Genomic DNA, 133,900 nt, shown 5'->3' with positions numbered 1-133,900 from the left:
TTTAAGGAGTCTGAGGCTTTGGTCCAGTTCTTGATCCCATCCTTCTGTTTTTCCATATTTATTTGTTTTTAAATTGCCTGCCCATTTTAACTTCTGTCCCGTGCTGTTGTTCTTATCTAATTGGAAAAAGCTAAAAGGAGATTAAAACACACCTGTCAGGTATTTCTTAAATTGATCCCCAGAAGAAGAACTTTTGTGAAAGAGGGCAGTTCAGGCTATTTATTAGCTGGAAAGCGGCTTCATTCACAGGTGTTTCCTTGTGAACCGTTAGCACTTCTTCATCGCTTGCCTTTGAACCAGCATCCCCTAGAATATAAAGCCAGGGGTGACTGGGCTGCTTGTAGCCTGGGGCTCTGGTAGAGGAGCATGGGAGGTTGGTGGGATTTATTGTTGGTTTCCTGGGAGCTGGTCGTTTGGGTTTTTTCCTAGAAGCTTTTATGCTTAGCAGAATCTCTTCTCCAAGGGTGAGAAGTGTTCAACTATCAGGCTGCACCTCTGTGAATGTGGAAGCCTTTGTGAAAACCCATCCTGATGCTAGGTAGCTTTGGGAGAAGGGGATTTCTAGATGGGGGGGTCCTTTGCAGATTATCAGTTTTGCAAGGAGCTGCTGGGGTATAGGTGCTCACAGCAAGCTGCATCTCCGCCACCTCTGTGCATCCTTGGAGTACACTGAGTAAATTAAGCTGTTGGTAAATGTGAGCAGGGAGGAAAGGCCTTTCCCTGGGTCAAGAAGGAGCCACAAGCAGCTGTTTCTAAAGTGGCAGCTGTGGTGTTCCTGCTGCCAGCCTGGGCTTGTGTTTGGGTGGGCAGTTTTCCTCCTTTGGAGCCAGGGTTATCAGTGCCACCCTTGTGTGGGATGCTTTCTTGCTTGGTTATCGCCAAAAATTGGCATAGCCGGTTACGTTCTGCCTTGCTGTTACCAGCAGATACAAAATTCACTCTTATTCCTCCTCCTGAGCTGTATTGTTGCCTTGTACCATAGTGGGTGGTTTAGCAGCAGGAGCAGCTAGGTGTGTTGTTATGTGGCGAACACAATTTTTCCTATCTATACCTTGGACGTTAACTTTAACGCATCTGGAATACCGTGGTGTCCAAAATAAGTCAGTATTACCATGTTCTTGTTTTATTTTGCTTTGAAAACTGTCTTTCTGCAGTCAATTAGCAGATCAGATGAGGTAGTGAAAAGTGAGATCTTCAGCATGTCTTGCTGGGAGTTCACGCTGCTGCGGACAAACAGCTTTTGTTTTATTCTTCTCTAATTGTCTTGGTTTTGTGAATGTACAGAGTAATGTAGCTGTAACGTACAGAAGATGGGAGAGCGAGTAAACCAGGCAGATCAATTCCCACACCTGAAATTCAGACACCACTTTGTTAAAGGTGCAGAGTTACAGGGTGCTGCCATCCTTTAGCTGGTGCTGGTACCGTAGGTATCTACACCTCGGGGCATTCAAGCAGAGCCTGGGATGAACTGACTCAAATGCGTGTATCTGCCCACCCAGGCCTGCAGCTTGTGGCTGGAATCCTTTCAGGGCACTGGCTGCTCTCCTCTATCATTTATTTTAAAAAAAGATGCGTAGGGCTGTAATTCAGGCTTTGCTTAGACAGCGAGTTTCAGATACTTGGCATCCAGGGCCCTGGGGACGGTCAGTTTTGTAGATTCTTACAAATGGGCTTCAAGCGAGTAGTATTTTTAATATAAATCTTTTTAATAAATGAACATAGAGCCTTCCTATGCCCTTTACAAGAACGACTTAAGGGAATATCCTTATTAGAAGGAGCAAGAGCTTTCCTGTTGCTTTGCAACAGAGGAAGGCATGGAAACAAGCACCTGAAGTAAATTATTTTTTTCTTCCCCTGCTAAGAATGTGCCCAAAAGCTCGAGGTGTTAGGAAACTAGTAACACCAAAAATAATCAGATGTTCAGGAATTAAGCAAACAAAAGTAGAAAAGGCTGTTTCTAATGGAAACCTCGAACGTTATGGGCCTGGCTGCAGCCTGGATCTAGCAAAATCCTTTGGGTTACCCCATGCTTACCGATGGGCAAAGAGCATCCAGGCCCTGGTGGTGAAGGCAACGAAACCCAAATGGTTTTGGTGGCTGATGAACGGCTCCGTGCTCAGAGCAGCCCTGTAGAACTGAGGCAGGGCTGCCTGGTGGTCACTGGAGTGTGTTCCAGGGGTTTGCTGGGGAAAGTTCTAGAGGAAGGGTTGTGCCAAACGGACCTTTTGCTTGTTTAAAGTGTTTTGCCCGTGACCTTGCTCTTGTGGGAGCTGATTCTTGAGAAGAAAGGCAAAGACTTGCCGGCGTGGTTCAGTTCATCGATGAAGTGGTTGTGGGCACAACGGAACATCCCTGGCGTGAGCTGAAATCTTCACCGAACTGGGGGGAAAAAAGCCACCTTGCTGAGAATTTTGCTTGCCCAAGACTGCCCCAAAGCCTAACTCTCTGGAGAAAGTCTCATTTCTTCAAAGGGGCAGATATTCCCTTTTCTTGCTTGGGAGAGTAGCTGCATGTCGGTCTCTGATGCTCTTGTTCAAGATAAAGCTGCAGTTGTACTGCATCTGCTTATTCTGTAGCTGGAGGCTTTTCTGAATTGGTTTTGTTTTTTTCTTGCTAGACTTAAACAGAAAGGCATGTTAAATGCTTTTTATGACTCTCCAGCCATAAGCTGCAGGCATCTGACATTAAACCAAATGGAGAGAGGGGGGAAGTGGGGGTTGTTGGTTTTTTTTTTTAAATAATCCCTATAAAAGCAGAGGTTGAGGCACACAGAGGTCGAGTGCCTGTGAAGTTGCTGGGCTTTCCAGTGATGGGGGGGGGGGGGAAAAATGGGACTGGACCCAGAAGATGGGGAGACTTCTGGGTGCCAGCCAGGATGGGAGGCATTGGAGCAAGGCGGCGTGCAGGCTCCTTGCGAGCGGAGACCGTGCCGAGTGCTGCCGGCATGTGGCTCACAGGAAGGGAATTTCCACCCAGTTTTGTTTTTTTTTATTGACAATAGTGCGAGGTGCCAGATGAAATGATCTTTGGGCGAGGATGAGGCAGAGTCCTGCTTTGTCAACACAGCATCCCGACTTGATTTTAACCTCGCTGTGGCTTCTAGTGACGTGACATCATTCGGGGGCCAACCTATTCTGCCTCTGAACTGCTGCTTCTGCCTTCGGTATTGCTTGTCTCTGGGTAGGATAATCTCCTTCTTCCTGTGTGAATTAGGAGGAGCAGCAGCAGAGGGGCCCCCAGACCGTCCGGACTCCAAACAAAACACCGCTGCAAATAACCCTCTCTTCCCTCCCCTCCCCTGTTTTCTCTCCGCTGCTGCGGAACAAATGTTTTCCTCTTGGAGAGAGCTGGAATAGCCAGTAACTGTGCAGAAGAAAGTTACCCCACCAAATTCCAGGATAGTTACCTGGGGAAGGTAAGAGCGTTGTTTCGCCAGGACCTGGATGCCTTTGAGAGAGTTCCATGACCGTTCTTTCCCAGCTGCTTTTCCATCTTGTCTGACAAGGCAAAGGTGACAGGATCCAATGTTGTGTTTTGCTTCAGTGGTCTCCCTGCTTCGATTTAAGGTCTATGATATGGAAATGCTTGAGTTCTGATGGCCCCAGTGCAGCCAGAGCGAGCCTCGGGAAGGTGAAAGGGGGGAGAGAAGAATTTTCCAGGTTCTTTGTGACTTGTTCTGGAGTGCTGATTGTAAATGGTTGCTAGCTCGTTGGAGGAAAAGAAAATTCCTGTTGTAGGCAAGGCAGCTGTGGGCACAGATTTCTTCCCTACCTCTTTGTTGGAAAGTATTCTTTGATGCTGTAGGCTTGCAAAAAACCAGCTCTGCTCCACCTCAGAGTTGGCTGCGTTTCAGCAGCAGTGGGTGTTATGAAATTCCTGGATTTTTAACGCTGATGTATACGCTGCTTTCCAGTGAAAGATGTGGCTGTTAACTGAAGCTGTACGAACGGTGGTGGTGGTTTGTTGTACTCCAGGGAGTGCTCCTCACTGAGGGTTTTGGGAATCTCGAGGCCAGTTGGGATTTAGGAAGTGTTAATTTGAGCCACTGGTTCTCTGCAGAGATCTTCAGAGGGGGAGATGATGACATGACTCCCTCCAGAAGGTTTTTAACATTCCTGGGATTCCAGGAGAAGGGTCTCAGCCAAAAAAAAAAAACTACACACAAAAAAACCCCACCAAAAAAACCAACCACAAAACAAAACCCAAACACCTTCGGCTTGTCATCCATGGGAACAGCCGCAGCTATCAGGATTTAAAGAAAAATATTGCCTTTAGGCTTGTTTGAAAATGCAAAATCTACTAAAACAATTAACTTGGCTTTGAAAAATAGAAGTGTAATAAAGGGGAGGCAAACATCTGTTGTCTTTGGAAATGTTTCTCTACCAAATCTCTGCTGGGCACCAGAATGCGATCAGATCTGCCGGCTGCATCAAGATCAGGTTACTCGGTGACTCTGCTGGGGGGGAGTGATGCTGCACAGCACCCTGCGAGCCCCTTCGGAGCTGGGGGAACAGGAAAACTCACAAAGGGATTGCAGGGGAAGGAGGGAGACAGAGGGGCTGGACATGATGAGGATCACGGGTCCTTGGCCTTGCCCGTGTCTGGTACTCTGTCCCGAAGCACCATTGCTAGAAGATGTCTGAGCTCAGTTTTTAAGAAATCGTTAAATGGTTGCAAGAGCTGATGTGAGGGGTTTGCGTGCAATGATTTTTTGGCTTTGCAGGTAGCAGCCTGAATGGGTGTGCCGAGCCCGAACTCATGTGTGTATGGGTAGAGATGAACTAAATGGGTCTTGGTTCTTTCACGTATCCCCCAAACCTGAAAACAAACAGACGCCTAATCTTCTGTCAGGCAGAGAAGTAAAATGATATTTCTTCTAGACAAAGGGACTAGAAAAATTGCTGTTACTAAGGTCAGGACTTTAAAACCTGAAATATTCCCTCATCTCCATATGCAAGCAGATGCCTTTTGTGACAGGCTTGCCTGACCCAGTCTGATGTTCCTTGTATCCCCCTTTGTCCCGACTCCGGTGTGTGTGGACCGAGTTGCAAAAATGCTTCTGAGCCTTTGTCAGCTGGGTCTGTCTGACGTGCTGAGCTATTGTGATGGGACTGTTGACACTTCAGTTGAAACCAGTTATGCTGGGCTGTTCTCCTGATTGCTCTGAGTGTTTCTTTCTGAAAACGTTGCCTCTAAAGCACTCGCCAAGTGCCAGTTTGAAACCTTAAAGGAACAAGTGAATCAAAAGTATTTTTTAGACTGCTGCTCATCCCAGTCTGCGCTTCGTAACTGTCTGAAGCCTGCTGAAGCCAGCGCTGGTGCCAAACGGTTTCTCGGACCTGGGTTGCACTTGTGCACCGGTGTGGAGGGTTGGATCGGTGATAGATCCGTTGCTGGCAGCACAAGTGCTGGAGCATGCCAAAGGGGGGGAGCTGTTTGTTGCAGCTGGGGCTTGGGTCTCTTCGGTCCGAAGCGTGCAACCAAAAGGGTAAAAAATGCCTCATGGGAAGGGGGAAGACCTGCCCCGTGTCGCTTGAGGAAGGGTCGAACCTGAAATGATTTCTTGTAACTCTAATGTTCTAAAATCTAGTTGCGGGAAGGGCTTCTGGCTCTCTGGGTTAGGGTGGGACTTCTTGGTGGCTCTCAGCTACGCAAAAGCAAATTTTGTTCAAAATTTTGAACAAAAGTTGTTCAAATACAGATCCCCCCAGGAAAGGGCTCTGGGGTACCTGTTAGCACATTTTGCTTCTAAAAAAGCCCAGGGAAACCTTGTGAACGGCCCCTGTGCCTGGTCCTGCCTTGTGGGTGGCATCACCGCCCTGAAGCTGCAGGAGTCAGATTCGTTAAGCAGGTGGTAACGGTAGATGGCTTTTGTAGCCCTTGTGAGCTTTCTGGTATGAATTTTGGTCTTTGGAGGCTGCGGGTACAACTGAGGGAGCCTGGTACAATATTTTTTTTTGCGGGGCTGGGTAGTTGCCCTGCTGCTATCTCAGCTTGTCCTATTCATCCCCTTCGGCCAGTGTTACTCTGGCCATGCTTCTGTTTATCTCCTGTCCTGCTCTGTTAATGTGTCCTTGGACCTCTGGCCCTATCTCGACCCCCTTTGTGCTGTGCTCTCCCTGTAAATCTCCTGCCTGTTTTACATAACACTGCCGGGCCCGCCAAGCTCTGCTGTATCTGACTGGCAGCTGATTAGGGTTGCAGTGATAACATTGTTCCTTGGGAAACAGATGATGGTAGGAGGAGGGCGGGAGAGTAGGAATCGGAGTGGAATGGAAATTGCTGGGGCCTTGGCGAGAGCAGCGGGTGTAAATCAAAGTGAATGGATGTTGCAAACTCGGCGGTTCAGTTTTTTTTTTTTTCCTTCATAATTTATACAGCGGTGGCCTGTTAGCACCAAGTGTGCTGTTGGCATTTGGACGGTACTCCGCAGGTAAGATAATCTCAGCTGTGTCAGGACTGACACGGGAGCTCTCATTCCAGCAGATGCGTTTTACCAAGTTATAGCAGGAATATCCTCTCTGGTCTGTGCCTCAGTTTCCCTCGTGTCTCACAGCGTCGCCCTCTCCCTGCTTCTTCCCCGTGTCAAGGTTTCTTGCCGTGCACTGGGCAAGTGTGGCAGCTGCAGGGGATGGGGGGGGGGGGGGGGAGCTCCTGACCTGACAGCCCACCTGGGACGTGGGTGCCATCGTCGCAGGCTTGGAGAGCCGGTTTCTGGTACCACGGGGTGACAGCCCCTCCATCGCAGGATCCCACCGGGTCATCCGGGGGATTCACTCGCCTCCCATAGTGGGGCAAAGGCTCTGGGGCAGTGGGCGAGCAGGAGTACCCCTTGCCAGGGGGCGACCAAGGGGTACCACCAGTTTCCCCACCCAGCACCTCGCTGGAGCTCCTGCCAGCAGGAGCTGGTCCACAGGGGTGATGCTGGCAGATCGGGTCTAACCCGTTCCAGCCAGACCCGGAGGTGCTTGGCAAGTGGCTTTGGCCTCCATGAAGGCAGCGAGGACTCGGGTTACAGCTCCTGGGTCTCCTGGAAGGACCCGCCTAGGGGAGGACCCAAGGAGGGACGGGCTCATCCAGCTCTTGCAAACTTGCCTCCCAGGAGCCAGTGTTTCGGAGCGGAGCAGTGCGTGATGGACTCTGGGGCTGTAAAGCTTCTCTGAAACTTTCCTGTAAGGCACTTGGCTTTTTTTTTTTTTTTTTTTTTTTTTTTTTTTTCCCCTTGCTTGGAAAACACTTCTGCCCTCCAGAGATGGGGATCTCCTTGCTGGATAGCTGCCCTGGTTTCCTGTGGTGGGGAGACCAATGCTAAATGTCAGGTTTGGATGCAGTGGTTGTGCTTTCAGGTAAGAACGTTCTTCTTTGGAGTAAAAGCTTGTAGTGTTTATGGCTTAAATATAGCAGTGGTTGGAATTTTTGGCCGTGTAAATCTGCATGCAGGGGACACAGGGGTGAAACAGCTGGGATTTGAGTCCCTGTGAGCCCTTCTAGATCCATTGTTCTGCCTTGATCAACGCTGATTGTGTTGGTGATTAGTGGGAGCATAAATTCAGCCATTCATCCCTCTGCCCTTGTGCACCGGCTGGCCGTCGGCTTGCGAGCAAGTGCTGGATGTCTTCCCCGAGCTCCAGGAGCTGACTAGCATTTTCCACTTTGGCAAGCAAGAGGCGACAGGGAAGGGAGGACGCTTGCACCTTTACTTGCTGCGTGAAAGAACTTAGCGTGAACCTTGGGCGGCAATTAACTGATTAAGAAGGGAGATGGCGTATGCAAGAGGGATGGCAAGGAGAAAAAAACCTGTTAGGCGCTCGTTTTGCCTGGTGGTTCCTCCCAAAGTTCAAAAGCTGTGCCGGGTTTTAAGGGGGAGAGCCTTGAGCAGAGTTTGAGGTAGCGTGATGAGAGGAGAGGCTGTGTTTGCGTATTGCTCGAGGAAAGGGGCTGCAGAACTGTTGCAGCAAGTAACTGGAATCTGGTTTGACCGAGTAAACGAGGCTGGTAAGGAAGAAAATCTTGTAAGCTCCTGCTGAGGAGTGGAAGGGGGTTGCTCGGACACTGAACAATAGATTCCTCCAGCTCCTTTGTGCATCATGGCACCGGCCTGACTTTCTGGCTGCTGTGGGCAGGGTGTTCCTCTTGGGCGCTGCCCGTTCAGTTTTGCTCTGTGGCACTGTCTGCCCTTGCTGCCAACTCCAAGGGCCGTTTTCGGATGGCAGGGCGACGGTGAAGTGGCACACGAGCTCCTAGAGCCAGCCACAAGCACGAACCTGCCTGGTCCCCCTGGACCCCACCCCACTGATGGGATCGCACACCTTTGGTTTGCAACCCACGCACCTTCCGGAGGGATTTGCAACCCTCCAGCTTTTCCCTGCAGCTCTAAGTGGGTCCTGCCCAAAGAAGCGTGGCAGATGTCATTGCTATTAATGCTGCAGGGTTGTTCCTCCAGATTTGAGTGTTGCACATGCAGAACACAGTTTACACAGCTCTCATCCCCTCCCCCAGTAAACGTACCACTGAACCAGTACTTGTATCATGCTTTAAAAAAGTTCAGTTTGCCGGGAGGAAGCTTATGAGGGCTGTCATAGCTGTGGAATCTGTTAATATTTGCAACAGAATAAGAGTGGTCTCTGTAACTTCGTGGCAATTTTAAAGCTAGACTTAGCTGGATTAGATTTGTCTTGGTGTCAGCTCGAAAATTACTGGGAATAAGATCCATCAGCATGTTATTTCACTGGAGTATTTGAATGTTCCTGGAAAATAAAAGCAGAGCGTGAGCTGTCTTTGTACAGCACGAGTCTGTTCCATGATGATCTCCACTGTATCAGTTAAACTTTTATAATTTGGGGGGGTGGGGGTGGGGATGACACTTACGCTACTCTGCAGCGAACATGTGAAGGGGGTTAAATGGCAGTTGAAAGGTGCTTGTTCACGTGGTGGTCTCTGAACCCTGGTACCACCTGAACTTCTTTCCTTCCTCCCTTTCTTCCCTGGGCATCCGCATGCCATCTCAAAAGGGTGAAGTGACTGACTGAACTTCAGCAACGCTTGCCTTTTTGATTTGGGATTAAAGCTTTCAAAAATGGTTCCAAAGCTTGCAGAAGAATGGCCTAGCCTTTGCTCTGGGGCCTCCCCAGAGGCACCCTACCAAGGTGGTCATCCACCTGCCTGTGACTCGCAGCTGTTGTATTCGTCCTGTCCTGTTCCTGGGCTTTCCTTCCTTCCTTCCTTCTTCTTCCATTGCTTTTCCCTGTTCAAGCCCAAAATCCCCGGTTACCTGCTGCGTTGCCACGTGGTATCTCTGCAGAACCCACTTGGTTGCTTTCGGACCACATGACTCCTGAACAGCTCAATCTCCAAACACCCTGTGACCTGGAAAGAGATGGAAGGTGTACTTGTTACTAGGGCTAGTAGTAACCTCTGTCCTCTGGGGCAGGTTGATTCCTCCTCTGCCTTGTTTTTCCTTTTTTTTTTTTTTCCCCCAATAATATTTGTAAAAAATAACATTTCCCTATTCAGCAGATTTTAGAGTGAGTTCGGTTGTGCAGCTTTCTTGCCTCGTGGTAGACACAGCCATATGCCAAAGCAAACTGCTAACAGAGCTCATTAAGCAGCGGAGATCAAAAGTTCAGCTGCAGGTATGATAGGCTTTCCTGGCTCAGCCCCCTTGCTTGCACAACTCTGCGTGTGTGCGGGCAGAGGTGGGTGCGGTGCAGCCCATAATAAGCTGGCCTGGCTTCCTAACAGCAGCCTTGCTGCTATGCTGGGAGTTCCTGCTTGAAGCATCCTGGAAAACAGCGCGGTCCCAGAAAACTTTTCTGCCTAGCGAGTGGAAGAACATGGAACTAATGAGCCCCCCTGAGCTGTGTGTTGGTTTCGGGGGTAATTAAAATTAATTGTAACTCAGGCACGTTGGGTTTTCTCCCTGCCTGAAGAGGACAGCACTCTTCTCATGTTCTGCACATAAGTCAGGATGATGGGTTTGCTCGCGAGGGGACAGGGAGAACCAGTGACTTCATGTGCAGAACGCACCAGGGTAGGGAAAAACTGTGTCATTTTTCGGCACCTCAAAGTGCTGCAAGAAACGAGGCTCCAGGCTGGGTTTGCCCATCCCAGCGGGGACCGCAGCCAGCCCTGAGCTGAGATTTCCAAGCTCTTGGTTAGTAAAGGAACACGAACATCTGCTGCGTCTGCTGTGGGGCGTAGTGACTGGGCTGCTTCTTATCCCTTGCGTTTGTGTTGCGTTTTTTTCATGTGTGGGTTTTTTTTTTAATGGGCGAGTAACACAGTTGACACCCATTCAATTACCAGGTTTGTATTCTGACTCTGTAAGGTGAAATATCCTTCAGCTTGACCTGCTGCTTCATGTTTGGCTGTCAACAGGATAGGAAGTTCGATTACTAAAGGGATACAGGCTCTGAAAATTAATGATGTTGTGATCCAGGCGAGTGGCTTGTCTGGTCTTGCTCTCAGCAATGCCCAGCGTGTCAAAGCAATGTGAACAGCCCTTCTGGAGGTTTAAATGTCTTTTCCTATCGATTTCTTCCAGCGAGTTCAATGAGTTTTGAACTGGAATTTTGTTTTTTTTGTGGAATTTGAAATTGGAACTGGAGTCTTGTTCCATTCCTGGAAAGGGAAGAGGGGAGTTGCTTCCCTCGTTGCACAGGCGCCTGACCGGGTGATGCTCTGGGTGCTGACCCACGCGCTGTTCTCTCATCGAAGCACTGCAGGGGTTGCAGATGATCCAGCCCTTCCAGAGATCCAGCCCCATGGTTGAACGTGCTGCCTTCTTGCTGCTGTTTATTTTCCCGGGCTGAGGGGGTTTGTTTCTGCCCTGCTCTACGTGCTTTGTGCCTCTTGGCAAAGTTTGGGAAGTACTGCCCTGCTTTGGAAGGATTGCTGTGTGTAGGGCAGCGTTCAGAAGCGGCTTGTGTGTTGTGGTGGCCTTTAAGCAATGAAACTACCCAGGGAAGATGAGGTGCGTGCGCTCACTGAAGCAGAAGCAGCAGTCCTGGGGACTGCAGCAGCTGCAGAGGCTCATAGGCTTCACCAGCACGTTGTTTAGTGGTTGACCGATAAACCTTCTTTGCTGTGGCTTTGTTTTTATGTTTCTGAAGCAGGACATCTGGGGCGACATCGGTAGTTTTGTCTGTTGTCCCCACGAAGCTGCGTGGGCCCGGCAGGGAGAATATCTTATCAGATCTGGCAAACCTTAACTCCTCCCATGGATGTTCAAGGTTTTGCTGCATCCTCGGCACGGCTTTGAGGACTGATCGCTAAGGGCTTGGCCCGTGAGACGTGTGTAGGTCTCTGTTGAGTACAAAAGTGGTTTCCTGTTGCTCATGGGGCTGTTCATGTCTTCCAAGCTCCTCTCCACCTCCATCTGTGTCAGAGGCATTATTGTAATGCTGCTCAGTATCTCCCTGGCTGGCAACAGTTGTGTGTGTAGGGGGGGGACACACACACGGGGACAACAAGCTAATAATACTGTCACCCCTCTTTAGGACAGCAGCGATGAAGCACTGTTTTTACAATGAGACCGTGGGGTTCTTCTACAACAACAGCCGCAAAGAGCTGACCACGTACTGGAGGACGAAGGATGTGCTGGTGGTTGCCCTGGGCCTGACGGTGAGTGTCATTGTGCTCCTGACCAACCTGCTGGTCATCACTGCCATCATCATCAACCGGCGCTTCCACTACCCCATCTACTACCTGCTGGGGAACCTGGCAGCGGCCGACCTCTTTGCTGGCATCGCCTACATGTTTCTCATGTTCCACACGGGGCCCCGGACAGCAGAGCTCTCCCTGAAGACCTGGTTCATCCGTCAGAGCTTGCTGGACACCAGTTTGACAGCCTCTGTGGTGAACCTGCTGGCAATTGCTGTGGAAAGGCACCAGACCGTGTTCACTATGCAGTTACACAGCAAAATGTCCAACCAGCGCGTGATGATCCTCATCTTCTGTATTTGGGTCACGGCCCTGCTCCTGGGGCTCATCCCGTCCTACGGCTGGCACTGCCTCTGTGCTCTGGAGAAGTGCTCCAGCATGGCACCGCTCTACAGCAGGAGCTACCTGACCTTCTGGGCCATCTCCAACCTGGTCATCTTCCTGATCATGGTGGTCGTGTACACGCACATCTTCATCTACGTCAAAAGGAAGATGACACGGATGTCTAAGCACACTAGCTTCCACCCCCGCTACAAGGAGACCATGATCAGCCTTGTCAAGACAGTCACTATTATCCTAAGTAAGTCCACCTTGCTCTGGCCGATCTAAATAACGCTTTGGTCCCCCGTCCCGGGTTGGGAGTGGGTGGGTTGGGGGTGTGTGTGAATGTGCTCGGGACAGCGTTGGGAAGTCATGCTCTGCTTCCCTGGTCTCCGAAGCTGCTGCTGGTGGTGGTGGTGTGGTTTGGTTTGGCTGCCGAGGAACTCGAGAGCTTCAGGACTCTGCAGGAAGGTTATAGCCAACTGCCCGAAGTGCAGTGGCTTCGGGGACAGGAGCGGCTCTCGTGCTCCCTCCCTAGAAGTGTAGCGTGGAATTAGCAGCTATAATCAGGCCTCCATCAAGAGGCAGCGCTTGGCGCATCCTTTATCAAAGAGCTGTGAGGGGCTTGGGACAAATATTATGAGGTGATGGGGGAAGAATGAGGGAGTTGTGTTCAAATTCCTTACTGCTTACTGGAACCAGGCACTGAACTCTGCTCAGGCTTTGGTTTTTTGAGCAGCTCAGTGCTGGGTCTGAATCTGCTCGGGTAAATACATCCTTGGGAGGCCTCAGCTCATCGTTCAAGCTGCTCTCCATCAGCATAGGATCTCCGGCAAAGCGCTAACAGCCCCGTCATCTGTCTGCATCCGCAGTCTGTAGTGCTAATAGAGGCCGATCGGTAACTGGAAGTGGTTGGCGCTGAGGCTCCGACTTTCCAGGATATCTCACTTGATTTGGATATATTTGGATTCTGCCCAGTGCTGTGCCTCTGATGGCGGAGGCTGGCGCAGGCACTGTGCTTCCGACAGCCTCGCCGCTCCGTGATTTCTTTCATCTGCTTTTGCTTCGTGCTTTAATGGTCTAACAACCTTTCTATAAAGCGCAATAAATCAACGTACTCAAATCTCCCGCAACCCAGCTCGACTCTGGGCTCACGGTCACAACCCCTTGCTTGCAAATCTTTCCTGATAAGCACAGAATTTGCTCCGTCAGGGAAACCTCGGAGCTGCAGACAAAGACTACTCCCTTGCAAACTCCTGCTGGCAGTGGGGCTCAGCAGGGGAGGGGAGTGGTGTGGGGGTGGGGGGCTGTCAGGCTGCTTGGTGTGTCCCTGCTCAGGGGCACGCCGGCTTGCCGGGTCCTGTTGTAACTTGCGAGCATCGAAACCAGAGTTTTCTGCCTATTCCTGCCTTTCCTGTGACGTCGCCTTCCCTGCCTCGCAATCTCTCCATCTCTTGCGTGCAGCTGGGAGTTTGTTGGTGCCTTGGAGCTGATCAGATGCTGCACAGAGGGTCAGGGGGGCTGAAGAATGATTTACTTTGTATGTTTTGCACAGCCCGTGGGGTGGAGAGGAGTTGTTTTGTTGCCCCCTTCCTGAACAGTACCAGTGGGGTCGCCCCAAGGTGTCAGCAGGGCTGATTGACTTTATGGGACTTCACAGCATCAGCTGGGAGAGGGTGGGCAGGATGGGGATGCTGGGCAAGAAGGAAAATGGGATTCACGCCTGGTGCCTCGGCTCGATTTGGGAGATGCCTTGCTTCTCGATGTCCCCCCTCCTGACCTGGCCTGCCTGCTTTGTCTTCTGCCTTGGGCGAGTTAAAAACTTGGGTGAGAGGAGGCTCAGAAGAGCTGCTGTGGCTTCGCGGGGAATTGGGATTGGCATCTGCGGATGGACAGTGGGGAGGAGCCTGATGTGGAAAGCTGAGGAAGACACAGGAGGACTTCTGTAACCTGTAGGGCTTCTCCCCTTCCTCTGCAGGGCAGCGTTGGAGAGAAGCAGCCGTCGTTCCGCATGGGTCCCTTGCACCAAAGGGAGCGAGGGAGGGAATTGCTCAACCTGGGCAGAAAACTGCCTTTCCTTTCAGATTCAGCGTAAAGTTGAGACTGCAGCGGGTTTTTTTTCCCCTCCCCATGAAAGCCCTGGTGTAATTCCTTCTCCACCCTCGTTCCCCAGCCTTCTGCAAACTTGGACTCTGCACAGAGGAATACTTTGCGCCTTATGCATCAGAGGGTGTAGCTGCTGGTGAGCGTGCGAGGAAGGCGAGGGCGCGGTAGAAGCTTTCTGTGGGCCACTCCATCGCAAGGCAAGGTCGTTGTGTAGTTGTGGCTGATAATCCTGCAGGTGTTGGGCGTTAAGAACAGGTCTAGGAGCTGACTTGGAAACCAGTAATAAGGCCAAGGTACATCTGGAAACCGGGAGGAGGTTTTCCCACAGACCAGTTGAGTGACACAAGATGTGATGATGACCAAACCACAGGGCTGAGTCGTTGGTGACTGTGCTGTGTTAGATTATTAAGAGTTCAGGCTTCTTTCTGAATACTTGTGCTTCCATTAAGGAGCAGGGAAATCAGCTGGATTTGCAGGCAAAGGCCGAGAACCTCTTGCGTACCTCCTTTTGGTTTTCCCCCGTCTCATCTTGAATATTCCTCTGGCTTTACTTTGTGCTGCTGGGAGCTGGTCTCCAGAGAACCTGGCTTGCCTTGTAGGTGTTGAAAACCTGGCTAAAAAAAAAGGTGCCTCACTAAACAAGGAGGTCCCTTGCCTGCAGGCTCACTCAAGATAGAAGTATTGGACCTCCCTTCATGACAACCAGGAATCTGTTTTGTGTATTTGCTAAATTTAAAGGGAGTGAAGTCATGTCCGCAAGTGCGGGGGAGAGCTGCTTGGCCCAGATGCGGTGGCTGCTGTGCTGACCACCTGGGAGCATGATTTACTTAAATTAAAAGGGTTACACAATGCAGTGGCCTGAAATCAGTGGGGGAACACCCCTGGAAACCCAGGAGATCCCTCCCAGGTGTCCCTGTGTTCACTGGTGGGGCATTTCACTCAACGACAGCTCTAAATTCAGCCTCTTGGGTTTGGTGCAGCTCCTCTGGATGTTGTCCTTTTCCTGATGTTTTTCAGTAAAGGGTGTAGTTACGAGGTTCCCAGCAAGTTGTCGCCTTGACCACCCTTTCCCAGAAGACGCAGCAGGGTGCAGTTCGTGCGCTTGAAGATACAACCTTATGTACGAACTCCAGGAGCACTGATGGGCGAGTGCTCCATTTACGTCAGCCTTAAAATCACGACTGTAAGAAGCGTTTTAGGAGCTGCGGGCACCTCCCACTCCGTCATGCGAAACAGCAATTAGCCTTTTTGCCAAAGAGCTTTGCAGGTGGTGGCAAGAGCGTAGCCTTGCCCGACTGAATTGGTGGTGGAGTCTGGCCAGCTCTGTCCGGGCACTGGCCAGCCTGTTGTGTGGCTATTTTCTGCTCGAGGGGGACTTCAACAGTTGTGTGTTGGCCAGGACACTTCCAAACTCACCCTGTTAAACCCCCAGAAACTGTATGAACAGTGATTATTTCATTTAAGATGCTTTACTCTGGCTCTTCCCTAATTTTATAGCCTGTTCCCCTTTTTGGAGGGAGTGGCACGTAAATAGGAAATGTGACCGCTTTGTCTTCGCTCTGTAAATGGCGTGGTGGGGGCGAGGGGAGGGGAGTGAAAGTTCTTGGAGGGAAAAGTTCTTCTGAGTGAATGGGGGCGGGGGGAAGGGGAGGACAACCCAGTGCCTCCATTTTTAATATTTGCTGGTTGAATCCTTGGTCTTCTTCCAAAGCAAAACTATAGGGTGAAACTACTAGTGGGCTTTTTTCCTCCGCCTTTAACTTTTTTCACAAGATAAACCACCAGTGATTCCGCTGAGCATCTTTGTGGTGAGTGACGGGGCACGGCCAGGAACGTGTTTTTTCTCTAATGGGGGTTCTTCTCTCCCCAGGTGCTTTTGTTATCTGCTGGACTCCAGGGCAAGTTGTGCTCCTCCTGGATGGCTTGGGCTGCAAGAGCTGCAACGTTCTAGCGGTGGAGAAATATGTCCTTTTGCTGGCAGAGATCAACTCGTTGATAAACGCGATAGTCTACTCTTACAGGGACAACGAGATGCGTAGCACCTTCCGGAGGATCCTCTGCTTTGTCTGTTACAGGAATTCCAAATACACCCCCACGGCGGTGAAGTTGAACACCACGGACCGCAGAACACTTTCTCAGAACGGGCACTTTACTGTGGATTCCTCTATTTAGTGCTCAGTCAGCAAGACGAGCGCGGTGCTGAATGGCGGCTGCTTTCCGAGCAGAAGAGCAGAGGCGAAGAGTGACCTGCTTCTAAAGCAGCGGAGACTTTTACATGCTCAAGCATAAATATTTCTATAAAATACTTGTCATCGATAAAGGACAAGATGCTTTTAAGGAACTGCTGGATGGCGCGTTGTTTAGGACAAACATACTTTGAGTAGTATTCTTATTAAAGACTGCTGTTTCTAATGCAAAGTTGATTTAATTTAGCAGCATCTGGAAGCAAGCTCTGTGCAACGGGAATCTTGTGTGATCTCTCAACAAGCAAAGTATTTTCTTGGTACTTCAGTATTACCGCCTTCAGAAAGAATCGTTCCAGTGGCAGCGTGCTCCAAAGAGCCAAAGCTCTTCAGCTTTACGCGTTGTTTCCTAAACAGAGCTTTAGTGTTTCCCCAGAGAGCCTTATCCAGGTTGTGTTCCACCCACTTCAGAAATCATATTCTTCTTAAATCCTCTTCTGAGAGGAATCTGTTTGGAATTGCTTCCTGAGAAGCAGATTCCTGCTTTCCTAAGTGTGTGTGACTGAATTTCAAAGTATTCCGGGGTTTTGGAGGATGTCTGAGAAGCACCTAATTCTTTCCTAAAACGGAGAGCGGTGCTCTAACCAGTTGCAGTTGTGTTTGTGTTCTGCTAAGTGATACCATGTGGTATTCACAAGTTCGTTGCCTATTCATAAATGTGGAGTGAGTCATGTTCCCATTAAACCATCTTTCTACTCGCTGAAAACCCTTTGGGACAGGTTTAGGTTAGATTCCAAGGCAATCAGTATTTTGCCTTAGGTTTTAATGTGCAGTTTGTACCTTAATACTCAACTGCTCAAATAACGTGTTAACAGTCTGTCCGTATGTCGCCTTTCTCTCGGCAAAGCACCCTAAGAAATTAGCGGCGCTAATTAATATTAGCGGACGTAGGATTTAGTTTTGTGGGTAAGTCCGTTGGCTGCATCTGATATGGGATGTAAACTGTTGCTCCTGATTGCAAGGCCGTGGCTGGAGGGCAGAGGCTCTGCTGGCAGAAGAATATTCACAGCTGAGGAACCGTAAATACTCCAGGTTTCCTTCACCTTCAAGCTGTTAAACTGTTAACAGTGTGAAAGTGCCTGTGACAGTCCGAAAATCCAGAGTTTAGTTTTCCATGGGCTTCTCTCAGAGCAGAGAGGCTAACATAAGGCAGGTTTTTGGAATTATGGTCTAAATTTATAATTTCAGGGTGCTTTTTTTTTTTTTTTTTTTTATACAACAGCCCTGTTCTGATCCTGCCTGATCGCCTCAGCTGGCTTTGCAGAGAAGACAATGTACGGGAGGCGTTGTTACTCAAATGCGTGTGTATGGACTTTTTCTTGCAAAACGTAGGAAGTGACCGTTAAGGTGACAGTCCCATGGATTGACTCAAACAGTCTTGGAATATGGTTCCCATCTCTGTGTCCCAGAGACTTCTGGAATAAATGTTTTGTCCTGGGTTTTAGAAGAGAGGACTTGGCATTTTTCCCATCTCCCGAAGCCCTGGGAAAAGTAACAGCCTCCAGTTGTGTGTTGCGGTGCTGGGAGGGGAGGGATGCTGCCCTTCACGCTCGCATCCCTCATGACTTGCTGTGTGGTGGCCCTGCTACTGGTCTGCCTTCTAGGCAGGCTGCCTCTGAGAGCATCTGGCAGGAGTGTGTGTGTCTGGAGGGGTTAGAGCCTCCAGAAAGACCAGCAAGAGCTGGAGGAAGTAATTTTCAGCCAGAGCTGGGGGCAAGACGACAGCCTTGGTCCACTGCTCACAAACAGGCTTGGCTGGCGTGGGGAAAGGTTGTGCATGTAAGGCCTACCAGGTGGTAGGGCTAAGAGGAGGCTTCGCTTTATTTTTTTATTGCCAAAGAAGATGACTAGTTGCTAGAATACTAGAGAGTTTTCCCTGGAAAACACTGTTACAGGCACACACTGCGGTGGAAGCAGGGGGCGAATTAGCAGGAGCTGGAGGAAGGCTGAAATTGGTGAACACCTGGAGAGCTGTTACTGGGAGTGGTGGAGCTGGGGCAGAACAAACTTAGGTCGCTGCTTTCTGCTTTCCTGAATATCCCCAAAGCAGCAGGCACGCGAGCCCTACTTCAGGCAAAGCTGAGATTACAATTAAAGCAGAGCCTGGTGTGTGTTTGCTTTTATTAACAAAGAGGGAAGGAGGAAATAAGAAAGTTCGTGTTGCCTAGGGGTGGGACCAGTACCAGTCAGATTTAATTGGGGTGGCTGTAAGGAATTGACTGCATCTGGGTGTGAATGAATCTTTGTAGTGGGTGAGATGACACTTGGCTCCTAAAAGAGCTGCAGTTGGCTTTTCTGCCCAGTTGGGCCTTTAATAAGCTGCACACGTTCTTCCCCGAGGGATCCGGTAACTCGGCTGACCTCAGCCTTCTGCTGGCTGCTTGTCGAGCCGCCTTCCAGCGATGCCATCCCACTCTGACAAGAGCTTTTGTGTAAGTACCCGCCACACAGGTAGAATTCAAGTCATTGACAACAGGCTCGTGATGCTTTATGACCACCATGTAGAGAGGATTGCCTCCGAGGGGTTTCCTCCCCCCCCCCCCCCCCCCCCCCCCCCGTTTTAGATGACTTATTTAAATTTAGCCTGTCAAAGTGGTATAAATATGAAAGAACGGTCATACACAACCTTGATTTTTCCATCTGTGTATCAGGGATGTGACCAGTTGGTACCCACCTGTATAGCAGGGATGTGACCAGTTGGTACCCCTCTGTATAGCAGGGATGTGACCAGTTGGTACTAGGCAGAATATCCTGACTACCTGGAACACGTCAATACTCCTGTATAAAAACGGATTCTGTTGAATGATGGGACCTGAACGTACAAATGCAGTTTCATCCATGGTTTCCCAAAGGTAAATAGAAATTAATTAGTGTAAGGAGGAGAAAGAAAGTCCCAAACCTTTAGTGGAGCTTGTCTGAGTGATGCCTGGCACCCATCAGGAATGGAGGCGGCTTGCCTGGAATTCTTCAGCGAGATTTTTCTTCCTGAGTGACTTGGGACCTGCGGATTTCTAGTTGTTTCCAGCTGGCTGTAATAGATGAGAGAGCAGGAAATTAGGAGCTAGCCTGGAAAGTGCTGTTTTCCGTGAGATTTGAAAAGAACTGGTGAATCGATGAGGCAGAAGAGATAGGAGGGGGATTTTAACAGCCCTCCCAGCACAGAAGATGGGGAGACATAAATGGGATTTATAGAACATGCATCACAAAAAAAGAGGGGGTTAGGCTCTTCGGTATCCCCTGTGACTTTACGTCCTAGTTTTATTTGGAAACGCAAAGCTGTGTTGAACTACGTGGAGGCAGGACCCATGTTGCACTTGCAGTTTTGTGTCCTAAACAAGATGCTGCAGAAAAGGGTGGGGTGGTACCTGATTACACGGTTCTGTTTAGGAGATTTTAAATAAAACTTTATCACTGTATCCAGAGCTGGATGCTGCCAGGTTTGTGGGATAGCTTGCGTTTTAATTCATCATGCATAACCTGTGGTGTGTCTAGTTTAAATGTGGCAACATCCCTCCCTTCAGTTTGCAAAGACCCCCTGCTTTTCCTTAAAATCACAGTATGAAACTGCCTTTGAAGGTTCATTACCGGTTTCAACATTTTTTATTTTTTTTAAGAGGAAATTGTGCTGAAATTGGGGGGGAGGGGATTTGTTTTGTTGGTTTTTTTTTTAGGCTTGTGAGATTGTTCTAGACTTACTGTGTGAGGTGGGAGGAAGGAAGAGACACCTAGGAACTATTTTTAAGGGATCAAATGCAGGACAAGTGAGAACACACAACTTGATCAAAGATAGGCTGTATGGTTCCAGGAATGAGAGGTCGTGCCTTGCTGACTGGTTGGAATTCCTTAAGCAAGCTGCTGCCAAAAGTAATATGGATTTTGGTGTGGGTTTTTTGGGGGGGAGGGTAGCACTGGAGACTAATACTGTGGGGACCGATGGAGTCCGAAGGTTTATTTTATTAAAGAAAAAAAATCCAACAACAAAAAAAACCCAACCTGTGGAAAGGGGAAAGACAGAATAAAGGGGAAAGTGAGGTTCACAGAGGGAAGCTGGTGATGGTGGGTTTTTCTTTGTTTTTAAACTTCAGTTCTTCATCTCTCTGACCTACTGAGCTGTGGAAAATGAAAATCAAAATTTCTGCGACGCTGTAAGCATAGCCACTGCAAAAATTAAGCTTATTGGAGTCAGTTGTGCTTTCCTGTGTCTTGGGCAATGCTGGAACATCGGGGCTGAGAGTTTATTTTTAATGTGTGAGGATGCCTGGTGTGACACCTGGGGCCCCTGGTCTGCATGCCAGTGGCAGATAATTTTGGAGCCCACCACGTTTGCATTGCCTCCCCCTGCAGAAGGCAGAGCACCTCGAAGCTCTCGTGGGGTGAGTTCCTGGCTTAGGACACGCGTTAGTGCAGTCGTGCAGTGAAGCCTGGTATCTCTGCAGTGGATTGGCACGTGTGTAGCCAAGATAATTTAAGAAGGGTCACACTGGTGGTGGAATAATTACATCCTGTGGTATTTCTGTGAAAAGCTTCGCTATAAAGAGCGCAACGTTCAGCAGCAGCAGTTGGGTTTCACAAGTCTGTGCTCCCACGCGCTATTGAAGTGGAACTTCTGTGAGCAAAAGGAAGAAGAACCTGTGTCTCATCTCATGTGAGAGCTGGTAGCATCCTGGAGTCCAGCTTCAAGCAGGGTTTCTGGAAGATGCTGCTTCCAGCTGGTGGTCTTGGCCAGGTTTTGTCCTTACGCTGTGCCTGTCGCAGAGAATACAGCGGGCACCAGAAGGATGAGGTCAGGAGGGGCTCTGACCTGCCTGCATTTTCCAGCAGGTAAAATAAAACTCTTATTTAGTTCTTCACACCTATTTCCTGGTAAATCTCCCCTCGGCCTCTTCCGTGATGGTGACGGAGAGCATTTCACTGATTTGTGCTTGGAAAGGAGTGTTTGGCTGAGTTGCATTGACCCTTTTCATGGTAGAACCGGTCTTGCTCTCCAGGTTTTTCCCTGCTCACTGAAAGCAAGGAATGCAAACTGGAAAAAAAAACAGTGTGCCCAGGATTTCTCAGAAAGACTTTTTGAATGTGCTTGTAATGTCTCTAATGCTGCAAAGTGTCCCCATCTTGTCCAAAATGATGTCCCAAGCACTACGTGGGAAGACCAACCAAAGGTAGCAAGAGAGTATTTTTCCTCCTAAGTTTCATAGTCATGGGTTAATCTAGATTTCAGTGCCACCAGCCAGGAAGTAAGAGGAGCTTGCCCACTGGATTTTGCTCTGGGATGTCATTTCTCACAAAATTATTTATTTGGTGCTACCCGCCTCTGATTTCCAGCACTTGCCACCCACTTCTGTCTGGGTAAGAGTAACGCAGCACGGTAGAGTAGTGGGACCTGGAGATACCGAGGCTGCTGTGCTGTACGATGACAGAGAAATAGAAATGCTTTTGGCATTGCTGCTTTCCTGTTCTCCCTGCTGCCTCCATGCCTTAGGGACCTTCGCTGAAGCAGTGCTTGCTCTTATTTTCTCTCTGGCTATCCGAGAGATCGCATTTTTTCTATTACAAGTAGTCAAAGATGCATCCTTGTGTCTTGATGGTTTTTGGTATGGGCTGTTGCAAGTGTAATGCAGCTTTCAGCGTTTGACCAGTTTTCAGAGAATCATCACAGAACGGTTTGGGTTGGAAGGGACGTTAACTATCTCGTTCCAACCCTCTGCCACGGGCAGGGACACCTTCTGCCAGACCAGGTTGCTCCAAGTCCCGTCCAGCCTGGCCTTGAACATTCCCAGGGAATGGGAATCCCTTCCCAGGGATGGGGCATCCGCAGCTGCTCTGGGCAGCCTGTGCCAGCGCCTCGCCACCCTCACGGCGAGGAATTTCTTCCTCATATCCAGCCTAAATCTTCCCTCTTCCCGTTTCAAGCCGTTCCCCCTTGTCCTGTCGCTATACGCTTCGTACAAAGCCCCTCTCCAGCTTTTCTGTGGGCACCATTTAGGTACTGGAAGGCTGCTGTAAGATCTTTCCAGAGCCTTCTCCAGACCAAATGCCCCCAACTCTCGCAGCCCACCCTCACAGGAGAGGTGCTTCCACCCTCTAATCTTCTTCATGGCCTCCTCTGGACTCACTGCACTATTTCCTTAATCTGGCTGTAAGAAGCAATTTAGCTCACAGCTGAAATCAAAGTGGAACCCATCAGCATTTGGAAACCCTTGACAGATTGTGGCAAGTCAGGGAGGGACTTCACAAATACGAAGGCCAAAGCCGAAGCGTCCCAGCTGAGCACAAGCGGGTATCCTGGGGGTACTGATGGTGACCTGTATCACCGCTGTGTTGCCCAGGGCATGGACTTTGCAGTCGCTTTCATCTGCTGCTAACAGCACATGATGTTCCCCAGGCGGCTGCGGCAGTAGCCAAGGGATGTGCGAGCAACTTGAGGCTGAAGCCACAGGACTTGTGCACAAATAACCACAAGCCAGGAATGGGATGATGCGATGGGGCACAGCTCTCCTGAGCCCGCAGAGCGCTCTACAAGTGGGGTTTTGAAATGGTGAGCTACTTCCAAGGAGCATCATACACTCACGAGTCCCCTTACTGGCAGAAAAACCTCGGCAGGGGTGTGGGTAGCTGTTGTGCAGCACGCTGGAGCCTTCCTCTGCTGGGAAGCAATGTCAGCCAGGCTGTTCTTGCACCGTGTTTTCTTCTCTGCCTGATGCTTCGTGCCCCCTTCTCCCCTGAGAAGGGGGATGCACAGCCTCCCACCAGCAACGTTCCAGCGCTCTGCATGGAGGGGCTGTGCCACCCACGCTGCCACCAGTATGTGACTCTAGGAGTTGGGTGGTGGTAGTGGTGGTGGAGCCTGTTTCCCACCATCTCACCGCTGGTTTTGGGGCTGGGCAAAGCCTCAGGCTGATCTGCGAAACCAAGTTCCTATGTTCTGACTTCCAGGATGCCGACAGCAAGCAGTTGTCACAGGTGCAAGAGCCAGGCGGGTGTTTCTGCCCGTATGAAGAGCGTGCAGGTATCTTCACACGTACATGTAACTTAAGCATCTCGTGGGCAGAAGCAATAAGGAAGAAATCTGCTGGCCCAGATGAATCGTGAAATACAGCTGGAGGGCACAAGCTTCTTGCTGGGGAGCCTGCTGGTTTTCCTTCTCCAGGAGGAGCTCATCGATTGTGTGCTGCTGCCTCCCCTCGCAAAAGCGGTGATCACAGGTCTAGCGGCTCATCTAATCCCATCATCGCAACGCAGACACTTATTTGAGCTGTAGCTCTGGCTGTGGAAATGCCTAGAGATAAGGTGTAGGCTACAGCGGGGGTGTTTCACCCTGCGCCTTGATGCTCTGTGGGCTTCAGGCTCAGTTTATAACTTGTCAGTTGGCATCTGAAGTCCTGGCTGTAGTTTTAAAATGAACCATTCCCCCTCGCCCCCTCCCCTTTTTTTTTTTTTTTTTTTTTTGTGCTGACAGGAGAGAATTCACTTGCTAATTATACCCCAGTCCATTTCCAATCGAAATGCACAGGGCGATTTATCAGAGAGCTGGAGACAGCTCTCCCTGCTCCCTTGGCTGCATCAGCAAGAACTTTTGCAAGACAATTTAATTTCTTGTCATCTTTTAATCCAGCTCCCTTTCCCCCTATAGTCAGCCTGTGAAGGAGAAGAGATGGTTTATTAATCATTTTAGCAAAACTCTGAGAAATGCAGCATTTCTTCAGTGGTGCTTGCTCTGTATCTCATCAGTCAGCGTTCCCAGAGCCGCAACAGGGTCATAAACATTCAGCCCTGTGACATGGGAAAATTAGTTCCCTCGCTGTGAAAACCTGACCCCTTGGGGTCTTAAAGGGTGTTACTCAATTGGATTTGGCCCTGGCATTTTATGCAAGAACCTGCTGAAAATAAAGCCTGAAAAAAAAAAAAAAAAAAAGCAGCACATTTGTGTGCACTCGAAGTCACAAAGTGGGGGTCGCTATCTTCCTGAGTGGGGACTTCTAGCTCCTAAAGCCGGGTGTGTGCCTAAATCCAGGTCCCAGGTCTGCGGTGGGATGTTGGAATACATGGAAGATTGCTGGATGCTGCAGAGCTTCCCCGCTAAAAAGTGACATGCTAGAATCTATCGAAAGCCGCAGGATAAATGTCACCGTCACTATCACTTACTGGGGAGCTAAGATAACAAAGGAGGACGGGTCGGTGGTTCTGAGCCAAGTCACAACCCCGGGACTTGCAGGGTTTATCTGCTTTCTCTGTCACTGTCATTTTCTTCCTTGCCTTGCTCTGTCTCTTCGTCCCCACCCTGCTCCTGCTCTGGGGCCTTTCTAAACGAGCTGTCGCTTGCTTAGGGTGCTTTCTGTGTTGTTCCACAGGAGCATTAGCTAAGATTTCTTACTTGAAATAACAAAGGCAAAACATACACCCAGCACCGATCTTGGTTTTCGTTGCACAGAAATGTTAGAGCTCCATCCGAATTACTCATATTTGGAAATTTTAACAAATAAGCTGCAGCTTGCTGCCAATCCCCTGATGTGGTAGTAGCGGTGGAAAGTATTAGCATGAGCAAAAGTGCTGCTTGGCCACGCGGGCGTTGTCCCTATAGAACCACATCCAGGGAGGGTAAAGCCAGGGTTGCTTTAGCACTGAAGCTTCCCAACAACCAGAAACGGGTCTCTCCAATAGACACTGCACATGCAAATACATCCACACACATAAATACATAAAAAAATAAAACCAGGAAGATGCTGCTTCTGGTCCAAACGCTGCCCAGTGATTAAAAAAACCCCATCGTAAATATACCAAGATCAGGTCGATTGAGAGTCTTACTGTGGTTATTGTTTTCCCCTCTGATTTAAAGCTTTAGTCAGTTCAATCAATAAATGCACCAATACTAAGAGAACGGTAATGCTCTGCCTGGAAACAAGATTTCAAGATCTTGATGGAGGCAAGCAGAGTTCTGGGAACGCGGTACTTGGATGTTTGTGTTCACTGATACCAGCGGTTTCTTGGACATTTTTTAATGTAACAAATTTTTGTTTGTTTGTTTGTTTTCCCCCCTAAATGCAACTATGACCCCCCGAGGAACAGCAGTATGCTAAGACTTCTACTCATGGCTCTGCATTGATCACGGTTGTAGTGGTGCCTGAAAGTGTCAGTGGTTTTAAGAGGTGTGTGGTGTTACGGGGGAGAGAATAAAGCTCACCAGGAGGAGAAGGAGGTTTCCCTGCTTTGTACTTGGAGGGGGGCCTTCAGCTGGGCTTCAGCGGGACCCCCAGGGGGCCCTGCTGCCTTCCAGAGTCGTGAAGACCCCGCACGCTACCGTAATTGCCGCTTTTAGTAAACTTCTTTTGTAAGAACCTCAATGTGTTTGCTGCAGAGGAACAGAAAAAGTATTTTAACTTTGTCAGAGCACAGCTACTTCAGCCGGGCGATTGCTGGTACGCTCCACTCGCTCCGCTGGGAACATCCCCAGAGGGGAAGCTCCGTGTCGGTTTGCAGCACTTTCCTCATTCATCATGATGTCTAGGAGGGAATGTTTTCTTTACAAAGATTTTGCTGAGCAGCCGGAGAAGCTGATGTGCCCAGCTGACACTGAGACCTGGCCACCGGGCATCCGAGAGAGGGATCAAACCTGGATTTTGTGTTCTGAAGCAGACGATGAACATCACGTGCCTGCTTTGGAGGATGAATGCAATGTTTCGTATTCGCAGAACTGATATTGTTACTTTAAACAGCAGTAAAACTGCAACACCGAACGGTAAATGACCCTTGCCTATGTGGTGAAGATGCAGGCGTTGGGTTAGCAGCAATCAGGAGAGCAGAAGATGCTTCTACTTGCAATGCAGCTGTAAGAGGATGTGGAACGCTGTAACCACGTTATGCTGCTGGGCTGCAAAATGCTGAAAGAGGTGAAGAACGGTGACGGATGCACTCAGCTGCATGCTTGTGCAGACACATTTAAATACACTTTAACCGTGAGGTTTTCTAGCTTCTGTTTTTAGGCAACCCTAGGTCTGGCTAGAGTGCTATAACTTCCAAGTAGCAGCTTAGGAAGATACCCAAACTTATACAGCTGTCTGGGTGATCCTCTCTAAAAAATAACTTGTTCTGCACTGCTTTGCTCCCACAAGCCTTAATTCATCTGCAAACCTGTGAGATGCGCGGTAGCTTTGCTGTTGAAGCCTCTGCACGCTCAGAGCCACGCGTGGTGGCAGCAAGAGCCTTTCGGAGGTGACAAAGCGATGAGTGAACACGACCTGAGCCCAGGCTGGAGCCTGTGCCGCCTGCTGATGGAAGAAGGCGCTTATGGCGCCGGTGGATACCCGTGGCGTTGGCGTTGCAGAAGATCAGTAGTTCAGCGATAACTGGGCAGAACAAATCGGTTTAGAAGTGACAGTTTCCTTGGGTTACCAAGAAACGTGAACAGGATTAGCAACACAGAAGCAACGTGTAGTCTGATTGTTCCTTCGGTTGTGTTCCTGACTAATGAAGTGCCATTAGCATTGATCTGAATAATTTTGCTCTCTTTGAGCGTGAAAAGCGGAGATGGGAGCCGTGCTTGTGTGATGCTTGGCCTGACATCAGGAGACGATGGTGGCTGGGCGACGACCGGGCTCCTTGCACGGCACATACACGCGTGTTAGCATGCGGAGATGTTCTGTTTTCTGCTCTGACAAATGAGAGGTCAGTTAGCGGGACCCCCGAAGCTCATGAGCGCAGAGCCGCCTGAAATGGCCGATGGCCGCCTCCAGCGGTCAGCGGAGCCGGCGGGACTCCGGGAGGCGGCGGGGCGGGGCGGGCGGCGCTAGGACCCGGCGCGGGGCGGGCGGCGCTAGGACCCGGCGCGGCGCTGCCGGCGGCCCCGCCCCCGGCGTGCGGCGGAGGGGGCGTGGCCTGGCGGGGGCGGCGGCGGCGGCGGCGGCGGCGGCGGGAGGGGGTGCGGGCGCTGGGCCCTGTTGTGTGGGAGCCGCTGGGGCCGCGCCGCTGCCCGTCCGCGGCGGACCGGCCCCGCTGCCCCCCGCCATGGAGGACCCGTCGCGGCTGCTGACGGCGGCGCACGGCGCCGGGGTGACCCTACCCGGCGGCATCCCGGCGCCCCCGCCGCCCGCCGCCGGGGATCCGGCCGCCGCGCCCCCACCGGGGCCGCCGCCCGCGCACCACGATACGGGCGACGTCCTGCAGCAGATCATGGCCATCACCGACCAGAGCCTGGACGAGGCCCAGGCCAGGTAGCGGCTGGCCCGGCCGCCGGGCGGGGAACGGGGCGGGGGGGGGCAGCCCGGTACCGGCCGCCTTCCCGCGCAGCCCGGTGCCGTGACTCAGCTCGGCGCGGCGGGGCTGGGCGCGACGCTCTGCCCCGCTCGGTACCGGGGCTGCGGCGGGGCCCGCGGTGCGATGGGGCCGCGGCTCCGGTGAGGCCCCGGGGAGGGAGGGGGGGTTGGGGGTCGGTGGGAAATCGCCCACCGGAGGCGAAAAGTTGGCGTTGGGTTCCCGGTGCTTCCGTGGCATCACCTCCCGTCAGCCGGGGAGCGCTTCCACACCGGCCTCCAGCACCGGGAGGCCGCCCTCGTTGCTTGTAATTAATTTCCCCACTCTCCATCCTTCTCGCCACGTTAAGAAATAGCCCGGGGTGGCGTCAAGACGGGAATCGCAGCCGTCATCCCCGGTGGAAACGGGATTATCCTGCCTGACGCCACTGGGAACAGGAAAACCGAAACGGTGGCAGCCGTTGAGGGCCAAAGTTTGCTTGGGAAGGGCAAGAGAGAGGCAGCAGAGGTCCGTGGAGCCCCTCACGGCGAGGGGCTCGTGACGTTTTCCACCGCCACCGGGAAGTTTTTTCGGTAATCCTATCGAAAGGAAAAAGAGCAATGTTCCTACTTTTCCTCTTGCCTTGGCTTCGGTGGGATGTAAATAATTGCATGGCAAAACCAGCCTGGAAATCAACAGAATTCAGCATCTTCTGGTGTGTTCTCTGTGCCCTGGAGCTGCGTCCGGCCCTGATTGGCGCGGTGCAATTACACGTAATTACACGCTTTGCTTCCTCGGCGTGCGCGAGGTGGGCAGCCCCCACCATGAGGCCAGTTGGGAGAAGGTGGAGACTCATCGAGCGGGTTTATAAAAAGCAACAAAATGGTTTTCTGGTCTTTTTTTTCCCCGGGATGAACGTGGCGCCGTGCCCCTGGCGTTGCCCTTGGTCCTTGCCCATGCCCCGATTTTCCTATCACAACGATGGCTGCCGATAAAATCGTGGGGGTTTATTAATCTCTGCCTAAAGTTTGGCTGCGTTTAGTTACGCCTGGTGCTACCGTGCGCCGTCAGCAACCGGCATGCCGAGGCAGTGGCACTACCAAGGGCAGGTACCAGATTCCAGAGGGCTGCGTGGGTTATATGAGGAGAAACCGTGTGTTCGAAGGCACTCATAATTTGGGTTTAAAGTCGACTCTTTAGGGTAACTTTCAACTGCAGCTTGTAGGGCAATGAAATCCGTGAGCGTTGCTTGCTGGGAGTCGCGTGCGGGGCCGTTGCTTCTTCCCCAAACAAGTTTTTCTTTTCTACTTGCCAGTCTTTTCTCAGAAAGATCTATCTGCAGCTCATGTATAGATCCTATAGGCGTGAATTTGCCTGTACGTTGCTTAAGAGCTGTAGTTTTCTCTCCTGACGACGTATTTAAGATCATTTTGACCAGAATAAATTTGTTAGGAACTTGAATTCTAGATAAGAGTTGAGGAATGGGCTTTGAAAAACGGCCTGACCATTGCTTAAACTAAATGACCTCAACGTTGTCTTAGAAATGCCGTCAAACTCCAGCTGGAGCACTGCAGGTTTTGAAGGCCCCCGCATTTTAAAGCAACTTTAGTGGATTTTCACGTGTACGTGCATAAAAGAAGCTGCTTTTGTCTTCTGGACAAGAAGTTTGTTGGGTTGGCTTGGTCCTCCTTAAGAGGACGCGCTGCTGAGAAAGTAAAACTCAAGCCTGGTTCAACCCGCTGCAGAAGTGATCTTGGTAACACGGTGTTAACCGTTTCATTTGTTGGGGTTTACTTCTATTATTTATATTAAAAATGCACGTGGCTGTATTTTGTGTGCATTATTTTCACGCCTAGTGAACGCCAGAGCGTTCTTGCAGTGTGCTCAGCGAGATTTTTTTTTTTTTTTTTTAATACAAGTTGCAAACTGGGGTGAAAGTTTCGATGGAAGGAAATTCATCTGCCAAGGGTGAGTTTAACGCTGCTGTTAAAGACGTTGCAGCCGTCTTCACAAGAGTTAGTGGCCATATTAATTATGCAGTTATCTCTGGGTCTAGTATTTCTCCTGCCTTGTACGTAAACACCACTTTTTAGACTCCGGGTGGAGCGTACAGTCTGAAGGCTTGGAATTCATTTTCTCTCTCCCCCTGTTTTTTCCCTCATCAGGCAAGGACAATAGGCTCCACTAGGCTGTCTTCTCAGCTGCCTTTGTTCTCAGGCTGTTTGTCTTGGGGTTGATACTATCAAACATCTCCGTAGCCGAATGGGTTTTATACTTCTTTAGGCCGTGTCACGAAGGAAAGCGGCCGATTGGCTTCAGCTTCTGCAATTTTTGTTAAAAGCTTATGTTCTGGTATTTGCTGGCAGTTTGGTGGTAGCTGGAAGTGTTACGGGTTGTGAGGAAGCTGGGCACCTGTATTTGCACTGTTTGTGATGGCTGGAGTACAGACTGGTGCACGAGAAGGAAGGCCAGTTTGTATTTATGTAAAAGACATACTGAAACCTAGCCGTAAAGGTGACGTAAATATTATTTCTGAATGACAGAAGGGGTCACGAGAAGCAAACGAGGCTTTCTTGGAGGCGTGTGGTGCGGTTAGATGCTTCTTTCCGCTGACGTCTAGTGGAAGTTGGGCACCTGACTGCTGGCCAGCCTTAGAAATCGGTGTGGTGGTAAAACACCGCCCGCCCTCCGTGGGAAACCTCAGCTCCTGCTTTTATACGGCGCTCACCGCGCTTCAAATGTGTTTTCAACTCAGCAAAAGATGTCATTCTCTTGTTTTGATTAGGCATTAGGATGGATTCCGTGTTAACAGTGTAATTAACATGGTCCCTTCCTGGAGAGCAGTGGGAAAACAAAGCCGCAAACACTGGAAGAGCTTCAAAAAAGCAGAATTAGCACGTGCGGTAAAACTTGTACGAAAATGCCGTTAAATACAGTCTGCTTTTCTTTGGATTGGGCGGCCGCTTGCGTGAGCTAGGCGAGTCGGCGAGCGGTACTAGTTTCTTCCTACTGATCAGGATGTATGTGCCCTAAAAACCCCGGGTTTTTTCTACCTTTTGATGGATTCCGTGATTAGATTTTATATTAGTATACTCAAGAAGCAACTTTTTATCCCCATGTATAAAACACGCTTTTGGTAGAACCGAAGGTGCCTGCAGTTCCTGGAAGTGACACAGAATTCTGGATTCTAAGGCCTGCGTGTTTTTACGACAGTTTGCTCCTAGCGATGACTGAGTGTGGTGCTTAAATGAAATCTATCACCAGAACTTGCCCATTTCTCACTTAATCCGATGTGTTAACCTGCTGTCACTGCAGCGCGTTCCAGTCCTCTGTAAAGCCTTGGCGTCTTTCGCTGCCTTTCCTGCTGGCGTTTGCTCATTCTTTCTTCTTCCGTTTCAGAAAGCATGCCTTGAACTGCCACAGAATGAAGCCTGCTCTCTTCAGCGTGCTGTGTGAGATCAAGGAAAAAACAGGTGCGTTGATGTCTTTCCTGGCCTCAGCCTTCCAAAAAACCCACATTCCGTCACCTGCTTCGCTCTCATTTAATGCATTTAATTTAATTAAAAATACAAAAAAATTGTATTTTCCCTGATAGATTCTACAACTTAAGGCTGTTTTTTGGCTTACTAGTCTTCTGTAAGCTGGGAATTGCTTTGATGTGCTTTTTGTCATGCTGTCTGCGTGCAGATTTGGACAAAACGCTGCTTATTTGAGTAGGTGTTCTAGTTGTGTGTATGTAAAGAATCTATAGGCTGGGGTGTTTTTTTTCCTAGATTACCTAGAGAATCCTGAATAACGCTGCTATGTTGTTACACTCCTTCTCCCCCCCCCCCCCCCTTTAAGGAATTAGTACTGAAATCGTGGTAGGAAGAGTTTGAAGTTGAGAAATAACTGTATTATGGAGAAAAGGAGACAGTAAGGCAGAACACTTGGGGATATTGGAAAACTGAAGTGGCAGGAAATGGAGCTGGTGATCGTGCAGCTTGCTTTGAGGAGCAGAAGCAAATGGATTTCGATTTTGAATCACCCCGTGTGTGTTCATATCTGAACGCTGAACGTTGTTTGAATATATAAGTTCTATAAACCATAGTGAATTTTGATGCTTTTTTAGAGAATAACTACTTCCGTAATACTTAACCGAAATGGTGGTCTTTTTCTTTTTTTAAAAAAATTTTTTGTTGTGTTAATATTTAACATCCTAAACCTACATTTTTGTTATTTTTTTCTAAAAGCGTATCGAAACTTGCAGCGCTGTTCATTGCATTGCCAAATGAGGGGCCATGCAGTTTGATCCTCCGCGGTGCCCTCCTCACCCAGGCGGACGTTACACGTTCATTTCTTGGGAATTTGGTTCATATCTTGCGTCCTCATGATAGCAGCTTGCTCCTGAGAGAAAATATTGGGGTAGGAAGCGTGTGTGTGCGCTGCCAGGGCGAGCTTTTATGTCTGTCTGTCCTCCGAGGATTGCTGTCCTTACAGAGAGTCTTTCCTCTGGTTTTCCCTTCTAGGTTGAAAGGAACCTTCTGTGTTTTATTGATTGAAACTGTGACTTCTCCCAGCTAAATACACTTGCAGGAACAGACCCTGGTGCCGTGGTTATGCTGGATTTGTTTTGGTCTCATAGGTTTTTGAATGTCTGATGGTCTGTCTATTCCTTATTTAAATTATGGGGAGCAGATGTTATGGCTTCAAGCAAACAAAAGCCTGGACATACTGTAGCACAAGGTTTTGGGCTTTCTTTGTGACCCAGGCACACAAGCTTCTTTTCTAGCTCAGAAATCAGTTTCAAACGTGTTCCTCCCCCCACCCCCCCCCCACCCCCCCCATCTTTCTTTCGTTCTTTGTTGGAGCGCTCCTATCGTTCACAATAGCTCAGGATAAGCCGTATGCCTCTGCAATGGGCAGACAGCTGAAAGGTGCTGAAAAATTCTCCCCAGCAGCAGTGTTTATTAATGAAAAAGAAATTACAGATGTACTCTTTGTAATTCTGTTGAAATTACTCTTTGTAATTTAAATAGATTTAGCCACGTTTAATATTTTGCTCAAGCCCCGTGTGTGTTGTCATCATCTCCCCCCCCCAGTGATTCTATTTTTTATTTTAAACCACCTTTTGGGAAAAACAGGTATTTTATTTTGAAGTCTTAAATACCTGCTTGGAGCATACGCAGGTATTTGAAGAGGCATCTAATCCAATAAAGCCTCCTTAGTTTTTTGTGGGAACTCAGAAGCATTTAGAGCGTTTTTAATCCATGCAGCAGACAGGGGTTTTTGCTCGTCAGGTTACACTTCAGGTATGATTCAAGCTGTATGAATTCAAACATGGCATAATTCTATCTTAAAATCAGAATTAACCATCTCTCCTATTAGAGATGCACGCTTTTGGTGCTGAATGTTAAATTTTAGAGTTTTTCTTCTCGGCTGATTATACCATACTCAGAAGACAGTAGTCTGCAATGGCTTCAGGCCCCTTGGGGCAGGGAGAGGATATTTCTCCCCACTTTTACAGAACCCGCTGCACAGTAGGACTCTGATTCTGTATTTCTGGCCCATGGCAGGGAACGTGTTTGTTGCAGCATCGTAACATGGAGTACCATTTTTTTATTGTTTCTTGTCGTTGCTAGCTGCAACCCTCTGTCCTTCCTGCATTGTGCTGGCGCTCGGCTGGGTTAATTCAACGGGCACCTTTTCATCTGGTTGTAAAACTTGGCAAGCGGCGTGGCTGAAGAACACGCTTTGTCTTTGTTGCTGAGTTTGTTGACATTCTTACGTAGCCCAGTCTTGTTCCTCAGCGCTCGGAGCCCTGCTGGCTTTTGTCTTCTGTTTCCATTTGCTTTCCTCTCTCCCTGAACGTGCAGGAGAGTGTTAGATTTGGAGAAGGCGCTCTCTGTGACGATGCTGCGAGAGCAGCTGAACCAACAGCGACGTCGTTCTCTGTAGCGGGGTGCTTGGGGGGCTGGTGTCCCCCAGGGAGGACCACTAACTGAAAAATGGGGGTGTCCAGTGCAGGTGAAAAATTGGCTGGGTGCCACACGATGTATGTGTGTGGTATTTTAGTAGCGGTAAGTAGTTCAGAAGGGCTTCACGATCGATTTAGGTGACCCGCTATTAAAAAAAATACACTCCTGCCTTCTCACCGAACAGTCTGATTTGTGGGCTGCCAGATTGAGGAAACCCTTCTGCCTGAATAAAACCATCGTGAGTCAGTATTTAGCGTGAGTCGTAGAGTAAATATTTGCAAGGGTCACACAGGGGACAGGATCATCTTGGAACAACAGAGACATGGACCAGGAGGGGTGCTGGTCCAGCACCCAAGTGCCTACTTCTTGCACTCTCCATAGGTGTTTTATGCTCCATACAGTACAGGCTGTTCATTTCTAGCACTGATCATGCAGGTTTTGGTCCTAACTGTGTGTGTTCGCTACCAAACAGACGCATTTATCACGCGCTTCTGCATTACTTGCTCCATGAAGGAAAATCGGGAAGGGGAAGCAAATCTTAAGCAAAGCGTGTATTGCTTATTTTGGTACCAGTGATCTTGTACAGTTCATTACAGAGCTGCAAATCTTTAATTAATGAGATGTAAATATATTGTAATGATTGCATTTGCATACTGAGTGAGGCTTCAGCACCTTAGGTTGTGATGTATTTTAATTAAAGATTAATTAGAAATGATGGGAATTTCATTTTGCTTAGTATAATTATTTTACATATTTGATGAATATCTGGTAGGTGGTGTGCCAGAGAATGCACAATATTGTATTAGTGCAGCTGACGGGAGCGAGTCGTTGGGCTTCTTGAGCCGGGGTAGGATTTTTCTTAAACATCCATAAAAATGATGGATTGGGAAGGATTTCAGGGAAGGATTTAAGTGTGAAGGATTTTACCGTTACGCAAGGACTTTCTAAATCACGCTTAAACCACTGACTATGCCGTAACTCCGGTCTCTTAGTGTCTTGACTCAAAGCCTTGAGTATTAATGGAGTTGTTATATGTTCCTAAACTATGGTGGGAACTTGAAAAATTCAGTGGCTGAAAGGCTACTGAGAGGGGTAAGCTTGCTGAGGAAGCATTCTCCTCAGAGTACAGTGAGCCAGCAGTTAATAAGCAGTGTGTGAGGACGGGCATATGTAACAAGTCAGTGTTGACTGACATGCTTTTTTTTTTTTTTTTTTAATTGTGGTAACTTTTTTTCCCCCTTTGGATTCCTTTTTCTTTAGTGAAATCTAGTTCTTGCAGAAGCCATGTAGACTGCGGACTCCTGCTGGCGTAATTTTCAGGACTGTATGCAGAAACGGGCGATGCCTGACCCACGGAGCATGCCGAAAGCTCACAGGGTAGATGCAGCCACCCTGACAAAACTCTTTGAGTGGTACGGTGTGTGCTCCTGGAATTGTTTTTACCAGGCTGCCAAGAGAGACTTGCAGAAGCTGGTGTGAGCATGGCGTTCCTGCAACGGCAGTGGCTTTGCTTTCCTGTTGCGCTGTCTTTTGAGATTTAATAGCTCTGGAAGATTGGTAGATGAACAACTGTACTTGGAAATCGGAACTGTCTGCTGCTGGCAGCAGAGTCAGGAATTGACTGAATAGGTGGTTTTGAGTGAATCTGATGTAATTTATGACCTGTACAAATATTATCATTAGGTGAAGATGCTAGGAGTAAAAATAAAGCTCAAGCCAAAGGTATCCGTTCCAGGAGACGATGGCTTTAATTTAAAAACCAACATCTGCGGCAATGATTTCTGTAGAACTTGTTTTAATTGTCACACATATTAAGATGCAGTTAATGCCAAAAGTTCCAAGTCAACTCGATGGAGCTGGTTGGACAGACCCAAGCTTCTTGCACTCATCGGTTCTTAGGTCTGCTCACCTCTGTCAGAGTTTATTAAATAAAATTTGCAACTACTAGGTTGGAAATAGAGTTTACGACGTGTTGGTGGTGGTTAACTCCTTTCTAGTTTCTCGTGACTTGCTAGAGTCGGCCAACCAGAGTCTTCCCTTGAGACTGGGAAGGTGCTTTATATGTGCTTTTCAGCAGTCAACTTGAGATGAGCTTATGTGTAATTGATGATAACTAATGTCTAATTACCATAATTAGACAAGTGACATAAAATTAAGCTGCAGCTGGGAGCTTGACTTCAACATGAGGTACTCTGATATGCATCATAATGTGCATAAAAAGACGTTTGGCAGAAGCACATTCACATAAGAAGGTGACACCAAAATATCTGTTCCACTGAATTTATGCTTAGCTTAATGTGAGTTTTATCAAAAAGACCGAGGAGCAAGTGGCCACTGGCCAACTCTCTGCTGGGTCTTCTGGAAAAAAGGAGAGCTGGCAATTTTTAAATACAAAAAACCCAACAACAAACAAAAAAACCACCCCTTTTTTCTGTGTTTGTTTCATTTCTTGTCATGTTCACTCAGTAAAAGGTGTATGCAGTAGGTCTGCTATTAATTTTTTTTTTAAAGGTACTCATTTTAATTCCATAATGAGTTAGAAAAGCCACTAACTTTTAAAACAGTCAACACTTTCCTCGTTGTTGTCCTACCTTGAGCTCAGCCATTACCCATGTACAGCTGTTTTTGCCTTACCTTTTTCTGCTTGCAAAAAGCCTGGGGATGTTCTGGGGATGTGCGTTGCTGTGACAGAGCGAATTCGGGTCTGCAGCCACCCCAAAACTCTCCTTTCATCAGAATTGCGTACTAATTTCTGTATTACCTGCAAAATACCAAGTTCAGCAATGTGATTTTAAGTTTAGGCTGATTGTGTGTTCAAAATTAGCATTAACCTGCCTGTTAAGAGTTTGGAAAAGGGCATTTGAATTTGGTGGCTTGACGACTATCAAACTAAAATTGTCTAGCAGTTAAAAGTCAAAACGCTGTTGGCGTTTTTTTGTATTGACTTGGTATCTTGTGAGTTCTTACGCCTTTTAAAAACAGAAGTTCCTAATACATTGTCAAAAAATTTTGGCAATTAAGTTTTAAAAATATATTTGCTTGGAATCAAACTTAAATAGTCTGAGTGTACAGACTGCTGCAGTCTGGGTTTGTTGAGTATAAGCTTAAAGAAACCGGCTTCTAGCGTATTTTTTTCATCTTGTTTCAGATATCGGTAGTTTTTAAATAGTTTTTAATAGATTTTTAAAATTCAGTGCTGTTAAGACCTCAGTTTGTAGCCTGCTGCTGTACAGCGTGGCTGCATCTTCGGCATATAAAGGGGACGAGGTCAGGCTCGTGCCTTGCGTACGGATTTATGTTTCGGTGTTCCTTGATCTGAGCAATGTCCTGTTTGTTTTGATGCATCGCCTTGTGGCTTTGTTAAACGCACCCTTTCCCCCGCCTCGTTCTATTTTTCCCCCCTTTGAGCTCAAGACCGGCTAAAACCTCTGAAGGGCGTTTAAATGCTTTGCCAGAATTGAAGTGGGTGTTCTTTCCTGATTCAGAAATAATCTGTTGATTCCTTCTTTATATTTATCTAGTGTTAAGTATTCGCGGTATTCAGGAAGAAGATCCCCCAGATGCTCAACTAATGAGACTAGATAACATGTTGCTGGCAGAGGGTGTCTCCGGGCCCGAGAAAAGAGGAAGAGGAGGACCGATGGCTGTAGCAGCAACATCAGGTGGCTGTCCAAATGACAATAGCATTGAACACTCTGACTACAGGGCCAAGCTGTCACAGATCCGACAGATATACCACTCTGAGCTAGAGAAATATGAACAGGTGATCTTTCTGCATGGAAGAGTTTTTATCATCTCAATTAAAAATAACCGTTTTTTCCTTTGGTGTTGGTTGTAAGCACAGAACAGGAGGTATAATGAATTCAGGTGAATGCAAGGATATCAAATTGAGTTGAAAAGTTATCTCAGTGTTACGGAAGTAAGGTGAAGATAGAGGGACTGGACATCAAACTAAAGATATTAAATGTCTCGTTTATCTTTGTTGCTGTTTTTTAAGAGTAAATCGAGTAAAGCTGAAACATGGAAACTCTACTCTAAAGTTTTTTTTGCATATATTTTCTTGTTGGGGAAACAAATTCTAGGGTATTTTATTGTTTGTCGATACAACTGTGTGTGTTTTCAGGCCTGCAGTGAGTTCACCACCCACGTTATGAACCTGCTTAGGGAACAGAGTAGGACAAGGCCGATTTCGCCGAAAGAAATAGAGCGCATGGTGAACATAATCCACGGCAAGTTCAGCACCATCCAGATGCAGCTGAAGCAGAGCACGTGCGAGGCAGTGATGATCCTGCGCTCACGCTTTCTTGATGCAAGGTACGAGAAAACGCAGCCTAGCGATAACGGGTGTTCAAGCCAGGACTTCTTTTGTTGCTCAATGCCAATGACTGTGCAAGAAATCTCAAGTCTGTTGTTCCCAGGGTTGTTCTTGTTTAAATATTAAGAATTTGCCACCCATTTTGCTTGCTAGGGTATATACTTTGCCATTGACAGTGTCCAGTCCCACTTCTTACATTCTTCAAGCCAAGCGTATTTTAGAGGGGGAGGGGAAAAGCCAAGTCTAGCCGTTCTACTCTAAAACACCATTTTAAATAGGAATAACTAATATTTTTCTAGGCGTAAACGACGTAACTTCAGCAAACAGGCAACGGAAGTACTGAACGAGTATTTTTACTCGCATCTGAGTAACCCTTACCCCAGTGAAGAGGCCAAAGAAGAGCTAGCAAAGAAAGGTGGCATCACAGTTTCACAGGTATGAAATATGTTTTATGGGGAATTAAGTAATTTATTTTTCCTTCCTCGAGCGGTGGGGTTTTTTAGCAACAGGCTTCAGTTACTGGTACTTAAACAGGATTTAGGTTGTTCCGAAGGGTTTAGTAGAAGGTGTTTTCTGCTTGAAGCCTAGTTTAAAACATCTCCTTTGCTGACAACTCCCAAAGATAGTGGAAAATATAATAGTTTGATCAAATGCTAACAGCCATATCTATGTTTCCAGGTTTCCAACTGGTTTGGTAACAAAAGAATTCGATATAAAAAAAACATGGGGAAGTTCCAAGAAGAAGCCAATATTTATGCCGCAAAAACGGCAGTGGATGCAACTAATGTCGTGGCTCAAGGCAACCAGGCAAATTCTCCGTCTACACCAAATTCAGGTGAGTGAGAGTGCCAGTGAAGAGTCTGTCCGCTGGAAAGTCTCTCATTATTTCTTGTGACAATTAGTACCGCAGCCCACCGGTGTTCAAAATGGTTGTAGGGTTTCTTTTTCTTTAAAACTTACGTAATACTCCTTGAAGAACCATTTTTGTTGGGTGTTATTTCTCATTAAAATATGTTCTTTTTTCTTGGTTTTGTTTTTTAGCTTCCTCTGGCTCTTTTAAGATGACAAATTCCGGAGATTCCTTTATAAATTTGCAGTCATTGACTTCCTACCAGAGCTCCCCAGTGGGAGCCAATGTGCAGTCGCAGGTCAGTAAGGAATTAAAAAAAAAAAACAAACCAAAAAAACAACTAACCACCACGTACTTTCAGCAGCGAGATAAAAGTTAAAATCCCGTTTCTGTCCTTTATACGGTATGAAGAGGTTGCCCAGGGAGGTTATGGGGTCTCCGTCCCTGGAGATACTCAAAACCCAACCAGACTGACCCAGCGTCTGACAGCAGGGTTGGATTAGACAATCTTGGGGTGTTTTGTGGTTGGTTTTTTTTTTTTTTAAGTAGATTCTCTTAATACCAGATAGGGGTGGGTTCTTCTGTCTCTGGCCAGCACTGGCTCGGATGCAAAACATGATTAGAGTAAAATTTCTCAAACGAGTCAAGAAGCAAGCCTGCTCAAATGCATCTTTTCTCTTGGAACTGGAATATTCTCTTACAGAATTAACTGATACCTAAATTAACTTACTGCTGGGTTTCTATCCCTTTTAAATATACATTAATGAATTGGTGTTTTCTCATTTTAGAGCCAATCTTGTTCCATGTAAGTAGAACTTAGCATTTGCGGTTAACAGTATCGTTAAACTAATTTTCAGCTTTCTGCTGAATTTCTAAATCCATCTGAATGGTGCAAAATCTGTTCCTCTGTCATAAAAGCTGTAGGTGACAGGTGTGATTCTAGGCTCCAATTCTGCTTGGTAAGGAACTAGCTGTAGTAGCTCAATTAATAGCAAGAACTGCAGAGAAAACTTGTCTTCCTGCAAGAAAACCCGCCCCTTATTTAAAGAATTTTTGGCCTGATAGGTGTGTGCCACGTACTACCACATTTCTTTAACCTGACTTTCTGTCCTTAACTGTTCTCATGGGGTGGGATCTCGTTCTAGATGGATTCCTTACATCATGTCATACACCAGACAGGAAGATACGACACAATTGTGGGGAATCCTTTGTATACGACGCAGCGCATAGATGTAAGATGTACTGAGGTATTTACTCACCAGAAACACAAGTTCTGCCCTGAGACTGTGGCACGGTGATCTGTGAATATAAGCTGACTTTTTATTCTGCCGACATGTCTGATGTGGGGATAGGAAAAAGCAGGGAAAGACATCTTTTAATACAAATACTTGACTTAAAGTTATGGCTTTGGTCACCAGAAAATTTGTGCGCTTCAGTTAATTCTTGCCGCAAGGAGATAGTGCTAGGAGTAAGAGTAACACCATAAAATCTGGGGAGGGAAGGGCGTTTTTTACACGGGGTATTTGTGGACCCTGCTTTGCCAGAGCTGATAAATAGTCATTTCCTTTCCAAAGCTCTGGTCCCTTGTAAGGTGTAAATGTGTAAAAACAAGTTTTTACAAGTAGTTTCTTAAAGGTTTTAATGAAATGTTGCATTTATTCTCCCTTCAGGCTAATGGCAGCTGGCAGGATGCTACCACCCCTTCATCAATCACTTCACCTGCTGGAGACCCTGGAAGTGTTAATTCGGATGCGTCTAATTAAGTTTTTAGGACCTATTGATGAGAGGAAAGAGGTCATTAGTGTAATTTGTCAATGTTGCTCTTTTGCCAATACTATTGTTTATACAACTTGACACACAGCTAATTACCTCAGAAAAACCCCTGGAACCAATAGAAGATTGTGATTACAATGATACCTCTCTACCTCTCAGCCTCACACAGTTGAGTTCTTTTTACTTATGCCCATTGGGATGTGAAATTGTTTTAAAAGAACTTGCTTCATTTTCCTAACCAAATTCATTTTTTAAAAATATGGATTTTATGGTAAGAATCTGAAAGTGTCTCTTCTAGAACTTGGCGTTTGTCTCAAGTTTTACAGCTTAAGAAAATTGACTTATTTTAATTTCCATAAAGTTTTTTACTATGAAATTTCTGTTCTAGTTGATAGCTACTAACAGTTAAACCCCCTGTATTGTAATTGTATGCGTTCTCTGTATTGTAATTTTGTATAGGAAAATAAGCTTTTCTTAACTAGAATTCATTCTGAGCTAATTAATCAGAACGTTGCTTTACCAAAACTCTCACTGGACTTTGCTCTCGGGTAGGACCTTCCATCCTGTGTCATTCCACATAATTCTTAATTTAATGTCTAGTGAAAAAAACCACCACAAAACCAATGAAAAAAAACCCAACAGCATCACCTGACTTCCCCGTGGATGATAGGTTTTTGTGCATTCCTGCAGCTGTTAACACAGAGTCCACCCCTTTCAGTTGAGATTTTATCAAAGATAATAAACTTCCAAAGCTTTTTTTTTTTTTTTTTTTTTTTCTTTTTTTCCTCCCTTTTTTTCGCTGTATTTCCTGTCAGTTTTCCTCGGGCGGGGAAAAGCGGCGGCGCTCCCTCAGGGCGGGCGGGGGAGGGGGGGGAGGCGCGCGGCGGGGGGGCGGGGCGCGTTTCCCGCCATGCCCCGCTACCCGGCATGCCCCGCGCCCAACGGCTGGGCGGTGCCGCCATGGCGGAGCGGGCGGTCAGCGGCTGCGGCCGGGCGGGCAGCACCGGGCCGGTTCCCGTCCCACCGCAGCTCTCCGGCGGCTCGCAGGAGGAGGTGAGCGCTGGAAGGAGGCCTGGCCCGGCCGGTGGGACGGCGGGGAGGCCTCGCCTCCAGCCTTGTAACCGATTTTCTCCTCAGCGTTCCCCCGGCGGAGCCCGCCCTGCGGCCGGAGGGGGAGCGGCAGGTAAGGGCCGGGAGCGGGGTGACGGGGCCGACCTGCGCCCCCAGAGGCTGGGCCTGCCCCGGTGGGGCAGGCTTGGGGCCCGGGAGGAGGATTTCCACGCTGGCGGGGGCCCCCGGCGGCCCGGGGAGGCTGTGGAGCGGTGATGCGGCCTCGCACCTCAGCGCTGCTGTAATAAGTAACTAAGGGTAATTTGCTGATCAAAGGGGTTTTTAACAAAAGGAATGATCTTGCTGCAACAGATTTGAGAATGTTTTGTCTGGCGAGAAAAGAGTTAACTGTTAACCATGAGGTTGGAGATGTACCTTCTCAAGGCCAATGTTAAACCATAATCTCATGTTACTATGACAACCTTTGTCTTCGTCTAGACTTTAGTGTAAAAATAGCTTAGTTTTGTAATATACAGCTTCTTGCTACGGGACTGAGAGCATAACTGTTTGCTTAAACCGGTCTTGAAGCTGAGGATAAAAGGGCTGTGTTACTTGTCGGAATTTGCGAGCCTGGATGGAGCTGTGACTCCCCGGCTGCCCAGCGCTGCTTTTGCTTTCCTGCCTTAATAAATACTTAGTGAATTTATTTCGGGTTCTAGTTATTTCAAATTCAACTATAACACTGCTGTTGCTCCGAGCGCAAACAAAGGTTCAGTGCGTTTGAATCCCTAGAAAAGACCCTTTCCCCTGTTTTTTTTGCCCCTCTTTTTACAACTATATCTTATTTGTCTCAGATTCTGACCCTGGAGAGGAGCAAGTGGATCCCAAGCAATTCCTAAAGCAGCCTGACAAAACTGCTGGTAGCAAGAACTCTAGTCCCCATGGGGTGACCAGAGCAGCTGTGAAGACATCCCGCAGAAGTCCCAGTCTTGGGAAAAGTACCTTCAGATTGAGTCCCTTAAGAAAGAGTACCAAGAGTGACAATATGCTGGGTTCTTTTAGCTTGTCCCCGAGACTGCTCATCACCACTCCTCAAGCCAAGCGTCGCTCTTGGCGTCGTTCGAGCCTGAAAGGCACAAGACGCCGAACGTCTCTGCCTCCCCTTCACCAAGATGTCACTGGTACAGCCTCCGCTTCTTCCCTTTATCAAGCTCTCTCGAGAAACTCGTAGGGCAGCCTGCAGCAAGTTGAGATTTGATTTTATGGCACAACCTTTAGGGCGATTAGAGCACAATTACGTTATTCCTAGCTAGTGGCCACTGATACCCGTGTTGGAAGTGGTCTCAGAGGTCCAGGGACTTGAGGATAAAAGGACATCCTGTGCTAACGGCTTCTGTAGACCAGTGGTTTGTAGTCTCTGCCTTTTTATTAGCATGGCGGAGCCTTAAGTGTGACATTTCCTCGTTAGGAACTCGCGTTTCTCCCTCTTTTCCCTGCTCCTTCCATAGCCTGCAAACCACGCTCCTATACAACAACAGCTTTTAAGTGTCCTTCAGGAAAATGCCAGCCGTTGGTGTGAATGTAATTGTTCTTAAATGATTTTGTTCTGATTTTTCAGAATTAAGCAAATCAATTAGCCTGGATCTGCCAGAGATAGACCGGCTTTCTGTGCTGCTGTTGTCCAGTTTCGAGGTAAGGTCCTCTCTTTTAAAAAGTGAATTATTTTTCCCTTGCCTTTATTCTGCCACTAAATGTACGTTCTGATTTGTATAACAGAGTTGTGAAATATGTGCAAGGGGAGGAGAGGCTCCTTTCTCCTTAACAAATCCTCCCCCAGACTTTGTCATACAGCTCAGGAAAGGGCTAAAACCTTCTTCTCCATCTTCTCTTAGTTTTCTGCACAGAAACTCGAACACGTCTTGAAGCAGACTGACGGCTTTAGCCATGAGACTTACAGAGCTAATGGTAAGGTGTGATACAGCATCAGTAAGGGTAATCCTGGGCTTAAAAACGTCGACCCTTCCCTAGCGTCCTCTCAAAATGAAACCAGCTGTCTCCTGGAAGGGGTGGGTGCAGCAGAAAGTATGGGAAAGATGGTTTTTAAGCTGCTGTATGTGACCGCGGTTTCTGGGAGGGAAGAGACGTGAACACCCTAAAGCCAGCAGTGGCCGCCGAGATGAGTTGTTTCTTTAGAAGCAGTGTAACTAGAATATCTAGAAAAACTATAAGGAATCAGAGCAGTGTCTGCAGGTTAGGTCACCGCTTCCTCTCTCAGGACTAACTAGCTTTCTAGGCAGTGGGTACGAGCACTGTTTTATTTTGTCTTTATCTCCAGTGCACTCGGTTTCAGAGGACTTGAAGCGATACATGCAGAAGCTGAAACGAGACGGAACGCTAAAGAGCTGCATAGAAAACCCTAAAGGGTAAGGGCTCACCCCACTCATCCCTTGCGGAGTGTAAGCGGTGAGTCGTATCGCTTTTGGGTGGAGAAACAAGTAGCCTGAGTACAAAATGGGTCTGTTGCCACGTACGACCTCGGCCTGCCCGCACAAACCTTCCTAACCCAGCTGTGTCAAAATACATTGGGTTCATTTAAACGTTTTAGTTAGCTGGCTTCCCCCATCCAGGCATCTGTAACAGAACGAGTGGGGAAAGGCTGCTGTGGAGATGGGCCAGCAGATTTTAGAGGGGGGTGAAACTTTGAAGTGGGAAGAAGCAGCTGTATTATCCCTTGGTACACATGCAGGATGTGGAGAGGGGAGTCGTCTGCAAGTCAAACCCACCCCAAATAAGATTTTGCCTATTAAAGTGGATATAAAACCCACGTGGATAACAAGGATCATACGGACAGCACGCTGGCCACGACCAGGAGCGTGTCCTCGTGGCCAGTGGGACCCTGGGGGCCACGAGGAGCGTGGCCAGCAGGTCGAGGGAGGGGACCCTGATGAGGCCACGTCTGGGGTGCTGTGGCCAGTGCTGGGCTCCCCAGTTTGAGAGAGATGGGGAGCTACTGGGGAGGAGTCAGCGGAGGCTGCAAAGATGGTGAAGGGGCTGGAGCGTCTGCCTCGGGGAAGGGCTGAGCAAGCTGGGCCTGTGCAGAGGAGAGAACAGAAGGGATTTTACCAGCGTGTACAAACACTGTAAGGGCGAGTGTCGGGGGTGGGGGCAGGCTCTTCCCAGCAGCGCCTGGCCACGGGGCAACAAACTGCAACACGGGGAGCTCCACTGGAGTGGCAGGAAAAAATTCTTTGAGGGTAACAGGGCACTGGGACAGGCTGCCCAGAGAGGCTGTGGCGTCTCCAGAGACATTCCCATGTGCCTGGCTGCCACTCTGGAGCCAGGGGTGGGATGTGCTGGGATGGGATGTGCTTCAGGGTTTTACTGGACGTGGCTCTGGCTGGAGCGGGGGATGGGATGATGGGATGGGCTCCAGCAGCGCCCTGCAGCCCAGCCCGTTCTGCATCTGTGCTTCAGGGTTTTACTGGATGTGGCTCTGGATGAGTCGGTGGCCCAAATCAAGGAATACATCGCCAGGTAAGAGCGACCGGTGCACAGCCTGGGACTCTGAACAGACGCCTCTTGGAATTTGGGGCAGATTTAATTTTTTAGCTGTTTTTCCTACGGGCCTGTGCCATTGTCGAGCGTTACAGAGGGATCAGGCGTACGGCGCTGTTCTCCCCGCAGGTTCACTGCCGAGTGTCAGTCCTGGGATCGGCTCCTGCAGCGCTACCAGGAAGGTGCTGGAGAGATCTCCAGGTGTGGATCGTCCCCCTTCCCACATCTTGCAGCTCTTGGAAAACTGGACAATGCCGCGAGCTGTGCCTCACCGAGACGGTGTCTCTTGCAGGCAGCTGGAGGAATGCCAGCGGCAGGGGGGGTGGGCAGAGCCCCCTCCCCACCTCCAGACCTCCCAGGCCCAGGTCCTCAGCAGCAAACCCGACTACCAGAAGATCCTGGATGACCAGGAGGAAGTTTTTTGCTGCATGGAGCTTGTGGTGAGGTCGCTCAGCTGGTTTAGGGGGAAAAGATTTAAGCCCCCTGCGAAGGACTGAGTGATTTTTGTCTTGCTTTTTTTTTTAATTTGCAGCTCGACGAGCTCCAGCAAGCAGTGACGGTGCTGCAGACCTTCAGCGAGGACAGCCGGCTGTACCTCCAACGCCTGTCGGAGCAGCTCGGTAAGCGAGAGCCCCTCGGGAGTGGAAGCCTCCGTGGAGGGCTTTAACGGGGGTTAACAGGCTTTTTTCCCCTTCTCCTCTCCCCGTTCCAGCCGCCAGGACCTTCCGGCAGGTGGACAAGTCCCCCGTGCGCAAGCTGATCGCCGCCCCGCCGAGGAAGACGCTGCCGCCGGAGGGCTGAGCGGGGCGGGGGGCTGCGGGGCCGCGCTGCTGTCAATAAAGCCCGGTGCGAGCCGGGTGTGAGCCCGGTGCCTTCCCGGTGCCCGCTTTTCCCCGCGCTTCCGCGTTCGAAGGCGCCCGGCGGCCGCGCAGCCGCTCAGTGGCCGTCACGCACGTCAGTCAGAGCGCGCCAGCCAATCGCCGCAGCGGGCCAATAGCAGCGGGGAGGGGGCGGGGCTCCGCCAGTTCCGGGCCGGAAGCGGCGGCGATGGCGGCGGCGACCCCGCTGACCGGCGTGGGCTGGGCCGCTGCGCCCGAGGCAGCCCCCGCCGGTTGGACCGCGGTGGGTCCGGGGGGAGGCAGCGGGGGCGGGGGGCGCGGCCGAGCGGCGCCCGGGCTCCCGGTTTACGCCGCTCCGTGTGCCCGCAGATCACCGTTACCGTGGAGGGCGCGGCCGCCAACCTGGGCAAAGGCTTCGGGCACAAGGGCGGCGGGTACCTGTGCGTGAGCGGCGGCGGAGCCCAGGTGCGGGGGGTGGGCGGCGGGTGCCAGCCCGGGGGGGTGGGAGGGGGTGGGCTGTGCCCGGTCCGGCACCGAGGTCCCGTCCCGTCCAGGCGGCTCCCGGGCCCGTCGTGACCGACGTCCAGGTGTTGAGCGACCGGAGCCCGCAGCCCACCGGCTACACCCGCGCCCCCGAGTTCCCAGAGCCACGTAAGTCACCCCCCCCGCCACGGTAAGGGGGATGGGGTGGCGGGGCCCGGTACCCCCCCCCCCCAACCTCCTCCTGCCACCGGCTCCGCCCCCCCCCCCCCCCGCAGGAATCGGTGTCTCCCGGAAAAAACGGGTGTACGTGAAGCTGGTGCCACTGGACGCCGCCGAGACGGCCGTGTTTGACATCCAGCTGAGCTCCAAGAGCAAAGCCCTCCCGCACTACATGAAAATAGGGTAGGGGGTCCTGCCCCTCCCCCAATCCTCCCACCCCCCGCCCCCTGCCGCCCCCCCACAAACACCCGCCGGTTTTCCGTAGGGAAATGGGCAGTTTTGCCATCTGGTGTAAAAAGGGGCCGGTTCCAAAGTGCAGCCCCCAGCCCGTCCCCAAACCACGGACCATCAGCGCCGGCCTGAGGCAGCTTTCGCTCCAGCCCCCCGACCCAAACCAGCAGTACGTCCACATTGGGGTGTTGTTTTTTTTTTTTAACCCTTCCCCAGTCTTACCTGAACCAGTCCAGAACTGGGAATAAAATCCGGCGGCTGCCGGTGCCCACCTCGTGGTTCCCATTCACCTGAGCACATCTCCAGCCATTAATTATCCTGATCTGCTACAGGTCACCAGCGGCTCGGTGCAGCATCAAACGCGCTTCCCAGCACCCATCTCTGTACGACACCTCCAACATCTACGGCCTCTCGGGTAAAGTGTTTCTTCAGCTAGAAGCGAGGAAGCTGCATGAAGCAAGCATAGCTGTCTTTAAGGAGTATTTTAAAATATATATAAAAAAAAAGGGGCTTTTAGCTGGTTCGCATGCAGCTTGTTGCTGCGCGGTTCTTCTCGGTGGAGCCTGGAATTGAGCTACGTTTTCTTAAAAGACTTCTCCCCTCCTCCAAGTTATTTCTCGCTTGAATTAAAGCCATCACTGACCTCTTGCTCAAACTGTGCTGCTGAGGTGTCCCCTTCCACTCATCTGCTTTGCGTGGTAATTAATTATGTAGGAATTGATCAAGGCCTCAGATTGGAGTAAATGTATTTTTTTTTTAAATTGTTTTCAGAGCCGTTCCTGTGATGTTCCTAACGCTTCTCTCCTTTCTCTTCCCAGCTATGGACGGAGTGCCTTTCACACTACACCCCAAATTTGAAAGCAGGCTCATTTCTGGCACTAATGTGAGTTCCCTTATGCTGCTGTTCTTGGCCCTGCCTCCTAACTTGGCTGAATTAAGAAATTTTATGTTTTAATTTTATTTGGTTTTAGGTTTTTCTCACAGACCTGAATGTTAAGTCACTTGCCGATATCGAGAAAGAGGTAACAGGGCTGCTTCGGTCACGCACCTCTTGGGGGGGGGCAGCGTGCGCGTTCAGAATTTCTTAAATACCCGTGTCTCATCCTGACCGATTATTTTTTTTTGTTTTCAGTACAATTATGCTTTTGTAGTCGAAAGGACAGCGGCTGCCAGGCTCCCACCCAGCATTTGTTAGCCCTGGAGTCAACCTGGAGGATGTGAACAGCATCCAGCTGGGCTGAGCTGCTCCCTCTCTGCTTAAATTTCGGGGTACCCAAAGAAATGCAATCAGTATCTGATCACGGGAACTGCTTAAGGAGAAAAATAAACGTGTTTCTCTTCTCACTGCCAAAATATTTTTGCAATGCTTTTGAAATAGAGGGCTTCGGGGCTGGCGCGTACGGCAGCGGTAACGTCTAGAAGTTCTTGGCTGTGTGTGTTCTCCTACGCTTTGTCAGCACTACGAGTCTTTATTCTGAACATTACACCTCCTGCAAGGGTGTTTACGCTGTTCGTTGTGTCACAACTCCTACCCCTTGGCCTCACCTTTAGTTTGTTGCTGCTTTTACTCCTGCACTCGGTCCCACTGGCTATTTGAAACCATCGCAAAGCTTTCGGCCCTACCAAGGAAGTCCCAAACACGTTTTAAAATACATCGACTCTGGTTTTAGTTACCAAATTCTGTAAACGTTTCCTTTAAACGTTAGGGCAGTACAAAAGTCCCGCCAGTTGGTGGTACATCCTGGAAACATTAAAAAGTCAGGTCTTGTTTCACAGAGGTGATATCCACGTGATTTGGAAGAAAGCTTCCCCACGCCCGTTTTCCGAACAGGATCAGAGTTCCTGTCAAAAGAATTAAGGATGATTCTTGCGACGGTGCGATGCGGCCGCGGGTGCTGTCCTTCGCATAGCACTGCTGGGGGCCAGGACCTTGGAACCCGTTTCAGGAAGGCACTTTAAGTTTTGCGCTCCCCAGCAGGAACTGAAGAATTCGGTCCACTAACAAGGCGAGGAAGAAGTCAGCCAGCAACACTTCCGTGATCACGATCTTGAACTAGGAAAAAAACCACAACGCGTCGGTCCCTCCCCTTCTTCAGTTACTCCAGAGCCGCTGCCCCATGAGGCGCTACTCTGCAGCAACTGCTCCGCTACAGCCTGAACTTCCTCCTTTCATAAAAATGACTCCGTTTTTAGAAATTCACAAAATTCACAACCTGCTGTAAAAAAAAAAAAATAATCCCCAACGCTTCAGCAGGATCACTACCCTATCCTCTCCCTCGGAGCTACGCGGGCAGTCAGTGCTCCTGCCACCCTGCTAAAAACCTGAAGATGGGCTCAGACCTGTTCTCCCACTGGAAACCGCACTTAAAATCCAGTAGGAGCAGAGAAACGCCGCCTGCTCACCTCGGTAGGGATTTCTACCAAGCCGAACTGCTCGTTGAATTCTGGCGAAGAGCCTGTGAGAAGGCCCACGATGGCGAGTCCCGAAAGGACGATGCTCCACAGCAAAGGCTTGTTCTCCTGCAGGCTCTCCATGAAAGGATGGCCCTGAAACACCGCGGGGAGAAACCATGAGGCCGTACTCATTCAAACTAGGGGACGGGGTGCAATTTGCGACGGTTTGGGACACATGGTGCGAAAAGAGGGAGTTCCTCCCCGGCAGAGCACTGAGAAAACGTAGTTTGCAATTAGAGAATTTTGTATTGTTGCATCTTAATTACAAAAAACGCTTTGGTGGTGCTGCTGGAGATGCGACTTAAAACATGGCTTGCCTTGTAGTTGATAGCAAACGTGGCCATCTGCATCGCCATGGACATGATGTAGACTGTGCTGTTCACAAGGCTGGGCTCAAACTCCTTGTACAGATCCACAAACTCCTCTTGTCTGAAAGGAAAAAGCTGGAGATCAGACCCAGAACACCGGGAATATTCAGTTCCCCTTGCACAGCCCTGCTGAGCCCAGTTTATTCCAGTTTGGTCGGGCAAAACCAGTTCCCCAGCAAGCATGCTTGCACGGGTAAGAGCGGAGCCGCAGAGGCTGCAAGCACAGGTCATCAAGGGGTTCTTTTTCACAAAATAACAATCAAAAAATTGGAAAGAAAATCAGTTTTTTGGGGCATTTTTCTTTATAACCTTTCCACTAATCCACCTCATTGGTGTTATTTTTTTTCCCTTTCCATATGGGGACGGTAGACGTTGGAACCACAGCGTATCAGACCGTACTCCTGCTGGTTTCATCACCTCCCTGCCAACGTGCTCGATAGACAATTAAAAAATGTTTTTTCTGGATGTGTCCCACACATTAAACTCCTAACACCTGCCGTGCTTGATAAAGCGCTCACAGGAAGAGCACTGTAGTGAGGGAGGCTGCTCTCCACCCTCCCACGTAGCAGCAACTGGGAGAAAAACATTCCAGTGTTGGAGGGAGAGACTCTTACTTGGAATCGCTGCGTGCCTGGGCGCCGCGGTACAGGTAAACGAGGCTGAGGAAATGCACGAGGAACTGCAGCAGCACCGTCAGGACCGTGTAGAGGTTAAAGATGTTTGGCAGCGGACGCTCCTTGGAAAGCGTCTTCAAAGGCTGGGAAAGCAAAGCGAGCAGAGGTGCCTTGAATGGTTTTGACCATTTCTAGGCAGTTTTCCAGCAGGATCCGACTAACGTTAGTGTTTCTCAGGGAACACCTACAAAAATTGCGCTTCACGCGCTGAGGAGACCCACAGCTTAGCTGGTGCAGCAGCCTCGACCAAACCATTTATCCACATTCCGCTTCCCACCTCTTCCAACCTTTCCGTGTGGGGACAGCAGTCGTTGGGACCGCACCATTCCCATAACCCGAGCGAAGCTGCCTGCCTGCAAGCCCGGGATACTCCCTCACACAAGTGCTGGCCTTGGGAGCCTCCCAAATCCAGGGGAACAAAAACCCTCACCCCCTCCAGCCCTGTGGATTCTTAACTTATTGAAATCCAACAGCCTTTTTGGGGAGAGAGGCGCTCCTTCAGGCATCCCGGTGTGCCCGACATAGACCAGCCACTGTCCCAACCCTCACCTTCGACCTGGAGATGAAAAGGAAGCAGCCGGCCAACAGCAGACCCTGCAAAGTCGCCTGGAAATCACTGAACTTCACCCCTTCCAAGTAGAGGACGCTCTGGCTGTAAGCGAGGATCAGGGCGTTCAGGGCGAGGATCTTGAACATCTGCAGCGTAGTCACTAGCGTGCAGCGACCTTGCTTGATCACGTGGCAGACTAAGGAGCAAGAGGAAGCAGAGTTTGGAAACAAAACGAAAAAACAAAATGGGTTCTGGGGCTTTGTCCCTCAGCCCTCTCCTTTTCTGAAGCAGTTAACCCCTCACCACTCGTGTCCCCATCCAACAAACCCGCAGAGGGTTGCTCCACACAAAAAACTGGCAGTGCCCTGGGGTTGGGGGGGGCGTTTCTCACCACCCCACGCCCTCTGTCTTGGCTTCTTTCCGATCTAGATTTATTCCCCTTGGGGAACGCGGAGATGCAAAGTTCAGCTCCCACCACGCACTTACTGCACTGAATGGAAGAGAGCTTGGAGGTGAAGGGGGCGGCAATGCTGGCGTCGCCCAGCTTCACGACGGGTACACGCTCCTCTTCCAAATCCTTCAGGACCTGACTGATCCGCTCCTGCCGGTGAATTAAAGATACAGACACGTGCTTCATCACCACAACCTGGATGGAAGATGACCTTGTGCTACCCCCTCCCACACCCCTGCTCCAAGGGGAGGCATTCGTGCTTGCAGCGCTAACTCGATGGCTGGCTGGAAAAGCAGCACTTTCTCTGCCCAAATCCATGATTTCAGGATAAAAAGCAGAAAAGCTGGTCTTTTCCCAGTACATCCTGCCATTTCCAGTTCCCATGAATTAGCAGTAAACCGGAGGAGGAACAAAGAGCAAGGGTAAGTTAACTTTTAAAAATATCGTTACCAACCCTCTGGATAGCCATCTGCTCCTCTCTTTGGGATATGACTCTGTGCTTGGCACCACGGGAGGTGGGCTTCACAGTCCCACTCCCCATGGATGGCAGGGCAGGCCTCCCATCACTGGGGCCGTCTCGAGATCTTTTCTTCCGTTCGGGCAGTCTCTCGGGAGCATTTGCCAGAAGTGCCACTCCTGTCAGAGTATAAAAAAAATTAGCTGCAGGGAAAAAGAGCCGTGATCCCTTCCACACAGTAGGAATCCCAACTGCTGTTTACACCCGGAGCCAGGGTGCTAGTTACGCAGGGACTTCAGAGATGTTATGCTTGCTAAAAGAAAGCTTGGGGGGGGGGGGGAAAACCATATGTAAGGATCTTTCTTCCAGAAAAACGTGTTTGCAGCCAATTCCTGCTGGCACGCAGGCAGTGGGCATTCCACCAGCACAGCGATCCTTCCTCTTGATGTTGGTTTCTGCCACTAAATGATGTTGGGCAGATCGATCCCAGCCCTCAAAATACCGGAAAAATGAACACCGGTTTTGCATTTAGGAACGCTAGCCAAACTCAGCCGGGCACGCAGGAGAGTCCTGCACGCAGACTCACCCACGTCTGCGTGTTTCAGAGCTCCGACGTCGTTGGTCCCATCGCCGCACATCAGCGTGACGTAGCCCAGGCTCTTCAACGTAGTGATTACAAACTCCTGCGCAGAAAAAGGTGCAGTGAGCCTCGGCAGCCCGCGCCTCCCGACACGCTGCTGCCTGCACTGGGTTATGTGTCTTGGTCAAGCGCACAGAACAGTTCCTGTTCTGCAGGAATTCACTGGTCTCACACCCAGGCTCCCAAAGCTTCACCTTCGGGCTGCATTTTAGGAGCACAGAGCTAAAACAGGCCGAAGAGCTCAGGACTCTCTAGGATAAGAACACGGCACATCCTGAGCTCTGGTTCTTGCTGCTTGCTGGCTCGGGTATCAAGAGAGGTGCTGCTGGGTATGTTCATTAGCTGTAAACAGCTTTGGCATTAATCAGGGGCTGGTATCTACGTGGCTCCCAGGCGCCACGCGAGCCCTGCTAAAGCTGCCGCTTCCTACCTTCTGCTTGGGCACCACTCTGGCAAACACCTGGATGTGCGGAATGAGCTTTAGCAGCTGCTGCCTGTTCACAGCCTGGAGGTGGGAGAGACCTTCCCCAGTGACACACAGGTCGTAACGCTGCGTCAGCTCTTGCAAGGAGGTGGGCGAGATGGGGAGCAAGACAGCGCCGTCGACGGACCGCCACTGCCAGCCGGAGTCTGGGAAGAGGGAAGCGCAAGCTGGATGTGAGCGTGGCTGAGGCGCCTGGCTGTGCGAAATGCTCCCAGCCACCACACAGACGCTGACTCTCGGGTTTTCAGCCCCTCAGCCTCATGGACACGAGGCCTGCTGCTTCTCAGGACAGTGCTGTGCCCACCTCCCACCTAGGTACGCTCCTCATGGGGACTGCCCTTCCCTGCAGTCAGCGACATGGCTCTTGGCATCCCTGGAAAGCCTCTGAACCTGCACGGCAAGGAGGCCTTCAAGCTGCGGCTGTTTCTGTTCTTTTGGTGCTTAGATAGCTCGCGTTTGGAGCTGGCAGAGCTCGCGTAGTACTCCAAGCCAGAGAAGAGAGGGGCAAAAGGACAGAGGGTTATCTAGGCTTCTGGAGAGCAAGTCATCTCCATTATCAGCACCAAGCAGCAGTGCTAATAGCACGTGGCTAACTGACATGATGCCCCAGCTGCCCCAGCAGGCCTTTGGCTGCCATCCGCCAAAGCACAGAAGAGTTTCCTGCATGGGATCAGTCACCTTTGCTCACAGGAGGCTGCAGAATGAGGGTGTGCTCCCTCCGGAGGAAATGTAGCTCCCGGGCCACATGGCAGGCGGTGAGAGGATTGTCTCCTGTTATCATCACTACCTGAGGGGAAAGCCAGAGGGGTCAGAGAATCAGTTCTGGGTGGGCAAGTGGGGTTTCATGATGAGTCTCTTTTACACTGAAAGGACTTCTGCCTAGCTTGGATGCTGGTGACATTCTCAATCAGACGTAGTGATGTGCAGCGCCCCGAGGAGGCTTCCTCCGAGCCGGGGCAAAGCCCACCGCAAAAATAACATCATATGCACGAGGTCTCCCTGCCTTCACCACAGCGAAGCCTTTGCCCTCACTACACAAAGGCTTCGGGTACGAAAACTCCACACCCCGAACACCTTGGCTACCAGCAAGGCTAAGATGCTGCTGATGCTTACGTGGTGTGACGCGTTTTGGATCTCCCTGATGACAGCTTTGGAGTCAGCTTTGAGAGGGCAGGAAACCACAATGAATCCAACAAATCTAAGATCACACTCCAAAGCTTCCCGCTTCATCTCCCGCACCTGCCAAAGCAAACCAGTAAGGTGTTACCTGCTGCTTTGTGGCAATCCCCTTTTCCAGCAGGTGTTTCCTTGCAATCAAAGCACCAGCTAGTGCCCCAAGATGCACAGAGCAATGCTAGACCGTCCCCAGCTGCTCTAGGAGACAGCCGCCTTCGGCACAAAGCTCCACTGAGGCAGCCCTGAAAGGAGTTACACAGAAAACAGGTTCCCGTCCCCAGATAAAACCAGTTTCACAGCTGAGAAGTTCTGTGGTAAGCCTCTTCAGCTGCGACAAGAACGCACCCTGCTTTATACCAACAGGGAAACAGAAACATCGACGAATAACGGACAGGAATTCAAAGCTGGGAGCACAGGGCAGAGGCTGCCATCTTCCCAAAAGATCCAGATCATAAAAAACCCAACAAGGTTACAGCAGTTTGGGGCAACCACATCCCAAGAGACCCCCTCTCCCCCTCTTCCCCAGCCCTGCTCACACCGTCTCCGTTTCCTTTAACGGGAGCTCGATTCCAAGGCTTAAACACCCGTACCTGCTGATGAGTGAGGTGACCCAGTTCTTTGTAGCCAAGGGCCAGCACTCTTGCCCCCTCATGCGAAATTTCCGTGTGGACAGCATGGTAGTTGCTTGGGCACTGAGACAACTGGAGAAGACGTGGGGAAAAGCATCGTATTAACACAGTTTCAAGCACGTTTCGGCATTTTGCATTAAATATACAGAGAGGGGGGGAAAAAAGGCACCTTTGGGAGGGTCCCTCACCATCAAGGGCGAAAGAGGAGATTCCCCCAGGTTTAGCCCTCTGTGGTCAACCAGGGCCAGGAGCCCCCGTGGCGAGATACTGGGATCTCACTGGGATTAGACTGAAACTCCCCAGTGGAGCCCGTTTTCAGGCATGGGATGGCTGCGCCGTTGGGCGGGATGTAACGCCTACATCCCTCGGGTTCCAGGCTTGGCAGGGCCAAGCAGAGGCGTAAGGGGACGAGCACACGTGCTAACGAAGGCCCTTCCTCTCCTAGAGAGATGCGCTCACCATTTTGTGCAGCGTCTCTGGGGCCCCTTTCACAGCTGCAATGTAACAGAGATCAGTCGAGCCGATCTTCTCGTACGACGCCAAGACAGACATTCTTTTCAGGGCACTGGCAAAATGAAAGCGCTGGTGAATTTTCAGTCCCTGAGTTTTAATACTTCTGGGGAAAACTTTCTCATCTGGAAACAAACAGATCAGGAAATCCTGAAAGGTTTCTCGGTATCAAAAGCAACACCCCTCCCTTCAAGGTCCCGAAGGAACCCATAGGTCACTGAGATCACGCCATTTTCCTCTCTTTAGATAAAAGCATACAGAGCTGGAAATTCTCATGCCAACAGGCAAGGGAGATAGCGGATCAGAACACCTGGGTGCGTTAGGATAACAGCTGCACAGCAGGCTGAAGGTGCATTTATAGCAAATGTTCTCATCGGAGGTAAAAATCCAGAAGGAAAAACACAACAGCACGGATTTCAGCGGGATATGTAACACAGTATTTCCGAAAGATTTCTAACGTTCGCTGTCTGCGCGTGTGAGAGACAAGAAAGCACAGCAGAAAGCCTCCAGAGGGACTGCCCGCAGACCTCGCTGAAACCCACGCTGTCACGTTTCCACTGCTGCGATCTGCGCTACTCGCACCCTGATTTTACTCCGTCTGCGCAAGCAGAACTGGAAGACACCAACCTGAGCCTGGCAGCTGCAGAACGCAGTATCTGCAGGCCCGAGAACGGACTTCTACTATTTGCTGTCCCTCAGACACAGAGTACAAGGATTTCCACCGCCCCAGACCAGTCCCTGGGATCATACCGGATGCCATTCACTCCGTGCAGAAAGCTGGCATGAGGCATAGGAAATCTCCACAGACTAGGTAACGTCACGCTCAGAACAGTGTCATCGTTGTCACCCTCCCCTAAAAAACCCACCCCACACCCCCCAGCGCATGTAAACAGGGCTCGGGAGGAGGGAGGAGCTGGAAACAGGTTTTACCTTTGGTCAGGGTCCAGTCCACAGCCATCAACATCGCCTTCTCCAACGGATCTCCCACTAGCGTCCCATCATCCAGCTGCACAAGCGAGTGGCAAGTAGCAATGGCTCGGTGGGTTTCTACAGGAATGTCAGACACTGGTGTCACTTCCTTCCCATCCCTGCAGCATAAAAAAAAAAAAAAAAAAAGACCGCCCGTGTTAACAGACCCATTCACATTATCTCAGACAAATCCTGAAAAAATTTTTTTTTCCCAGCCAAAAATTCCTACTCTAATATAGTAAACAGCAGAGCTTCTCATGGTGAGATCAAAGCCGTAGGAAATCTGGCGCTCTCTCAAGTGCAAACACTGCCAAAGCCCATCATTTTTGCCAGTCCTCCAAAGGAAACTTGATTCAAGCAGAGCACTCGAAGAAGAGGCCTGAACTAACACACTTAAGTAACTGCACAATCGAAGGACTTGGCTGCCTGTCTCTCTGCCGCGGCATCGACCTTCAAGCGCAGCTCTGAACGGCAGTGGCACAAGGTGGCAGGATGCTGCTACAAGGATGAGCAGCGAAGAGCTCGGTTACATAAAAACCTGGGGCAACAAGCCCCCCCAGACAATTAAATTCACAAGTCCCAAGCCCATAGTCGTTGCCAGAGAGCAACGACCCTCTTCTCCTTCCAGTTCAATCCACATCTTTCACTCTGAATCCCCAGTTCTCTTCTCTTCCTCACTGGAATGTGATTGCACTCGTGCCTGAGGAGCTCCCACAGCGCCCAAAGCCTGGACCACAGCAAATCACGTAACGAAAATCACCCAGGACCTACCTGAGCCCAGCCACTCCTCTCACTACCAGGTGATCGCTGGTTAATGTGCCGGTTTTGTCAAAACAGCAAACTTGAACTTTGCCTGCAAAGGGGATGCGGAAGGGCTCCGTACAGTACACGTCTAGAAGAAGAGAGGAAATTCCATGAGAGATCTGCCATGACAGGACGCTCGGTGGCTTTAATCACAAGACAGGAGCTCTCAGCACAGTGCTCTGATAGTTAACGAACCCAAACCTCCCTGTTCTGAATTGTGGCAGTATTTGAAACCACAACAGCCGCCAAAGCCATAGCAGCGATGCAGCCCAACACCAAATTCACTGACCTCCATATGCCACGGGTAGCAAGCTGCTCAAAGCAGAACCGCGAGGCTGCTGAGCAAGCAGTTCCCTCCTACACTTGCTTTAGGACCCACTTCAAAGCTCACAACTCCCAAGCATTTTGGCCTTTAAACCCCCTCACACACACCAGCTCCCAAACCCACCCCATCCCCGCGTAGAAACAAGAGGAAGCTACAGTCATTACACTCTCATTTCCTCACTGATGTCCCCACAGTTCCAGTCACAAGAGAAGTTCTTTTTTATCTCTGTGTTTAGGCTTGGTACTTACAGAGCTTGGCCAAGGCGATGAGGGAGGTGTTGACGGCCAGCGAGAGCTCAATGGGAAGTTCAGGTGGAACGACCGAAGTCAGAATTAAAGTACACTCCAGGAAAAGTTTGTAACGGTTCCTGCTGGGATCCTTGGTGCCTACGGAATGAGACGGGAGAGCTGTATACCTCCTCATCCTCAGACTGGGTGTGCCCCAGGGAACTTGGATGAGTACCACAGAGGAGCTCACCTACCGAGGAAGGGCTGTGGGAGGGCAAGAAAAGCAGCATAACGGCAGCGGAACAAGAAGGCAGGATGCTACTGCACGGAGGAGCAGCAGAGAGCTGTTCCGTAAAAACCTGACCCTACAAGTCCCCCAAGACAATTAAATTCACAAGTCCTGAGCCCGGCGTTGTTGCCAGAGACCAACAACCCTGTCTCCTTCCAGTTCAATCCACTTTATCGCTCTCAGAATCCCCGAGCGAATCTTCTCAGCGGTGCGGGCCCCTACACTGAAACGGTGGCGCAGCCCAACCCAGTTATTGTGACTCCCAGGAATTACGTCGACTGCCCTTCCCACAGGCTTTGGTGCAAGTCCTGTGCAGAGACCTGGAAGAGGCAAGGAAAAAAAATAAATCTCACCTTCAATCCAGACGTACGCTGCAGCGGCAATGGCGAACACCAGCAGGAACAGGATGAAAATGAAGGTCTCCAGGTTATTGGCCGTCACTCTCTTCACCCCAAAGAGGATTGTACGCAGCAATTTCCCCTGAGAAATACAGCCTTCAGTGCAAGAAGCTGACTCTGCAGCGTGCAGTGGTTCGTTAAAAATGTGTAATGCATTGGTTTGTTAAAAACACGCACAAAACCCATTTTTAAAAATACACTCTGGTGTTTTGGGGCCAGAGCCTGAGAATGATTCCCACGTCTGTGATCCTCTTATTAGGCAGCAGCCTAGAGTCACTTATAATTAGTAACAAGTTTGCAGGTTTTTTAACAAGTCACTGGAGTTGATGATTTCTTTGAAGCAGCCTTCAATTTTCGATTGAAAAAGCTCGTGTTTGTGGCTCCAGTCTTTCCAGACACACTCAGAAGCCCTTTCCCAACATTTACCATTATAGAAACAGGGATAACCAGAAGCTGTAGTATAGACACAGCGTGGCCAGTGAACAGCAGGAACCCCGAATCCTGACTGCTGGGCTTCCACACCGAACATCAGACTACTTATCCGACCCACAGAGACCAACCTTATTTATCCCTGTCCCAAACAAACAAGTAATTTTAATGCCCCGATTTATATTTCCCCCGTTGCTGTACTTCGTAAGCGTTTTCTGACTGCGGAGGGCTGAGCAACACAGCCAGCACCATCGACAAGACGGGGACGAGAAGGCACGTCCACAATGTACCTGAGATGTGTTGAAGCCGGTTCGCAGAGCATATGCCACACACCCGCTATCAACAGCTGGAAGAGGAAGGAAGACGGTAAGTTTAGGGCAAATCTTGTACAGGTTTACCACAGACAGAATAAACTTGAAGCTACACCCTTCTCTTACAGGAGGACGTAGTCAAGTTCAACAGGACATCACAGCAGCCTAATAATCAAAATAAACTGGCAGTGACAGGGCCAAGGAGACTGGCTCAACGACTCCCTCCAAAAGTTTTATCAAGCCCCCTAAAATCAACCTGCGAGCGTGCCACACGCTCGTCTCTGAGGAGATTTGCGCAGGTACGTACGTTTCAGTCCTGTGCTGGCTTTCTGGGGCGGGATGTGCTGCACCACTTTTGTTCCCCCAAATATGATGTGTAAACGGGAATCTGTCTGCATGTCCAAGATGTGCTCTGGATTGAGATCTTCCACAGGCTCCTGCGGGACAACACTCAGCCTCAGAATCACAGCTGTAAACAAGTACACTTAAAAGTATTCTCTTCTGTTCTTATCCCACAAGATGCTCTCAGCTTCACTTCAACCAAAGCCTGAACCGAATCTAGACCTTAACACGCCATTCAGCTCCGATCGGTCTGGGTTTAGAGCCTGGCATCTGTGGGAATGCTGGTTTCGGGGGACTAGTTCACCCCTGGCACACTGAATTCAGCAAGGGAGGCTCCGCAAGCATTACTTTCTCATTTTTAAGTCACCCACTGGCATAAAAAAAAGGAAGACTCGGGGCTTTGAAGTGCTTTACACCCATTCCTCCTCCCACCTCCACCCCACCAAAGGAATCCAGACTGGGGAATGTGTAGGAGAGCGATGCCATGCCCGCACGATGGAGTTCAGACCCAAAAGCTGGAGCCATTGCCAGACAAAACAGACTTTTCTGTTTCTCATTTACCAGAGACCATCAATCACTGACAGAGAGCTGGTAACAAACAGACTAGGTTGCTTGGGCCGGCATTCACGCCAAGGGATGACTTTGCATTTTTACTTTTCCAGGTTACGACAAAGGGACAGCACAGAGGACATTTCTCAGACCTTCATCTGCGGCACAGACTCCCCTGTCAGCATGGCTTCATCTACGATACACCTTCCACGTAGCAGCAGCACATCACACGGCACGAGATTTTCATGAGGAGATCGGCCTGCAATTAACACGTTAAATCTGAGAAGCAGCTCAAAGGGAGAAGCGACTGCTGTTTGGCTACTTCCCTGGCAGGGCACAGCTCTCCTTCAGTTTAGGAGATTCCTAAAGCTTCAAAACTCCCCATGAGCTGCTGAGTTTACCCCAGCACGTACCCACTCCCTGACCCAAAAGGGTTTGAAGGTTACTGGGTCTCTAACTGAAACCAAGAATGTTTAACATCAAGTCACTGGGTTCTCACTGCTGTTCAGGCTTCGGAGACCGCGATCACAACCTGGGGTAACACAACCTTAAAAGGGAGAGCAGGGTTAGGTGCCAGGCCCTTCCCCTTTCCGTTCGAGGAATTTATTGTCAGGGAACCCTTCATCTTCACAGTCCTAAGCTGAAGAATCTGAGGCCGACTGATGCAGGGATTTACCTTTCTTAAAGGCAGCTAGCAGGTCTAATAGATTCAGCCCAAACTCTTGGACCCTTGAGTTGTGACACTTACGAATCAAAGCCCTCAAAAGCACCCCAGCCAAGACCTAATTAATATACCTAATTCAATTCACCACACCAGAAGAAATCAGATTTTAAACAAGCTTTTGATTACAACCATCACGCAAGTCATTACCGATGGAAACGATATCCCCTGGAATAATCTCATCGCTGGAAATGGGGCGCCACTTGCGGTTTCTGTAAACCTGGAGGGGGGGGAGGAAAAGCACTTTCAGCAGCTCTGTATGTGTCAGAAAAGGATCAAAGAATGGGAAAAAGGAGCAACTAATCAGTTAGAAGACAGCTACAGCAAAAACTTCCTGCACAGTTCTCTCCGGTTTGGATTACCTGGATCATGTAGGGCTTGTTGCCCATTTTTCGGATCTCCGACATGTTCCTCATTTGCTGCTGGACCAGAGAAGCTTCAAACGCAACCAACATGGAGAGGGTGAAAACACTGTAATACCAGTATTCATCCAAGCACCACAACCCCACACAGAACACCTGTGGAGAGAGCATGACACGGGAGTTATTCTGATCCCTCTCAGAAAACAAAAGCTTCAAGTTCCAGGAAGCTAACTTGGTAAACGTTGAACTGTAGCAAGCCAGAAAAACAGAAAACCACAGTAGAGCCACTGGGGAGAAAGAGGGTTCCTCCCAGAAGTAAAATTGATGTTACAGTGCAAGATCAGCACTTGCTCTCGATTTTAGAAAGCTGCCAGCTGATTTGTGGCTCTCAGGCCAGGATTATAAGGAATTCTCTCGTTCTTTAGCAGGGAGAAGTATTTACAGCTCTTTTTGTTTGTTCATTTTACCTGAAAGATGAAGAACGGAGCTGTAGCTCTTTCTTTAAAGAGTTCCAAGAACTCCGGCACCACCATCTCAGCCCTGGGAAAGAATCGGATTGTTATTAATCTGAACATTCCAGATTCCCAGCAAAAGCCCAACCCAAAAGCCACCTGCAGCCTCTGGCGTCAAACCACGCTGTACTCCAGAACGTCCACAATCTCCCTATTTTCAATTACTTTGATTCAGTTAATTTGTTATACGTGATTAATTTCCATCTATAGCCCACCCCGGAGAAGACCCCCCCAGCACGCTACCGTTCTCCGTTTTTGAAACAAGTGTCAGCAGTAACTGAAATCTATAAAGCAAGGCTAGAAATGTGGTTCAACGCTGGGATACCGTGGCAAAGAGATCTGCACCTGGAAAACTTACTTGTTTGTACCGTATTTCTTCTCAGCTGCTCGAATATCTTTGTCCTCCTGATAACCTCGGGCATTCTGGTAGTAACAAAGAGGATGTTCCACCGGGAAAGCTACAGGAAGAAACTGTTTCTTGCCATCTATCTCATAGGAGTATTTGATTTTCTGAAATTCAAAGGAAAGAGCCTCCTGCCCATCCTCACCCTGCAGAGAGGGGGGAAAAAGAACCAAAACAAATCAGTTGAACACACAGCAAAGGCTTCACTCCACACACAGTTGGGCCTGAAGAAGGAAAGAAACCCCAACCCCTCACGTATCTTGTCATTGTGTCATTCTTCTTGTGGTACGTGCGCCAGGAAACACCGTGCTCCCTTTAACATCCCCACTTGTGACTGACTGCAGCTGATTATTCACTAATTACTTAAATTAAAAGCTGAGGAACTGCAGGCTTACGCTGTGGCAGCTCCCTGGCCCATGACAAACATCAGCGCTGCTCCCAGCAGCAGTGTCCTTACCTGGTCTCTGTGGAGTGGCACTAGTTCGACCGATCCGTTATTGGGGGTTGGCACCACTTTAGCCAATGTGGCTTTCTTAGGACAAGGCTCCTGAAACATAAACGAGACACACGTCATCAAGCAGATCCCAGGCCCCGAACTTCCCCCAGTCAAGAGGGATTCTGGCTGGGATGCACTAAACCGGGCCAACCACAGAGGCCTTTGCACTAAACCGGGCCAACCACAGAGGCCTTTACAGCCGGGTGCTTTTGTGGAGCTGTTGTTAGAATCAAAGACATTCCAATTATTGCAGTCCATCCCCAAAATCACACCCTATCGCTAAAGGACGTCTATTCAGTCCTTCACTTGCACTTGAGGCACATACAGCTGCCAGTAAGCGACTGTAAAAACGGCAACCAGCTGGTCCACCGTCAAAAGACGGCGGCTCGCCACCAGCAAAGGCAGTGGCCCCTGTGCTGAACACCCGCCGCATCCCAGGCTGTCTGTGCACAGACATGCCGCTGGTTTCCCCAATGCCGCTTCGGGGCTGGGGCCTGCCGAACTCTGCCACCAGCACGCCGCCATGCTGCCCAAGCCCAGCTAAGGGGAGAAGCGTTGTGATGCTGAGCGTCCCCTCACCGTCTTCCTCAGAAACATCCCCTTATGGACCGCACGCCCCCACGCCTTCAGCCGCCCCCGCACGCCTGGAGAGCCCGCAGGGCGCGGTAGGAGCCTCCCGGCGCTGCTCGGGGGCAGCCCCCGAGGGGTCGCCCGGCCGGCCGGCCCCGCCGCACCGGCAGCCCCGGGACTCACCCGGACGCAGGTGAGGGCGCAGTGAGCGTGCACCGACCACAGCCCCGAGAGCGCCGTCAGCAGGTGGACAACGCCGATGGCGGCGAGCGCCAAGAACGCGGCCTCGGGGGGCGCAGGGCCCGGGCCCGCTCTGGGGCCGGCCTCCTCTTCCTCCGCCACCGCCACCGCCTCCCGCCACGCCGCCCACACGCGCGGTCCCCACAGCCACAACCAGGCCGGGTAGAGCCCCGCCACAAACGGCAGCACGGTGCCGTGAAGCAGCCGCGGCCGCCGGCGGTAAAGCGTCACCGACAAGACCAGCTCGTCCAACGGACCCGGAGGCGGGCCGGCCGCCGCCATTTTCCGACAGACCCGCAAACGACCCACTTCCGCTTCCGGCCGGGCCGCGCGCGGCGCCTGCGCAGTGGCCGGCGGGGCGGATGGGGCGGGGCTGCGCATGCGCAGAGCGCCCCCCAGCGGTACCGGCGGCATGTGAGTACGGGCGGCGGCGGGGCTGGGCCGCGCTAGGCCGCGCTGCTCCCCTCCCCCCCATGCGGTAACGTTGCCGTCTCCCCGCAGGCAGGCGGCCCTGGAGATCACGGCACGTTACTGCCGCAGCGAGATGGAGCAGTACGGGCGGTGCGTGGCCGCCAGCCCGGCCTCCTGGCAGCGCGACTGTCACCGGCTCCGCCTCAGCATGTCCCGCTGCGCCGCCGCGCAGTGAGTGCGGGGGGAGGGTGGGCTGGGGCCGGGCTGGGCCCCTCAGGGCCATCCTCCCCAGGCTGGGCCACTCAGGGCCGGGCACCTCAGGATTAGGCTCCCCGGAGTTGGGTCCCCCGGGCTGGGCCCCTCGGGCTGGGGCTGGGCTGGGCATCTCAGCGTTGGGTCGACTGGGCCGAGCCCCTCAGGATTGGGCCCACCGGGCTGGGCCCCACTGGGCCGGGCCACTGAGGGCTGGGGCTGTGCCGGGGTCCCCCAGGGCTGGAACCCCCCCAGGGCCAGACACCCCCCAGGGCCGGGCCCCTCAGGATTGGACCCCTCAGGGTCAGGCCATGCAGCTCCCGGTGTTGTCCCGCAGCCCCATCGTGCAGCAGATCCGCCAGGACTGCGCGGAGCCGTTTGCTGCCTTTGAGCAATGTCTGAAGGAGAACCAAGCTTCCGTCATGAACTGTAGCGATCAGGTCAACGCCTTTCTGCTCTGCGCTGACCAGGTGAAGCTCTCCACGTGAGGTGAGTGTCGGGCTGCGGAGCGGAGCCCCTTTCTCTCCACACCTGTGGTCCAGAGCCCTCCTACTGACAACCACTCCCCATGTCTGCTTGGGGCTGCTTGGCTGCACAGCTGGAGTGGAACAGTACAGCCCAGAATACACAGAGACCCTCCTTTTTCTCCCACCCACCTTCCCTTCTTGTCTCAGAAAACCACTGAGCACAGCCAGGAAGTATATTTTGGTTACAAGAGTGGTTTATCCGTTGGCATGGACTGTCCAGGGCTCTAAGCGATGTGTGTGTGGCCATCGTGGCTGTGAATGCAATGGTGTATTTAACCAAATGGGTTTGTTCTTCTCTGTCAGACTGAGCCGATACCCTGGGCGAAAGGCTCTGCTAGGGAAGCAGTCTCGCCCAGGGAAAGTTGTGATTTTTGTCTAAATCTATTGGTCAGCTTGGCCATCGGTTTGGTATGGTAATATATACAGAATGGCTTTGTTGGGGCAGGTCAGCTTGCAGCGCTCTGCTGAAGATCTTGTAAACATCTATGGAGCCACCTTAAAGTAAATAACACGTCACTGACTATGTGGAAATCACCTGAACGTGACATACTCCCATGACCTGACATGGTAATCTACTGTACCTCATAACTAGGGTGCTGCATGCGCGCAGAGCCTACCTGAAGCTTGTATTTGTGCTGTTTTTTCATAGGGGAGCCTTGGAATTAAAATTCATCTTCAGGAGTGAATGAAAAGTCTTTCTGTACTCTGGAGTATCGTCCCAGTGCTTGGTTGGGTTGGTTTTACCCCTCTGAAAAACAACACGCCGCCCTGGGATGTGGTTTTCTGGGTCTGGTTACACTACGCTTGTCTCCAGCAGACAGCTGGACTCTGACCGGGATGCCAGAGCATTCCTGATCCATTGACTGGACGGGTAACGCTGGGGTTTGTCTGCTGAGTTGCCTCTAAAAACTTTCTAAGTAAATAAATTGCGGAACTGTGTTGAAGCGACACCGAAGGATCAGCAGTGACCTGCAGCTGTGCTTGTGTGAGAGCCGAGCACTGAAATCAGCCCTTACCTCTTTTTCTGTGCTCTGTATTCTTCAACAGTTCCTTTGATGAGTAAGCACAATAATTTTCCTTCGTCCCAATAAAAAAACCCAACACTTCTCAAGATCCAAAGCCAGTTCTGGCTTTTCCCACTGATGATGGAAGCTGCTCTTTGAGCTGGACCAACTGCAGGGACCTTTCTTTGACTGTAAAGGTCAGCTTGACTCACCTGAAAACATCCTGTGTGGTTCCCAGTTTTGGGGGTGCCTTGAGGGGTTGTAGCCCCAGGCCTTCTGCTGGTTTAGAACAGCAGAGGGAGTCTTCCCACCGGCAGAGACGGCAGAAAAAGCACAGACTTCAGAGCACTGACTGCTCTACTTGGAAGTGCAACAGAGATCTTCCAGTGCAGGGGTGCTGGAGGCGGGGCGGGGGGCTCTGTTGTTCTACCCCAGGGGGACAAAGAGCCCAGCTCTAAGGAGAGGTTGTTCCTGGGCTGTAAATAGTGTGTGTGTGAAATTAAAACAAAAGAAACTGTAGATGGTGTTATGAGGAGGGGGGTTGAGACCTGGGGCTCGTGGGATCTGTGAGCACATCTGCGGAGGGAGAATGTTGGGGTGCTGCGAGCTAGGGCCCTCGTGTCTCCTCCAGCATGCCACGTCTGGAAACTGCTGTAGGGCTGTGAAGTGGGGCTGAGAGTCTCCCAGCACCAGTTTAAACTTTGGAAAGTCCTTTGGGGAACTCAAGACCAGGTTTAAGGAAGGAGAAATGAGTTTCTGTGACTTAGTGACACAAACGCAGCTTCAGAACTTTGCTGCTGTCCAGAGTAGGAACTTGGGTCTTCCAGAAGAGTTACAGAGAAGTATAAATCAAAATCTTCCAAAAGTGTGCAGGGAGTGGGCAACATCCAGAAACTATTACGTACAACGCCCGTGGAGTCTTCCTCTGAAGGCACAGCCCAGTGTTTGTGAGGGTTTTTTTGTACCTTGAAGAGAGGGTGAGACGTGGACAAGGAAACTTGGCTTTGACCTGGTTCCCAGGGGTCCATACCCCTTCCTGGGACACGTTAATCCTTATTTGTGTTTCAGCCAGGCGTAAGTCCAAGCGCTCGCCTTTGAGCCTGTGCTGGTTGGCAAACATGGCTTGGCATTTTCCAGTTGGGCAGGGTTTCGCTCCTTTGGGGAGAGGGACAGCAGGTTTAAGTTGAGCTGTTCCAGCTTCTAGCAGAGCCCGAAGCTCAAAGCTGGCTGTCGGCGTTGCTGGTGCCTGCCTCAGAGGTGGGTGCATTTCAGCAGTGGTCTTAAAACGTCTACACACGCTTGTAGAAAACTTTTTTTTTAATTGAATGCTGCGCATTTGCAATGTAAAGAGCTGTTTATCTTCTGACGGAAAAATTGGGGAGGAAAAGGTGACAGTAGCTTTGCCTCAAAATTAATTTGGGGGGGGGGGGGGCAAGTGCTACCAGAAAAGGAGGAAAAAAAAGTGTCTATTTTTATTGAGTCTTTTGAGTTTTTATTTATACCAGGCAGCACCCTATTAGTCATAAATTGTGGTGTGAATAGCTTTATTAAGGATGCCGTTACACAGGAGCAAAGGTGCTTTACATGTTGTTGACATTGTATTGAAATGTCAGCCTGTCAGCAGAAAAGCCATTTTTCATTATGTTTAAGGTGCACTGGGCCCCCTCTTAAGCCCAGTTATGCCGCCTCCTCCTCCTCAGGAGCCTGAGCCACTCTATTATTACTTGCTTTAACACATTAACCACTCAGCTGCCAGCCACTTGCCACTGTCATCGATGAGCCAAACTGTCGCAGGGTTCAGTTCGCTCCTTACTACAGAGACGGGGGAGAGGAAGGTGCTGCTCCATCCTGTTTCTGCCTGCAGCAGTGGCGAGAAATGTTTTCCGAGAAAATACTCGTGAGGCAGCGGCAAGTTGCATGGTGACTAAAGAGTGCACGTCTTTCACTGCCTGTGTAAGGTAAACGTAAAATAACTTCGTGTAGCAGAGACTGACGGAACCTTCCCGTGGAGGGGAGTGTTGTGGTGGTCACTACCTGAAGTTGTGGCCCTCCTCAGTTTGCCAGCTCCCGTGGAAAAGTTTCTAGATTAAGTCATCTTGTAGCCCTGGCAAATTTGGCAAATGCCTTTGCGAAAAGTGAAAGGCATAGCAACGATTTTTCTTTCCTTCAACTGGATGGGCCGGGGAACGGCTGGAAGAAGCCAGAGAGTATTCTCTTGCTTTCCTCTTAGCCTTGAAGGAATCCACAGCTATACGTGCAGTGCTGCGTGATTAATCAGTTTTATTCTCACTTAGGCAGAGGGGCTTAAGGCCTCTTTAAGCGAGAAGCAGGAGTTTTGCAGCTCATCCTAATGGCATGGGCTACCCAAATTTGCTGGAATAAAATCTGAGTGGCCGTTACAGCTATTTTTGCCCTTTGCCAACATAAGGGAACAGCCGCCGTGGATCTAACTGGCTCGGATGCGCGGTAGCAGCTGGAAATAAGGCAAAATTGTATACACAGGGTGAACAAGTGTCCCTGGGAGTGCTGGGAAAAGCTGTTACTTCCAAATCCAGCTGTTGTGGGTTTTTGGTCCTGTCACTGGAAACATATTTAGCCTTAAAAGCTAAAAGGAGCATTTGTTGCTCCAGTATCTTACACGAGGTGTAAACTGGCAAGGGAGACCTCTTGAAAAGCTGAAAATTTTGGAACTGGGAACCCAGGAAAGCTGCCTCTTCATTTCTTGTACCACAGGATTATGATCTCATACCTCTTAGTTTGGTTAGGACAGGCTTCTGGAAACGAGTGCAGGAAGCCGTTGGAAGGGGGACAGTCACTGGCACGAAGCTGAACAAGGGGAAAAAGTCCTCGGGCAGTCAATCCAACTGGTAGGTTCAGCTTTTTTCTCCAAAGACTGCAAAGAGATTCAGCTAAATTAATGCCAAGTGGCTGAAATCAATAAATGAATAAGCCTGTGGTTCCTAGAGTGAGAGACTTGGGGGGGGGGGGGAATAATTAGAGCAGGATTCAGATAGATTGGTCCTCTCGCATCCTCCCAAACACAGACCAGACCAGAAATAAACGCTACAGCCCTGCAGTACTGAGGAGAGGAACCCAAAGGGGCAAATTCTGCGATGGATGAGAGCTGTTAAGCAAGCAGCGCCAAGCTTGTGTAGGCGTTCTCGCTTGGGGGTTAATTATTGTGAAGGATCCTTCCTTCCCACAAGTCTTTTTGTGTCGCTACACTTCTGTTTCTTGTCTTCTGCCATCAGCATCGCCAGTCTCTGCTGGGTTTCCGTCTCCTGGTTCTATGTTTTCTCCACTTTTAATTGTTCTTCTCTCTTGTTTGCAGTCAAATGTGCCTTTTGCCTGGTAGTTAAGTAGATGGGGTGTCAGGTTTTTTTTCTGTTTCCACTTACTCGCTGTCTTTCTGTGTGGCCTTAGAGGATCCTCCCAACATGGTCTATGTCTCTGTTTACTCATCTCTGAAATAAACAACACCTACTGGGCTGGGGAGTAATGAGGGATAATTAATTAATGCATGCAAGGAGTTCTGAGGTCCTTAACTAAAAGAAAGCCAAGGATCATTAGGTTACTTAATTCTCTGCTTTGTTTTGCCTCCATTTCTTCTTGGTTTCGATCTCTCAGAATGTGAAGTTAAGTGTGTCAGGACTTTTTTTTCAGCCTGTTGCTTTAACTCCTGTTGATGTCATTTTCCCTTTCAAGTGGAACTTTAAAACCAATAAGGTAAATTACACATGATCCTAGAATGAGGAACTAACCAAAACATCTCTTTAATTTTTCATCCAGAAAATATTCTCGTTTTACACTCTGCTTCTTTTACTTAAAGGAACCATAAATCAGCGTGTTCCTTTGGTGTTTGCAGTCACGGGGAGAGATTTAGTGCTGCTGGCAGGGCCGGGTCTGAAATGGGCAACTGTTGAGGGCAGAGAGTTGTGCAGAGCCACATTCCACTCACACACACATTTGCTTTCCTTGGCTGTCATCCAGCTGATTATTTTTTATTTTATTTTATTTTATTTATTTTTTGAGCCGCTTCTGAGCACGAGGGGAATTGTGTGGGCAGAAGGGAGCATTTGGGTTTGGTTGGGGTTTTTTCATCTGGCAGTCAGTCTGCCATCTCGACTGGCTTTTTATTCACCTTTATTTTCCTGCCTGCAAAGACAGGAGGGAAAGACACCTGGGTAGGACAGAGAGTGGCGGGTGCTCCCAGAGCCTCCTGGGGGAAACAGGCTGGCGTGTCACGGCCAAGGACCTGCACCTCTGAGCTGGATGCGAGCAATTGCGCTGCCTCTTGACCGTGCAGAGCAAAAAGGGAAAGCCAAAAAGCCTGGGTGTCACCTCAGGTGCTTGTGATTCTGTTCCTCACTCTGCTGCGGGGTGAGCTTAGCCTCTTGCTGCTGTTTCAAGTACGTGTTCCCCAAGTCCTACGATAGCCGTGAGGCTTAATTGGCTGATGGTCACAGGTGCTTTGGGGCGCCTTTTGGTACCCCTGGGCTGCCCAAGGGCCAGATCTCTCCTGCATTATGTATGCAAAGCTACTTCTGCCTCTTCCCACTTAACGCTCGCTGTCTCCCCAGGTCTTTCACCACTGCAAGAAGACTTCCAGCTGCCAGACGGGCTTGGGAGTAGGTTCACCTGCAGCCACTGAACACTGATACCTACCTGGCTGCTGAAAATAAAAGCAGCTCTGTCCTCTGGTAAGAAGTAGCCCGACAGCCTGTGGGCTCTGTCGGCTGCGGTGCTGGTGTCCACCTTTCTGATCTCTGCTTGTTTCAGGCAGAACCTGGGCGCAAAATGGGGGAGCACCTGCTATCTGACAGCAGGTCCTTTCCTTCCTTAGCTCTAGGGTATCCGTTTCATCACTGGCTCTTGTACTTGACCCCTCGTGTCACCATCAGACATCTTTGCATCAGGAGCCCCGGGTCTAGTGTAGCTCTTCACCGTATTTATTTATTCACCTTGGGATCCTGGTTCCTTTTGCAACTCCTGACACCTGCTATTGAGTTTCCTGACTCTATGGAGGTATGAGCAGCCACTCACACGAGTTGCTCCTTTACTCCAGGATACCTAACTCCTGGGAAGGGTGAAGGATGGGCCATTCTCCTGGGAAGCCCAGGCCAACCTTCGTGGGACTGCAGGGAGCCAGCTGACTGCCCATGCATGCAGTTTGACTGTGCCGAGGCAAGCTTCAGATTTCCACTTAAGAGTTTGCTTTCTTTTTTTTTTTTCTTGTTTTTTTTTTATTATTATTTTCAAATGTACATGCAAAAAAACATGGCACATCACAGCACTAGATCACAAGAAGGGAGGGTGGGGTTTCAGTGGGTGAAGCTGGCTCTGGTATTTGGGAGAAACATCAATTTGCACATAGTTCACTGTAACGTCCTCTTAAAACTTAATCTCAACTGAGACCGGCTGTAGTGCAAGAGCCTCTGAAAGTAATGCACAGCGGGAGGAGTTTTTCTGCTTTGTTTTTTAGGGGTGGGTGACTACACAACAAAGGTGGAAGTCACCTAGCTGCAGCAGCTTGGTCTACAACTTGTCTATCTGGGCAAACGTCTCGTAAATAGCTGTTTCTGCAAAAGGCTCCCCCTTCCCTCGTAAAAAGAAATGTCAAAGTGTCTGTAAACTACGTACATGACTGCCTTCTGGGGATAGGCGTTGTCAGATAGTGAGAGCAAAGGCAAGTCCAGCTACAGAACCTGGCACTGTGAGCACAACGGGAAGTGACTGCACATCAGCACGTGTCACGTTCACACAGCTTTATTAAAGGAAGCAACGGTGGGGGGATCTTTATAAGGGCTGTGGTTCTGTTACACGTCATTCCTTATGTCAGCTCTCTATAAGCAATTAAGAAGGTGCCAAATTCCTGATAAAAAACAAAATGCATCAGGACTGCATCTCCTTTCAGCCCCAAATCCTGGATTTTTTTGAATTCCTGGGAATCTTCCTTCATAACCGCAGAAAACAAAACCTAGCCATTTCCTTTTTTTTTTTTTTTTTTTTTTTTTCATTTGAGTGGCTACACACCTTTAAAATCAGGCTGGCAAACCTGTGAATGCTTGGAAGTAAAACACCATGTACAGAAACATCAGTCAGCCGGGTTCTTGAGTTGCGCTGTTCGACTCCCAGCTTTGGAGATCCAAGATTTAAAAATAAAGCGTTGTTTCCTTTTGGAGTTGTCTGCCGGTTGTTCAGTTCAAATAGAGAAGGGAAGGTTAGTTCTGGAGGACCGTATTCCTTCAGCTAACGTGCTGTAAGCAGGCTCCTGGGAAAACCTGACCTTTCCAGGAATACCGGCTATCCTTCACGTATATAAAGAACCAAATCCCAGACTTGGGTCCGAAGCAGGAGAGTAAAGAATTTCCCTTTGGTAATAATTCAGACTTCCATTCTCCGCTCTCTTCTTTCTTGCCCTTTTGGTGGGTACACACGTTGCTGCCCACCTGCTTCTCGTAACTCACCTGCCTCGTGGCATGGTGGTGGATGGAGAAAATGGGTTATTCCTTTCTATCCGCAGCAGGGATGCTTTTCTCTTGGCCGAGTCCTGATGTTGCCCTCGAAGCAAAAGCCAAACGTAGCCTCTTGGAGCGAAGTGACTCGGCAGGGACACGTTACGGGATAACGCAATCCCGTTTTTTTCGTCACTGGATGGAGGGAAGCGAGGTGCCGGGGTGCCTGGAGTAAACTGGGAGCGCAGTCAGGGTGGGAAATCTCTCTGTGGACAGACCTACAGGGGAAGGGCTTTCCCACAGGAGTATTTTTAGAGTAAAATTGATTCATTTTTAAAGAAAGAGACTGAGATTACTGTGGCTGGCAGCTGTTGTTTTCTGAGAATGAAGTTTTCGTTCTGTCCGTAAAGGGAGGAAAACTGCTCTTTTAGAGACAGACAAGCATAAAGCTGGCAAAGGACTCGCTGTGGGTGTGTTACGCTTCTCCTGACATCCCTGAACATGAGAGAGGGTAAATATTCTGTTGTTCCTTGAAGCAGGTACCCAAGGGTAGCTGTTTTCAATCGGGGGCCAAACTACTGTGCATTTCCAAAATGTGAAATGTTAACAAACGGCCCTGGGCCAGCCGATCAACCACCACGTAGAAAATCTCGGAAGCAGCGGTGGCATCCCCTAGAGATGGCTCAGGACCTTGGATTTTACTGTTGGGAATTAACCTTGTCTCATGAAGCCTGCGTCTGGATTGGGAAATGAGGCAAAACAGCACAGTGAGCAGCTCAGCTGCAACCGAGGCTTAAATAAACTCAAGTTCTTGGGAGAAGAGCACCTCCTGCTTCGAGGGGCAGCTCGGGTTAGCTTGGCCAGTCTTTGTTTGCAGGACATAATGCTCAAAAGCTTAAACACTGGACAAACTGCTAAAGTTACAGCTAAACAACATCACACCATCGATCTACTGGTGGCTAGAAAAAAAGGAGAGAGACGTCCCAAAAGTCCTTCAGGCTGTGAAAAGTCTCCAGGAATTAGTGCTTGTACGCGTGGCGGAGCTGGTTGCGTCCTCCGTTGTGCAGTGCTCAAGGAATGTCTCTGAAGGTCTCGGTCTTGTTTCTTCTCCCTCACCCTCGTTCTGAATTGGAAGCAGCATCCATCCGAGATACTCGTGAAGAGCTGGGAGCTTTTCTATGGTCAGGACGTGAAGTACGAGCTCTGCATGGAGTAGAGTCGGTCGATGGGGTTGCCCACACGGGCTTGGAGGAGGTTGGCTTCGGCTGTCGAGAGCAGGCAGTCTCCCAGGTGGCTGATGCTGTCGCTGTCCATATCATGAAAAACTCCTTCTGAGTCTAGAAAAGGAAAAGGAAACGAGTGTGAACCTGAGTAAGGGTGACAGCAGGACCGTGTTTTACCCGGAGCAATGGTCAGCAGGGCTGGCGTGAGGTGAGCCCCACACGCAGGACCGGCTGTCGGCGTAACTCTTTCTTTCCTCACTCAAATATTTCACGGTGGATGGAGGGAAGACCCCAGCCTTGCTCCCTGCCCCCTAGCCGAGCTCATCCTGAGGCTCTGGCCTCCCCAGACTTCTGAGAAGGGCTGGCCAGAAGGTCCCGTGGAGCACTCGCTGCTGCTGACCTCGGCAGAATTGGCTTTTCACGACTCGGGCTGCGATGTGCAGCTTTGATGCAGAGACAGGACGGTCTCCACACCGCTCTCCTACCGTAGGGGTGCAGGTGGTCTCCTGGAAGCTGCGGGGGTGTCAGCCCTTGTCTGTACAAGTCTGTGCTGTAGCCGTTCTGGTCCAGGGGCAGCAGCTGCTGCTGGGGGATCCTGGGGTAGGGGACCATCAGCCCATCCAGACCGTGAACGCTCGCACCGTCTAGAGACACAACCAGTGGGATGGGTTGAAGAAAAGGGTGCACAGCACGTAGCACTATCGCGATAACATTATCCTCATTGCTGCAGCGGCGTTTGGTGGTCTCACTCTGGACCAGCGCCGTGTGGTACTGGGCTGTGTGCGTACAAGCGACAGAAAAAAAACATAGTCTTCTCAAAAAGAGGAGATACGTGGTGTGTCACGACTACCCGTGACTGAACATCACCTAGCTGTTCCAGCTAGCCAGTTCAGCTGGTATGTGTGCTCGTTGCTCATCTCTTCCTGTGCCCATTCCCTCTCAAATACACCCCCAGTGGGTCCCCTCCATCCCAGCCTGCAGCCCCCAGAGCTGTCACCATCCGCGGCCCGCTCCTCACCTTCGCTGTCGTCGTTGCTCTGCCTGCTGTTGCGACCGGTCCCTCTCCCGGTCCCTAAACGAGGGTTGCCCAGCTGGTCTTGCTCCTGCTGTTGCTGCTGCTGCTGTTGTTGCCTGCGAGCAATCTTCTTCATCTGCAAGGAGATGGAGACCCTGGATTTGAGGTTCTGAGCGAGAGAGGAGGCAAGTGAGTTGTGTTTTCACAGGGAGCGAGCACGGCTGTGATATAAAGCTGCTCATACTCCTCTGGGTGAGTCCTCTGCAGGCATCCCTGGGTGAGGAACGGGGCTGACAAAAAGCTATATTTGTGGGAGAAGCCGTTTGCAGTTTAAAAAACAAAGGACTTGGTTTTACTACAGAGCGAGGTTTTTCAAAGCCACATTATTTTCTGGTTTCATCCTTTAAATTCTACTAAATTCGAAATGTTTAATCTTCTAGAAGAAAGAAGTGGGAAATCCTTCTCGTCTTTGTGTAGTAAGGGGGGGAAAGCAAGCAGAAAAAGAGTAATAAAAATTCCTTCACAGCATGAAAAATGTTAAGCCCTGCAAACATCTATAATCGATCGATTTTTGTATTTCTCTTTGTGCTTTTGCTACTGCTAAGTAACACGTTGTGGGACTAGGTGGACCAGTGCTTGGGTCCTGCATAGCTGTTCTATTCTTCTGTTTTTTCTTTTCCTAAGCTAAATTCTAAGTTCCCTTTTAATTGAACGAGCGTGTGTGCTATTCCCCAGGTATGCAGAACCCAGGAGAACCATCACTCACCTTGGCTCTTTGGTTCTGGAACCAGACCTGTACCACCCGCACCGTCAAGCCCGTCTCAGCTGCCAGGGTCTCTCTCACCTGTCCACAAAACCCAGAGAGCTGAATCAGAACTTACATCGCCTTTACGAGGATCCAAGCCAGCAGTTGTGCTGAGTGGCCTCCTTATACCTTTCTGCAAGGTTTTGAGGAAACCTCGAACGAGGCCTTGAATGCCCGACGCTGCTGTGTGGTAAGGATGGTGCGCGGGCGCTTGGAGCGCTTGTGGTCTTTGCTCTCCTCGCTGCCTTTGCCGTGCGAGTGGCTGCCGTCTTCGTCCTCGCTTTTCACTGCAACAGAGGATCAGTAGTGGTGGTTCAGCAGAGACTGGCCTTTCTGGGCCACCTCCCAGGGCAAGGATTTAGAGAAACGTGGCAGAGTTTTGCTCCTTCTGAGCTGCGATGTAGAGCAGAAGCGCAGAGCGAAGCCAGGAAAGCTCGTGGACTGAGCTGTGGCTCGGGGGCAGGGCTGTCAGTTCAGAGACAGTGCTTTTGGGCCAGCCTGGCCCTGGATCATCCCATCCAAAAGCCCACCCAGACCTCACCAGATCGTCCGAGTGGATCTCAGCAGCCTCGTACCCCCTTGGCCGTTTATCAGGAAAAGATGCTACAACCTCTACCTGCGTACATCTCCCTCTGCAGCCTCCCCCATAGTCAATCAGGGAGTAAGCACCCTGGACGAGGTTCACCCCGGTTCCCCACGCTCACCACGGCTCCAGCCTCTCACCGGACTCAGTGGGTGCAGGGCTGATAGCGCTCAGCATCTCCTTCTCCTTCTCGTAGTCACTGCGGCACAGCAGCTGCCCCTCTTTGAGCACAAACTCATCTCCCCGCTGCAGGCGCCGCTCACACTCACAGCAGTAGAAGCAGTGAACGTGGTAGACGTTCTCCAGCACCCGCATGATGAGCTCAGAGGGGGCGATGGCTTTCAAGCAGCTGCTACACTTGGTTTGGAAGAGCCTGAAAAGAAGATCCGAGCGGTTAGACCCTGGGGCAGGGGAGATCAGCCCTGGGTTGGGGCTCAGGAAGCCAAGGGAAGGAGGAAGTGGATGTTTGGAGCTGTGCTAGCAAGAAGCATCCATCCCACCTGCGTGCTGGGGCTTGCTGACCCTCCCTGGTACCAGGGAGGACCACAAACGTGCCTGGCCCGGTGGGACAGAGCTCTGTGTCCCCTCGTCCTCCCTAGGGCCGTCAGCTGCCTGGCTTTGTTAGGTTGCTCCTAATGAGAGGACTTCATGGACCGCTCCAGGACCATCCCCAGGGCCTGGAGTAGCCTTACGCAGGGAATCCCAGGGGGAAAGCTGTTTGTGGCCCACACCGTGTCCAGAGAGAGAAATAAACAACTGCTGAGCACCCCACGTACAGAGCAGATGGTTCTGATGAAGTAATTTGGGATCTAAACAAATGTGAGCGGTGGTGGCTGCCGGCTGACAGCTTCTATTTAGCCACTTGACAAGAGAAAGTAATAAAATAGGGATTAATTAGGCTGTTGTTTAAACACACAGGATCTTCCCCACCAGCAGGGAACTCATAAACTGGGATTGAGAACAAGACTGGGTTAATCCTCCTGGCAAACTCTGTGGAGCAGGATGAAGAGGCTTACAGGGGTGGGCTCATCCCTTCCAAATACCACCATGGATTTGTGCTGTGCAGTGGCTTTCGGCTGAAGTGTCTGGGACATTCCAACTGGAATGGTGTGGGATTTCTCTCTCCTTTGTGTGAGTGTGTGCATGTTCCTCTCTCCCTCCCCGTGTCTCTTTCTCTCCCCCTTTCCTCTTTGTCTTTCTGTAAGTCGCGCTTGAAAAACAATAATCAAATTTTAGTTGAAAAAGCTGGGAGTAAAGAGCAGCCTTTTAACCACAACCTCTCACTGTCTGACGAAGGAGCAAACTGGGAGCGTGTTCCAGGCACAGTCCCAGTCTGAATCTGGGCTGAGTCCCAGTCTGTCCCTTTCCTAACACCAACACCCTTCTTTTACAGCAGAAGTGAAATAGTAAAAACGATAAAAAAGACCCAACAGCAGAGCCAGCCTGCGATCACGGCTGCCTGAGATCAGTCAGGAACCTGTGACATACCCCAAAACATGAAAGTCATTAACGTTCTTGGGTTTTAAGCCCAGGTGGAAGATAATGGGGATGTAGTCTGACCCCACGTTCGTTGCAACCCAGAGGATCTTGCTCAGGGATTCCCACCTCGAGCCCGTTCGCTGGTGGTGGACGTAGAGGGAAGGCCAGCCAGCTGCGGTCTGGAGGCTCCGAGAGGAGGAGGATCTGTCCACGTCCATTTGGAAGAGGTTCCAGGGGCTAACGAGCTCCTCTATGCCTTATTTCCAGTTCGAATCTTACTGTATTCCACGCCCAGCAGCTAGACTTCATCATGGCTTCATCTTCTTGCAAACCGCTTATAATTTAGTCACGCTGGTCGTGGGTCACCAAACTATTCTTCCCAGGTTTCTGTCCCTTATCCTTCAAACAACCGGTTTTAAAGCAAGCACTGACTTTTCTCTGCATCTCAGCTGGGAGAATTACCGCCCCCGAAGAAAAGTCTGCCTGGCTTCGTTACGGAGCTGGATCTAGTGACACGAACACCGTTCGACTTGGGGACAGGCTAGCCCCAAGCTTCCATTGCATCCCATGCTACCAGAAGGTACTACGGTCTTGTCGTATCTTCCAGAGACGCGTTTGCTCCTGTAATACATCCAAGCCAAGCTGGTTCCACCCCAGAGCTCCAAATCCAGCGCCAGACACGCTGAGAACACAAACCTGACAAACAGAAGCTTTACTTCAATATCCCGACCTGTCTCCAAGTAAGGAACAGGATAATTTAGGAAAACACTGATTGAGGATGGCCTGTTTTGCTTCTCACTTGTGTTTTCTTAATTATTGTTATCCATGGAGATAACTGGAGCATTCCCTCGTTCCTTTTCTATTTCTAGCCTGAGTGATATCCCTGGTTGCTTGCGGAAAACATCCGGAATATTGCTTATCCAAGCCTGATGTGCTTCTAACTGCAGGGATGGAGCAGAACGAGGAAAGGTGAAAACAAAATAGAGCTGGGACCGGAGACCTCACCCTGTTGATTCCTCCCGCCGCTGTTGGGACGAGGCAGTTAGCAAAGCCTCATGTAAAGACGCTGCCATGTCCCAGGCTTCCATGAAAAGGGCTTTTTTTTTTCAGCCACCAGGTGAGGGAAGCGTAACTGCAGCGTAACTCAATAATGCTTTTGGCATCGTGATGCCCGCACCCTCCATCTCCCAGCTAAGCCCCGAAAACAAATCCGCTCTGCTTTGTACTAATTGAAGAAAACATTCAGCAAGCAGCTCATAAACACGGTGTCAGCTCGCATTACACAAAATTAAAATTCTCAGCCCCTCCAACACCAGGAATTCCTAAAGAGGCTGGTTTTAATATTGCCTGAATCCGTTTAAGTCAAGGTAATATTGTTTGGGTTGCCATAGGAACAAAATACATCTCCATTGCTGGCAGTGGGTTGCAAGGAGGCTTGGGAGGCTGTGCCGCGGCCGCGGCTGCACGGTGTCTGGAAGCGGCTGCCTGCGGAAACAACGCTGAGGGACAGGCTGAAAAATAAGCGGGTTCTCAGGTTCGTAATGAAAAGTGCGTTTAGGAAGAGCAGCGACACAAGCCAGAGCTCTGCCTGCTCCCGGAGCAGCAGCAGGGCCACTTCAACGCGCCTGCAACTCACAACGACGACACCCCGCTTCTTTCAGAAAGACCCCTGGCCTGCCTGATCCTTACAGCCCACTTCTATTTTGTCCAGGTCCCCCTGTGTCCTTAAGACCTCCATTTCCCCCAAATCCCACCTGAGTTTGATTTCTGTTTGATATATCCTTACAGGAGGTGTGATAAGGCTGTCGGCTTTTATTCCTGTGAACAGTCGGAAACCATCCAGTGAGCAGAGGCAGGTGTGTGCACGCAGGAACATGTCCCTCATCCTTCTTCGTGAAGGGTGGCGAGGCGCTGGCACAGGTTTCCCAAAGAAACTGCGGATTCCCCATCCCTGGAAGTGTTCAAGGTCAAGTCGGATGGGCTTTGAGCAACCTGGTCTGGCAGAAGGTGTCCCTGTGGCAGCGGGGGTTGGAACGAGATGATCCTTAAGGTCCCTTCCAACCCACCCCGTGCTATGATTCTATGACTCTTACCAGCTTGCCTTAAGTTAATTACCTTGGAAAATAATAGAAATTTGATTTTCCTGCCGGGGGATTGCTCACCTGGCTGGAAAAAGTGTCAGCAGCCGGAAGGCGGGTGGGCTTGGAAGTGGGAACGTCTCTGGGAATTCGGCCATGGAGCAAGTAGGATGGTCGCTCCCAAGTCGGTGTTGTGAGAGAGGCTTGGGGTGACAGGGACCGGTCCTGGCAGCTGGTTCTTCCCATGGATGGACACGCGTGGCCAGAGAACCGGCGCTGGGGGCAGGAGAGCTGCCTGGCAGCCGGGGCCAGCGCACCTGTACCGTTCACCAGCTCCGAGACGGCATGTGTCACCCAAGCCAGGACGGAGGTGGATTGTCTCTTAGAGCTTTGGTGCTGGGCTGGAGGCCAGGGTCGCCAGCTGCCCACGCTTTCCTTGCCCGGAGGTATTTGACCCCTCTGCAGAAAAGGCTGAGCGCCTGCAGGAGCACAACCGGCACCACCCAAAAGTCCCGACGCTATTTCCCCCTTCCTCTTGGATGCCTGGACACCACGGTGATGCCTGGCGGTCTGAAGCTTGCTGAAATCTTGGTCCCAGCAGCATCTTGTAGCAAGGAGTGACATACCCTGTGAAAAACTATCGCTTTATTTGAGACCCTCCCCCTGCCTACAGCTTCACTATCTTCTTTTTACCATGAACTCCTTGCTTTGCTTTTTAAGAACAACATTTTTTTTTGCGATTATTTTCTCTTTTTTCCATTTAAAAAAATACTGGTTTTTGTGATTGATTTCCCCCCAAGATGTTCAGCAAAGTTGCAAAGTGTGGAGCAGCGAGAAGAGGAACCACCTGCATCCCTCTGGCTTTTGCCCACAGCCGAGGCGCTTTCAGATCTTTCTCCATCTTTTCAGAGGGTTTTATGGACTTCGTTCATCAGACTTTAGTCCTGGTAAAAAACACCCCCAAACTCTCCGTTAATCCTGGCAGAGCAGCCGTGTTGGAGCCGAGGGCATCGGTCTCTCGGCCGATGGCTCTGGAGAAGCGGCCACCCGGCTCCCAGATGGAGCTGAGCTGAGCAGTGACTTGTTTGAGAACCTCTCTGACCCGCTGTGACACGGAGAAGACGCTGACCCAGGCCTGGGAAGGGTAATTTGGCAGGCATACGATTGTCTCGATGGGATTAAAAGGTGTTAATGAAGCAAGGAATTAAGCTGGGAGGCCTGTGCTTGGTGAAACGAGCTTATTTAGTTAGGGTTTAGTCAAAATGAAGCAGTCCAGGCTTAAGCGAGGTCTGTTTACTTAACATTGAGCTGCCAAATCCATTGTTGCTGTCTGAAATATTGCAGTGGAACTTGCAAAGCCCCTTTCCAGATTTTGGGCTGGGGGCTTGACAGGGAAGGGAACACACAAGGGAAACGAGGAGGCTGCGGCGGCACAATATGCGCTTTCATTCCCGACTGCACCAGCCATTTCCCCTGGGTCGGCGATACAGAGCGGCACCAGGGGGGAAAAGAAATTTTCCTTCTGCTTAATTTCTGACTTTTCCCAGCAATGTTTGGGTCGGAAAGAGGAGGAGTCATTTGGGGGCAACAGTCACCTTTGCTCTCCGTTGCCTCCAAAACTCTTTGCGGGGTTACATGGGTAGATTTATGGCCAGAAAGGAACTTTGTGATCATGTCATTGTGCCTCTTGTCAGAAACTGCCGAGACTCAAACTTTTGCAAACCTCTGATGTGAACCTGTACGCCAGAAAAGAAATCTTCAGAAGTCAAAGATTACCAAAGCCTGCTGCCTGCAAAGTTCTCCCCCGAGGAGTGGAAAAAACCCCAAATTTAAAATAACAGGCGTTAGTCACCTCGCTTAAATGTTTCACTAAAAGGCAGAGGGATGAGGTAAGAGTCGAAGAGCCACCATCACACTGCTGCCGTTGCATCCTCACTGCCACACAGCGTGAACGACCCAACCTTCTCTCCCCACCCCTGGAGATACCCCTGGAAATACCCCTGGGAAAGGATGAGGGCAGCACCACGGTTGTGTGGAGCAGGATTTGGGGATGGAGCATGCAGCCAAGAGATCTCCCCGCAGTTTTGCATCTAGCACCGTGAGCAGCATTTTGTGTCATCGCCCTGGGTTCTAAAGAGTAGCCAAAAAAACCTGCGTCTTGCAAGCGTGGTCCTGCTTGGCTGGACCCTGTAAATGCCTTTGGCATCCACCAAGGTAAGAGGTGCAAGCTCTGCTCCCTGGGCTTGATTCTGTTCCTGTCAGCGGTGAAAACACGCTGGGAAAAATAATAAAAAAAAAAAAAGCCAACCGCTAACGCCGCCGAAAACCTAAACCACAAGCAAAACAGAAAAGCAAAACAACACCGAAGAGGTTCCCAAAGCCGGAGAGATTCATAAATATTAAAGTGACACAAGTGAAATGCTACTGAAAGATTTAATACTCTGCTGCTGCTCTGTCCCTCAAGGGGTTAAACCCCCCACTGCGAGGATATTACTGCCAGCACGGTGGCACTGAGCCATCACCATATAATCTGATGAACTCTTTTATTAAATTTCACAGGCCTGTCTTCTTTATTAAAATCTCCCAGAATTCATAGGGCGTCTGTCATATCACTGCTGAATGCTAACAAAAAATGTGGGTTGGGGGTTCTTTTGGTGTTTTTCCTCCCCCCCCCACACACACACACACCCCCAACACGCTTTTCCTTGAGCACTGCCGGGGAGGGGTTGTGCTGGGGTGTCTCTGCCAGGTGGGAAGGACGGTGGGAAAATACAGTGGGAGAAGGGGGTTGTGTGGTTTTGTGAGCGTGTACCCCCCAAAAAAAACATCCCACTCCACCGCCGTTCCCTGAAAAGCTCGGTGGAAGGGAAAACGGGTCCTAAAAATGAGTTTTACCCATCTTGGTACCCATCTGGTGCTTGCTTTCCCAGTGGGACCGCTCGGGGCATTGCAGCCCTTCCCAAATCCCGCTGTCCCCCCACGCCAGGGGCTTCTGCAGTGATGGGAACCGCGTGGCCACCCAGTGCAAGGACCGTGTTCGCTGGGTATTGTTGCTCTCGATGGGAGCCGGTATTCCTCGCCGCTCCCGAGGAAGAAACCGAGCAGGCTCCTTCCAAACCCATCCAGAACGGAGGGACGGCGGCAGTACGCGTACCTGGAGCCATTCCCTCCTGCCCTTCCCTTCCAGCTGCTAACATTGCACGAACAGCCTGGTTGCCTTGCGCTCCCAGCCCTGCCGGAGCTCCCCTAAGCTGAAAATACCCCCCCATCGCTGGGGGGATGCGGTGGAGGGGGTTTCAGCGTCGGCATTGCCCTTGCCTTGCCAGGCAGAGGGAAAGATCTTCCTGCTCTGCTCTAATCCCATGCGAGGCTCGCTCGGAGCTGGGGGAAGATGGGATTCAACCGCTGGATCTCTCCAGACCTGCGCTGGACTGGAACTAGGCTGCAGCTTTGGGTTTATTCTTTTGAGAGTGTATTCTAAATGCTTGCTTTTCTTTTTTTTTTTTTTTTTTTTTAATATTTCCAACAGATCGTGGGAGCCCTGAGCCGAGCGGGGATGGGCACACGCTGGGCAGGGGCAGCATCTATTTCTCCGGGTTTAACCCGTGCAATTTCCTGCTCAACTCTCCTGGGGTCCTGCGCTTGGTGCTTTTTCAAGGATACTCTGCATGCTGTCGGGAGCAAAGCCTCTTGCCAGTGCAGGAGTGAGGAGGTGGGTCCTGCCCCCAACCCACCTGCCCACCTCTTTTTGAAATCGTTTTCTTTTCCCAGTGCAGAGAGCTGGTGTCATGCCTTGGCAAGCCACCCCGCTCACAAGCGGGCTCTTCCTCCACGCTGAAGCTCTTGGGAAGCTTCAGCCCCTGGTTCAAAAAAAAAAAAAAATGGGAACTGCACCTGGATGGGGATTCCACCTCTGTGGGAAGAGACAAAATTTCTGGCTCTGTATCACCGAGACAGCACCTTCCCGCTCCCCCCCTGAGAAGGGAACCGTCGGCTCCTTTCTTTCTCCTCTTTTTTTCCACCCTCTCCGCTCAACAAGACGCGAACCAAGAACTCGCTCCAGGTCCACAGGTTTCAAGTTGGGAGTTCTCGATTCATATTGATTTTGCCCTGCCTTATTGCGCGGCTCCGGGAAGCCTCCACATCTCCATTAGTATGCCTGGCAGGAGAAGGCTTCCTTCGCTTAGTAGCTAGGGGTGATATTACCCATCCTGATAGTATCCAAACTCAATATCCTGTTTCTCCTTTTCTCATTTCCTGTTTTCAGGTCTGAATGCCGGCGTTGTCACAGCGAGAGGGGGGAAGGCAGGGGGGAAAGAGAGACAGCAGGACAGTGTGTGCACGGGAGAGGGAGGGCTGGCGGTGGGGGTATTGATGGGGGGAGGTAGGAGGGCTGCAGACACTTTTATTACAGATTTAATAATGACAAAAGAACATCATTAAACATTCATTAGAATTATTTAATTAAATTTTACTTTGGGAAGGGGGGGGCGGGGTGGAGAAAGAGATTAGATATGATGTAAAAAGCAATATTGATTGAGAAAAGAACAAGCTTGGGAGATGCGATTTAAATTAAACACCGCGCTCTCGCCCTCTTCTCGCTGTTGGAAAGGAGGGAGGGGGCGTGCGGGGGCACGGGGCACCGTGCCTGGCCAGGGCTGCTCCTGCCTCCAGGAATGACATTTAGCTCCAGCCCGTCCTAACCTGGTGACCGGAGCCGACTTTCCTGGCAAAACGCCTCTGGTACCCCCTGGAGCTGAGTTGGGCCAGTGATGAGCTGGAGGTTGGCACTTGGCCATTAAAAAATGTTGTCCCTGTCTGTGCCCTGCTAGATTTTTTGGGAAGTTCTGGGCATATCCCCACCGTTCCTGTTGTGATTTAGGAATAACAGAGCATCCTCACTGCAAGGGTTCAAAATAAACCCTCCTTTTAAGCAGGGCTCATTTTAGAAAGTATTAAAGTGCTCGGGCAAAAGAGCCGTGGTCCAAGAGATGACCAGGGCAATATTTCAGCAAAAAATAAAAATAAAAATAAAAATAAACCTGCATTAAGGATTGAGAGAGGTACACCAGGAGCAACCTCCAGAAAACAACTTGGATTTAAAGTTGCCTTAGTGAGTGATCTACTACAGAGAGCACGCCAAGCTAACACTGTCAGCTTTGCGATCCCTCTGCATAGATGCTCCTGACCAACGTACCAGTCCAATATAATCCAGATTTTAAGAAATCTAAAGAGATTTTTTAAGCAGTGAAAGCTTTAAGCTGTCAATGGGAACCCACCGGTGTAAATCAAGAAACCAGCTGACTTCACTGGGAGGTCTCCACGTACAGACCAGCCTGACTTGGGATGGAGGGGGTAGGAATAAAGAGAAGGGAAGGGAAAAGTTGTGAGAAGAAGGGAAAAATAAAAAAAAACCCAACCAAGCCAAAGCCTCAGGGAACAGGTCACAAACCACAGCGTGGAAAGCACTTAAACCGTGCCCCGAAATCTACCCTGGCACTGCAAGGGAATGACGCTGCTTTTTGGAATGAACGTCACCCATTTAAAAGCATATTGTTAATTAAACTTCTGCATATTTTTTTTTTTTTAACAGGTCAAGCTGCTTTTTAGCTTCATCTTTCTCCTGGCACCAGCAAAACCACAGCCAGGAATTGGGAAAGGGTTTTGGGATGCTGCTTCCCCATGCCAGGCTGGCCAGCTCCGATATTACCGCATCGGCAAGACCCTGATAATGGAAATAAACTCTGTGAGCAGTCAAAGATGTGTGAAGCTGCCACCGAGATAGTTAGGATAAACTATAATTAACCACATTTAAGCTTAATTGCATTAAGGGGGGGTGGAAATGAAAGCTGGAAGCAGATTATGGATCTGGTTTATAATTCAATTTGTGCAACAGCTAGGAGAGAAGAGGCCACATTCTCCAGCGGCGTGTTAGCAACGCGGGAGTCACGGAGCTACTAGAGCTCTGGAGATGAGCAGTGAGCAGGAACAGCGGAGGGAAAGAGGGGGAGAGGATTGGGAAGCAGGAGGTAGGAAAATACCTGGGGAGAAAGATGGGAGAAAGACTTAACCCTGACTTTTAGGGTTCTGTGGGGCACCAGCCACGCTCGTTCAGCGTTGCCACCTCTCGCCCTTGTTTCTTTAGCGTCTGGTTTCACGCAAACTTCTCAAAGAAGGAGGTGGAGGACGAGGAAACGGGGTGATAGATGACGAGTGCTGCACTTGCAGTGTTAGACACGTTTGGTAATAAAGGCGATGTGCTAACAGGGGGACAGCAGCACCTCTGTGCTTCATAAATCACTTTCCCTTAAATCCTTGCCATCAGTCGCGCCAGCCGTGGGCTTTCCACTTTGGTGCAAACCCTTTGCCGAGACCAAGTGCCTGGAAACCCCTTCTGCTGGACCCTTCCTAGACCACTGCGGATGGAAAGAGAGAAGAACAGGCTCTGGGCTCCCCGGCCACGCTCCAGGCATCTCCTAGTCTGGGAGAAAAGTGTTTTTCTTAAAGCAGTAACAGTTCAGGGCTCCCCGTCGGGATGCTCGTGCTGCAGGGCAACAGCTCCTGCCCGCCTGCCTGCTGCTCCCAGTGCCACAGCCCCTGGCACGGCTGGAAGCCTGGAAACTGGCTCCAGGAGTTTATTTCTGGCACCTTTGCCTTCACGCCTGCCCTCTGGTGGTCCCTGGTTCTGGACTGAGAGGGATGCTGCATCCAGAAGTGGGAGCACGTTCCAGCCTCCCACCCTTCGGAGCCTTCGAAACCATCAGAGCCCTTCCCGGCACGCTGCTTGAGGAGCTCTGGCGCTGGGAAAGTCGATGGGGGTGGCGTGTCGGCATCCCTGCAAACAAGCTGCAGCGCTCGGTGCGTGCAGGTAACATCCAGACCCCGCTGCAGCGGGAGGAGAGATGCTCCAGGCACCGCCAGGGGAACGGAGGTGCCGGGATGCGAATAGCATCCGAGATGCTGGGATGCCAGTAGCATCGTCACCCTGAGCTCTGACCCTGCTCCGTGCCCGCTGGCCCAGCCTTCAGCAACCCCCACTCCTCACCCAGACACCGGGGCAGGAACCTGCCAGCCCAACTGGGGCTGTGCTGGCTCTAAACCCGGTTTGTCTTGGGGCAACACCGGCAGCGCACAGCGAACCCTCAGCCTTACCCCACCGCCGAGCAAACCTACCCCTTCCCCAGCCCAGCGAACCGTGGCCAGCCCTAGAGCAAGCCGGGGGGGCTCTGCCAGCTCCCCGATGGCAAGGTAAAAGCTGTAGCCCGTCTGTCAGCGCCACGCTAATTAGCAAAGCCCCGCAGAGCAGGCTCTCCATCCCTGCGCTTCCCGGAGGCTGCTTGCCCGCTGGACCATATCCACCTCCCCCAGCCCAGGTGCCAGGTGGCAGCATCCTCGGTAGCTGTGTTGTGCCCATAAAGTCTGGAAGGGATCAGAAACCTCTTTCCCTGGAAATCCCGAGTTGGATAAATATAAATTGGATAAACCCTTGGCACCCACCCGATTGCCAAGGTGTATCTGTGTGCTCTGGCGTGGGGGGGGGACAGTCCCTCAAATTATGGTTGTGGACTCTGATACCTGCATATTTTTCCTTTCCCTCATCAGAAGAGAAAGCCAATTCTTTTTTTCCAGGCAGGCACAGCTGGAATGAGATGCTCACAGGGCTCTGGATGCTGGATGGTTACAAAAACTCTGCCCAGGAGTAGCATGAAAGTTGGTGCTGCGGGATCCAGGAGAGACTCGAGGCCATGGGACGCGAAACACAGAAGGAAAAAAAAAAACCAGCCCAAAAGAGAAAAAGACTATCTATCCAAGTAAATTACATTTAATTACACTAGAAAAATAATGTGCCACCCATAAAAAATAAAAGTTCTTCCTTCCCCACGTATTTCCCCCCCTCCACTGGAAAAAGAATCCAACGGCAATGGGGAACAGACAGCACGTGGTGGCTGGTTTCTTAATCACGCTCAAGGCGCATCTGCATATTTCTTTCATTTTGCAGTGATTATAGAGTTAGTGTTTAATTTCCTGGGCCCTGTGAACAAACCAATGCAAGGGAACAGTGAGAACTGGGGTAGGAATAGCTTTGTGTAATTAACATCATTAATCATCAGCCGGGCTTCGCTCTCAGTGGGAGACAGGGCTCAACCACCCGCCCGACAAGGAAGGAGGAGATCCTTGGGATGGGGAAAAAGGCAGGAGGGATCCTGCAGGATCCCCATCTGTGGGATGGGGTTGGTCACTGAAGCTGGGCGGAACTGGTCCCGCTCCCCGGCAGCATCCCACCCCGTCCAGGGAGATGCGGAGCTGCAAACACACCAAAAGGACCATCCCAAAAGGACCCCGGGCTCCTTCCCCAGCTTCAAGCTTCCCACTTTTTGCACGACTGAGGTCCTGCCTGGTCCTCACTGGTGGACCAACCTCCCCAGTTTGGAGGAGCGAAGCGTCTCCCAACAGCTGCAGATGCTCCTCGCAGGGCCAGCGCCAAGCACCCCTCGCCCTGTGAAAGGTGCCGCCCAAGGGTGCCCGGACTCGGTCCCATCACCCAGCCCGGAGGAGCTGGAAGGAGTTGCCAGCTCTTTCCTTCCTCCATTCCCTCGTTTCCCCTCTTGTTACTGGTGGAGGTCCCCGCAGGGTCTGCTCGGCGGGCACGCGGGCTCCATTCATCACTGCCTCGTCAAGGGGGCTCATTATCTCATTTATTTGCTCCCTTTCCAGAGCGCCGCCACTTTTCATTACTTCTCTCCAGCCTGATGGAGCGGGGGGGCCAGGAGAAGACATGACTCGGGGGGACACACCCCATTGCTCAGCAGACAGAGAAGCTGCCTGTAGTGGAGCAGGAGGGACGGATCCTGCCTGCTCCGGAGCATCAGGACTGGGATGCCCAGCAGAGGCAGGAGCAGCGGCGCTTGGTAAAGCCAGGTGGGACAGGCAACCAGAAGCGCCTTTGTAAGAGCAGCAGCTATCCTCAGCTCTTGCAATCCATCACGTTTTGTCCTCGAGTCCCTCTTTTTCAGGTTATAAATACATCTCAAGCACCATTTTTTAAAGCCCTCATACTGGGGAAGCACTCCGATAATTTCTGAGCTGCCTATAACCCAATGTCCCGAATGCAGCAAAGGGGAGGGAAAAGCTTTTTTACTTAAAAGCCCAAAAAATCCCACCACGAGAAGAAAAAAAAAACACCAAACCACAAATTCTTCTGGTTTCAACACCAATTTCATCATTTCTAGGGTCTGACTCCTGCTCCTGGAATGCAATGGGGTTTGCACACAGCGCCTGGGCTCGCTCTTGACCACCTCCCATCCCGGCTTCTGCAACCCAGGAGATCTTTGCTGGGAGAGGAGCCCTCCCCCATGGGTTTAAACATTAACCAGCTTGCTCAGAAGAGTTGCCAAGGGGCTCGCTCTGGGTCAGTCCCCAATATTTGGGCAGGGAGGGTGTCGCTCCCTTGGGCAGGGAGGAGCAGGGCTGCTAGCTCCTCCTGGGCTGCACCACGCTGCTCCCTGGGGATGCACAAAACTCGGTCCCCTCCACGTCCCAGCCATCGCCTGTGCCCTCACCTTACTCCACCTGATGAAAAAAGCCAGCTAGTTTCCCATTTTCCAGCAACTCCATTTGTATCGCATCACTCGCCTCTTCGCTGGGCTTTTCCTAACCTGCACAACCCCTAAAATTGCCCAGAATGGTCCAAGGTCTCCACAGGATGATGCTGGATGTCACTCCAGGCTACCGAAACGGCCATTTGGCCACCATGCACCAAAGAGTCTGGTCTCGGGGGTCCGTGTTTCCTACCTCTGCTCTCTGAGCATCCCTGCTCCACATGCCGGAGCAGCGGAGGTTATCTACGGCGGGTTTCAAAAGGCAAATGAGCTGCTCTGGGTTCAGCAGGATCCCCCCAAACTTTGCCCCCCCCAAACCTTGGCCACCCCAAACTTTGCGTGGGCTTTCAACCCCACTCGTGGCTTGGCAACATTATCTCAAGTTGAAGTGCAGGGCTGGGTTCTGCCCAGCTCGCCCAGCAAGGATGAGAACAGCTCTGAGAGGATGCTCGAAGGGATGCAGGCAGAGCCCACGGCTGGGATGCGATGCTCAGACCCCTCCTCAACCTTCTGGCCTCCATCCTACAAGCAGATGGAGAAGCCAAAGCGGTGCAGGTAAGGAGCAGGGGACTGTGAGGGTGCTCGGAGGACTCGGTCCGTGCTCAGCTGTGCCGGTCACGTGCCGGCAAAACGCTCGGCAATGGAGAAGCTGCAAGTCAGGTTCGAGCCAAGTTCACCCCGTATCTCGACCGAGAGGACGAGCAAATCAGCTCCACATGGGCAAGAGGAGAGCGCGGAGGAGTGGGGGAAGGCTGCCAGCGCGAGGCTGCGGTTCAGATCCCTCCTGACAGCTCCCCCGGCAGCCCCCACATCGCCTGTCATTCCACAAAACAAACTTCAAAGTAAACAAGGCGCCCCGCACCCGGCCGTTACAGCCACTCTATCATTGCTCAGGAGGATTTTTCCTTCCTTCCTTCCCCCCCACCCCCCACCCCTTTTCTCCCCCCCCCCCCCCTTTTTTTTTTTTCCCCCGAGCCGTTGCATTGCCACAAGCTGCCCGGAGCTGGATTTACAGGGCAGGTGCCTGAGCAAAGCGCAGGAGAGCTGGCTGGGCCCCCGGCAAGAGGGGAAGAGGAGAATTTCACAAAACCCTTCAGATGGTGGTTTTATAGGACAGGGACGGCAGAACAACATCCATCTTCGGGCTTAACATTTCATCTCCAGCCCAACAGCCCGTTCCTTCCCCCACGTTCAGCTGCAGCTGCTGGCTTATCTCTCCATTAAAGCATTTTCCTCTTTATTGCGCAGTTTCACATGAGAAGGAATAAATGCCAGATGGGTCTCCCCGCCGGGTCACCACGCCGCAGCCCAGGGCGACACGGGATTCTGCAGCTTGGGATTCATCCTCGGCCAAATCCAGGAACTTTGGGAAGTCAAGGCCAAGCATAAATACTCCGGGGGATAAGATTTCCAAGCAGGAGGACTGAGACTTTGCCTCCCTGGAAATTCCCATGGTGAAGGCACAAAGGTGCTGAGCCTTCGAAAGCGCCCGAAGCACTAGCTTCCAAAAGGGGTTCAGGAGCTGGAGACCCTCAAGGGGGTGGTTTTGGAAGGGCGGTGAGATGCTTCGGAGCACAGAAGGGGGATGGAACAGAGCGTGCCGGGGGGCTGCAGCCCTGCAGCTGCTGGGAAAACCAGAGTGACCCCAACACGACGGCCAAAAAAGCAGCGTTGGAGGCTGAGGTCTCTCCACGTGGAAATGCCGTCACTGGCCTCGGGTCAGGCACGCGCCCGCCCGGAGGAGGAGACGATGCTTCTCACATCTCTTTGCAAAGATGTTTTGAGCTGGTTACTCTTAACCACAGCGGTCAAACCACCCCCATCCCCCACCCAGTGCCTGGCTCCTGCCTACCCGCACAGCAGCCCAAGCCAAGACCCTTCAGGGGTCCAACTCCTCTGCTTCAAAGCACCCAGGGACCCTCACCCTTCGCCAGGATGTGGGTGCCACAGTGCTCAGCCCTTCCCTGCCACGCCAAGCAGTGGCTTTCCAGCTTCCCAGTGCCTTCCCAGCACCTTCCCAGCACCTTCCCAGCACCTTCCCAGCACCTTCCCAGCTTCCCAGTGCCTTCCCAGCTCCGTGCCCCTGCCTCTCCCAGCCACCCTGAAGAAACAGGCAAGCCATGGTATTTTTATTTCCATCCCCATCGCTGCCAAGCGCTTGCATCAGTGGCTCTTTTTTACCAAGCGCAGGGCAGATAAGATTGCAGCGTGGAGTCTTGAGAGGATGCTGCCAAACTTCTGGAAATCGGTGGAGCCTCTTCCCAGCACCATCCTCAGATGCCTCTTTGTTCCCTCACCAGCTCTTCCCAGCAGCACCGGCTGCAGAAGGTCACAACTTCCTTTTCCACATGGGTTTTCCAGGAAGCAGCGTTGTCCCTCCACTAATATTTCAGTGGAAGGTTTGACACGGGAGAGACGAGCGGGGAGGGAGCGCGTGGAAGTGGTTTGTGTGGCATGGGATGAAGCAAGGAAGCATCACCTCAGCACCAGCCACTGACAGAGCCCAGCCCAGCCCTTCGGTGCCATGGCATTACTGGAATCGCCAGCATCTGTGGCGACCAGCAGTGACGTCGGGGAGCTGCCGAGCTCCGAGGAGCTCCCTGTCCCAGGCGGGGAGAAGCTCACAGCGTTTCCCAATGGATCTGGAGTTTGCCAGAGCATCATTGTAGTTATTTAGGTCCCTCACCAGAGGCAGAAGGAAAGGCAGCAGCCTTGGAGCTGTCCCCTTCCTAGGAGCCATCTCCTTCCTTGGAGCCATCCCCTTCCTTGGAGCCATCCCCTGCCTCGGAGCCATCCCCTTCCTTGGAGCCATCCCCTTCCTTGGAGCCATCCCCTTCCTTGGAGCCATCCCCTGCCTTGGAGCCATCTCCTTCCTTGGAGCCATCCCCTTCCTTGGAGCCATCCCCTTCCTTGGAGCCATCTCCTTCCTTGGAGCCATCTCCTGCCTTGGAGCCATCTCCTTCCTTGGAGCCATCCCCTGCCTTGGAGCCATCTCCTTCCTTGGAGCCATCCCCTTCCTTGGAGCCATCCCCTTCCTTGGAGCCATCTCCTTCCTTGGAGCCATGCCCTTCCTTGGAGCCATCTCCTTCCTTGGAGCCATCCCCTTCCTTGGAGCCATCTCCTTCCTTGGAGCCATCCCCTTCCTTGGAGCCATGCCCTTCCTTGGAGCCATCTCCTCCCTTGGAGCCATCCCCTTCCTTGGAGCCATCTCCTTCCTTGGAGCCATGCCCTTCCTTGGAGCCATCCCCTGCCTTGGAGCCATCCCCTTCCTTGGAGCCATCCCCTTCCTTGGAGCCATCCCCCTGCCTCGGAGCCATCTCCTTCCTTGGAGCCATCTCCTCCCTTGGAGCCATCCCCTTCCTTGGAGCCATCCCCTTCCTTGGAGCCATCCCCTTCCTTGGAGCCATCCCCCTGCCTTGGAGCCATCTCCTTCCTTGGAGCCATGCCCTTCCTTGGAGCCATCCCCTTCCTTGGAGCCATCTCCTTCCTTGGAGCCATCCCCTGCCTTGGAGCCATCCCCTGCCTTGGAGCCATCCCCTGCCTTGGAGCCATCCCCTGCCTCGGAGCCATCCCCTTCCTTGGAGCCATCCCCTTCCTTGGAGCCATCTCCTTCCTTGGAGCCATCCCCTTCCTTGGAGCCATCTCCTTCCTTGGAGCCATCCCCTTCCTTGGAGCCATCTCCTTCCTTGGAGCCATCCCCTTCCTTGGAGCCATCCCCTTCCTTGGAGCCATCCCCTGCCTCGGAGCCATCCCCTTCCTTGGAGCCATCTCCTTCCTTGGAGCCATCCCCTGCCTTGGAGCCATCTCCTTCCTTGGAGCCATCTCCTTCCTTGGAGCCATCTCCTGCCTTGGAGCCATCTCCTTCCTTGGAGCCATCCCCTTCCTTGGAGCCATCCCCTTCCTTGGAGCCATCCCCTTCCTTGGAGCCATCTCCTTCCTTGGAGCCATCCCCTGCCTTGGAGCCATCTCCTTCCTTGGAGCCATCCCCTTCCTTGGAGCCATCCCCTTCCTTGGAGCCATCTCCTTCCTTGGAGCCATCCCCTTCCTTGGAGCCATCCCCTTCCTTGGAGCCATCTCCTTCCTTGGAGCCATCCCCTCCTTGGAGCCATCCCCCTTCCTTGGAGCCATCTCCTTCCTTGGAGCCATGCCCTTCCTTGGAGCCATCTCCTTCCTTGGAGCCATCCCCTTCCTTGGAGCCATCTCCTTCCTTGGAGCCATCCCCTTCCTTGGAGCCATCCCCTTCCTTGGAGCCATCTCCTTCCTTGGAGCCATCCCCTTCCTTGGAGCCATCCCCTTCCTTGGAGCCATCTCCTCCCTTGGAGCCATCCCCTTCCTTGGAGCCATCCCCTTCCTTGGAGCCATGCCCTTCCTTGGAGCCATCCCCTGCCTTGGAGCCATCCCCTTCCTTGGAGCCATCCCCTTCCTTGGAGCCATCCCCTGCCTCGGAGCCATCTCCTTCCTTGGAGCCATCTCCTCCCTTGGAGCCATCTCCTCCCTTGGAGCCATCCCTTCCTTGGAGCCATCTCCTTCCTTGGAGCCATCCCCTTCCTTGGAGCCATCCCCTTCCTTGGAGCCATCCCCTGCCTTGGAGCCATCCCCTGCCTCGGAGCCATCTCCTTCCTTGGAGCCATCTCCCTCCCTTGGAGCCATCCCCTTCCTTGGAGCCATCCCCTGCCCTTGGAGCCATCTCCTTCCTTGGAGCCATCCCCTTCCTTGGAGCCATCCCCTTCCTTGAGCCATCCCCTGCCTTGGAGCCATCCCCTGCCTTGGAGCCATCCCCTGCCTCGGAGCCATCCCCTCCTTGGAGCCATCCCCTTCCTTGGAGCCATCTCCTTCCTTGGAGCCATCCCCTGCCTCGGAGCCATCCCCTTCCTTGGAGCCATCCCCTTCCTTGGAGCCATCCCCTTCCTTGGAGCCATCTCCTCCCTTGGAGCCATCCCCTTCCTTGGAGCCATCCTCCTTCCTTGGAGCCATCCCCTGCCTTGGAGCCATCTCCTCCTTGGAGCCATCCCCTGCCTTGGAGCCATCTCCTTCCTTGGAGCCATCTCCTTCCTTGGAGCCATGCCCTGCCCCGCTGCAAGGCGGACGGAGCCACAGCCGGTGTGGAAGCAGCTCTGGTGTTTCCAGCCATGATCAAAGTTCTCCGTGCCGAGAGATAACCTCCAGCATGCTCGCCCCCTGCCCCCGGCTCCATGGAGCGATGCCACTTGCCTTGTGCAGCCAGACGGAGGCTGCGGTGCTGGCTCATCATTCAAAGTCCTGCTCGGAGGAGCAGATCCTGCACTCCCTTCAGGTTCTTCCAGCTTATCTCTTGTTCCTCAGATGCTGAAGGAAAGGGGGTGGCCAGCAGATGGGCTCCCCACTGCTCCGGCTCCAGCTGTCAGGGATCAGCCTTAGGGGAAACAAGGGGCTGCTTGTGCCACGTCACACACACCCCCACCCCCCAAAAAAAAAAAAAAAAATGCCACTTGGGCTCACGGTGGCCACCAGGGAAGGCAGAACTGGGGAGATGAGGCTGTCCTTAGAGGGAAGCCCCTCTCCCTGTCCTCCCAGACTCATTTCCAGTGGCTGCTCTGCTGCAAAACGTGGGGGTGCCCAGACCAGCTCCCTGGGCTGCCCGATGCCCCTCGGGAGAGGACGTCACCAGTGCTGGAAGGAAAGCGAAGGGTGAAAGCTCCACTTTTTCAACCAGTGAGGGCGACAGGGTTTGCCAGTGGGCTACAGAGCCAGGCAGTGGCAGAGAGGAGATTTTCCATCCTCTGTTCACCTCCCAAATGCGTGAGAAATGCTCAGAGAAGCACCTGAGCTGCTTTGGCAATAAAAGTGCATTTATGACCCACTAAAGTCAAAAAACCCTTCACTGCCTTAGTGCTGGGGCAGGATGCGACCACGCCACCAGCGAAGGTGCTGCTGACACTTCTCCCATCTCCAGCACTGCAGGAGTTTTTGCAGGCAAAGCTGATAAATTTATCACGATAAATCGAGAAACCTGACATTTTGGAGAATGTCACCTGCAGCAATAATTGTATTTTATCAAATCACAACAGCCCAGCGATATGCTGTCCTACAGCCCCTCCAGGGTTTTTTGTGTTGTTTTGGGTTTTGTTGGAACAAAAAACCATCCCCACCACCACAACCCCAGCTTCCCGCTCACAAAGTGCCCCCAGCCCCTCCAGCTTGGTGGGCCGCTTCCCTCTGGTCAGCTCCGTTTGGATTCACTGAGCACTCAAACGCCACATTCGATCTAAGCAATTAAAGTCCTGTAACAAGCGGAGGAGCGCAGCCGCCGCCCGGTCCTTCTGCTGGATGCCCTAGCAAGGTGTTCAACAGCAGATGAAGTTGGGACAAGATGATCCTTGTAGGTCCCTTCCAACTGAAATACTCTTTTCTCTTGCCTTGCCTTCTCTTGCCTTGCCTTGTCTTCTCCTCTTGTCTTCTCTTCTGTTCTCTTGTCTTCTCCTCTTGCCTTGTCTTTTGTCTTCTCTTCTGTTCTCTTCTCTACTCTTCCTCCTCTTTCTCTTCTCTTCTCTTCCTCTTTTCCTTCTTCTCTTTCTCTTCTCTTCCTCTTCTCTTCTCTTCTCTTCTCTTCTCTTCTCTTCTCTTCTCTTCTCTTCTCTTCTCTTCTCTTCTCTTCTCTTCTCTTCTCTTTCTCTTCTCTTCTCCTTTCTCATCTCTTCTCTTTGTTCTCTTTTCTATTTCTATCCTATTCCATTTATTTTGTTCTTTTCTATATTATTCTATCCTTATCCTATCCTATCCTATCCCATCCCATCCCATCCCATCCCATCCCATCCTATCCCATCCCATCCCACCCCCCCATCCCATCCCATCCCACCCTATCCTATCCTATCCCATCCTATCCTATCCTATCCTATCCTATCCTATCCCATCCTATCCCATCCCCCCATCCCATCCCATCCCATCCCCCCCATCCCATTCCCATCCCATCCCATCCAATCCTATCCTATCCCATCCTATCCCTATCCTATCCTATCCTATCCCATCCCATCCTATCCCATCCCATCCCACTCCCCCCATCCCCCCATCCCCATCCCCCCCATCCCATCCTATCCTATCCTATCCTATCCTATCCTATCCTATCCTATCCTATCCTAATCCTATCCTACCTATCCCATTCCCTATCCCATCCCATCCCAATCCCCCCCATCCCCCCCCATCCCATCCCATCCCATCCCATCCCATCCCATCCCATCCCATCCCATCCCATCCCATCCCCATCCCATCCCATCCCATCCCATCCCATCCCATCCCATCCCATCCCCATCCCATCCTATCCTATCCTATCCTATCCTATCCTATCCTATCCCTTTCTATCCCATTTCTATCCTGTTCCAAACACTTGGTGATGACGACCCTCCTGAAGACATGGGATTGCCATCGCAAGCAGCGCAGAGCCCGCCACCCTTCCATGGCGAAGACAGGCACAGACGTGCCCCCCCCCCGCCCCCCCCCGGCCACGAAAGCATGCAGAGCTCGCCAGCAGCTCCCAGGTACGGTTGGGGGACATGGGGACATGTCTACGGGGGCAGCGTCCTGCTCCCGGCCGCGTCTGGTCTGTCCTTCACCCCACGAGCAGGGAGCAGGACCTTCCCTGCCAAGCAAAGCTCCTCGGGGTACATCTGCCGGCCCAGGATGACAAGCGCTTTCATCTCCTGGGTGGCCTGGGACATCCCTATTTCCTGGAACAGCATCCCAAGAGCCAACCGCTGGTGCTTCCCCTCCTCCCCAGCCGACAACTCATCCCTCCATCCTCTTCATCCCGGCCACGCCACCACATGCGACCGAAGCGAAGCACTTCTGTCCCCATGCGGGACATGCTGTGCCCATGGTCACCTCACCAGCCTATGTGCCACCACCATGGCCCCTGGTCACCTCACCAACCTACGTGACACCACCACCACGCCCCTGATCACCTCACCAGCTACGTGACACCGCCATGCCCTTGGTCACCTCACCCAACCTACATGCCACCACCATCGCCATGCCCTTGGTCACCTCACCAGCCTACGTGCCACTGTCACGTGATGCCCTTGGCCACCTCACCAACCTACATGCCACCACCCACCACCCCCCGCCATGCCCTTGGTCACCTCACCAACCTACGTGACACCACGATGCCCCTGGTCACCTCACCAACCTACCCACCATCGCCACTGTGATGCCCCTGGTCCACCTCACCAACCTATGTGCCACCACCACCACCGTGCCCCCACCCGCCCCCCACCCTTCTCGAAACACCTCGAGCCTCCACCACAGCCAAAACCGAGCCGAGAGGGATGGCAAACCCAGGAACAAGTGGAGGACACTTACTTCTCGTAGTCATGCTTGCAGTAGAGTTGCCGGTTGCGGCAGTAGCAGGTCCCGGAGAGCGGCTGCAGGCAGACGGTGCATTTCACGCAGCCCTCGTGCCACGAGCGCTCCGTTGACCCGCAGGAGGAACCGGTCAGAGATGGGGGTGTCGCAGCCAGCGCAAACCTCCCGCATTTTGGAATCCGAACCTGGGCAGCAGGGGAGAAAAAAAAAAACCGGTGTGAGAAAAGGTTTTCCTGTGCTGGGAGGGATCGTGTCCCTGCAAAATCCGCATCTGCTTTTGGGAGGGGGTGATGCTCAGCCTCACGGAACTCCTTGCCATCGCCCACCGTTGGGTTTTTGCTTTTTTTTTGTTCTTCATTCCAAAGCCACGTGGGTGTTAGTGTAGGCGAGTGGGGAGGGCCTCAGTGTGGAGGTTTTTTGGTGGAAAATCAACGTCAAAGCGGGGCTCTGAAAGCAGCAGTTTTGGGTTTCTCCAGGTTCTGGTGATAAATGCCAGGTGAACCCCAACCCCTCCGCTCTGGCACCATCTACATGGCAAAGGACGGGGAAAACACACGTGGGAACGGGAGAGCGAATCCACCCGTGTCCCACTGGGAGACGGGCGGTGCTGAGTGTTGGAAACCTCCAGGTCGGAGCACAGAGCTGCATCTGAATTGTGTCCAGTTTCACCCCACATTTGGTGCTAAAAGCTGCTTAAAAAAGGCTCCCAGAGCAGTTGGGGAGATTTTTTTTTTTTCTCCTCGGTGTTATCAACATGTAAATCTATGGCTGCTCTCAAAGGCTTTGTCACGATAACTTCAAGGTAGAGGAGGGAGAGTATAAACACACTATCTGGTGCCTCAGATCTGGGTGCAGGCTGAGCCAGGCAGTGGCACCGTCTCCCAATGTCCGCAACCTCCATCCTGCCAAGCTCCGTGGGGTTTCGGAGCATTTATCCCTGTCCCTGCTTTTATCCTCCTGTAAACTTCTGATCCTGGGGATAACACCTGCCCGAGCCCCCTCCAAGGCTGGGAGGGTGATGCCCGTCCCACGGATGAAGCTTAAACCTGGTTAGAAAACCTGCTGGGGGCAACCAAGGTCTTCTACTGCACCTTGGAGGAACGTGGGGCTGAAGGGGGTGGCTAAGCCCGGCTCTGATTTGGCCACCGGCCCAGGGTGAGGAGGCAAAGCCAACAAGGAGCGGTGGGAAATGGCAGGAGATGTGTTCTGGGGGAGAGCCACAAGGCTGGGAGACACAGAGGAGGCCCTCACCCAGCCGCATCTCCAGGAAAAGGGGATTTTTCTTCTCCGGGACCACGCAGAGACCAGCCCCGCCCTGCAGATCTCCCCCCTCCCCCAGCTCTGGGAAGCAGCCCTTACACCTGAGCACCCTCCCCCACGGCTGAAGGTCCCAGCCAGGTCCCTGCACCAGCCCCCCAGCTTGCCAGCTCCCTGGACTCGGGAAGCTCACATCGGTGGCGGGAGCACAGATGAGTGGAGCAGGACCACCACGGTGGAGGCAAAAGGCGAGCAGAGAGCATCCGCCAGCAGGAAGCTTCCTGAAGGTTTTTTCCATCCGATTTTAGCCACGGATGCTTTCCCGAAGCCCCCAAATCATTTGAAACCACAGCAGAGGCTCTCTGCCTTGAAGGGCGCTGCCGTCCTTCCACCCACGCAGGAGGGGCTGTTTACAGGGAGTAAATTTGGGCGAATTGGGGCTTTTTCACGCAGGCAAAAAAATGAGGTTTGGGTTTGGGTCCTGTGTCTCCAGCATCCCAGCCGGCATCCCAGCCGGCAGAGCCTGCGGGCACGTGCCCGGGCGATGCCAGCCGTTGCAGCAAGCCAAGTCCTTTGCAGATCTCAGGCTCCTTAATGAAGTGCTGGCACCTGGAACTGGGGTGACAGCATCAGCTGGAGGGGACTGGGACCCTGAGAACCCCCCAGCAGGTCGGGATCCAGCAGCTGGGGAGCAGAAATGAGGCTTTTGGCTCAAGAAGAGGAAAACTGAACGTTTGCCACGCTGCTGGGTGATGCCGGAGCAGCAGCACAAGAGCAGCTCTGCAATGCCAGGAGTGGCGTGGGTGGCCGAGGCAACATCCTGGGGGCTGTGGGCACGCACGGAGCTTCCCTATGGATATTTATCCCATGCCGAGCCTCCACTTCTCACTTTTCCCTCTGCTATTAACCTCTGCCATCAAATATTTCCACCCTCTTGACTTTCCACCCCCCCCACCCCACCCCAGGCTGAGCGTCACCATGGGATCAGCCAAGCCTGAGGGGGGTTGGAGGCATCTGGGATTAAAATCCCTCTCTCTTTCATTTAGGGGGGAAAAAAACTGGGAATAATCTAATAAGAAATCAGTTTGAAAGCAGATAGTTAATTCGCCAGGGAGCTCTGGCAATGCGGGATCAGGTTAAATAGGGGAGACACAGAACTTCAGCCCCGGGGGTGTTTGTCCCTCTGGATTGGTGAGCACAGCAGCGGGATGCCAAGGATTTGGGATGTCAGGGATTCAGAGTGCCAGGGATTCGGGATGCTAAAGATACGGGATGCCAGGGATTCAGGATGTCAGGGATTTGGGATGCTAGGGATATGGGATGCCAGGGATTCAGGGTACCAGGGATTTGAGATGCCAGGGATTTGGGATGCTAGGGATATGGGATGCCAGGGATATGGGATGCCAGGGATTTGGGATGCAAGGGATTCAGGGTACCAGGGATTTGGGATGCTAGGGATATGGGATGCCAGGGATATGGGATGCCAGGGATTTGGGGTGCCAGGGATTTGGGATGCTAGGGATTCAGGGTACCAGGAATTTGGGATGCAAGGGATTTGGGATGCTAGGGATATGGGATGCCAGGGATTCAGGGTTCCAGGGATTTGGGATGCTAGGGATTCAGGATGCTAGGGATATGGGATGCCAGGGATTTGGGGTGCCAGGGATTCAGGATGCCAGGGATTTGGGAATCCAGGGATTCGGGGGTGCCAGGGATTTGGGAATCCAGGGATTCAGGATGCCAGGGATTTGGGGTGCCAGGGGTTCAGGGTGCCAGGGATTTGGGATGCCAGGGATTCGGGGGTGCCAGGGCTTCGGGGAGGTGGGAGGCAGTGGGATCCTGCCTGTGGTGCCCCCTCACACCTCAGTCTTGCTCGCCACAAGGCCACAATGCTGTAACACAACGGGAGATGAGCCAGCGATCCCGAGCTCCAGGGGGGTGAAAAATCCCAGGAAAACTGTCGGCTTGCCCGAATCCCCCCCACAGCCAGCACGGGGAGAAAAAAGCAAAACTGAAAGTAAAGGAAATTCTGCTTTACGCTGCCCTGAAAGCATCAGGCTCATAAAAACGCAACAGTTTGGATCCACAAATACGTGAAGGAAGAGCAATCCCGACCCACCATGTTCTGGCTAGGAAAAGGGACAACGAGGGGGGACCCCACCTTGTTCTCCTGGGAAAAGGGAAAAGGGACAACGAGGGTGACCCCACCATGTGCTGGCTGGGAAAAGGGACAACGAGGGGGACAGGAGTGAGCCCAACTTCAGCACCCAGCATCAGGATGGAGGGGAGGCAGCTCGGGCGCTTCACCCCAGCGTTATCCCAAATGTAATGCCCGCATCCATGGGGGCATGGGAACCCCCTCGCGGGATGTCGTGGGGGGATGTCTTGGCTATAATTTAAATTTGGGATCGGCAAAACCATCGCCCCTAGCTGGGAGGGTCGAGGGCCACGCGAGCACAGCCTGGCCCTGCCGCGGGCTGCTCCCTAAAGTCACCGAAAAAAACGGGATAAACTCCAAAGGGGTTTTATCCAGGAGGTAGGGATGGAGGCTGGCGGTGTTCCCATCCTTTTCCCGGGGTTCTGTGCCGGTGCTGGGCGCCGGTAAGGATAACCCCAACCCACAGAGCCGCAGCGGTTCTGAGGCTGCCGGATGGCAAAGCCGAAATCCAAGTGGAGCCGGGGGAGATGGCCCCACCGACACCCCCCCCCCCCTCCCGGTCACCCCAACAATTCCAGGGGGAAGGATTCTCCTCGCTGAAGGAATAAAGCCGGCGGAGGAGCCGGGAATGCCGCTGCCGGCGGGTGGGATCGTAGGGTTGGGGGGTCCCGCAGCAAGTTACGGCCACACCGAGACCCCCGCAGCGGTGAGGGCGTCTGAGGATGGGGGGGTGGGCACGGATGCTGTCTGATGGGGGGGTTGGGGGGGGGTCCCCGCTCTCCGGTGCGTGGCACCCCGCTGCCGGGCTCCCCGGTACTCACCGAAGCCCAGGACCGGCGTTGCCTGCTGCAGGCAGGATGGAGCCTCCTCCGTCTTCATCGCGGGGGGCTGCGGGCGGAGGGGGGGGGCGTTAAGGACCGGGATCCGTCGCCCCCCCGGGGGGTCGGGGCTAACCGGTGCCTCCCGCTCGTTTTCCGCGTCCCGGAGCTCCGGTGAACGAACGGTAACGAAATCACGGCGGCTGCGGCGTCTGTCCCCCCCCGCTCCCCCCGGGACCGATGGGGTTAACACCGACCTTGCCCCCCCACATCCTCGGAGCCCACCGGGGGGGCTGCACCGGGGGGGAGCGACCGCGATCCTCCCCATCCACCCCCTCCCCCTCCATTCCCCGTCCCGTCCTGGCGGCCCGACGGGTCCCTGCGCTGCCGGTGCCGCCGCTCCCGGACGGGGCGCCCCCCCCCTCCCCGTGTGGCCCCCCTCCCCCCCCACCCCCGGAGCATCCCACCCGTCGGGCACCGGGAACCGCATCCCCGCCCGCCCCGTCCGCGCTCGGGCACTTACCGGGATAAGGCTCCCGGTGCCGGTCCCGGTAGGGAGGGGATGGGAGAGGAGCGGAGCGGGGAGCGCCCGTGTGCGGGGCAGAGCGCGCAGCCCCCGCCCGTGCCCGCGCCCGCCCGCGCCGCCGCCCCCCCGCCCCCCCCCGGGAGCGCGCCCGAGCCGGCCGCGCGCAGGGGGCCCCATCCAGGCGGGACCCCCCCCCACCCCCCCAGCCGGACCCCCCAGGAGGGGACCCACCCCCACCCCCTAGCCGGACCCCACAGGGGGGACCCCCACCCCCCCCCCCAGGCGGGACCCCCACCCACCCCCCAGGCGGACACACCACCCCCACCCCCCTTGGGGGTGATGCCCCCCGGTAAGCCCAAGAGGCGATACCGACGGCGCCCCCCCCCCGTAGCGGGTGTCGTGACAGAGGCAGCGCGTCTCACGACAGGCGCTGTCGCAGGGACGGGGGAGGCTCCGCGGGGTCCGGATGGTCGCGGGGGTTGGGGGGTGGGGGGGGGAGGGGGGGGGTGGGGGGGGTGTCCGCGCCGCCCGTGGTGTTAATCCGCCGCGTCGCCGCTCACCGCGGGGCTGCCGGGGTCCGTCACGACAGACGTGTCGCCGACAGGGCAGGCAGAGGTGCGGCCGCCCGCCGTCGGGGCCGCCGAGGGCATCGGCCGGGGAGCTGGGGGGGGGGGGGGGCAGGGGGGACTGGGGGGACCGGAGGGGACCAGGGGGGGACCGGGGGGAGCTGGGGGGACCGGGCCGGGGGCTGCCGGGGTGGCCCCGGGAACAGGGGACCGGGGGGGGGTGTCCCGGGGGGCGGGTGCGCTGGGTGCTGCCCCCCCCCCCCCAGGGACCGAGCTGTACTTGGGTTGGGGAGCACGACCGGACACCCCCCCAGTACCGGGTGACTGAGAGCGGCTCCCACCCGCTCCCCACAGCGCACACCCCTCGTAGTGCGTGCACACGCGTGTGCACACCAGCCCCCTCGCAGTGCACACACCCCTTGTCGTGCACGCACACGCGTGTGCACACCCCCTCCCTGCAGCACACACCCCCCCACACAGCGCATGCACACGTGTGTGCACGCCAGCCCCTCGCAGTGCACACACACATTGTCATGCACGCACACGCGTGTGCACACCCCCTCCCTGCAGCACACACCCCCCCACACAGCGCATGCACACGCGTGTGCACACCAGCCCCTCGCAGTGCACACACCCCTTGTCGTGCACGCACACGCGTGTGCACACCCCTCCCTGCAGCACACCCCCCACACACAGCGCACGCACACGTGTGTGCACGCCAGCCCCTTGCAGTGCACACACACATTGTCATGCACGCACATGCGTGTGCACACCCCTCCCTGCAGCACACCCCCCCCCACACAGCGCATGCACACGTGTGTGCACGCCAGCCCCTTGCAGTGCACACACACATTGTCATGCACGCACATGCGTGTGCACACCCCCTCCCTGCAGCACACACACCCCCACACAGCGCATGCACACGTGTGTGCACGCCAGCCCCTTGCAGTGCACACACCCCTTGTCGTGCACGCACATGCGTGTGCACACCCCCTCCCTGCAGCACACACACCCCACACAGCGCATGCACACGTGTGTGCACGCCAGCCCCTCGCAGTGCACACACACATTGTCATGCACGCACATGCGTGTGCAGACCCCTCCCTGCAGCACACACGCACACTTTGCAGTGCATGCAAGGTATTTTGGGGGGAATCCAAACTACACCAAGGAAAAAGGAAAAAGTTAGGAAAACGATGGGGTTTTTCCCTCGCTAGGAAGCCCAAACCTCATTCCCACCTCTGAATTGGTGTTTAATGGTTTGACTGGAAGCCAGTTTGATGGGAAAATCCCATATTCTGCCCCATTTGTCCCCATCCTGCCCCCAGCATGTGCCATCAGGCAGGAAGATCCCATATTTGGTCCCATTTGTCCCCAACCTGTCCCCATCCCGCTCCTGGTATGAGCCATCGGGCAGGAAAATCCCATCTTCTGCCCCATTTCTCCCCATCCCGCTCCCAGCACCGCTGCTGAGCTGCTCAAAACGCGTCTGCTGCCCCAGTTCCCCCCTACCCGTCTACACGCCCTCCTAGAAACAGAGAAACTTCATTAACCAGGGCACTAATTGTCCTTTATTAGGCTGAGCTCCCCATGGAGAACCAGGATTCCCAATTTTGGTTTTGGGGGGTTTTTTTGGATTCCTGATTTTGGGGGTTTTTTTTGCTTATTTGATATTATTTTCATTAATTTTTTTTTTAAAGATACACGTGTGTGTGTATATATATATATAAAATATGGCGTAGGACCATCCGAATCCATCTCTGCTCTTCCTCAGGACAGCGTGGAGGCGAGGAAAAGCCGGGAGCAAGCGCCTGGATAGTATAAATTAAGGAAAAGGAGCCTCGGCGGTGCGGGAGCATCGGCCGCTGCCTCGGCGCGGGGCTCGGCTCAGGGGGGCAGAGGCTTCTCGCAGACGTAGTAGCACTCGTAGGTGCAGTAGACATCGTTCCACTTGCCCGACACCCAGAGGTGGGCACAATCCTCGTTGTTCCCGCTGTTGTTGGGTTCTCCCTCTTTCCAAAATCTGGGAAGAAAAGGATGGAGCTGAGAGAGGGCGGCGGGAGCAGGCGGCAGAGCCCTGGGGTTGGGAGAAGGGCAGGGAAAAGTGAAACCCGTTGGATTTTTGGGTGGGTTTAGATGCCAAATTTTGCTTCTGCTGGTGTGTTAGACCTTGTGGCCATGGCCGTGCCGGGGCAGGGTGGGGGAGGGGCATGGAGGTTTTGGGGTGATGGGTGGCAAACCCCAGGGCAGGCCAGCACTCACGTGAACGTGGTTTTATAGTCGGTCCCGTCGATCCATTCCCATTCCCCTTCCGAATTCTCATCCGTCAGCCCGATCCAGAAACGCTCATTCCTTGTCCTGAACATGATAAAATTCTGCAGCGGGGAGAGGAATCAGGAGGGAAAAGCACCGGGAAAAGGCTCCTGGAGCCGGCTGGAGCCATCTGAGCTCCGTGTTGGCTCCGGGAAGGGAGGTTCAGCTCTGCCCTTGGCTATTTCTCGACCAGGTGGAGGTGCAGGATTGGTGCCGGTGCTCAGCATCCCGCCCGCATCCAAGGGAAGGCAGGGATGCAGGCAGAGCAGGTTCTGCCTGCTCTCTGCTGGCTGATCCAAAGGATAACAGGACCAGCTCCCGGCTACCGGGATGCTCAGGATGGCAACAGGGAGCCAAGGAGGCACAGGAGGATTTTGGGAATTCTGGAACTTTCCTGCCTGGAGCTGGGATTTTTTTACCTGCTTGGTGTAGCTGTCAATGACAGCCAGCCGCGAGTGCATCTCCTCGCACGCAGCCTTCGCCTTGTGCCAGCTTGTTCTGCTTAGGGAGAAGTAGTAACATTTTCCGTCAAAGTATTCCCATTCCCTGGATCCAGGTCCGCAGGGAAACACTGGGGAAAGAAGGATGGGAGGGAATTCAGGGGGATGGCACGGAGCTGAGCTGGGCTTATCCCACCAAGAAAGTTTTCCCAGCAGAGCTCCAGTGCCAAACTGGTCCAGACGCAGCGGCACGGTCCTGCAGCTCGGCATATTGGATTGCCGGGAAGGTGGCAATTAGCACCCCCCCAAAAAAAAGGTGGTCGGGGTTTTGTTTTTCCTTATTCCCAGGAAAATTTGGTTCTTTCTAAAATAGAAATGTGTTGCTTCTGGCTCAGTGGCAAATCCAGTGGGGGACGGATGTGCCGCACCACCTTGGCAAAGCGAAGTAAATGATTTAGGGAACGCTTCGGGAATTATTTAGGGAGACCAGAGGGGAGGAAAAGCAGCCAGGACTTACGGAGCGAATCCCTGCTGGAGAAATTCTGTTTCTGTTCCGGGTGCACCTCATCCAGTTTGGAAGAAATGGCTGAAACTATGGAGAGAGAGGGAAAGATGCCAGATTATCGGTCGTGCACGCCGACTGCCTGCGAGTGCCTCACCCCACCAAGGATCAAGACGGGATTTACTTTTCCAGCAGCCTATGGGGCAAAGAAATCCCTGGGAATTTAAAATCCTGGCTCAGATTAGCCCCAGAGGGTGGCACGGACGTCAGCGGTCACGCCGTGGGACAGTCTGGGAGCTCCTCTGGAATTAGGACCTGTAGAGTCCTCTACGGCGCTTGGCCTTCATCAGCCTCCTACCTGCCTAATTAATTAGTTCAATGATGTCCCAGTACCTCTGGAGAGCGACACAGCGAACAGGATGATGATCAGCAAGAAGGAGAGGGCCAGCAGCAAGTAGACGGTGAAAAAGGATCTCAGCTTCTGCTGGAAGAAGTTTCTGTCTTGAAAAGAAAACAAACAAACAAACAAAAAACCCCCCCCAAAAGATGTGACACATAATTTCCCTACGGATCACCGGGATTTTTTCATAGCTCTTCTGGTTCCGTTTATCAAAGGGTTAATAAATAACCCAGAATCGTTATCTCTTTGCTACAGGAGCCGAGGTTGTAGTGATAATTCCTGCTCAGATCCACCTGGGGAGCTGAGGGCACCCCAACGCAGGCGGCGACACGCGGCTCAAGGGCAGGGCAGGTGACATATAAAATAAAAATAATTTCAAGCTCCCACCACGTGTTAGGGGCTGTGACACATTTTTGGAAGCCTCCCAAGCTGTCTGGCGACCCTTTTCCAAGGGGAAATTGTTCTCCAAGTGATCTGGGGGGCTCTTTGCTGTCCTCAGGTGCCCTTCCTGGGGTGGGGGGACACCCATGGGAATCCCTCCCGGGTGGCAAGGATGACCCTTGGGAGCTTTGCCAGGGTGCTGGGCTGCTGGCTTTGGGAAGCTTGACTTGGGAAAGCTCCGGGAAAAGCCTCATTTCTCTCCGGTCCAGGACACTTGCAAGGTTGGAGCCTCTCAGGTGTTGCTGGTGGGGCACCACCACCATGACCAGACCTTCATCTCCATCAGCGCCCACCACCCAAGACCTCCGAGCCGCAGCAATGAGCTCCTCGGGGTGGGCTTCCCCACCCCCCCCAAGCAACTGCGTTAGAGCCGACCTAAGAGGAGAAGGAAGGAGAGCACGGACCTTCCTCTCCCTCGGAAACCACGTCTTGGTGGAGCCAGACCGCGCTGGAGGACGCAGCCTCGTTATCCCGGTTCCTCCTACCGGAGGAGGCGGCGGGTTGAAGCCGGCGTGGCTGGAGTTACCTTTAAAAACACGCAGATCGTTGTGAAGATGTTCCTCGTCCATCCCGGGTAGGGGATGCAGCTCAGCCCCAAGCAAACAGCAGCTTTTGCGCCGGGATCTCTGGTAATCGAGGACTTCCACTGTCCCTAGGGATGGTCAGTCCAAAGGTTATAATTGAACCAAGCTGTCCTATTGGTTTGGCCTCTCAAAATAGCCGCTTGGATCGTGTCCACTTCCAATAATTTGTTTGTCCCTGTTTGTTTTTTTCCTCCAGCTAAGCCAGGTGCCTTTTTTGTTTGCACTTTTCCCCATCCCTTTGGATTAAAAAAAAAAAACCACCAACAAAAAATAATTCTCAAGTTTCTGAAGGTGTTTCCTCCACATTTTTGTGGTGGAAAAATGATTTGGGGTTTGGAAACCAAAGCTGAAGGCGCAAGCGGCGCCCCAACAGATGTGCTAGCTCCCAAAAAATATAAACGGATCCGGGTCCAACGCAATGCCGGTGTGGATGTGCATCCACGTGGGATGGAGGTGCAGGAGCAGCTTCTCAATTAAGGGTCGCTCCCCACAGTGATCCATTGCCCAGAAAGCGTACGGCCTCGCTGGGTTTTCTTTTCACCTTGGTGGCCGTGGATTTTTGCTCCTCTCAGCCCCGACAGGGCACCAGGAGCCGTTTGGATTTAGCTGGCGCCCAATTTTCTTCCCTATTTTTAAAAGCTGGCGTCTCCACGCATGTACAGACGGCTGTAAGGTGGGGCTGGGGATGAATCGTTCAAGGTAAAAGGTCAGAAAAAGATGAAATAAACAGTAGGAAACCACCTGAATTTGGAAATTAGAAGCAATAAGGGTTTAAACCAGCCCTCCAAGCGCTTCAGGAGACGCGGGAGGAGGGTGAGCCGCTGCTCCACCAGGGCAGAAACACATCTGATGGTTCAAGAAGAACCTTCCAGCCCTTTCTTCCTGCAATTTGCCCATGGCCACGCGATGTTGACAGCTCCCCTCCTGCTTCCAAACCTGAAAAAGCTCGCTTCGTGCCATCTGAAGTTGTAATTGCCGTTGTGTGCTATTCCACACGGTTAGCAATTAGGCGCTCTGCGGATCTGACGGAAAAGTGGTACGTTGGGACCCTCAGATATTAAATTGGGTCGTTTGCGGCACCGGGCTCGCAAGCGTCCCACTGCAAACATCGAGAGAACATTTAGGTTCTTCCCGCAGCCTTGACTGATAAGACAGATTTTTACTGGTTTTAATTTTCCTTTCTGCTGCTTTACCTTCGCTCTCCAAGCCTAGAGTGCTGGGATAGATAGCGCTTGAAGTTTTAATAACGCTAATTACTCCCACGTAAATCTCTAGGCTTGGGAGAAACACGTGGCCGTACTTATTAAGCCAGCAGCCTTGGGATGTTTTCCAAAGCAGAGCTGGGGCGTTTTTTACATTGTTTATTTGCCCCAAAGCTACGCTGAGATTGTGTGTAGGAACAGAAAGGAGGCCAGGGCGCAAAGACCAGCCATTAACGAGACGCGCAGCGATGAGGATTTCATCACAGGGGGGGTCACTGCCATCCAGGTCTGTCTGAAAGCCAACGGCTTGTTGCATAAGCTGCAGCTGAAGGGAGGGCAGGGGGGGTGGGGGGTGAAAACCAGCTGTATCGAGGCAGAGCCCGGAAAAAGCTCAGCTGAGACATTAATCCATCCACTGCGCTTCCGAGAAGGATGCTGTTAGCGTCCAAAGACACCGCTCGGTGTCACCAGCCACCTCTTGATTTTTTTTTTTTTTAAAAAAGCATTAGCTCAGTTAAAACCTCACAGCACGAGAAAATGTGTATCAAAAGCATCTTTATTTAATAAATACAACGATATGAAAACATCTTTGGCTCAAGAACCTGAGAACAGCCACGTCACAGCCCGTGGTGTTGGTCACCTGGGGTTACAACATTGTGGGGAGGAAAAGGAGAACACAGACAATAAAAGGTGACGAGGAAAGGTGGCTGCTCCCAGTAAAATCCAGAGATAACACCAGCTCAAGAGACATGTGGCTCTCCAGGCCGGTTCAGGACACCCCACAACCAAAACCTTTCTGAGGAGCAGCCTGAAGAACTCAATTTGAACGACAGTAGAAGCGAGGTGACATCCTGGACTTGAAAACGCTCGCTGGCTGGGCAGATCACCTCCACTTTTCCAAGAAAAGAACAGCTCTGGAACGTGTCGCCCAATTATTTCTTCCCCGGCAGAGTGCGGCGCCTTGGTGCAGGGCGGTTAAGCAATCGCAGTCAGACATGAACTGGGAGTCTGGGGTTTGGGCTGCCAGATTTTGTTTTTTTCCAGCAGCATTCTGGAATTCCGTGCTCATTAAGCAGCTTCCCAACGTTTAGTGGTGGGGGAAGAGGAGAAGGCAAAGAGGTTAAACTTGTAACCTCAGCCGGTTTTTGGTCACTTCATCAGTGGGGTTCCCAAAAGCTAGGTGCTCCCCGGCCCCTGAGGCACAGAAAATGGGGGGGAATCCTACCCAAACCAACTTTCTGAGAAGCCATTTCATACGAAGGGCAGAAGGACAGAAATTTTGCCCCAAAAATACATATAGCAGCTTCCAGAGAAACAGGTTTTTACACCAAAGGGAGAACTTCACATGTAATAAGGAACAGCAAACGCTCTGCTGCTTCAGACTGTGCGTCAAGGAGCGTGTGAAACACTACAGTGGGGCAAAATTGCCCGAATTTTATCGATTTCTTCCTTTTCAAAGGTTAATTTGAGGTTCCTCAGCTGGGGCAGTGCTTGGCACAAAGCAGTAACGGCACTGGGAGAAATCTTATCGCAGAGGTGGAGGCACAGCGCCTGCAGGTGCTGCAGCGTGGCTAAACAAGCCAGCCCCACGTCCGTCAGGGAGTCAGTGTCGCTCATCTCCAAGAAGCGGAGACGTTTCGCGTGGCGGACGATGAAGGAGATGGCAGCATCGCCGAAGCTGCAGTGACGGAGCACCAGGCGCTCCAGCTCCTCCAGGTGCGGAGCCGCCTTCTGAATCCCTGTATCGGTGAGGCGGTAGGTGCCGCAAAGGCTGAGCGTCTTCAGGCGGTTCTGGGAGGAGACGTTGAGCAGGTGGTGATCGAAAAAACCCGGGGTGTTGTGGACAATGAGGTGCCGCAGCTGGGGCGCCGCAGAGGCGAGGAACCAGGCGGTGGGGATCTCGCAGCGGCTCAGCTCCAGCATGGTGAGGGAAAGGGGGATGCTCTCATAGGGGACGTGGCGGAGATCCGTCTCAGCCAGGGACAGCCGGTGGAGCCGGGGGCAGCGCTTGCTCAGGGCAGCCAGCAGCGCCGGGGAGAGCAGCCGCCGCTTGCTGACGGAGCAGAGGGTGCCCCGCATCCGCAGCGTCCGCAGGCTGTCACCGAGGTGGCGCCGCACAAGGTGCCACAGGCTGTGGGAGCACAGCTGGGGGGAGAGAGAAAAGGGCCTGGTCCCAGGGGGTGGGCAGGGGGGGACCACCTCTGCCTGCAGCGAGGTGATTCCCCCTGCTCCCAGCCCCCGCCCGCAGCGGGGCGCCCACCCCGCCCCCCGATCTCAGCCCCCTGCCCGCAGTAGGGTAACCCCCTCACCCCCCACCCGCAGCGGGGTGACTCCCCCCCCAAACCACACTCTCCCCCAAATCGCACCCCTTCCCCCCCGAACCACCCACCCCCCCCACTCTCCCCCAAATCACACCCCTTCCCCCCCGCCAATCGCACCCCTCCCCCCCCTTGCAGCCAGGCGGCCCGTACCCGGTGTGGGCTCAGATCCACGTATCTCCAGACCATCGGGTCCTGCACCAGCTGCTGCCATCGGCGACAGACTCTGCGGGGGGGGTCGGTCAGGGCCCGGCCCGGCCCGGGGGGGCGGGGGATGTCGGTCAGGGCCCGGCCCGGGGGGGCGGGGGGGGTCAGTGCGGGGCGGGGGGGCCCTACCTGGCCGCTCGTAGCCGGTCCCGCAGCGGCAGCAGCGCCAGGACCTGCAGCAGCACCAAGTCGGGCAGCACCGACACCTCCACACCCGCCGCCTCCGCCATCTTGGCCGCGTCTTCCCCACGAGGCGGCGGCCCTTAAACATGTCACTTCCGCTTCCGGCCTCGCTCCCGGTAACTTCCGGGTCTAGCGGCGTAGCGGCTGTGGCGGAGTGACGCAGGGCTCGGTAGGCCCCGGGGGGGGGCTCGGAGGGGCTGGGACCTCCTTCTTTAATCCCCTTCCTTACCGACACCCCCCCCCGGTGCCTTCCTGCGCCTCCCCGTTAACCCCCGGTGTCTCATCCCTCAGGCAGCCATGATTGAAGTCGTCTGCAACGATCGTCTGGGCAAGAAAGTGCGGGTGAAATGCAAGTATCCCCGGGAACGGGGGAGGGGGTGGTTCGGGGGTGGTGGGGGTGGGGGTGGGGGTGAGGGTTCTCCCGGTTCCCCCCGTTTCCTTAACGGCCCCGCCAGCACCGAGGATTCCATCCGCGACCTGAAGAAGCTGATCGCGGCGCAGACCGGCACCCGCTGGGATAAGATCGTGCTCAAGAAATGGTGAGTGGAGCCGGGGAGGGGGGGTTGAGGCAGCCGGGGCCATCGCCCCCCCATCCCCAGGGCGGTGGGGTTGGTACCGGCTGCCTGAGGGCTGTTTTCTGTCCCCGCAGGTACACCATCTTCAAGGATCACGTCACACTGGGCGACTGTATCCATCTGCGGGCGGGTGTTTTACGGTGTTACCGGATGGGGGGGTGCGGGGGGTGGGTGTCCTGCAGCTTTGCCCCACCCCCCCCCCCACCCCCCCCACCCAACACCACCCCATCGACCTTACGTCTTTCTCCTTAACTCCATCCGCTAGATGAGATCCATGATGGCATGAACCTGGAGCTCTACTACCAGTAGCAGCTGCCATCCCCTCCCGGCTCCCCGCGGTGCTCGCTCCCCCGTGGGACCCACCCCCTCCCCCACCAATCTGCGTTTCCCCCCTTCCCGCCCCTCAGCTGGAGCCATGTTGAGGCTCTAAACCTGCTGTAGCTGCCCTGGAGTGTTTAAGTGGTTTATAATAAACGTGTCTCTCGAGTCTCGTTGTTGTGTGGCGCGGCGGCGGCACCGGGAGCCGCGGGAGCGGCGCGTTGCTGTTTCTCTAATGCGTTCCTGCTCCTTTTGTCCCCCCCGCGGCCACCGTCCTCTCCCGCGTCACGTGCCCAGGCCCGCTTCCGGCCTCACTGCGGCTTCCCGCCCGCAGCCAATGACCGCCGGAACGGCGGGCGCTTCCACCAATGGCCGCGCGGGGAGGTTGGGCGCTGCCTTCCCTTGGGCCAATGGGGATAGGGAAGGGGCGGGCCGTCCCCGCCCCCTCCCCGCGCCAATGGGGCCGGGCCGGGCGCGGGCGGTGCGGGAGGCGCAGCCGAGGGAAGATGGCGGAGGAGGAGAAGCTGCCCGCGGGCTGGGAGAAGCGCATGAGCCGCAGCTCCGGTACGAGCAGCGGCCACCGGGAGGGGCTGGGGGGTGGCCGCCCCCGCGGTGCTGCGCCTTCTTGGGGGCCCGGGGTTGGGCCCAGGTCGGGGTGCGGCCTGGTGGGCCCGGCCTGGGCCTCGGAGGGGGGTGGGGAGCCGCGCTGGGGGTGGGGATGTCTGTGGGGGTTGGGCTGCGGGGCTGCTGTGCCTGAGGGCGTCGTGGGCCTCGGCCGGGGGGGCGGAGCGGCTGCTGGGGGCAGGGGGGCGCTCCTTGTGTGGTAGGGGGGGCTGGGCCTTCCAGCGGGGTCTGGCCTCCTCTTCCAGGCTCGAAAGGTTCCTGGGAGGCCGCGTTCTCTAGCTGGGCTGTTCCTGTCGCTCGCCTGAGGGGAGGCCGTGAGGCTGGTGGGGTAGAGGAGTCTGTGAGGGCCCTTCTTTGTCAGAACCAGCTCACCTGAAGCATCCTGGAGCCGTGGCCGTCCGGTGTTAGGTCCAGGCTCTTGGCTGGAATCGCAGCTGGGACACGGGCCCCTTTGCTTCCCCCCGCCCAGCTGGGCTGTTGCAGCCCCTCACTCTGCTTTGGCTTTTTACCTGAGCCTGCTCCGCTCCCAACATTCAGCGGAGAGCTTTGGGCTGAAGGATTCCCCCCCGTCCAGTTGGGCTGTTGCAGCCCCTCACCTTGCTTTGGCTTTTTACCTGAGCCTGCTCTGCTCCTAGCTTCAGCAGAGAGCTTTGGGCTGAAGGATTCCCTAGAAGGAAGCAGAAATCACCTCGGTCCGTGCTGTGAGTTATAGCAGGTAAATGCATGCGCGGCTCTGAGCGCTGCAAGGCCTTGGAACCGCAGAATTACCCAGCTCTAACGCTGAATGTGTTGAGAGGGGACTCCACAGGACTTCATTCTCCACTACCCGGAGAAAATACAGATCTCTTGTGCAGGAAGGTCTTCTTTTCTGGTAGAAAAAAAAGGGGGTTTTTGGAAGGAAGGGTCTGCGCCATACAAAGATGTGATCTTTGCTGCCAGTAGCCACGTTTGCTGTGGGATGCGCTTAACGGAGAGGCTCTGTGCTGCTTCCCCCTTGTAAACAGGACACAAGAGAAACAGGGTCTTGTCCCTCAGCCAGAAACCCAGCGCTGCCCACCCTCCTGGCAGCGGCAGGGTGCTGCCTGGGGGTGTTGGTGGTTTCTGGCTGTGTCAGTGGGTGTTTTGTCGCTAATCCAGGCGAGCCGCATGAGTTGGAAAGGCAGCTGGAGCCTGCTTCTGCGTGGGGCTGCTGCTTTGATTAAAGGCGCTTCCTGACGGAAACGCTCGCGTTGGGAATTACATGGAGTTGTAAAGGCTTCTCTCCCACCTTGGGTGTTTGAGCTGATGGCGTGGATGTGGCCAAGCACGCGCAGAAATCCAGTCTTCCATGCCTTCGGGGTCGAGGAGGGGACGCTGGGGGTCGAGGAGGGGACGCTGGGGGCCAGGAACATGACACTGGGGGTCGAGGAGGTGATGCTGGGGGTCTGCCAGGAGCTTTTTTTTTTAACCCCCAGCCCCCCCCCTCTGTCCACAGGCCGTGTTTATTACTTCAACCACATCACAAATGCCAGCCAGTGGGAACGGCCCAGCGGCAGCGGGAAGAACGGCCAGGGGGAGCCCAGCAAAGTGCGGTGTTCGCATCTCTTGGTGAAACACAACCAGTCCAGAAGACCCTCGTCGTGGAGACAGGAAAAGATCACACGGACCAAAGATGAGGCACTGGAGCTTATAAATGGCAAGTAAATGCAGGAGAAAGAGAGAGAATATGATACTGGCAGGAGAAAGAGAGAGAATATGATACTGTTGGAAGGGGAAAAGTCGTTTTCAGGCTAGAATTGAACCCCGAGACGAGTGGTTGTGTCGTGAACTTGCTATAGCAAAGGGTTTTTTTTCAAGCCAAATGGTTTGAACGTGGACTTTTGTGTGGCTCAGCCCACCCGGAGAAACAATTTTGCTGTATGATTCGATGGCATAAAGATAGGTCCCGGCCCAAATGTCTTCCCCTCTGTGTTTTTTTTTTTTTTTTAATGTTATTTCAGAGGTTTGTTTGTATTTTCTGTGTAAATGTGTATTTTTCTATTAAAAATAAACTTCTTGAAAGATAAACCAGATGTTCTTTAAACATTGCTGTTTATTTAATGCCACTTGACCCCTTGCCCTAATAGCAACTTAGAGTAAGTTCTAATTAACCTCTGCTTGAAATCGAGTTGCTTGTAGGAGGCAATCAACCCTGCACAGGGCTGTACGGGTGATCCGACGGGTTTTTCCCAAATTCCCAAAGCGTTCTGGTTTGTGGTCTGGTCTAGGAGTGAGTGCGCTGCATGCCTTCCGCAATCATAGGCGGTGTTAATTTCAGCAGCCTCGATTATTTTAGTTCATTTGTTTTTCCTTGCAACTCTGGCTGTAGAATTGAATTGATGTCGTGTTTCTTCAGCGTTGAGGTTTTGCTCTTAGCGTGGCAAGTTCGAAGCCCAGCTGTTACTCCCGGCTTTTCCCTTTTAGCATAAGGAATTTGAGGGCTTAAGGTGAGGTTTCAATTAGTGCCGGTGATTAACTGAAACCGAGACCGTGCTCCTTTAGTGGGCAGCTGTGGTTTTTTTCTGGCGGCAAGGACGCCGAGGCTAGCTGGCGCGCTGCGGGCGCGCAGGTTTGTACCGCAGTACTGCGTCTGGTGTATCTTTTACGGCTTCAGCCATGAGGGAGAGAAGGTAGCGAGGGTGTTTTGGCTATCATTAGTCCTAATCAACAATTAATTTAAAGATTTTCTTACTTGCCACCCCTGGGAGGGGAAATTTTGCTCAGTAAAGCAAAGCACCCAGGCGGTGACCAGCAGGTGGTATCTGCTCACCACCTTTTGGAAGGGGAGATGAGATGAACTGGCACAGATGGGAATATTTTATTCTTTTTATTTTTTTCCGGGGGGGGGGGGGAGGGAATTGTCTCCTTCAGGTGAGGGTGGCTGGAAAAGTGTGACCAGAGGAGGTGAAGTGGGATGCACGCCTAGCGTGGAGATGTGTGTGTGTGCCAAGGGAGTTGAGGCTGGTGTGAAGATAAAAAGATTGCAATATTTCAGCCGAGCTGCACGTTCTTTCTGTCTTCTCCTTCTTCCTATTTTTTTTTAATTATTCTTTTAAGAATAAAAAGTATTCTAGAGCCGTCTCTTGCAGTGACGTTCAACTGAAAGGCGAGCACAGAGCGTTCTAACGGCTCAGAGGTTAAATGATGCGTGATGCTGGCGTGGCGTTGGTGAATCTTTGTAAGAGGGGGTAATTTCTATTTTTAGAAGGGAAAGTTGTCTTTTTTTCTCTCTAAGAGAGGTGTTCCAGGAGCTTGTGACTGGGTAGGCTTTTTGATACGGAGATATTACCTAAATTGGTTATTTTTAGAAGCCTAAATAATGTTGTTTGGGCTCAACAGTCGTCATCGTTCTTACTTGGTTTGGGTGCTCCGTGGTAGGGTGAGGGAAAGAAACAATTTAAACTTTCCCTTTTTGGAAGGATGAGGTTAAGCTTGGCAGCTTCCGAGCCTTCTCGCTATCAAATAACCCTTGTTCCATAATCCGTCTGTGGGGTCCGAAGAGGAAGGAGTCGTGATTAAAATTTCCTTCGTGTAAACGCCCCGCTTGTGTTGTTGGTAAAGAGAATTAATTTTTGGAGCGGGAATGCCGCTCTCAGAGCAACCCAACCCTAACCCCTGTTCTCTCCGCGTTTGTCCCCAATGAACTTTATTCCTGGGAAGGTCACAGGGACCATCAGGTGACGATTAATTATTTTCTGGTGGCTTCTTGAAAATGATTGTTTCTAGAGCAGCTGAAACTTCCCGGGAGGATGGGCGGCTTGGCTCGGCCGCGGCTCCTGACAGTCAGGCGTCGGCGAACTTCCCTGAACAGATGTACCGTACCTGGGGAATGGAATTATAGCGTGGAATTGCCTAAGTAGGTCTCCTTTTTTTGGCATGTTTGGTTTGGAGAGGGGATAACGGCTGAGATCTCCCTCCGAATCTAGCTGGGGCGTTTATACACGAATAAAAACCCGAGAAAGAAATGAGATGAAGGAATTCTGTGTTCCCAGGGGAAAGGGGATGATCCTGAAGATAAATGTTTTCGGGAGGTGAACTTGACTCGATGTCAGATATTCCAGTTGGGTGGTTTGGAAGCCGTTCAGGGAGTCGCAGCGGAGGATGAAACGGGGGTTCGCCCTCCCGCTGGGAGCTGGAGCGCTCGGGGTGCTTTTCCAACCGGCGATAACATCCCAGGGAATGCGGGGTTGGGAGGAAATTCCAGAGCTGAGCCTGACCCTGGTATTCACGGCAGGAAAACCTCCTAGTCCCCTCTGCCCGCTTCATCGAGGGGCAGCTGGGGGTATCCTGCCCTGACGTGTAGAAAAGCCTGCTTCCCAGCTAAACCCTGCGTCTGATCGGTTTCTATCCGTTGTTTCTTGCATTGGTGGTGTTTAATTACTCTTAATTAATTCCCTCCCTGTGCTGACCTCCGAGTGCATTTAGAGAACCCTGCTCTTTACCAGCCTGGTTTTGCACGCTGAGCCAACCAGGCTTTTAGTTTCTGGGAATGTAGGTCATCCCTTCTGCCATTTCTGCTCTTAGCCCTCCTTTGCACTTCAGTTTCAATTAATTTTTCTCGAGCGTGGGTTCATCGTGCTGTGCAATATTCCAGCTGAGCTCTTGGCTGTGCCTTCTACTGGGGCGTTTACTCCTGCCTTTCTCTCTGCTGAAGATACCAGGAGCTTCTCGCTTTTTTAAAGTCACACTGCCTGTTTTGGAGTGCTTTGTCATTCCCTTTTGACGTCCTCCTCTTTCTGATCGAGCCTCTCTGCAGACAGCAGGTTTATTTGGGGTTTTTTTTGGTTGTGTTTTTTTGTGTGTGTGTGTGTGTGTGTTTGTAAATAGGTGCGTGAGTTCACTTGGTGTCGTTGGATCTCGCCGGGTCCTTGGGGTCACGTTTAATATTCTGATCCTCCTGCCAACGGTGCTTCCCCCCCCCCCCGCCCCCGGCTCCAGCTCGTTACTCACGTGTGCCGTTAGCTTCACTCCGTTTCTTGTTGCAAAATCGGTCAGGATTCATCCCAAAGCGCCATCCCTTGGATGCTGCTCTTCCCCAGCACTCCCCATTTCAGCACCATCCGTTGCCATTCCTTTTTTTTTTTTTTTTGCGCTGATACCCCATGATTTGGTTTCACTTAGCCCTGGAGATTTTTAGGGATACTTTATTAAAACCCAGACAGTGGTTTGTTGGGGTTTGTTTTTGGTTTTTTTTACACTAATCTGTGTAATTTATTCCAAACAGCCGAGATCATTTGGGGAAAAGTCTTGTCAACCCCGCTTGACGGAGCCAAAGGTTAGAAACAAGGTGTCTTCTTCTGGTAGAGGTGCTTTGAAACAACTTCCTTGGCTTTAAAAAAAGCCTTAGGCTTCTTCCAGGAAAACCTTCCCGTAGCTGACAGGCGGGTTTTGCTCTCAGGCTGCTCGCTGGCATAAAATTAGGAAGTTTTAATAACTAAATTCTACTTCAAGGCGTAGCTGGTTTTCTCTGCAAGCTTATGAAACCCTCTTGACCCCTCGGAAAGTGCCGACGTGACCGGTTTGGGATATAAACATCAACGCTCTGATCCTTAAATTTGGGTCCTTCATTACTTTGACATCAGGACGTATCGTAAAGCTGTAATTCCTGATGCTTCTGGGTGCGCTGTTTGACGGGTGCTTGCAGCTCTGCGCAGTTAGATACGTATTTATGGTGCTGCAAATAGGTATTTTTAGGATAAACTCCGTTTTGTCAGCAAGTAGAGTGTTGGTGCTCAAGCAGCTTAGTTTAAGAGGATGAACTGGTACCGGTTTCTTTCCTAAAACTGTCTTCCACCCAGATTAAGAATCCTTTTTTCTCTTTTTAATGCAGGATAAATAGCCATTGTCTTAAGTTTTGTAAAGTTTTGGACTTGCACGGTAGACTTTTTCCGCCTCCACGCGTGCATCTAAGCAGCAGGTAGGATCCGCGCGCGTTATAATCTCACTTGGTGCTGAGCGCTGGTGTTTTCTGTTGGAGCAGGTTATTAAGGTATTAAGATAATTCAAAAGCTGTAGAAAGTTACATTCAGGGCGCCTGCTTAAAAAAAAAAAAAAAAAATTAAAATCTAGGACAAGAGCTAATCAATCTCCTTTTCCCATTTTTTTTTTTTCTTTTGGTCTGTCCAGCTGGAAAAGCAAACCCAGCCGTCCTGAACACCTTGCTGGATTCCAAAGGTTGAGGCTAGTGGCAGAAAGAGAAGACTGAGTTGGGGAGGAAAAATGGGCTGGAGGGTTTAAAATCCCTTAGTTTTGTCTTGTTAGCGTGAAACTGCGACAAAGGAGTGAATTAAGAAACGGCTAGCCTGCTTTTTCACTTCTGCTGGACACGTCAACCTCCGCTCCGCTCGTTACAGAATGATTTTCTTACCTGCTCCCAGCCCTTGCAGATATTTCCTCCGCTGGATAAAATTCCCTAGCCTTTAAAACGAGCTGGAAAAATCCTTATTTCCTCATCTTTTTGCATCGTAAACCGCCCTCTCCTTTTTGTGGGAGCGTGCCTCCAAATAATAATGCCTAGCTCTGGAATTAACATGCCTGACCCTCACTTGCGGCTGGAAAAAACCATGCTCAGCCCAATTTTAGGTATTATATATATATATTTATTATTTTTAGAGACTTATCTAGCAAAGTGCAGGCTCTTTATACATGCAGGCTACAGGGCTTGCGCGGGACCGACCTGAAATAGGAAGCTTGGTGATCAAAAAAACCAAAAAAAAATAAACAGAACAGCTTTGAGAGGGGGAAACTGCATTTCTTTTCTCATTTTTTTTCCCATTCATCGGTCGCTTCTCGGTGTTTCTCTTTGAAGGTAGGAGGCTGCTTAGGTCTAAAATGGAAGCCAGGCCTTAGAGATTCTTTCAAAAGGTGACGGGAGGTTTTCTGGAAAGAGGGGCTTGAAAATTAAAAGGGTTTCTAGAGAGAATTAAGTTTGTCTGGCTTTACGCAGCCGTCCTCCTGCGGGAACGTTTCTTGCAACCGGTGCTAAATTGCATTTTGGTGGGGGGTGGCAGCGAGTCGGACCCGTGCTGGCTTGGGATTTCAATTAGTGATCCTGCTCCTCTTAATGAAGGAGCTGGAGTCTGGGGAGGCGCGTGGAGCTTTGCGGGATTTTCTGGTCTCGAGGGTCTGTGACGAGCTGCCGGGCGGCACCGAGGGATGTGTCGGGGGCGCTTGTGCTTTGCCCAGCCCCGAGAGCCCTCAGCATCTGTAATGAGTGGCTCTATAATAATTTTAACAAGCTGTTGATTGGAAAAGATGATCTCTCTCTTAATTTATCTTCTTACGAGCTTGGGATGGGGGGATCTGCTGGCTTCAGGACAGGGAGGCGGAGCTGCGAAGACTACAACTTTTTTTTTTTTTTTAAATACCTTTTAAAAAGCTGTCTTGACAAATAATTCACTCCTCGGGGATTCTTCTGGTGAGGTGAGCTCTTCTGCAATCAAAAACTCATCTTATTTTCGAGCCCGATAAAAAAAAAAACCAAAAAAACCCAGTTGATTCTGCCTACTACCCCCTCCCGAAGCACAGGAATTTATTATTTAATAGAAACTTAAATAGAAATGGACTACGGTGCAAAGCTGGAAGAAAAGCTGAGACAGGCACTTTTGGGGTGTTATGGACGTTTAATTCTGGCTCTGTTCTTGGGGGGTCTGAAAGCCTCGTTCCGTGTGCGTAGGTTTTGGGGAGCAGGGGGGGGAGGGGGGTTCCCCCCTTTTTGCCTTCCCCCACCTGAATTCTTCCCTTCTTTCCAGGCTACATCCAGAAGATAAAATCGGGAGAAGAGGATTTTGAATCTCTGGCTTCCCAGTTTAGCGACTGCAGCTCGGCCAAAGCGGGAGGCGATCTGGGTGCGTTTGGGAGAGGTAAGCCCAGCTCAGCCCGGCGGCGTGGACGCCGGATCGGGGTCACGGGGTCGATCCTGATCTTCCTGGCAGGGGGAAGGGGGGTTTAATAATGCTTCATCACGTAGGGCCGAAGGTAAAAACGGATTTAGATGCCAGGTTAGCCCGCTGTGCGGGAAATGTCGTTGGATGCCTGGAAGTTAAACCAATTAGGAATGCAATGATTAATATTATTCCAGGCTGAGAGGCGATGTTGTGCAAACGCCCTTCGTGAAATTGGCTTTTCCTGCTGGGAAAAAAAAAAAGGATTTTCCAGCTATGCTGACTGGAAATCCGGTGGCGCAGCATAATGAGCGCTGAATCAGGAGGAGGCGGCTAAGCCTGGCTAGCGGCACGGCGGAGAAATGATTCGGCTTTTATTGGCAAGTGATTAACGAGTTGTGGAAATAAGATCAAGTCGCAGCCCACTGAGATAATGGTGCCGGTGAGAGGTTTTGTTACACGGGATTCTCGATGGGTGCAGTGATGGAGCGACAACAAAAGGCCGGTGGATGCTGCGTCGTGAAAGAGATTTGCTGGCGTGGGAGGAAAAAAAAAATCTTTCGGATGGGGAAGTGTAGCACTGAACTTTGTCTTAGGGATGCTTTTTGCCGTAATTTCTGCTAGGAGGAAAATACAAACGTCCCAAGTGCGGCTACAATATTCAGGAAAACAACCCAAAAGCTTTTTCTGACGAGGGTGTCCGTGCGTATTTTGTTTGAAGAGGGTCTAGGAAGGTTCTTGCCGGGGAGGGGGAATGCTGGATTCGTTGATCCCATCCGTATCCCAAAGCGTCGCAGCAGTTGCTTCCTCAAACACATCCACTCAGGCGGGGGGTGGCGAGATTTTATGGATTTTATGGAATGAAGCGTTAATCCTAGGGTGCTGTGCCCGCTGGTTTGGGTTCAGCGGGTGCTCAGCTCATCGTGCTCTTCGGAGACGTAGGGGAAGAGATTGATTTGGGGGGTTTTTTTGGTTTGTTTTGTTTTTTTCCTGGCTGCACCAAAATGTAAGGAAATTTTGCAAGAGGCGGTTTCCACTAGATGGCATTGGAACCATGCGTGGTGGCCAAACCCCTGAGCTGTCAGTCCAACCCCCTCTCTACCTCTTTTGAAGCCAAATAAATAGAAAAAAAAAAAAACCCAACCCAAAAAAGTAATTCGTTAGAACTTGGAGGACGGGTTACTTGGGAGGCGAAGCCGTGAAACCATTTCAATCTGTCTTCTGCAAACCCTTCAGCATTAAGTCAGGTGGCTGGTTGAGGAAGACCACCGTGGTGTAGTGGGGGGGCTGGTACCTCGTCTGATGTAAAGGTTTCAGGTCCTAGTGGAAAATAACCCCCCCAAAAATTCGAGGGGAACGACGCTGGCTTTGTCACTGGAGCTCGTGAGCCGCCTCTTCTCGCAATTAATTGAAACGAGAGAAGCGAAACTCTGGAAAGCCGTATGCATCAGGTCACTCCGGTGATAAAACATATTTTATTTTTTTATTTTGGAAGGGGAAAATGCCAAGCTGAAGCTATTACTGATCCCAGAAGGGAGGAATTGAGCATCTTCTGCGGCATCTAACGGCCTCGGTAGAGGAAGAGGGAGGGAGGGAGGGAGGTGCTAAAGAAAAAGATAAATTCTGGAGATGCTGCCGGGCTAGATGCGATGCCTCTGGGATGTGCGGGCTTCGGGGGGGGGGCGGGAAGCTTTAATTTGCAAAGAGATTGGCATCTGGCTGTGCTGGGGGGGCACTGTCACCCCCCAGCCTTCGCTGGCAGGGAGGAAGGGTCCCCTCTGTGCTGGGGGGGGGGCACTGTCAGGTCCCCTCTGTGCTGGGGGGTGGGCACTGTGACCCCCCAGCCTTCACTGGCAGGGAGGAAGGGTCTCCTCTGTGCTGGGGGGGGGCACTGTCAGGTCCCCTCCATGCTGGGGGTGGGGGGGCACTGTCAGGTCCCCTCTGGGGTGGGGGGGAGGCACTGTCACCCCCCAGCCTTTGCTGGCAGGGAGGAAGGGTCCCCTCTGTGCTGGGGGGAGGGGGCACTGTCGGGTCCCCTCCGTCCTGGGGGGGGCACTTTGCGTCTCATCCTGCTGCTGAAGCTTTTGCTGAGAGCCCGCCCGGTGAGACCTGGACCTGCTGGCATCAGTAAAACCTCGTTTGTTTGTTGGTTGGTTTTTTTTTTGGGGGGGGGGGGGGGGGGCAGTTTCTCTGGTCTGACCTGTGTCACGGGGGAAATTAGTGCCCCCCCTTGGACCCCCCACCCCGTAGCCGGCTGCTGTCTTTCCTCTGGGCTTGAATTTTTTGGCTGAGCCCCTCACTCTGCTCGCTCCTTCCCCCCACCCTGCCGAGCCGCGGGGGAGGCCGCTGGTGAATCTCCCCCGGGGGGGGTGTGGGGGGGTCCCTCCTCCCAGCACCTCCAGCTTTCCCCAGCCTGGATTACTCAGATCTCCTGGAATTCTGTGGCTGGCAGACTGGAGCCCCTGGAAAAGCAATTTTTTATTTAGGTGATGCCATGATCCCTGTGTGCCTTGTCAATTATTTAGCGCCACTTGTAACGAACATCAGTTCCGTTCCCGGCTGCAAGACTGGCCTCCGCTTGTGCCAGTGAGTCTGCAAAACAGATTTTTTTTTCTCTTCCTTTTGGGTCCACGGCTCTCTGAGTATCTTTCCTCCCTGCAGTTGTGTCTGTAGGATCCGAAAAAAAAAAAACCAACACCCAACCCTGTTGAAAAAAGAAAAAAAAAATTCTGCGTACGCGAACGCGTCATTTTGCATCATCTTCGGGCAGCAGCTGAAAACAAACCTGCAGATTATTAATTGGTGACTTTGTGGTTTGCCTGGGAGCTTTTTTGGAGGTTTGCTTGTTTAGGAAGATGTTGCGTTTGTTGCCGGGCTTAATTAAACTTTGTGGTGTCTGCTCTCCGCAGGTCAGATGCAGAAACCTTTCGAAGATGCTTCGTTTGCGCTGAGGGCTGGTGAGATGAGCGGCCCCGTGTTCACAGAATCAGGGATCCACATCATCCTACGCACGGAGTGAAGTGCCTTGGTGACCCGTCGAAAGGAAAAGGGCGAGGGGAAGAAAGGAGAGAAAAAAATAAATAAAACGACAACGGAAAAAAAAAACAAACAAACCAACAACGGGAAAAAAAAAAAAAGCCAACCACAAAAACAAAACCTACTCCGACCCTGCACTCTCCCAAATGAACTTCATCTCCAATTTAAGAGAAAAAAAAAAGCAAAAAAAAAAAAAAAAAGCTTATTTCATATCTCAGTGTCTTCTGTGGCACCTGCCCCTGTGTTTTGCCCCCCCGCCGAGGTGCATGGTCAGCCCAGGGTGAGACCCCCACCCAAAATAAAGCCAGTAGCGTCTTTCATCAGCAGAGGGAATGTTTAAACCCAACGTTTTTGGGGGGGGGGATGCCACAGCCGCTTGAGTCCTGTTGCCGTGTCTCCTTAAGCAGAGGGATGGTGGATGCTAAAGGTCACACACTTCAGTGCTTCCCCCCTCCCCCACCCCCCCCCCACCCCCCCCCAATTATTTATTGCCGCGACGTGCGAACGGCAGGTGCTGGGACGGAACGAACACCCCAACCCCTCTGCATGTTTCTTTCCACTTTTTTTTTTTTTTTTTTTTTAAATTTTTATTTTTTGGAACCAGCCCCAACGCCATTTCGCTCCGCTCTGGGTGGGTTGACCAACCCATTAATTAAAAACCAATTAAACCCGGCGGGTAGCAAACGAGGAGCCAGCTCGTCCGTCCGTAGCTTCCCTTCAACTTCCCTTCTCCCATCCCTCCATCCCTTCCCCACGGTGGCACCGGCAGCTCCCTCTGCTCCTGCCATCGCTTTCAACTCTTGGAAAAACTTGAAGATGCCTTTTTTTTTTTTTTTGGGGGGGGGGGGGGAGGGTCTGATGACAAAGAAGAGTTCCTGGCCAGTGGTTGCCACCACAGGCAGATCCGTAGCCGGCCCCAACTCCGTCGCGGTACATAGGATGCTCTGTGCTTCCACAGCCTGGAGTCGCTCCGTAATTTTATTTTTTTTTTATTATTTAGGATGCCATTCTGTAGGACGGACATTATCTTGGATTTTTTTTTTTCTTTTTAGCTAGAAAGCTGTTGGGTTTTGGGGGGGGGGGGGGGTTGGGGTTTTGGTTTTTTGTTTTCTTTTTTCCTCCGGCTCCTCTTGAATCCCACTTGTGGTTTAAACACTGTAAGGCGTTGTTTTCCAGTTACGCTGCGTTGCTTCTGTTTAGCAAAATAAAAAGGGGGGGGGAATTAAAAAAAATTTAAAAATAAAAAATATCCCAGCTTCGGTCCAATGCAAACCAGCTGTATAGTTCCAGCTCTCTTACGCAGAAAATAAAACCCTCTCCAATTAAACATTTCAAGAGCTCTGGTATTGATTATTTCTCCTCCTTTGCCTGTAGAGATCTTGTGGCTTCTATGAGAACAAAAAAAAAACCAAACCTCTGCAATATGTGCTGAGCTGGCTCTTGTTTCTGTGGGGTTTTTTGTTGGTTTTTTTTTTTTTCTTTTTAAGTCTTAAAATGGAAATGTGGCCGAAGACCAATTTGGAAAAGTTTTTCTGACGCTAGAAGCTGATATCTTTTATCCCCCTTTTTTGTCACTGCGTTCTGCTTTGCATCAAATCAACGCTGGATTTCCTAAGAACTGCTTAAATCCTGGTGGACTGGTTTTTTTTTTTTGTTGTTTTTGTTTTTAATTTTTAAATTTTGAAAGGTTCATCTCGAAAGGTTGATTTTTAAAGGTTCATTTTGAAAGGTTCATTTTAAAACCCAGTGCTTCTAGCGCGGTTTAGGAACTGTTTCCTGCCTCTCCCGCGTTCTGTGAATTTAAGTGTTCCTTTTCTGGTGTGAAATTGGCCATTATAGGGAGCGTGGCGGTGGGTTTCCTTTGTTTGTTGTGCGGTTTGGTTGGTTTTTTTTGCTAAAATCTGCCATTTTAGAGCTGGAAAAAGGCACCATCTCCTGCCTCCTCCCTCCAATTACTGGACCATCAAACCCAAACCTCCGAATATCCCTCGCCGTTCTGCTTTTTGTCGGGGAGATGGAAAGCTCCTGCGCAGCAGATCAAAGTTGGTTTCCGTAGCTACACATCGATTTAAAAAAAATAATAATAATTAAAAAAAAAACCAACCATCCAGCTCAGGGTGACAAAGCGGGTGAGAACCTGAAAAAGAGAAAAACTCTCGAATAAGTGGGTGGTGTGATGAAAGCGGGAGCGGAGGTAAATAAAGCGCTTGGTGATGGTTGGGGGTGTTTAGGGTCTTTATTATGGCTGATTATTATTATTATTGTATTTATTATGGCTGATTATTATTATTATTATGATATTTATTATGGCTGATTATTATTATTATGGTATTTATTATGGCTAATTTATTATTATTATTATTACTAAGGTGTAACAAGGGTGTATTATTACTAAGAGCTGGGGGGGCTCTGTGCCGTCCGGTGGGCTCCAAGCAGCCACCCAGGGAAGAATAAATACCCTGAGGCTACTCCGGCGTTACTCGAGGTGGGACCTACGTAGTAAATAGACTTGGTGGCTCTTCGGTTCCAGCGTTGGGGTGAAGCCAGCCCGGCGTCACGCCCAGGGGAACTATCCTGCAGTGCTGAGCGGCGGCTGGGGCTTCGAGACCTCAGAGAAGGAGCGAGCAGGTGCGTGGGGAGGGTGGGAGCTGCTCTGGAATTTGGGGATGGGTTATCCCAAAATTTGGGTTCGGCCACGCTGGGAAAAGAGGCGCAGCATCCTGGTTCCCGTAGGGGATCCTGTGCTCGGAGCTGCTCTCCTGCCTTTTCCCGAGGGAGCAGCCGCTGGTTGCTGCGCTCGCTGGTCCTGTATCCCGATTCAGCGACGGATGGACGGCCTGGACGGCGATTTTTTTCCCAGGATAAGTCATGGAGCAGCACATCCCCGCTCCTGCGGGAAGACCTTGGCTGGATGCTCCAGCCGCGTGTCAACCCTTGGACCCATCACCAGCGTGGTGACACTGACAGTAACCGCTTCTGACAGGATCGTGTTTGAAACCTTCACTTTTCCGGAAGGATCATTTAAGGAATTTCTTCTGGTTTCTTTCCAGAGCCTGAGGAAGAAGCTTGTCGTATCCCGGGAAATCAGGAGCCAGCTTGGAGGCAGGGCTGGCGCGGGGGGAGGGGGGGATGCTTTTCCCCAGCTCCCTCAGCCCACCAGGAGGATGCTGAAGGTGAGAGGCAGGTGGGGAAGGGGGGACGGACCCCGTGTTTGTCCCCCCACCCCAAAACCGGGCTCAGGAATGATTTTCCACCCCGTGCCGGTGGCTCTCGCCGCGCCGCGGGAGGTGGCATCCATCACTGTCAAGCGCCGTTATCAAAGCGGAGCTGAGGAGCTCCGGATCTGTCCTCCGGCTGGTGGCGCAGCAGCTTCCAGCCCTGGGAAGGAGCTTGGGAAGGGAATTGGGAGCCGTGTCGGACTTCCAGGAAAAACGCACCTCTCTCACCGAGGGAAAGGTTTATCCTGGGGGAAGTGGGTCTAGGAGAGACAGGGAAGCTCATCCGCACGGCTTTAGGAGCTGCGGTGAATCCCGCCTGGAAGGATCAGTCCTTGGGACATGGGGGATGCTCACGGTGGACATTCCCACCCCGAAAGAAATAATATTTTTTTTTTCAGGGGAAAAAAAACCCAAAAACCCAGAAGAAATAATTTTTTAATCTTTTTTTTCAGGGGGAAAAAACCCTTTCCTGGGCACACCGTGAAGCAGTGGGCAATATCCTGGTGAATAAACCGAAGTTGGGATGGGGTTAAACAGAGCGTTGGGTTGGGATGAGGGTCCAGGGGTGCTGGGGGGAAGGGAGATGTGACCGAGGGGTTCAGTCCTGACGTGTTCCTGCTCACAAAGGCGCTGCAGAACTTGTGTTTCCTGGAAAAACACCGTCAAGAGAGAAGGGAGGTACTGGGATGGAGCAGGAAGGCACTGGGATGGAGTGGGGAGGCACTGGGATGGTGGGGAGTATCCATCAGGGAAGTACCCATCACAGAAGTATCCAGGGAAGTACCCATCAGGGAAGTATCCATCAGGAAGTACCCATCAGGAAGTGTCCATCAGAGAAGTATCCGTCAGGGAAGTACCCATCAGGGAAGTATCCATCAGGAAGTACCCATCAGGAAGTATCCGTCAGGGAAGTATCCGTCAGGGAAGTACCTATCAGGGAAGTACCCATCAGGAAGTACCCATCAGGGAAGCACCCATCAGGGAAGCACCCATCAGGGAAGTATCCATCAGGAAGTACCCATCAGGGAAGTACCCATCAGGGAAGTATCCGTCAGGGATGTATCCATCAGGAAGTACCCATCAGGAAGTGTCCATCAGGGAAGTATCCATCAGGGATGTACCCGTCAGGGATGTACCCAGCAGGGAAGTACCCATCAGGAAGTACCCATCAGGAAGTACCCATCGGGGAAGTACCCATCAGGAAGTACCCATCAGGGAAGTATCCGTCAGTCCCAAGAGCGGGAGCCGATGGGGAAGCAGCAGTTGTGGGGCTGAGGGTCCTGGGAAGAGCGGGGTCTCCACCACCAAAGCAGCAGCACCCAAATCAGCACCCCTGGGTCCCATCCGTGCCGGGGGAGCTCGGGGTGGGAGTGGGGTGGGGGTCTCTTTCCCTTTGGATAAATGGCTGCCGGGCCCTTGCCCACGGGGCTGGGCTGGTGTCCCCGTGCACCCCGGGAGCATCCATGAGTTTTCCCACAGCCTTCCCTGGGATTTGTGTTCTCCAGGCTTTCGGAACTGGATCCCGAAGGGCACATGGACAGACGGGAGCGGCTTTATTTAACACTGCTGTTTCTAATTGTCCATAAAAAAAAAAAATATATATATAAAAAAAAGAAACCACCCAGGGAGCGCTCGGTGGCTCGGCTGGGGAACGCAATTATTTTTCCGGGCTCCATCTAATCCTCGTTACTGAATTTCTTGATCCTTCAGATCCTTCTCCCCAGGGAACTCACAAGCACAGCAAAATCCCATTGGCACGATCCCGTCTTTGCGTCCGCCAGAGCCCCCTCCACTCCTCCATCACGCCACCCCCCGTGTCACTTTGCATTTCATTAACATTCCAGCTGAATTGCTGAATTAATCCCGTATTTTCCGATCGGTGCTTCCAGCCTCCTGGCACCGATGGTTTTTATGGCTCACCCTACTCGGAAGGACTTTTGGGGGAGGCAAAGGTTGGAGGAGGAGGAGGATGAGGATGGAACCTGCATCTCCAGGACCTGGTCCCACCTGGGAGCATCACCGGTGGGACCAGCGCTAGATTAAAAATCCGTTATCTCCGCTTTTCCACCACCCGCAGCTCTCGTGGGTGAAAGGAAAAACATCTCCCAGCTTCCAAATATCCCAGGAAAAAGCGATATCCCTCCTTGGGAGGTTCCTGGGTGTCCGCTTGGATGGTGCCTGGACCTCTAGATGTAGCTCTTGAGCTGTTATAGAAGATGAAACCCCAACCACCCCCCCCAAAAAAAAAACCAAAACAAACCACCTCCCTGCAGGGCCGTTTTGTGCCCCTGCCTGGCATCTGCCCAGGGACTGGCTTGTGCATCCCATAGTTCTGCAAACACAACCTTAATTAGATCATCAACTGGATCTAATTTGCTGAGTTTCCCCCCTCCCTTCCCCCCCCCAGTTTCATCACAGATCCGGCTGCGCGCGGCGCTGCCAGAGCTGCTGGCAGCATCCAAGGATGAGGCTGGAGCGTTTAGCTTTTCCCTTAATGAACTTTCCTGCTCATTATTTTTAATTCATTTCCAGCTTCCATAAGAGGTGGCCGGGCTGTGGTGCGGGACTCATCCTGCCCGGGGGCATCCTGGAGGGTTTGGGGGGAGGGAAACGATGGTTTGTGCCTGGTCCTGGCTTGGAGAGGGGATGGAGAGAACAGGGATGGACTTCATATTTTAATTAATTTTTTTTTTTTTTTTTTTTGCCTGCAATTTAGCACAAAGCCCCTTTTCCTCAGCCCGGCTGGGCTCGGAGGGTGCTGACGTGGGTGCAAAGCCAAGCTGCAAGGTCAAGGGCGGTGCTGGCTGGGCAGGGGGGCTGCTGGAGACCCCCTCGCCCGCAGCAAAAGGCATCGGGGTGCGGGACCCCCGCATTTCCTCGCACCCCTCCCCCCCCCTCCCCGGGCTCTTTGTGGGTGCTGAGGCGGAGGGAGGCTGGAAAGGGGGGCTGGGGGTGCCCTGGTGGGTGAGGAGGGACTGGGATGGAGCATGAAGGCACTGGGGTGGAGGGGAGGAACTAGGAAGGAGCGGGAAGACACTGGGATGGAGGGGAGGCACTGGGATGGAGCAGAAAAGCACTGGGATGGAGGAGACGCACTGGGCTGGAGCAGGAAGGCACTGGGATGGAGTGGGGAGGCACTGGGATGGAGTGGGGAGGCACTGGGATAGAGTGGGGAGGCACTGGGATGGAGCAGGAAGGCACTGGGATGGAGGGGAGGAACTGGGATGGAGCAGGAAGGCACTGGGATGGAGGAGAGTTTTTCGAGTTTTCAGGATTTTTTTTAATTATTATTTTAATTTTTTTCCTGGCGGCTTTTTTGCTTCTTTTTTCATTAATTAATGATTAATCACCGCTCACCTGGCGCGTTTCGCTTCCTCAGTGAGCTGCTGGGAGCGATGGGATCCATGGAGCATCCAGAGCCAGAGCTGAGCCCGTTTCCCTTTTCCCAGAACTGAGCCCATTTCCCTTTTTCCGGAACTGAGCCCATTTCCTTTTTCCCGGAGCTAATTAATGCCAGGGTTTATGATTTTCAGGTGGCTCATTAAACCTGCTGCCTCCAAACACCCCGGGAGGGAATGATTTTTTTTTTTTTTTTTTTTTTTTAATTTTATTTTCTGGGCAGGGATGGAAATTTCCTGCCCGTCCGCGGGGTGGGGGATCCTTCTTCCGGGGGAAATCCGGGGGGAGGTGGAAGGGCTGGAGCTGAAACCAGGAAATGGGATGTGGGAGGGTTGGGGGGGGCTGTGGGTTGGGGGGGGGCGACGACTGTGGGATGTGGGGGGTTGGGGGGCTGTGGAATGGGGGTAATTTTTTTTTTTTTACATTGCAGGACAGCGCAGAACTTAGAGGTGAATATTTTTTAATTTTTTAAATTTGTTTTTAAATCACAGAAGAGCCCAGAAGGGCTAAACATTTTTAAATTTTTAATTTTTTAATTTTTTTTTAATTTTTTAAAAATTGCAGGAGAGCCCAGAAGGGCTACATATTTATTATTTTTTTTAATTTTATTTTTAAAATTGGAGAAGAGACTAGAAGTAAGGGGTGAACACTTTTTAATTTTTTTTAATATTTTTTTTTTTTAGCCACCCTAGCTCCACCGGTGGCTCTTAATGAGCCTGGCTGCTTAATTACGCTGGGCACCCTGCTGGAGCAGGGAGAAGCCCCTGAGCCCCCCAGAGCCTTCACCCCACTGACCCCCCACCAAGATAAATGAGGAACCTTCGACCCTCTGCACCTCGTCCCTGAGACACGAGGGAACTTTTTTCCTCCGGAAAACCCAGCGTGGTAGGGTTGGCATTTCCTTCCTTGGATTCCCAGTACCTGGATGCTGGAAGCTGTGGGAGCAGGATGGGAGCAGGGTGGGAGCGGGGCTTTCCACCTGCTGGCTCTGGGATGTGGGCATCATCCGGAGCTGTCTGCATCCACGGCTGGTCCTGGGGTGGGAAATCCATCCCCCTTCCCCTTTTCCTCCCCTTTTCCTCCCCTTTTCCTCCCATTTTCCTGCCTCAACGCCCACCACCAGTGATGTTTTGGCTCAGAGTCGCCCCGGTGCTGGTGGCTTGGGCAGGATGCGCCAGGCACCGGGTGTACCTGATACGTGGGAGATGCTGAGCTGCTCAGGATCTTTGGGCTGTGGTGCTGGTCCCTGCCCCCAGCCCCCCATCTCTGTGGCTGCTCATCCCTCCCAGCCTTCCCATCCTGTCTCGCCATCATTTCCTTACGGGATTTAGCGGCTGAGACCTCGTTTGCTTCCAGAGCTTGATACCCCGTTAGACCTTCCCGCCTCCCTGTGTCTCCTTCCCCCCCCCACCCATCCACCCACCCCGTGTCCCACGGGGAGTTTCAGCCCTGTGGGTGCCCCCCTGGGGCTTGTCACCCACTCAGATGCCATCGGGATTTTCCTGGGGTCCTGGCACAGCTTCCTGGGAAGGCAGAAGGCAAATCCCACAAAATTCCTACTGGGGGGGTTCCAGCCCCCTTAATGAGAAGCGAGTAAATAAACCTGGGGAGGGGGTGTCCCCCACCCCGGCTGGCTGTGACCAAAGGTGCCAGGGTCCCTCTGGAGGGGAGGGGCACCCCCCGCCTGCACCCATCCTGCCTTGGCACCTTGGCTGCAGCCCTCGCTGATGCTCAGCTGCATCCCAAGGCTCCAAGGTTTCCATGGCAACTCAGCATCGACGCAGCCAAAAGCTGTGGGGCCCTGCCCAGGCTTGGGGGGGGGAGGGGGCGCTCAGCATCTTCTCAATGTACCCAAATGTGACTGTAAATATATAAAAAAATAGATATTCTGTTTATTCTATGAAAAAATGGATGGTTTCTATGTAAAATATCCATCCCATATATATAATCCTATTTATTTCTCTCTAGATGAGATATAGATAATACATATAATTTTTTTTTTTATTCAGTGCAACTTGGGACAGCCCTCTAGGAAGGTGGGTGCGATGCTGGAGGGTATCCAAACGTCCACAGCTGGAGATTCCAGCAGCAAAAGCTTGGCTATGACAAGGTGCCGTGCTTTTCCCAGGATTTGGCCCAGGTGCTGGTGTGGATCCAAGCATGCCGGTGGCACACGCCAGGCAATTTGGTGCCCGTCTCATTCATTCCTGCATGCCAGATCCCTCAACCCAACGGTCCAGGTAGGATGCTGGATCTATTTCTGCCTCCATCCCATTGCTGGAGGTGATCAATAAGGAAAAAAACGGGAATTAGCCGGCAGCGAGCTCTTTCTCTGGAGCTACGTGCGCGGCCACGACTTTTTTTTTTAAAAAAAAAAAGCTCAAAACCAAGCACCTGGCTTCCCAGGGCTCGGTTGAATGGCACTCAAAGGCAGATGATGACCATTATCCCAATCCATCGCGGCAAAATGATGCATTTCCAGCCCTCCTGAGTGCAGCCGCAATTAATCAGAGCCTATTTATGGCAGGCTATTCATCAACGGCGCAGGAATCATCAACACGGTGGATGGGAGGCTGGAACGGGAGGCAAAGCGGGAACAGATTTCCATATTAATTGACCTGATGGGTTTTTATGACTTCCAGGGAACGAGGGTGCTGGTTCCAGCAGGATGAGACCTTGGGGGGAGGGGTGGGGGCAAAAGCATGACCTTGAGTTTTGCGTGAATTTAATTTCTTAATTTCTCAGGGGTGTTTTCAACTCGGGATGAGAACCACAAACAGATAGATGGGGTAAAAAAAATAATAAAAAATAATAATTAAAAAGTCACAGTCTTCCATGGTGAATCCAGCTGGGATGGTTGAGCTGGTGGGTGGGTTTGCCCGGTTGATGGATTCGGGCAGGAGCAACGTTGGTGATGAAGGTTCTGCTTCGTTATCTCCTCCTGGGAGGTGGGTGGGAGGGAAAGGTGCGAGGTGGGGTTTGAGCCTCAAATTTGGAATGGGTTGGGTTGGGGGGGACCTTGGGAGGTCACCCAGCACCACCCCCACCCCACCCCGCGGCTTCCACAGGACCAGGTTGCTCTTGGGGGTTTGCTGGTAGATGCTGGTGGTCCAGGGGTGGGCGTTTTTGGAGGAGAAGGCAGCAGGTTTCGAGGTCCCCAGGCTATTTTGGGAGCAACAGTCCCTTCCTCCCTCCTCAGCATCTCTATGGGTCGGGAATCCCCTTCCCTCCCTTGTGCTGGGGGGTGGGAGCATCCCAGCCTCACCAGTTTGCAAAGGAAAATCCTTTGCAGGGTAAAAAACCTTTGGTTTTCCTCCTTCTTTATCCTGCAAAGTACGGAAAGAGCCAGGGCAGAAGGAAAAGGCGCCTCGTGCACAGATCACAAAATTTCCTAGGCATCAAGGCTTCCCACCGGGAACACTTATCATGGGGAAAGAAAAAAAAAAAAAAAAAAAAAAAAGACTTTTTTTTGGTTTTTTAATCCTTTTCCAGCAGTTTGTACATTGGCAAAGCAGGTTGCGGCCCTTGGGGAAATCTTAATTCGAACGAAGCAGCTTTGATGATTTCTGGGGATGGCCAGGGAAAGCTGGGAATTACTTGGAAGCTTCTGGATGAGCTGGGGCTTCCATCTCCTGCATGTGCAAAGGGAGGGTCAGGCAGTGCTGGCGGCGTCATCGTTGGGATGAACCAGTTCCCTCCTCTTCCTCTCCAACTTCATCTCTTCTGGAGCATCCTGGCTGCCAGGAGGTCTGTCCTGGGACCCTGTGTCCCCTGTCTTGCTCCCTTTTATCCTCATGGAAGCTTCTGCTCCCATTTGCAGCGAAGGAGGATGCTTCCAGGATGTGCAGAAGCATCTGCCACCAGTCCGGTCCTGCTCAGGGATGCAGCTTTGGATGCTGGGCTGGTTGAGATCCATCTGATCCTGCTCAGGGATGCAGCTTTGGATGTTCCATCTGGTCCCACTCAGGGATGCGGCTTTGGAT

The 133,900-nt window shown here is 52.0% G+C and overlaps 11 protein-coding genes and 1 long non-coding RNA gene across 23 annotated transcripts; 8 read left to right on the top strand and 4 right to left on the bottom strand.

Moving 5' to 3' along the window:
• Positions 1-6,939: 6,939 nt before the first annotated feature.
• On the top strand, positions 6,940-18,788 carry LPAR2 (lysophosphatidic acid receptor 2). The gene is made up of 3 exons (XM_005233409.3): positions 6,940-7,346; positions 11,499-12,241; positions 15,959-18,788. Exons 1-3 carry the CDS (start codon positions 7,306-7,308, stop codon positions 16,258-16,260), a joined length of 1,086 nt encoding a protein of 361 aa, XP_005233466.2. The 5' UTR covers positions 6,940-7,305; the 3' UTR covers positions 16,261-18,788.
• An 8,414-nt stretch (positions 18,789-27,202) lies between these two features.
• On the top strand, positions 27,203-41,205 carry PBX4 (PBX homeobox 4). 2 transcript variants are annotated; one of them, XM_055793162.1, is made up of 9 exons: positions 27,203-27,535; positions 30,954-31,027; positions 37,033-37,274; positions 37,635-37,825; positions 38,126-38,261; positions 38,505-38,661; positions 38,868-38,974; positions 39,822-39,908; positions 40,347-41,205. In XM_055793162.1, exons 1-9 carry the CDS (start codon positions 27,330-27,332, stop codon positions 40,437-40,439), a joined length of 1,293 nt encoding a protein of 430 aa, XP_055649137.1. In that variant the 5' UTR covers positions 27,203-27,329; the 3' UTR covers positions 40,440-41,205. The 2 variants fall into 2 exon arrangements, with proteins under 2 accessions (XP_055649137.1, XP_055649136.1); XM_055793161.1 differs by having other exon boundaries at positions 39,822-39,923.
• Positions 41,206-41,355: 150 nt separating this feature from the next.
• On the top strand, positions 41,356-45,923 carry DSN1 (DSN1 component of MIS12 kinetochore complex). Of its 2 annotated transcripts, XM_055793163.1 has the most exons (11): positions 41,356-41,502; positions 41,587-41,632; positions 42,354-42,680; positions 43,118-43,191; positions 43,392-43,464; positions 43,835-43,922; positions 44,974-45,033; positions 45,184-45,255; positions 45,347-45,494; positions 45,587-45,674; positions 45,767-45,923. In XM_055793163.1, the coding sequence occupies exons 1-11, from the start codon at positions 41,377-41,379 to the stop codon at positions 45,853-45,855; spliced, it is 1,191 nt and encodes a 396-aa protein (XP_055649138.1). In that variant the 5' UTR covers positions 41,356-41,376; the 3' UTR covers positions 45,856-45,923. The 2 variants fall into 2 exon arrangements, with proteins under 2 accessions (XP_055649138.1, XP_055649139.1); XM_055793164.1 differs by lacking the exons at positions 41,356-41,502; positions 41,587-41,632 and adding an exon at positions 41,647-41,817.
• Positions 45,924-45,968: 45 nt separating this feature from the next.
• MVB12A (multivesicular body subunit 12A) lies at positions 45,969-48,179 on the top strand. 3 transcript variants are annotated; one of them, XR_008745180.1, is made up of 9 exons: positions 45,969-46,176; positions 46,263-46,358; positions 46,448-46,544; positions 46,652-46,778; positions 46,861-47,011; positions 47,159-47,241; positions 47,645-47,709; positions 47,798-47,848; positions 47,959-48,179. XR_008745180.1 is itself a non-coding variant. In XM_055793166.1 (9 exons), the coding sequence occupies exons 1-9, from the start codon at positions 46,102-46,104 to the stop codon at positions 48,019-48,021; spliced, it is 792 nt and encodes a 263-aa protein (XP_055649141.1). In that variant the 5' UTR covers positions 45,969-46,101; the 3' UTR covers positions 48,022-48,179. The 3 variants fall into 3 exon arrangements, 2 of the variants coding, with proteins under 2 accessions (XP_055649141.1, XP_055649142.1); XM_055793166.1 differs by having other exon boundaries at positions 46,861-46,995; XM_055793167.1 differs by lacking the exon at positions 46,861-47,011.
• ATP13A1 (ATPase 13A1) lies at positions 47,138-63,472 on the bottom strand. Of its 2 annotated transcripts, XR_008745179.1 has the most exons (27): positions 63,110-63,472; positions 62,318-62,407; positions 61,816-62,006; positions 61,413-61,485; positions 60,946-61,101; positions 60,734-60,803; positions 60,015-60,121; positions 59,279-59,408; positions 58,951-59,006; positions 58,187-58,313; positions 57,566-57,703; positions 56,960-57,080; positions 56,150-56,307; positions 55,169-55,344; positions 54,671-54,781; positions 54,018-54,143; positions 53,583-53,691; positions 52,851-53,050; positions 52,367-52,463; positions 51,778-51,959; positions 51,359-51,473; positions 50,872-51,068; positions 50,263-50,405; positions 49,598-49,709; positions 49,230-49,373; positions 48,501-48,879; positions 47,138-47,273 (listed from the first exon to the last, which is right to left on the bottom strand). XR_008745179.1 is itself a non-coding variant. In XM_055793160.1 (26 exons), exons 1-26 carry the CDS (start codon positions 63,446-63,448, stop codon positions 48,769-48,771), a joined length of 3,579 nt encoding a protein of 1,192 aa, XP_055649135.1. In that variant the 5' UTR covers positions 63,449-63,472; the 3' UTR covers positions 48,477-48,768. The 2 variants fall into 2 exon arrangements, 1 of the variants encoding a protein (XP_055649135.1); XM_055793160.1 differs by lacking the exon at positions 47,138-47,273 and having other exon boundaries at positions 48,477-48,879.
• LOC106112235 (uncharacterized) lies at positions 58,916-60,093 on the top strand. Its single transcript, XR_001226423.3, has 3 exons — positions 58,916-59,026; positions 59,100-59,270; positions 59,976-60,093. It is a non-coding gene; the product is annotated as an uncharacterized LOC106112235 (long non-coding RNA).
• Positions 63,473-63,560: 88 nt separating the features above from the next.
• On the top strand, positions 63,561-85,027 carry CHCHD5 (coiled-coil-helix-coiled-coil-helix domain containing 5). 5 transcript variants are annotated; one of them, XR_008745182.1, is made up of 5 exons: positions 63,561-63,580; positions 63,668-63,808; positions 64,167-64,318; positions 69,941-70,060; positions 70,204-71,537. XR_008745182.1 is itself a non-coding variant. In XM_055793171.1 (4 exons), coding segments are annotated over exons 1-3 (294 nt in total). In that variant the 5' UTR covers positions 63,561-63,578; the 3' UTR covers position 64,318; positions 84,592-85,027. The 5 variants fall into 5 exon arrangements, 4 of the variants coding, with proteins under 4 accessions (XP_055649146.1, XP_055649145.1, XP_055649143.1 ...); XM_055793171.1 differs by lacking the exons at positions 69,941-70,060; positions 70,204-71,537 and adding an exon at positions 84,592-85,027; XM_055793170.1 differs by lacking the exons at positions 69,941-70,060; positions 70,204-71,537 and adding an exon at positions 74,789-74,992.
• On the top strand, positions 67,156-111,907 carry UBL5 (ubiquitin like 5). 2 transcript variants are annotated; one of them, XM_055793173.1, is made up of 5 exons: positions 67,156-67,160; positions 111,138-111,199; positions 111,302-111,385; positions 111,496-111,533; positions 111,687-111,907. In XM_055793173.1, the coding sequence occupies exons 2-5, from the start codon at positions 111,144-111,146 to the stop codon at positions 111,728-111,730; spliced, it is 222 nt and encodes a 73-aa protein (XP_055649148.1). In that variant the 5' UTR covers positions 67,156-67,160; positions 111,138-111,143; the 3' UTR covers positions 111,731-111,907. The 2 variants fall into 2 exon arrangements, with proteins under 2 accessions (XP_055649148.1, XP_055649147.1); XM_055793172.1 differs by lacking the exon at positions 67,156-67,160 and adding an exon at positions 110,918-111,015.
• LOC101924932 (LIM homeobox transcription factor 1-alpha-like) lies at positions 71,679-101,225 on the bottom strand. The gene is given in 9 exon segments (XM_055793176.1): positions 71,679-73,152; positions 73,524-73,682; positions 74,057-74,189; positions 74,820-74,897; positions 74,988-75,145; positions 75,582-75,814; positions 96,929-97,038; positions 97,040-97,116; positions 101,168-101,225. Coding segments are annotated over 9 exon segments (1,161 nt in total). The 3' UTR covers positions 71,679-72,997.
• On the bottom strand, positions 103,805-107,020 carry LOC101924769 (hepatic lectin-like). Of its 2 annotated transcripts, none has more exons than XM_027780976.2 (6): positions 106,879-107,020; positions 105,905-106,012; positions 105,527-105,601; positions 104,989-105,067; positions 104,519-104,614; positions 103,805-104,279 (listed from the first exon to the last, which is right to left on the bottom strand). In XM_027780976.2, the coding sequence occupies exons 1-6, from the start codon at positions 106,919-106,921 to the stop codon at positions 104,144-104,146; spliced, it is 537 nt and encodes a 178-aa protein (XP_027636777.1). In that variant the 5' UTR covers positions 106,922-107,020; the 3' UTR covers positions 103,805-104,143. The 2 variants fall into 2 exon arrangements, with proteins under 2 accessions (XP_027636777.1, XP_005233475.1); XM_005233418.3 differs by having other exon boundaries at positions 104,519-104,631; positions 104,989-105,140; positions 106,879-107,014.
• FBXL12 (F-box and leucine rich repeat protein 12) lies at positions 108,679-111,131 on the bottom strand. Its single transcript, XM_055793165.1, has 3 exons — positions 110,793-111,131; positions 110,610-110,682; positions 108,679-110,283 (listed from the first exon to the last, which is right to left on the bottom strand). The coding sequence occupies exons 1-3, from the start codon at positions 110,891-110,893 to the stop codon at positions 109,528-109,530; spliced, it is 930 nt and encodes a 309-aa protein (XP_055649140.1). The 5' UTR covers positions 110,894-111,131; the 3' UTR covers positions 108,679-109,527.
• Positions 111,908-112,148: 241 nt separating the features above from the next.
• On the top strand, positions 112,149-124,627 carry PIN1 (peptidylprolyl cis/trans isomerase, NIMA-interacting 1). The gene is made up of 4 exons (XM_055793136.1): positions 112,149-112,303; positions 113,838-114,038; positions 120,133-120,243; positions 123,174-124,627. Exons 1-4 carry the CDS (start codon positions 112,150-112,152, stop codon positions 123,281-123,283), a joined length of 576 nt encoding a protein of 191 aa, XP_055649111.1. The 5' UTR covers position 112,149; the 3' UTR covers positions 123,284-124,627.
• The last annotated feature ends 9,273 nt before the right edge of the window (positions 124,628-133,900 follow it).

The sequence above is a fragment of the Falco peregrinus genome (assembly GCF_023634155.1).
Source record: "Falco peregrinus isolate bFalPer1 chromosome 12 unlocalized genomic scaffold, bFalPer1.pri SUPER_12_unloc_1, whole genome shotgun sequence".
NCBI classification, from domain to species: Eukaryota; Metazoa; Chordata; class Aves; order Falconiformes; family Falconidae; genus Falco; species Falco peregrinus.
Note: the sequence above shows the minus strand (reverse complement) of the source record. Positions and strands in the feature narration are given on the sequence as shown.

Bases quoted from the DNA above. Each gene is read 5' to 3' on its own strand.
- LPAR2 (XM_005233409.3), top strand. From the start codon at position 7,306: ATGCTAAATGTCAGGTTTGGATGCAGTGGTTGTGCTTTCAG. The intron at 7,347-11,498 runs GTAAGAACGTTC...ACCCCTCTTTAG, and splicing joins TGCAGTGGTTGTGCTTTCAG to GACAGCAGCGATGAAGCACT. The intron at 12,242-15,958 runs GTAAGTCCACCT...TTCTCTCCCCAG, and splicing joins GACAGTCACTATTATCCTAA to GTGCTTTTGTTATCTGCTGG.
- PBX4 (XM_055793161.1), top strand. From the start codon at position 27,330: ATGGAGGACCCGTCGCGGCTGCTGACGGCGGCGCACGGCGCCGGGGTG. The intron at 38,262-38,504 runs GTATGAAATATG...CTATGTTTCCAG, and splicing joins GTGGCATCACAGTTTCACAG to GTTTCCAACTGGTTTGGTAA. The intron at 38,662-38,867 runs GTGAGTGAGAGT...TTTGTTTTTTAG, and splicing joins TCCGTCTACACCAAATTCAG to CTTCCTCTGGCTCTTTTAAG.
- DSN1 (XM_055793163.1), top strand. From the start codon at position 41,377: ATGCCCCGCGCCCAACGGCTGGGCGGTGCCGCCATGGCGGAGCGGGCG. The intron at 41,503-41,586 runs GTGAGCGCTGGA...TTTTCTCCTCAG, and splicing joins CCGGCGGCTCGCAGGAGGAG to CGTTCCCCCGGCGGAGCCCG. The intron at 43,192-43,391 runs GTAAGGTCCTCT...ATCTTCTCTTAG, and splicing joins TGCTGTTGTCCAGTTTCGAG to TTTTCTGCACAGAAACTCGA.
- MVB12A (XM_055793166.1), top strand. From the start codon at position 46,102: ATGGCGGCGGCGACCCCGCTGACCGGCGTGGGCTGGGCCGCTGCGCCC. The intron at 46,177-46,262 runs GTGGGTCCGGGG...GTGTGCCCGCAG, and splicing joins CCCCCGCCGGTTGGACCGCG to ATCACCGTTACCGTGGAGGG. The intron at 46,996-47,158 runs GTACGTCCACAT...GATCTGCTACAG, and splicing joins CCCCCCGACCCAAACCAGCA to GTCACCAGCGGCTCGGTGCA.
- ATP13A1 (XM_055793160.1), bottom strand. From the start codon at position 63,448: ATGGCGGCGGCCGGCCCGCCTCCGGGTCCGTTGGACGAGCTGGTCTTG. The intron at 55,345-56,149 runs GTAAAACCTGTT...GTTTGTTTCCAG, and splicing joins GGACTGGACCCTGACCAAAG to ATGAGAAAGTTTTCCCCAGA. The intron at 51,960-52,366 runs GTGAGTCTGCGT...ATACTCTGACAG, and splicing joins TCTGAAACACGCAGACGTGG to GAGTGGCACTTCTGGCAAAT.
- CHCHD5 (XM_055793171.1), top strand. The intron at 63,809-64,166 runs GTGAGTGCGGGG...GTTGTCCCGCAG, and splicing joins TCCCGCTGCGCCGCCGCGCA to CCCCATCGTGCAGCAGATCC.
- LOC101924769 (XM_005233418.3), bottom strand. From the start codon at position 106,921: ATGGACGAGGAACATCTTCACAACGATCTGCGTGTTTTTAAAG. The intron at 105,141-105,526 runs GTAAGTCCTGGC...TTCTTTCCCCAG, and splicing joins CTCCAGCAGGGATTCGCTCC to TGTTTCCCTGCGGACCTGGA. The intron at 104,280-104,518 runs GTGAGTGCTGGC...TTTTCTTCCCAG, and splicing joins GACTATAAAACCACGTTCAC to ATTTTGGAAAGAGGGAGAAC.
- FBXL12 (XM_055793165.1), bottom strand. From the start codon at position 110,893: ATGGCGGAGGCGGCGGGTGTGGAGGTGTCGGTGCTGCCCGACTTGGTG. The intron at 110,683-110,792 runs GTAGGGCCCCCC...CCCCCCCCGCAG, and splicing joins GACCGGCTACGAGCGGCCAG to AGTCTGTCGCCGATGGCAGC. The intron at 110,284-110,609 runs GTACGGGCCGCC...CTCTCCCCCCAG, and splicing joins TGGATCTGAGCCCACACCGG to CTGTGCTCCCACAGCCTGTG.
- UBL5 (XM_055793173.1), top strand. From the start codon at position 111,144: ATGATTGAAGTCGTCTGCAACGATCGTCTGGGCAAGAAAGTGCGGGTG. The intron at 111,200-111,301 runs GTATCCCCGGGA...CGGCCCCGCCAG, and splicing joins AAAGTGCGGGTGAAATGCAA to CACCGAGGATTCCATCCGCG. The intron at 111,386-111,495 runs GTGAGTGGAGCC...CTGTCCCCGCAG, and splicing joins AAGATCGTGCTCAAGAAATG to GTACACCATCTTCAAGGATC.
- PIN1 (XM_055793136.1), top strand. From the start codon at position 112,150: ATGGGGATAGGGAAGGGGCGGGCCGTCCCCGCCCCCTCCCCGCGCCAA. The intron at 112,304-113,837 runs GTACGAGCAGCG...CTCTGTCCACAG, and splicing joins GCGCATGAGCCGCAGCTCCG to GCCGTGTTTATTACTTCAAC. The intron at 114,039-120,132 runs GCAAGTAAATGC...CCTTCTTTCCAG, and splicing joins GGCACTGGAGCTTATAAATG to GCTACATCCAGAAGATAAAA.